Source organism: Pelecanus crispus, chromosome 1, assembly GCF_030463565.1.
Source record: "Pelecanus crispus isolate bPelCri1 chromosome 1, bPelCri1.pri, whole genome shotgun sequence".
In the NCBI taxonomy this organism is placed as follows: Eukaryota; Metazoa; Chordata; class Aves; order Pelecaniformes; family Pelecanidae; genus Pelecanus; species Pelecanus crispus.
The window spans coordinates 154,454,790-154,586,616 of NC_134643.1; the positions used below are offsets into that span (position 1 = coordinate 154,454,790).

General features: G+C 42.7%; 4 protein-coding genes and 1 non-coding gene across 7 annotated transcripts; 1 reads left to right on the top strand and 4 right to left on the bottom strand.

The window, feature by feature from the left end:
• Positions 1-24,995: 24,995 nt before the first annotated feature.
• CNOT11 (CCR4-NOT transcription complex subunit 11) lies at positions 24,996-38,525 on the top strand. Of its 2 annotated transcripts, none has more exons than XM_075712013.1 (7): positions 24,996-25,422; positions 26,127-26,291; positions 30,593-30,745; positions 31,308-31,510; positions 32,287-32,489; positions 35,415-35,511; positions 38,175-38,525. In XM_075712013.1, the coding sequence occupies exons 1-7, from the start codon at positions 24,996-24,998 to the stop codon at positions 38,370-38,372; spliced, it is 1,446 nt and encodes a 481-aa protein (XP_075568128.1). In that variant the 3' UTR covers positions 38,373-38,525. The 2 variants fall into 2 exon arrangements, with proteins under 2 accessions (XP_075568128.1, XP_075568138.1); XM_075712023.1 differs by lacking the exon at positions 38,175-38,525 and adding an exon at positions 36,057-38,168.
• A 6,520-nt stretch (positions 38,526-45,045) lies between these two features.
• LOC142597224 (small nucleolar RNA SNORD89) lies at positions 45,046-45,161 on the bottom strand. Its single transcript, XR_012832041.1, has one exon. It is a non-coding gene; the product is annotated as a small nucleolar RNA SNORD89 (small nucleolar RNA).
• A 1,027-nt stretch (positions 45,162-46,188) lies between these two features.
• On the bottom strand, positions 46,189-65,680 carry RNF149 (ring finger protein 149). 2 transcript variants are annotated; one of them, XM_075706571.1, is made up of 8 exons: positions 65,206-65,665; positions 57,380-57,630; positions 54,376-54,444; positions 51,436-51,518; positions 50,850-50,946; positions 50,293-50,322; positions 47,940-48,135; positions 46,189-47,557 (listed from the first exon to the last, which is right to left on the bottom strand). In XM_075706571.1, exons 1-8 carry the CDS (start codon positions 65,663-65,665, stop codon positions 47,499-47,501), a joined length of 1,245 nt encoding a protein of 414 aa, XP_075562686.1. In that variant the 3' UTR covers positions 46,189-47,498. The 2 variants fall into 2 exon arrangements, with proteins under 2 accessions (XP_075562686.1, XP_075562696.1); XM_075706581.1 differs by lacking the exon at positions 50,293-50,322 and having other exon boundaries at positions 65,206-65,680.
• A 6,249-nt stretch (positions 65,681-71,929) lies between these two features.
• CREG2 (cellular repressor of E1A stimulated genes 2) lies at positions 71,930-89,374 on the bottom strand. Its single transcript, XM_075727839.1, has 4 exons — positions 88,973-89,374; positions 85,930-86,099; positions 73,906-74,019; positions 71,930-72,077 (listed from the first exon to the last, which is right to left on the bottom strand). Exons 1-4 carry the CDS (start codon positions 89,372-89,374, stop codon positions 71,930-71,932), a joined length of 834 nt encoding a protein of 277 aa, XP_075583954.1.
• A 7,371-nt stretch (positions 89,375-96,745) lies between these two features.
• Positions 96,746-126,317, bottom strand: RFX8 (regulatory factor X8). The gene is made up of 15 exons (XM_075727738.1): positions 126,268-126,317; positions 122,076-122,199; positions 119,256-119,317; positions 117,664-117,750; positions 113,650-113,712; positions 112,022-112,085; positions 110,885-111,019; positions 110,722-110,799; positions 110,093-110,206; positions 109,296-109,446; positions 107,786-107,844; positions 103,377-103,533; positions 101,729-101,823; positions 100,459-100,573; positions 96,746-97,005 (listed from the first exon to the last, which is right to left on the bottom strand). The coding sequence occupies exons 1-15, from the start codon at positions 126,315-126,317 to the stop codon at positions 96,746-96,748; spliced, it is 1,614 nt and encodes a 537-aa protein (XP_075583853.1).
• Positions 126,318-131,827: the final 5,510 nt, after the last annotated feature.

Consider the following 131,827-nt stretch of genomic DNA (forward strand, 5'->3'; position numbering starts at 1 on the left):
GAGCCGGGGGCTTTGTGCGGCGGCGGCGGCCCCCGCTGTCCGCGCCGCGCAGTTGCTGGGGGGGACGGCGACGACGACGACGACACCGGCCGAAGGGAGGGGGAGGGGAAGGGGGGGGGCTCTCCCTCTCGGGGGTCTCATGGCGGCCCGAGCCCCTCACACAGCACCCTGGGGTCCCCCCGGGGTCCCGGCGCGCCACCGGCGCTGCAGCCTGGCGCCCAGCGGCCCGCTCCCGGCCGCCCCCCGCCGCCCTTCCCCTTGGCAGCCGGTAGCGCCTGGCTCCGGCGCCCGGCTCTCCCCGGGCGCTGCGGGCCCGGCCGGCCTGTGCCCCCCCGCGCCCGTGGGGCTGTGCTCCCGGCCCCGCGGCGGGGAGCCCTGAGGGACGGCGGGCACGAAAGGGTGCCTTGGCTTCGGCCGGGGGGAGCTCTGCTTTCCTGTTTTCTTCCAGATCACCGCTGAAAGCCTGAGTCCGCAGCTGCTTGCTTTGAGGCTTGAATGCCGCTGCTTGAAACTTCGTATCTCCACTGAAAAGTCAGGATCCTAATTTTACAGACTTTTTTTTTTTCCCCCCCATTTAAGAGATAATCAGGCACTGCTTGTGGTTGAGCTGTCGCTAGGATGGTTTGTGAAGCTGCACAAATGGTTACTGCTGCAGCACCTTATATTGGGCATCCTCTGAGGCTGTATTTTACATCTTCAGTAACTCAGATTGCCATTAAAACGTGACCAGCGTACTTTCTCTCAGCCACGTTTCGCTTCCAATTAACAGCAAATATTAAATAATTTCTTTATAGCCACTGCAGTGGCAGGCAGCTAAACCCCACACACTCTTCATTTGGATTAAAGACCCCAGTCACTGTGGGTTAAATCACATCCTCATCATTTGGGCAAAGATCCCTCTGAGTAGACAATTTTGGTTGTGGAAATGGACCTGAGCTTCCCTTTACCAAGCTGAAGCTATTGTAACATGAGTTGTGAACTTCCCAACTCTTTGAAAGGGACTGATGCTGCAGTGTAATACAGCCAGCAGTAATTATTACCTGGGATTTGGAAGGTGACCATGTGGACCGGTTTCCAGCTGCCAGTGGGAACATTTAGCAGGCAAAATTCTGCACTCAGCTGCAATCTGGTCAACACCGTGTGATCCGTGTTCTTTACAATTTCGGTGCAAAGCAATGATTTCATTTCCATACACAGAATGGAAGCATACTACTTGTCTGATATAAAAATAAAAGCTGTTGAAAGGAGGAGATGATGGACAACCACGTAACAATGTACTTAAAAATTAATGAGAGTGTAAGGAGGAGTTGTTTAGAATGCCCTTTCCGGATAAGAATAGCTCAGAGGTTTCCCCTGCCCCCAAAACAATCCTGAAGACATGTAAGTCTTGAAAGTTTAAATGCTTGGTGGAGTGAGATGGTGAATATTTCTTCCCTTTTTGGATATTTGAATATTAATTTCTGTTATTGTCTTTGCCTCTGTTAACTGCATCTTGAGACACACTTCTGGTTGAACCCCACCAAGAGTACTCCTTCAGACCCAGGGGCTTTGTAACTACATCCAAGCTGACCCGACAATCATGCAATCAAAATGGTATCATTGATGCTTTTTAAATAAGCAGCTTTTCCAACACATGGAACTGGTGGAAGATAATGAGCAAAGAGCCTCTGAGAAATGGCTTCAGAGGGGGAAAAGGGGGATGGATGAGAAGAGGGATGATCCAGGATGACAGAGTAAAACAAAGTACTTTGTAATATATATTGTAATAAACACTTCACGTCTATTGAAAGTAGGAGTGTACTTCTTTCTCAACGTGGCGTTGCACGCAGCATTCCCTGACATCCCGAGGAGGTTGCAGAGAGGCGCTTGCTGCCAAAATGCCTGTGAGTTTTAGGATACCACCACCCTCACTCCTGCCCCTGGGCATCTGCTTCTCCGCAGAAGTCAGAAGGACACACAAACCCACCGGAGCCACTTCAGCGTGAAGCATTCGGCGTGCACTACGGCCCATATGCTGCCAGGCCAGGTATTTCAAATGGTTCCTGGCCTTGGCTGCGGCACGGCTGAAGACGGATCACACACACTCTTCCCCTGGCTCTTCTGTGCTGCTCCTCACCTTGGACAGATGGTCAGACGCAGGCATGAGGAAGCAGTAACACAGCCGCTTTGGCACAAAAACAGGCGCCAATAAGCTTGAGGTCAAAAAGTCTTGCAGAAAGAAGTTGAATATGCTAATTATATTATTTAACCAAAAAACAGCAAGGAAAAAAGACCCCACACGTATATGTCTTATCACCAAATGGCGCAGCCTCTACCTGCGAGCTGTGTAGTCTTTGGCAACAGCTAACGAAAGGTTTATGTTCATGGAGAAAGTCCTGCAGTGATGTACTGGCTGTTTCCACAGCCAGTATTTGAACAGGATTTGAACGATCTGAGGATCTTCTGAAATCTCCTGTGAGGCAATAGTTTTATAATGCTGGTGACTAGAGAGGTAAATAAAACCAGGGAGGACAGGAATCTAGTAGATTATTAGACAAAAAACAAAGTGCTGTGACAAGTTATACACCTTTTTACATGTTCTCTGATATAGTCTAGAAAAGATAGGACTATCTTACTCAATTGCCTGAAGGTACTTAAGGTTAGTAGGCAGGAGAAAAATAGCTTTAGAAAAAATGAAGATGTATTTGAAAGGAAAGAACTGAAAGAAAGTGAGGTTTCTGGCTTTATGCCACCCTTAACGTGCACTCTGAAATGACTGTCTTTGGGTGATTTATGTTTCATTCCCAAATAGCAGAAGGCAGGGAGTTTGCTGTTCAGACTATGTTAGAGTATAGCATCCATCATACCTGGAATAAATACCAGTTTCATGGAGAGTGTCATAAACTGCAGAGACCCTGAGCATCCGTGAGATGGAGGGCACAGGGCGGAGGCACAGGGTAACTTTTGCTTTCCCTTCTTGCTTTTGTCACTGACTGCCCTCCCAACCCTGGACATGCCCTTTAACTTCACACGGCTTCACCTTTTTCATCCATCAAGCACATATACAATTTTTATTCTGCAGGTCACCGAGATGCTTTGGGAAGGCGGATCCCTTCCAACCCAAAGCATTCTATGATTCTATGATTCCTCACATGCATAAAATGAATGATGCCTCCATGGGCAGGAAACGGGCAGCCGCGGTGGTCTGGGCCTCCTGCCTGCCCGGCCCTCTGCAGAGGGTACCGAACCCTCTGAGCCTGCATCGGCGGGGGCTGGCAATGCTTGAACACACTTAGGAGAGCGTGCGATGCTCTAGGACAGGCTCCGAGGCTTGCAGCTGCATAGTCGAAGCTGATACATGTATGGGCTGCCACCAGAACAGGTTGTCCATGCTCCCCCCCCAGCCAGACCTCCTGTAGTGAATTGCATTAACTAAACTAGTTGAAAACTAACTTTTATTTATTTAAGTGTTTTGGATAGGTTAGTTCTTTAGTCAAGTTGTGACTGTAGGAAAACTAGGGTGAAAATGCATGTCCTGGGCTGGGAGCAAAAACCAGGTGACCGTAGGGAGGTTCATTTGCATTTATCCTGAAATGAGAGCCTGAAGATGGAGCTTAATTTATTTATACTTACAGCAACAAATTAGATGGAATTTGGCTAGCGTTCTGCAGGTGCACAGTCCAATCATCTCCATGTTTCCAGTTTTGAGTCTTTCTCTTGTGTCTTTATTAGTGTCTGAAAAAGCCCTAATCAGTAAGCTAATTCAATTCCCAAGCCACAGTTGATTAAATTCCCAGATGATCCCTAGTTTGGACATCCTAGAGGCAGAAGTTAGTGCAGAGGAAGAACGTGTAGGGTGCTAGGGAAATAACACACATTAGCGAATATAACATTGGAAATTCAAACTGCTGGCTAATACATCTAGGGAAAAATAACTAAAATATACTTATTTCAGGGGACAAAAAAAAAGTGCCTCACAGACATTAATCAACAGCTGCTGTTTTCAACCCTTTATTTTCTGCAGCCCCCAAAGTTTTCCACTACGGCCTCAGCCTCCTGTAGACCAGTTGTCACCAGGCATCAATACATTTGCTTTTCTTAGTGACATGTCCACTTGAAGCCACCCACTGATGTGGAGGTCTGCAGCCCTCCGGCTAAAAACCATGGATCACTCTGACAAGCAGGGAAGGGATTTTTCTGAAGAACCGAAGACACAAGTTTTCAGATTCTCCATATTGATACATGGCTGCATTTTGAAAAGACCTTGTCTCCCACCTACAACGAACTAAGGGGCGGATGTGGTGACACACTTGGTCAGCACCCAGCAGCAGCCTTAAGCCCTCAGCACACTGCTCCAGGCACAGGGTCACCCTTGAAAGGCCCCTCAAAATCCAAAATCTCCCACTGCTAAGACTGCCAGGCTTTCCATGTAACATAGGATTATATTTCTTGCATTGTGGAGACAAATCCCCATCACAGACCAGGCAGATAACAGTACTCCTCTACAAAAGTCCAAAGGGACCATTCTTGATATATCATATTAATTTCAGAGCACTTCAGTGCTTGAATGATGTAGATCTAGCGGAGACAGTTTAAGAAAAGAACAACAGAAATGATTAAGGGTTTAAAGCTGACTTGTGAGCTCAGATTGGATGGGTCTGATATATGTGTACCTCGGCTGAAAGTGACAACTGAAGTGGAGCACAAAATAGCTGCCTACAAGTATCAGTGTGTTAAACACAAAGAAGATGATGTATTTATTGCATTTAAAAAGCAATTCACTAAAAGCGGTAAGAGAGATTTTTTTTTTTTTCAAAAAGGAAAGGTTAGATTAAATGCTAAGCAAATCCTGCTCACCCGAAAGTTTTTTACTGTGCTGAATGGTGTACCAAGGGACTAGAGGCATTTTAGTAATAGTGTAAGATGGATCATTTTATATAAGATGGAGTTATTTTCTAATGTAACTCTGGGATCTGAAAGATTAGGCAACCAAGTAAGATGCCCTCTGCCTCCTATGCCCAGCTAATGACTTTCTTCTGTACAAGAAATCCCCTACAAGAGGGGGTTTTTTAAGATGCTTTGAAAGACTCCTCTGCAAGATTTTTCACATCAGACGCCTTCCCAGATGTTGTCCTGTTGGAAAGGAGCCATGTTTGCTTCTCACTTGCAGAAAGTCCACTTCAAATTTGGCAGCAACGAGAGGGCGCAAAGGGAAATCACAGTAATTCACACGCAGCTCCCAACTCCTGGCAGCATGCCTCCATTGAAACCATGCTGCAAAGACCCCTCCTGCCAGACACATCAGATCCCAGGAATCTGCAAAAGCAATTCTTAAGCTTAGATCTTTTAAATAGATTCAAGGACAAGATGCATTTGGGTTTGAAAGGATCCAGAAGGTAGTCAGAGAATCATAGAATCATAGAATCGTTCGGGTTGGAAAGGACCTCTAAGATCATCAGTCCAACCATCAACCCAACACCACCGTGCCCACTAAACCATGTCCCAAAGTGCCACGTCTACCCATTTTTTGAACACCTCCAGGGATGGTAACTCTGCCACCTCTCTGGGCAGCCTGTTCCAATGCTTGACTACCCTTTCCGTGAAGAAATTTTTCCTAGTATCCAACCTAAACCTCCCCTGATTCAGCTGGAGGCCATTTCCCCTCGTCCTATCACTTGTTACTTGGGAGAAGAGACCGACACCCGCCTCACTACAGCCTCCTTTCAGGCAGTTGTAGAGAGCGATAAGGTCTCCCCTCAGCCTCCTCTTCTCCAGACTAAACAACCCGAGCTCCCTCAGCCCCTCCTCAGAAGGCCTGTGCTCCAGACCCTTCACCAGCTGCTTTGCCCTTCTCTGGACATGCTCCAGCACCTCAGTGTCCTTCTTGAAGTGAGGGGCCCAAAACTGAACACCGTATTTGAGATGCAGCCTCACCAGTGCCAGGTACAGGGGGATAATCACTTCCCTGCTCCTGCTGGCCACACTATTTCTGATATAAGCCAGGATGTTGCTTGCCTTCTTGGCCACCTGGGCACACAGTCGAGGTCTTCCACACCGAGAACTGCTGTGGAAATGCCTGACCATTCTTAGCTACATTTCCAAGTAGTTTCATCTTCATCATCTTCATCCTGTAATGACTGGATTGCAAAAGCCAGTTAATGTTTATGGGTCCACGTGTTTTTGTCTTCCTGCTGATCTAGTAAAGTAACAAACTGTTATGACCTGTAATTAATTCCAGAGGTTTCATTTATTATCTCTGATTAAATTAATGCCTGTGTAATAAAGAAGATATAAGAAGACATAATACACTATCAGGAGCAAGTGCAATTAAGCTACAGGCAACACTGTAAAAAAACATTAGAGGTCTTGACTCAGTTTTATGCAATAATATTTCACGGCTTTTTCCCTGGCAACAACATCATGATGCGCATTTTTGTATTTCAGCTGGCTGAACTCATTCAAGTACTAGGTCTTTTGATGAACTATTTAGGACAGAAATGTCCTAAATGTTTTTGCTGCTGATTCCACTTCTTGTTTTACTTCCAGAATCGCTCCCTGACTTCCAGTTGCAAAACCCACTTCTGCAATTTAGGACTGCCAAACCTCTTCTGGGAACCACACAGTTACTGTGAGACTGGAAGGGCTATCACATTTCAAGGTGTGACAAACATTTCCTAAGAAGACAGCCCCTCTCAGGACATGTAATTAAAATAATACATGCATCTGGCTTACGGCAGTAATTCTCCAACTTTTTTCTTGTCTCCCTCAACTTCCAGTTCTGCAAAACACTGGAGGATAAAACAGTCCCTTAGCCCTATATTCACATACAGCAAATCCCTGCAGAGCATGCAGGTGATAGAGGGGAAATTGAGGCAGGGGCTTCATGGCCGCTGCTTGGCAAAGGACAGCAGAGGAATGTGACCATGACTTGTGCTGCCAATTGCTTGACACCCCCCTCCAGTGCTCAATAATGCTTCTGCACTCTACCAGAGTTGTCACACCTGCTTCCCTCTCCACCTTCAGTAGGTACAGAAGACCTCTCCATCACAGCTTGCCCAAACCCATTGGTAATGACCCCAGGAAGCCGAGAGGAGCTGCTGTTGATGACCGCTGGTATGACGGAAAGAAGAAGGTACTTCTTCTATTACCGCCCAGGACACCCTCCCTGTCCATCCTCCAAGTGCCTGACCCCTTGTCTCACAGGCATTTTCATTCTCAAAGACATAGCTGTGGTTAGACCCCATCCTCTCGGGACTTTTGTATATTACCCAGTTTGATGTTGAAAGAAGACACTAAAATTATTCTGGTACAAAAGGAGAGGAATGCGCAGCCCTATATCAGAAACTGCATTCCAAGAATGCTATTTATTTTTGGCATGGCATAGTCGCTATAGTGTAGTGGGAATGGAAGAGCTGGCCTCCTAAAATGCGTTGGCACACTTTAAGGAGAATGAAGCAAGCAGCCAGTGGTTTTGATACCTTTTGGAATGTAATGAATTAAACTCAGTGATACAGGTTCTTGAACAACAGAGCAAATTAGCAGTGCCAAGAACAAAGGTGGCAGACTCAGATGTAAAGGTGCAAAGGCTCTGCAACCTGTGACACAGCAAAAAGCCCAGAGCAGAGAGGACAAAAGTTCCTAAATGGAGGTTCTGACCTGCCCATTTTCTAATTGCAATTTTCTGCAGAGCAGCGGTGTTTCAGCAGCGAAAGCAAATGACCTTGATAGGAAAAAGGTACTGCTGCGCTAACACACTACTGAAAGCGTAGCTGCTGGCATTCACTCGTGCTAGGCAGTCTCAAAGGAAGCCTGAAGTGGAGCAGCCAGTGTTAGCAGCGACTTCCTCTAGGGCTGTTTCCTGATCCAAAATCCCCATTCTAATTCATCTTCCAAGATCAAAAAGTCTTCAGGAGTTCAGCAATACTTAGGTGATTTGGGGAAAAACAACAAAAAACAAAGCACTTCCAAAAGTATGCCAGCATTGTTTATAGTGCCCCATCCTGTTTCTGTGTGAAGATGGGCAATGGTATTTCTACCATAACCGTCTTTTGCTGGAGCTGGGTACAATCTACCTTCACTAAAAGTATAGCCTAGAAAGCTGGCAGAATTTCCACTTTGCTTTGCTGCACTTGGAGCCAGAGGTTCTTGTTGTTTTAAAGATTTCCTTTAGGTGCTTACCTTGTTTTTCCTTTGAACATCCATCCCCTGGAATATCATCTGTGTAGACACTAAAACCTTTTTGAAATCAGGAAATAACTGTGCCTTTTTCTCAGTCAGAGATGACTCAAGGCACACAAGAGTTGCAGAACAGAAAGACATGAAAGTATATTGTCACATTAAAGTTGTTATGGTCTCTGTCCTGCCTATACGCAGCAGGGTCTGATGCCGTACTCCTGTTCCATGGGATTTCTCATAACCCTGCACACACAGGGACCCTATAACCAGCTTGAAGCTGCATAAAACTCTACTGCTTTCCATTCTTGCGAATCCTGCCCACCTGTTTGGCAGCTGTGGAGGAGTCAGCATCTGCTACCATAGAACTTGACACCACATTACCACCCGAGCAGCGCCAGGGTGAGTGTGCCGGGGCTGCTGGTGCTGCCAGTGCTGCCGGGGCTGGGCACAGCGGCATGGCAGAGGGCACAGGAAGGAACCACCATTTCTGCTCCACTCCTGAGGATTTGAAACCACTCATGGGGAGCTGCAGCTGCAAGTACAGCAAAACTGTGTCACAGCACAAACCTGATTGTCACAGAAGTGTCAGCGCTTTGATACAATTTTTAAAATGTGTATGGGAGTGCCTTTGAGGTACCCTTTTAAGATCTTTTTTTCTGGCAATTTTTTATTCCTTTTTATGCACTGGGGATCCCCAAAGGAGCATTTCTGTTGTGATTCTTACATCTTCCCACCGATCTGCTATGACACTGTCGTGGTTTAGCCCCAGCCAGCAGCTAAGCACCACGCAGCCACTCGCTCACTCCCCTTACCCCGATGGGATGGGGGAGAGAATTGGAGGAGTAAGAGTGAGAAACACTCCTGGGTTGAGATAAGAACAGTTTAAGAATTGAAATTAAGTAAAATGGTAATGATAATAATAACAATATAATAATGATGATTGATAATAATAATAATAATAATAATATACAAAGCAAGTGATGCACAATGCAATTGCTCACCACCTGCCAACTGATACCCAGACAGTTCCCGAGCAGCGATCGCTGCTCCCCGGCCAACTCCCCCCAGTTTATATACTGAGCATGACGTCATACAGTATGGAATAACCCTTTGGTCAGTCTGGATCAACTATTCTGGCTGTGCCCCCTCCCAGTTTCTTGTGCACCTGGCAGAGCATGGGAAGCTGAAAAGTCCTTGCCTAGCATAAGCAGTAGTTAACAACAGCTAAAACATCAGCGTGTTATCAACATTCCTCTCATACTAAATCCAAAAGACAGCACTATGCCTGCTACTAGGAAGAAAATTAACTCTATCCCAGCCAAAACCAGGACAGACACTCAGGGTTATGCTGAGATTGTACTCGGCACATTGCTGATATTGCCAGCTAGGAACCGTGCTGCCCATGCCTAGGACTGGGTTTGAACCTGCTCTCTTTGATCAGTACTGCATTTCTGCTTCTACCTGACTGCTATATTCTGTGTGAAAGCTCTGTGATTTCCTCCCATTTTGGCTGCTGGCTAATTTAAACGTGACACCCTCCATTTCTACAGGATTTGGAGGCTTTTTCACCACCCATGTTTTTGCAGGTAGGCAAACAAGGTGTTAGTCTTTGAAACAAACATGTCCACAGAACAATTAAAATTGGGAATGCGTCATTCCAAAGAAAATAACTATAACTCTCTCTTCCTTTTTTAATTATACTGCTATAAACAAAGTATATTTTTTTCCTTCTCTGGCCTACCAGTTCACATGGTTTCTAACGAAGTCCCATGTTGTTTCTCCCTCACTTCAGTGAAACTGGTGACTACATACACGCCCATGTTTTCTATTCCTTTCAGGAATAAAATATTCATCACACACTTACAGAAATGCACGCAAACCATCTGCCTAGTCTTTACGGGAGATGTAGAAAGATTTGAAAACATGCTCTGCTTCCTTTCCCATTTGCACAGATGAATGGGTTTACTTGGAAGACTTTTCTTTTAATCTTTGTTTTACTTTGCCCTTTTTATAAGTGTCTTAAGCCCTCAAAGTCTTTGTTTCCGTTCTTGTTGTGGTGCAATAGTAACAAATTAAAATGTTTTTACATATCTATTTCTCTCATAAACCAGTCTCTCCTTATATACTTTGGCAAAGCCCAACAAGGCAACAGAGCCTGAATTTTCAGAAGCTATTGCTGCTTTTGAATGCGCAGGTTTAGACCTAGCTTTGCAGAAGTAATTAGCATATAGTTGACAATGATGGCAATTGTGAAATCAATCCCTTTGGAGTTCTGGTGCTGAGCATCAAGGGGAGCTCTTGAAAGTAGGTGCTGCTTTTGAAAACATTGGACTTAAGCCAGAGCTTTCATCTCCTTATCTATGAAAATGGAATACGGCTTAAATACCTCTCCAACAGCTCATGAAAGTTCATTAATGTTTATAAAACACTTGGAACTGAAAAGCACCAAGTATTACTGATTATTTATTAATTCCCGTTGTCTTGCACCTTCACATTCCTTTCACATGTCAAAGAAGAGGATTTTGTGGGCAGCAGAACCAGCAGAACCTGTAACAGCCTCTGCTCTCCTCTCTGCCCTCCCTCACTGCAATAGTCTCCCTGTAGCCCCCTCCCCAGATCCCCACGTTGCCTTTACATCTTCAATCCCCAATTCCCGCAATGCCTCCTGTCTCCCCTCCTTCCTGCATGTCCTGGACTCCCTCCCAAGGCCTCCATGCTGAGGCCAGCTGGTCCGACACATCTGCAGAGCGGCCAAGAAGTGACAGCATGAAAATTGGTTAGACTTGAGAGGCCGAAGAGCAAAAATGAAGGCAGACTTCACGGTAGAGCCCTTCCCCCCTGCCAAGCTTCACACTGACAGAGCTGGTACAGCCCCATCTCTTCCAGGCCTCTGCCCCTCTCTCTCCTTTGGTTGAAATTAGCCACAGGTTTAAGAGTTACTGGGAGCGGGGAGGTTGGTACAAGATTGTGTAAATACAGAGTTGGTTTCTTCCCTTGTTGATCAAGCAGACTTTTGAAATGCTCTGAATGTTCAGACAGTAAATAAACTGCACTGAGCAAACTCACTTTTTCCTGTTGAAACGATTTATCTATGTACAGTATTGACATTTCTCTGCTGTTTTTTACAAGGTTGTACTCACAGTGGTGGTTGTATGTGAGTTGATCAATTCGTGGTACAGATTACGTCTTCTGAAGGACGCAGTGGCTTGTCTCAGAAGTGCTTATGTTCTCTGGGAACAAGACTCAGCACCTTAACAAAAGGGCATTTTCAAAAGCATTTTCATTCTATCAAACTATCCTGTAGTAGCTCTCAGACCAACTACCTTGTGCCAATGTGACATAAAGTTTGCTCTGCCCTGGCATGGCCTGTGGAAGCTGCAGTAACTCCTTCTGGCCAGAGGAAGGGTGTTGTAAACGGAGGAGCTTGCTGGGGCATGCCATCTTCTAAAGACAAAGAACATAACTGCAAAAATACAGGAACACGTACATCCGTACAGGCACTTTGTATACCTACATGGAGAAAACAGTGAACTAACAGGGGAACTGAAATTAAGCTAGCCGTGTCAGCGCTTTGCCCATTTTTTGGCTGAGAAGCAGCCGTAGGACTTGGAGGACCCGACACTTTCAGTTCTGCCACGCATTTGCAGCTCTGGCAAGTTAGACCTCTGCCCGCTTCTTGCTGTAGGATTCACCCTGGCTTACATACATGGGTGTGGACACCCAGACAAACCAAACTTGCCCAAAAGCACACATTTGATTCACAGCTCTATGTGCAAGTCCACACGAAGAGTTTTAGGAGGGTGGCTAGGACTTCAAAGCATCACCGGTATGAACTACCTAAGGAACTGTTTCACCGCATGCTGCAGAAAGACATGTTTGTCTTTCCTCCATTCCTGCTCACAGACGTTCCTAGTCCATTATCAAACTACCAAAAATAAAATACTTCTGATTCAGCATTTTCTCCCTTGTGTCCTCTCCAGCTGCTGCCCAGGCATGGATGTGCACCAGTGAATGAGCTGTTCCTGTTTGGGACTGTGATGTTATTTCAGAAGGATGCACACAGAAGGCTCTGGCCATGAAGGGCATTTCAGCAGTGTTTTTTTTAACCCTTACTTGACGGTGATAGTTCCTGGCAAAGAAATGGTGCTGCTGAGGTAGCAGAAGGGAGACAGCTGTTGTTTGCCTCAGCCCTCGCCAGCTGAGGTCTCTGGTGCCGCTGTGTTGGGAAATTGCGTCAAGATCTAGAGTAGGTGATGAGCAGCAGCTACAGAGTTATTGCGTAGGGAAAGCCCTGTGAAGAGCTTGCTTCTGACCCACAGGTGCTATAATAAACCCGGGAGGGGGGCCAGTGAACGAATGGGTCATGGCTACTAACTGGGAGATGGCTGTGCTAGGCTTAGGTAACCATTTTCATGTTGATTAGACAACTTCTAATGCTGTGATAGTCAGATGGTTTTGCTGTGGTTGCTGATGCCAAACCACAGGCTCCGGTGGCTAATACGTATGAAATAGTAGCTGGCTGAGGGAGAGTGCACTTTTCCAACTACACTGACTGTATGCGTGTGTCCTTGGTGTGATCTCTGCAAGAAACACAGGAATGACTGGCAGTCAGGGACACAGATCTGCAGATGGTGGCTGATCACAGGGAAACATTTATGGACACAAGCACGGGATGCATAGTGCATGAAACAAGGATGCCGAGGAAAGCTAGGGTTTCCCCTTTGGAAAAGGGACTCAGTTTATTTCCAATAATATACTTACAAATAGAATGTTTCTGCCCATTATTATGGTATTTGACCCACCTCACCATCTTCTGTCCTGGCATGCAAAGTTATATGCTGAGGTCAGATCACCTGATGGGAAAAGAAGGTTTAATTATATATTAAATACGTGCAGAATGGTTTCAGTTGCTGAAGGCAAAATGGCCCAGCCTTCAAATTTGTTTGGATGCCAGTGTGCTCCACACCATTTGTGTTAACACAGCACTCTGCATCTTCACAGCTTCTGAGAGGGTGCCAGTTAAGGACATGAGTCTTCTGTGATAGGCAGGGACAGCAAGAGAAATTGGGGATGCCACAGGGTCTCATATCTCTGTAGTGCAAGTGCCATGCTTGTGCACTTGTGTGCATTACCATTTGTGTATGTGAGAGGAAGAGTTTCATGCTGTAGGCACTTCTTGACTCTTCTCCCTTTCCCATGCACTCCAAGGCCAACCACATTCAAAATAATTTGGATCTATGTCCAAGATCACTAAGCATTTGCAGGAGAAGGGGCACCTTTACTCCCTGCCCCGCCCCCCCCAACAGATTCCTGCCCTGTCATCTTATCTAAGAAGAAAACTGTATTCTACTCCCTCTACTAAGAAAGCTTCTTTTTTTGTTGGGGGGGAAGGGGGAGAATTTTCTTATTTACATTGTTCATCACAACAGGGTCACTGCTTTTTTGGTATCTCTTTTCTCTCATCTCCACCCATTAGCCTGTTCTGAATCCCCTGCAAGACAGTAGTTTCCAAACACTCAGATACTTCAGATTCAGATTTGAAAGAATTTGGGAAACAAGTAGTGCAGGTTTAATGAAGAAGGGTAGGGCAATTGAAGAAAAGGCATGTCACCAATACTGGTTTAAATACATTTTCAGGGTACTGATTTGTTGGAATTCCCTAACAGAAGCAGCTGCTTCCCACAGCTGTGACAAGAGACCTTACCTCTTTGGTAAGTATCTGCTGACCAACGTATTCATGAATGGGGAAGACCTAAAGAAATCTTAGTCTCTTAAATGATCTTACCAATTTCTCCATTAAAAAAAAATTCTCAAACATCACAATAAGGATGTTAGGAAGGCATTAGCAGATGTGAGACTAAATTGGAGAAGCTGCCTGAAAAAACAAAACTGCTTTTGCTTTCAGCTGTGTGCCCTTTTCCCATAATGTGGCATCATGCTACATATCTCCAAGGTGTTTACACACTTCCATTGCCACTGAGACTTAAAATACAGGTCACTGGGGACGATGTTGTGATGTTGAAATATAAGAGAAAATATATGTCACAGTTGGCAATACGAACTCATGTTCACTAGGCTTATAATATTTGCTTTATCTTAAGACTATTTTCCAGGCATCCGGACTACTTTCTGGACAACACTGCAAATACAGGTAGAGTAAATAAATAATTATGCTACATACTTCCCTCCAACACAGAAACACACACGCTGCTCAGGACCATACCTTACAGTGGAACAGGCAGGTGGTCAGGCAGCCAGGGGACAGGCTGGGCTGCTGCCTTAGTCTGCATATACTTGGTACGTCTGGTAGGTAAAAGTCTCCCAGCAGCAACACTGGCAAAATTCAGAGACTGCTGACAACTTAATACTTTCCTTTCCCCTGTGCAATCTCTCTCTCCCCACCCCTGAAATACTGCCAAGTACCCAGGAGAGCCCCTCCAGAAGTACCTGTGAACTGCCACCCCAGTCCCTCTTATTCTTCCACCTTCGGGAAACAACACGCATCATGGCAGTGTTGCAGCCACACACAAGGTGACTTGCCAGTGTGTCGTTGCCTACCTGCTGAATTCAACCAGTGCTTACTTCTCCAGTGAGGAAACTGTAAGGTCTCTCCCCTGGCCCAGCCACTCGTTTTCATAAAACTTCTGTGCGCTTAGCACTTGAAAGAATTTTGCCTCTCTGTCAGATCTGGCTGGAAAGATTAATGGTCAGAAGTTGATGGGGGGAGGGAAGGGGGGAAGGGGGCTGATTTGATAGACAGACAAATAGACAATGTGATTGCATCAGTCTCATTTCCTTAGGAAACTGGGCTAAAAATAAAAGGCTTTATTTGCCCCTGGGAATAAAGCAGAATGTCTCTCACATCTTTACAAAACATTTGTTTCTATGTATACTTATAAATAGTCAGGATGGGAGAGGAAGTTTGCACTGGATCTTGAGCAGAGAATTGAAAGGAAGAGCAGGAGGTGTGTGAATTTCAAAACCTGGGATCCTTTTAGACATAAAACAGCACAGCTACGAATGCCAGGTCTTGTACACCAACACCACGTTACCCATGTGCATACACTGGTGGCCTGCAAACCAGCTGCCCGTTGGGCAATTTTTCACACCACCACAGAATGAATGTAATTTTGCACCGATGATGGATGATGTGCTTTAGACCAAATCCTTTGAAGTCAGCAGACTCTCACAGGTATAAGTGGGCAAGATGGAAATTTCTACACTTGATTGGATTTATGGTCTAGAGATTCCTGACTGATGGTGACCAAGACTAGCTACTTCAGAGGAAATACTCCCCCCAAAAGTCCCATCCATCATCGATAGATTATGTAAGCTGAAGAAGCGCTTATACTAGATATTTTTGTTATCTTTGAAAATGTCGTATGCCTCCTTACAACCTTGGCCTCGGCGATAGTCTGTGGCAGTAAGTTATTTTTATGCACGCTGTCTATAAAACGCTCTTTGTTTACAAGATTTGAATTTACTACCTTTCATTTTCATTGAACTGGCAGCATTGTGGACCTGGGCTTTTAGAGTCACACTTAACATGAGAAAGGTTCATAGAGCAGGAGCCGAGGGGCACATCCCTCATAGCAGGTTGGCAGAACAGAAGCAGTTGTATTGTCTCCATCTCCTTTGCTTTTGCACAACCTTTTAGTTTTTGCTTCAACGGCCTATGCACAGAAGACCCTTCTTCCTGAGACATGCTAGAATTTCCATTACAGGGGTACTTTGCAGTGCCAGCAAACGCTGTTCTGAGGACTATGTAAACATGTCACTAGAGGCAGTCCTTGTCCTGAGGAATTTAAGCTTAAAATACGGAAGACCAGCACAGTCTGGGAAAAAGGGATGCAATACAGTGTTGGAAGATAAGAAAAGGAACAAATATCTTGCCTGCAGGTATAACTGGGGCTCTTACCAGGAGTTAGCCTCAACTCAGCTTCAGACTTGGTCTCGCTTCCCCAGGGGATTCAGCACAACTTTAGGGATGGGACTGATCTGTCCCAACTTAGAGGTCAAAAATGAGACATCTGAGCTGATCATTCTACAATCTCTCCGCAGTCGGCCAAGAGAATTAGGTACTTCCAGGAGACCGTTCATGTGTCCTATCTTAAATAAAATAAAACCAGCCATTTCTTCTGTCTACAATTATATGCATCTGAGATTTCTTCTCAGATTGGTTTAAAAAAAACCATGCTCCACTCTACTGTTTTCAGCAGTTACTCATTACTACCACCATCTACTACAGATAGACTACTTTTCCCATTTCCAAATTTGTCAACCAAATGAAGATGGTCTTCTTGATCATCTCAGTCAATAGTTAGAAGTCAGTGTCTCTGGTATGCAAAGAAATAGAACTTTACTTACATTTTAATCACAAAACATGTGCCTATGCCTGCCTTAGGTACCTTATTTGTAAAATAGTTTTGAATTTCTTAGGTAACCTCTGAGAATCTCGTATCTTAATTGTAGCCTAACTTGCACACTGGGAACTACTGCTAATTCAAAAAGCATCTTAGACTTCAAAATCACTTATATATTCTCAGAAATATTCTCATGAACTTGAAAGCAAAGCACAGAGATTGGAAAAAATATGAACAACATGGTAATCAAAGCAGCTGATTTTTTTTTTAAGCTCAAAAGCAAAAGCCCTGTCTAATTATACTCAACTGCAATACAGACTGAGTCATGACTTGTCAGATGATCCTCTTGGTTGATGTGGTTACAAACCAACAGCTGCACATTGGGAAAGCAAGCGAACTAAAGACCTTACAAAAGCATGTCTTCCTTGTTTCCCTGGTCCTTTGCTTTTCTCTCTCTCTCTCTGTATTACCTTATGCTCAATCAACCCATAGGGCAGAAACTGTATTCCCTAATATCTTGACAGTGTCATGCGTATTTATGTTGCTGTACAGATAATTGACAGGTAAAGAATATGAGTGATGCTGTGAAAAGTCAGAAGGGTAAGGTTAATACTTGACGTAAACTTGACTTGTATTCATTTGTTACAAGCACTCCTGGAAAAAACATGTCACAGCCCTGGAAAAAGAAGGTCTTTACTTACAACACAAAGAAAATACATGGCTGGTGCAGCCTGGCAACGCTGCTGTTAGTTTTATGTCCAAGTAGCCACACATGCAGGCTAGTCAGGGCGCTGTATGGCTGCTTCTCATCTTGCTCATCGACATCTCAGAAACCTCTCCTGAAAACAGTACTCTCCATAGGATGCAGCTACTGAGTTACCCGTCAAAAGGGAACTGTTACCTTATTTTACGTTGATGTGTATGTTTGCTGGTTTCATTTTTCTTTTTTGTGTTTCTTAGTCCACCCATTTAGGCTGAGTTAGGGTGTCCCATAACTCAGCTACCTCTTATCTGGAGGGCATCCTTGGGCAGTTTACTTCGCCGTGGAGCTAACATGTTGCATTCTCTGGCAGCAGTGACTGGTTCTGGATCATTATATCTTCATCGTGACCAGAAGAGATAAGCAAAGCTGTGCCTGGATACAGTGATTTTGTGTTTTTCCCTCTTATTTCTTTGTACCGAGGATTATGGCTTGCTTGTTTTAAGACACTGAAAATTATGCACTTGTAATGTGGCTGATCGCAACAGATTGCAGGCGAGGTGGGGAGACTTTCAGTAGCTAGATTGTGGAGGTTTTTTAGTAGACAGATATTGTGTTGCATTTGCCTTGTCTTTGAATCATTAAATATACACACTGTTAAAAGGTTATTGAAATGTTCAAATGTCAGTGTTTCAAATGAAAATCAATAGCATGCTATTAGGCTCATTATATTGCTGTTATGCATCATTAAAATGTATTTAAAAGCTTTCAGCATAAAACAGGAGATGGGATGAATAACAAGACACTTTGAGGATGTGCAGCATACTTAGAAGGCAATAAAGAGTCAGGCACAAGAGAAACTTTGTAGGCAGTTGGAAAGCAAAGAGCTCGCTGGGTGTTTGAAACATATGGGAACATGAGAAAACGAATGACGCAGAAATCTGAGGATACAAATCAGTGGAGCTTCACCACTGCTAGAGGAAAACAAAATCATCAGATATGTTTAAAGATACTTTTATAAATGGGTCTTTAGTAGTTCGAGGTTGTCTCTTTGTCTGATCTATATATATCACTATACCACAATGCTCCATAATTCCCCTAAAAGTACTACTGATATTTTGCCTTCTTGCACAAAGAGATTGTATCAGGTCCTAAAAGCACATTTAGAAATTAGCTTTTCCAAGCATCTTTCTGGTCAAATCTCATGTGGAAAAGTGTCACGTCAGCAGATACTCTAACCTACTTCTTTCCTATCTGAAATAGATTTCTAGTGAGAAACTTTTGGTTTAATATTTAAATATGACTGTATGTGTTTATACACAAATAAGTATGTACACCTATGATTATATACATGTGAGAGAAAGAGAGCTTCTTTACTAAATTTCTGAAATTTTCTTTCTAAAGGGAAAGAATGGGAAGAAGTGACTCTCCCAATGGTTTAAATGGGCAAGAGGGACAACAGATTTCCAGTCCCTACACACATGTATTTTTAGCCTTTTGTACCTGATTGTCATGGAGCACACGCTTGCCTTGTTTCTGGAGCAGGACTAGAAAACAGACCACCGTCCTGCATCTCACTAAGCATGAAAACCATCAGACCCTGCTTTTGCTCCTTTTCCCTTGCAGTGAATCTTTAATCCCTGTAAACAAAGCAAAGTAACTTCAGCCAGAGGAGATGAACACTCTCCTCTGCTCCTAATAGCCATAGCCTGGGCTGGAGTTTAAAACTCTATGGGCAGAGGAAGAAAGAGAACCTGAATCTCCCATTTCCTGGACAAGAGCTCTCTAATCAGCTCTGAATTATTGAATACTCTTTCAGAAGGTGGATTTCAAATTTGTAGCTTAAGCATAAAGTCCTTCCTCCTGCAATTTTATCTGCATAGGTAAAGATTCAACTGCAATTGATTTTGGATGAAAACAGAAACATAAAGCATAAATCAAGTCATCGAGCCAGGGAACGGAAATAGTGCCATTTGAGTCAGATGTGCAATTGCAGAGCTCAAATTATAAATGCTGAGTGCTCAAATTAAAGTTCACAGTGAAGAGTTCCCGAGAAATGCATATACTGAATGTTTTCACACAAAACACATGCTCAGCTATTTTAGAATTACAGATGGATTTTTAAAAAATCACTGTCTGATTAAACAGTAAGAAAAAAGGACAAATGAAAATATCATTTTCTTCTAATCATTTTTTGAGGAAAAAAATATTTCTGAGTTATCAGGGAAGGGTTTCCTAGTCAGAAGAAGGGCCTACGTAAATATATATATATGCAAATAGCCATACTATGTGCTGCTTTTGCATGCCAATATGACCCTGCTGGAGTTTCACCACTGGTTTTAATTGGGGCCAAAGTGCCATCTCTTCTGGAAGTGTCTAACACTCAAGAAACCAAGTGAGTGGACTAACATTAATTTACATGTGTGAGCATCCGCCATTTGAAAACTGGTTTAAAATGCAGAGGTATCACTAAAATTCACAGTAGTTAAAGGACTCAGCAACAGACATGTTTATTTCTAAGCCACCCCATGCTCAGCACCTATGAATCCATTCATGCTATGATATTTTTGGTGTTTCTTAAGTGCTCTTTAAGCTGTATCCAAGAATCCCTTGGCATCTTTGAGGTCTGACTAACAAGCAAAGATGTGTTCTCATACAGTTACTCAGGAAGGCTTTTAGGCATTGTTAGTGTGCCAATATTGTTGATTACTCCAGGAGTAACAAAATCTGTTTCTGCATTGGTGGCCCCATCTTGTGTTTTGAACTGAAGAGATGAACTAGGAAGAAAAACATGCAATGGTTGTTAGAAAGGTACACATGAAGAGATGCATACAAAATGCACCTACTCCTTCCTCTTTCTGACATGTTGTTATTTAAAATACACTGTCGATGGGATGGGTCACTGAAATTATTATGGAAAGGAATTCGTGTACAAGACAGAATTCTCATGGGAATAAACAGAACAATCTGGAAGTGCTTTAATTTCCCCTTTGACTTTAAGGTGTGATTTAATTCCTCCCCGCTGTGTCCTTCCCAAATGAAATGTGGGTTAAAAGATACACTGGTGGGAGTTGTTTCCTAAGTATTCAGCCTCTTTGCTAGAAAAAACTCGAACACTTGCTGCAGAGCAAGTAAATTTAATAGATCTTCTTTGCCACTTCTTCTTTCTCCTTCCAAGTGCTGTCTTTTTCTATTGCTCCTTCATTAGTAGTTTTTTTTCCTAGTGCCCACAACGCAGTTTGTATTCCTTGGCTCTCATCTAAAATAACATAGCAAACAATAACATAATCAATTTTAATAAGGAAAGAAGGAAAAACAGCTTCTACAGTTAAATTACACGGCCTTTCCCTTAGCTCAGGAAATCAAATCAAATCAAACTGAATGTGCTCCTTTGGACACAGATCTAATTTTCCAGTAACAATTACAATTTATCAAAGGCTGGCATTCATTTAAATACTAAAACAATTGCATGCTAACGGTCAAATAATTTTTAAAGGTTTATTTATATTTGCAGAGGGTTACCTGCTGAGCTAGATTGTCTGTGTCACTTTTAGTTTGGAATCTGTGCATTTGTATTAGCATGTATGAGCCAACAGGAGAGAGTTAGACAAGGAGACTGAGAGTCGGTAATTTAAGTATAGCCCCAATCCCTTTATCCCTCTTTAGGAACTCAAAGCATGATTTTTACTGAGGTTCTTACTCAAACCCAGACATAAAGAATGACGGGTATATTTTATGCTTTTATTGACCATTTAATAGCTATTCTATAAGCCATCTAAAAGAAATGCAGTATGCTCAGCCTGGTCCCAGAGGAGCTGTTCTGCAAAGGCAGAAAACTGAACCCTTCCCTTCACACCAGGAAAGTGTGCTGCAGTGATGCACCTCCTGCGGAATCCACCCCCCCTGACCCACTGAGGTAGCTGGGGCCCCAACCCTCCTCCTCAAGTGTAATGTGATCCATTTCAGAAATCAAATCTGGCTGAGAACTCATGTATTTGAGTCTGCACTAGTATCGCATACTCTCGCTTCTTCATTACACAAGTTTTGAGCCCGAGAATATCCAACACACTCACATGGCCACAAAATACAGCACCCTGTGCAGTTACAGAAACCCTCTTTTGTAGCACATTTACTACATTTTGTAGCACATTTACACTTCCTGCCCCAGGATTATTTTACCCCCATCTTTTTCGCAAATTACATTTTTTTGCTACCCTGAAACGGCAATCTGTTTTAAAATCATCATGATTTCAGAATCCCCTTTGTCATGCTTGTGGCCATCCCACTCCCCACTCCATCTTCTAAACTGTTAGCTTTCCTGCTCTGACCAGAAACCTTTTAATTTGGATAGAATCATTTCAGAGGGCTGCATTAGCCACATCACAGTCACACAATTTTTTTTGCTATCTCAGTCATTGGGGAAAGTTTTTATTGCTCTGAAGTCCATTTCTGCAATTCTACATCCCATTATACCAGTAAGTACATTATCCAAGAGTGGCTTACATTTCTGAAATTTATAGGAAAGAAGAGGCAGCCTTCTCTTTCTAACCATGTTTTTGCTCTGCTGTCTTCAGCAAGGTTTGTTATTAGGAGTAGGCTGTACAAAGACCACCTGGACAGAAGCACCACAGGTCTATTTGACTGTGGATTAGCACCCAGCAAACCACCCCTCAGTTTAAGGCACAATTTTAGGCGTGATCCTTTCTAACCATAAACTTCATCCCAAAAATGAACAACTACAACTTTTGCCAGCACACCAGAAACAGAAAATCTGCTGGTCAGTCTGAGGTCAACAGATGAGCGCAACACACAAAAGCCTCAAGGAAGGAGGCTATATGAGAAAAGCTAAACTAATTCTTTGCATCTCTACATGGGATCTTGGAGATGTTCCCAGACAAGAACCTTTACTGATGGGGTACAAGCGAAGAGAACTGTCTCACAGTGAAGTGTTAGTAAGAGAAGTGAAATGAAATGCATAAAATGAGTCACTATTCATCATCAAGATCAGATGGTATTCACCCAACAGATTTTTACCAGCTGAAGGATGAAGATGCTAAACTATGAACTGCGATGTGCAACCTGCTCATCAAAACGGTCTCAGTATCAAAAAAATAAGGATGGCAAGTCTGATACCAATCTTTAAAATGGCCATGGAGATAATCCAACAAACTATAAACCACCAAGTCCAACCTCTGTACTGAGAAAATTGCATGAAACTACAGCAATGACCAGTACTTGTGTGCACAAAGGTGAGACTGAGGAGTAACCCTGCTGTGTGTGCATAAAGGGACAGATGATGCAGTCTTCCCGGGTAGATGCTAAGTTTCCTGGTGAGAAAAAATCATTCAGTACTGTAAAAACAAAAACTGGCAGGAAGGTGCTGCAGGAGATTTTCATAATATTAAACAACTGAATTAAATGGCAGGGAAAGCAAATATTTGATAAATGCAATGTAAAATACTGCAATGAGGGTGGGGTGAAAAGGGACAGAATCCTTCCCTTTTGCAGTGGTGGGTGCTACCTGTCTATTCCTGCTGAGGAAGTCATCGAGGACAGTTCTGTTACAGTGTCAGGTTCACGGCTCAAAAAAGCAAACAACATGAAAAAGGAAAAGAGAAATAAACGGGACTCATACTGTAAAGGTGTATCAATCTACAGGACACTCACAGCTTGAACACTAGATGCAAGTTTGGTCCCTCCTTCTCAAAAAGGATACAGCAGAAGTAGAAAAGAGAGAGAAGGGCAACAAGGATGGCAGAACAAGGATGCCACAGAAGGGGATGTGACCTTAGAGAGGAACAACCGATGTGAGACATGATAAGAGATGCACAGAATGATGAGCAACAAACAGAGTGGAGAAGGACGTACTGGTTTGCACAGCATGGTTCTTAAACTGCAGAACTCATTGCACGCCAAAAATATAAATGTGTTCATAGAGCACTGAAGCTGAGCTCAAGGAAGAACATTTCATTGGGGCTGGGAATCACAACAATGAGCATTCAACCTTTTACTCAGGAAGTACCTAAATGGCAGATGGCCAGAAGCCAAGCGTACGCTAGAGGCTTCTGCTGGCAGTCGTGGACAAGACGCTGAGCTAGATGAACATCACCCTATGTTTTCATGTACAGTTATGGATGTTTATAGCCACAGCTACTCACATGAGTGGCTTTTGTTTAGACCACTCACTCCTATCAGGAAAACTTGGTTTCACTTCAATAAGCTATCACTCTCTCAAGTCTTTTACACCCTTGTATCGAACCATATCTCCTAGTCTCTCTAGCAGGTTTAAATGAGACCCAGAAACAGCCACTTGGCCTTTTCCACTGCAGACCACTGACATGGTTTCACTTTCCCAGTCTATTGCAATAGTTCTTCAACCCCACAGAACCAAACCTCTTTCTCTGACAGGAACAGAGAACTACAATTTCTCTACAGGTCAGCAGGACAGAGGGGAAGACAAAGTTGGCCTGTTCTGTATATCCTCAGCTCCTCTGTAAACTTCAATGTCTTCTCATAGACTGAGGGTTCAAGTCAGCTGACAAAGTTAATCTTTCTCCTGATTTATACAGCAATCCATATGAGTTATGAGGAACCTGCTTCTCCCACAGAGTCTTCCTCTCTAAACTCCTGTGCTGTCCCATTATTTGACTGAAGATATTCAACTTCTTCTTTCTATGCATCACAAGCAAGGGTGGAAAGCTCTTGTTCTTGTCCATGCTCCCCCAAGGTCTCCAGCTAGCCCTGCTGGACACCTACACAGATTGCTTCCACAGCAATTTGCAATCCTTTGACCTTCTTCCTAAATCTTGAAGTCCTTGGTGTAGTTGTTAGTAAATTCGAAATTGGCCCAAACTTCCAAGGACTCCTTTGTTTCCTTGAATCTGCTGGCCACAGCAGGAAGTTCACTGGCATCCCCTTCCGTCTGCTTCACTATTTCAGGTGCGTACCTTGCAAGCAGACCTCTCACTGTGACCTAGTCAGCTGGTGAGTAGCTGTTCTATCAACAAGCCTTTCAGATCACACCTCATATGGCTGCAGGCGGTGCTTTTTTCCCCAAACTCATCATTTTTTAACACCTGTGTATGCATGTGAAGCCTTTACACCTCTCAGATCGTGGTTTCTTTGCCATCAATAATGTGAACTAAAAAACACATCTGTTAACTTGGTCTATATTCAGAACACCAGCTTTCAATTTATGTTATTGCAGAAACTGCATCCCATCTCTTACACCTGCACGGCTAACTAGAAAGCCAAGGTCTTCCGGGCTGGGTGAGTTGGGAGGAGCACCGATACGAGAAGGCTCAGACAGCAGCACCAGTGCCTGCTCTCAGGACTTTCCTGAGAAAGTCCTTCTTCTCTCAGCACGTACGAGGGAACGCTCTCCCCCCGGCCCATGCCCTCAGCGCTTCCCCAGGCGACGCCTGAGGCGGCTGCGGAGCCGGCTCCCCCTGCCGGCCCCAACGGCCGCCGCGCGCGCAGCCGGCGCGGCGCCAGCCAATCGCCTGCGCCCGCCCCGCCCCCGCCGGGCGGCTCGGGCCAATCCCGTTCCGCGAGGCGGGGCGGGGGCCGGGCCGCAGCTCCTCCCGCCCCCCGCGCGGCCAATCGCGTACGTGCCTCCTCGCCGCCCCGGCGCCGAGCCGGAACGCCCCGTCGCCTTACGGCCGCGCCGTAAAGCGGGGCCGGCGCGACAGCGCGCACGGCGTTACGGCAGCGGGAGAGCGGCGGGGCCGGGCCGGGCCGGGGCCGGAGCGGGAGGCGGCGGCGGCGGGTGGGGGCGGATGCCCGGGGGCGGGGGGAGCCCGGCGCCCGGCACTCAGGTGGGAGCGGAGGCGGGCGAGTCGGGCGGAGCGGCCGGCGGCGGGCCGGCGGGCGGCAGGATGAGCCTGTCGCCGAAGGAGCTGTCGAGCCTGCTGAGCATCGTGTCGGAGGAGGCGGGCGGCAGCACCTTCGAGGGCCTCTCCAGCGCCTTCCACCACTACTTCGGCAAGGCCGAGCACTTCCGCCTGGGCTCCGTCCTCGTCCTCCTGCTGCAGCAGCCCGACCTGCTGCCCAGCCCGGCGCAGCGCCTCACCGCCCTCTACCTCCTCTGGGAGATGTACCGCACCGAGCCCCTCGCCGCCAACCCCTTCGCCGCCGTCTTCGCCCACCTCCTCAACCCCGCGCCCGAGCGCGGCGGCGACGAGGCGGAGCGGACGCCGCTCTCAGGTGCGTCCCGCCGCCGGGGGCCGGGGCCGGGGCAGAGGAGCCCTCCCCGCCGCTCCTTACCTTCTTACCCCCAGCCGCCGGTGGCTTTGCACTTAACGGGCTTGGAAAAAGCGGTGGGAATTTTTCACGGCCGGCGTCTCTAGGCTTGGTGGCGGATAGGCCGCTTGGTTGGACCGTAACGCGGAGTTTTTGGGAGGAAGCCCTTAGGAGAACCTGGAGGTAATAGGAGGCTTTTGACAGCTTTAAAGCTGTGAAACAAACCCCTTGAAGAAGTACGTGAGAGTGAAACACTTTCTCCCCCTTCAGTAAATGCAAGCACGATGGCCATGGGTAAATCAGTTTCTAAAAAAAATTACTTTTGTAACTGAAAGTATGAGTTGCCATGTCTGGTCCTAGTTAATAGCTCACTAGTTGTCTAAATTAGAAAGCATGTAAAGAAACCCCTATGACTGACTGAGCATCAGATGCTGCGTGTCGAGATGCACGATACTGATCAGTATAATGCTGTATTTTACATCACTTTAGGCGCTGAGTAGGTACCAGTTTTGTATGTACTCACGACGACTCTTCAGTTGCACTGATCTTGCCATAACTTAACACATTTGTTTTGCGCTTTATTTTTGCTTGTTCTGCTTGAAGCATATGGAAACCATTAATGCTACTGCCTTAAAAATCGGGGATTGTTTTCCATTATGTCTCCACAGGCTTCTTACCTCCCATAACACCTCCAGAAAAATTCTTTCTTTCTCAACTGATGCTGGCCCCCCCTAGAGAACTGTTCAAGAAGACTCCTCGGCAGATTGCTTCAATGGACGTGGGGAACATGGCCCAGTCAGTGGATATAAGCGGGCTTCAGCTGGCGTTAGCAGGTAAGGGAGATTTGTGGCTGTGGTTCAATTATGAATGGAAATGCTGATTGTAACATGGCTATGAATTACCTGAGAAACACTCTTGTCCATCCTAAATATGAAAAAGGTTGAACTGTGCTTTAGGGTTTTCAAGCCCATAGAGAAACTTCAAGCAGAGATTACCCCTGAACTGTTTTATCCTACTTAACGAGCAGCTTTGTAAGCTTATACATCACTGCCTTAAACATGAGAACATTTTGTAAGTATAGGAAGACTTTCATCTAAAGCTTTGTGGGCAGTTTTTGGGGGTGATTTTTTGGGGGGGTGTATTTTTATCCCTTTTCACTCTTTACAGTATTTCTAGAATGAGACAGCATAGCGTAAGTGTCACGCTGTCACATACCGGTACTTCAGCTGTACCTGGCAAATTGGCTATTACAATTATATCTTCAGTTTTATAAAACAAAGTCAGATTACACGGTGTTAGCTCAAGAGTGGGCAGGTGGTCTACTTTTACTGGATTCAAAAGAAAAGCAATGTGATGCTTATCCTTTGGCAGGAGAAAAGGAGCAGGAACTTGATTGTTCTGATCACGTTGACTGATGAGTCACACCTGGAGCTAATCTGAAATAGAAAATATTGTTGGGAACAAGGAGCCAGTTTGGACAGCAAAAAATAGTGGCTTTTTTTCCTAAGAATGTGCAAATGGACCTACTCGCTTGAAGACTGACCATCCCACTTCTATATCTGTACAATGTGGTTTACTGCTCTGAGGTCAGGCACTAACTAGGCTTTCTCTGTCCCGCAGTTGTATCTTGGTATCATCATTTTTTTCTGTAGTGTCTGTCACTGGCTTGTTCACAGTGTGCAAACGTCCTCTGGTGTCCTCCTCAGCTACTATTTCCAGACTGTGCGATCTTTTGAAAATGCAAATTGAGTACCCTAACATACCTTCAAGGGGAAGCAAACCCTTCTGGTTCTTGTTGTGTTCATCCTGTCTGTGTTTTCTAGAATACTTCCATGAATTCGGATTTTGTGAAACTTCAGGTAACTTGTGATTTTTAGCAGAAGGCATATGTGATGTCTTAAAGAAGCCTGGAGTTTTTTCATTTGTTTTTATTTATTTTCCCCTTGGTACTGTGTTTGCCTTCTGAACAGTTTGTTCTCATTAAAAATAAAACATGTAGAGAACCTCAAAATTGTAGTTGTATGGATGGGTACTCTAGGCCATGCATTTTAATTTGTCCTTTATTTAAAATAGAAGACACTGATGGCTTAAAGTACAGTATAAAGTCATTAATGGGGCTTTGCAAAATTAAGCCCTGTAAGACATGCTTGTATCATTATTTACATAATATGGTAAACATGCATAATTAATTGCTTACGAGCAGTTGTGGGAGTTATGTAACAAAACAAGCTGCATCTGAAAAAGCTTCATGCAGGCTTTCTCAGGCTTCTTGCTGTAGCTCCCTAGAATAAATGTCTGCTTTCTATTCACTTTCTTAAAAGATAAAGATAAATCTTTTGCTCATTTTAATATTGTGATGCTTCTTGACTCTCCATTTGTCATTATTTCAGAAGGTCTGTGAATTCTTCAGAAGTTTTCAGTGTATTTCTTCTAATGATTCAATATGCAGGACAAAGCTGTGCTGCTGACAGTGCATAGACTTGTGTTAAGGTGCTTAGGTACAATGTTTAAGGGGTTGCATTTACACCCTATCCCCCCACATTTCCTAGAACATAACAGCTGTAAGACTTGGTGGCCCTTCAGAATTGTGGTCCCCGAGATGAATTCAGGGCTATTTAGAGCAGGATATTTTGTCTTGCTTTAAAATATGCCTGCAAAATCAACTTAAATATAATAGAAAGCATTAATTTTTTTTTTAGTATATCTATACCAATCCTTTTTTTGTAAACGGAGGAAAAAATACTTGGCTTTTCTGCTGAACTTGAGCTCATTGTGACAATTCACTTGCAACTGTATAGTGTTTTTTCTGGGTGTGGTTTTCGTTTTTGTTTTGGTTTTTTTTGTTGTTGTTTTGGTTTGGGGTTTTCCCCCCCAGAAGGAGAGTGTTGGAATAGAGTATCTGGGGAATGAGTATTAAAACTTGCTTTGTTCTCTTCTCCCTTTGGTCTACAGAATGTTCGTTCAAGCCTCGGTCTCTCCCTGTAACTTGGTTTTGTTCATCTGGTGTGTTACCATATTAAAAAAAGACACTTTCTCCTAGTTGCAGGGATGGGTCTTCTGGGAAAGTGCTTGTAACTGTTTGTCTGCTAACCCTTATTTGATTTAAGAGTAATTGACCTGTATTAAAGTTAAGTTTGTAATACATTGTAGAGTTTTCCTTTAAGAATCAAAGAAAGCTTCTTTTTACCTGTAAAAAGAAAAAAAAAAAGCTCCATAAGGGAACCTAAATGATTGTTTTCAGATTAATTTTTTTAATTTAAATATCTTAGTTCAAGATGCTATGTTCTTTCCTGTTAAATTGTCGCCTTCTGATTCTTGCTTCTGATTACCTGAAACTGTTGATCCAGCCCTAATTCTTGAAGCAGTGAGGGTGAGCTTTTGAGCGTCAATGCATATTATTAAGGGCTCATGCAGGCTTCTAAACTCACTGATTTGAAGGACTGTATCTTAAACTTTAGATTTCTAATTAAGCATCATTAATCATTTGAGATTATGGGGATACAAATACATCAGTGATTTATTTCTACCAGCTGATAGACTTAAGTTCTAGACTATAAAGACTGAAAAAAGATGCCAATGTGTTTCCCCCTGCCCCCCAAACTTCATTTGTTAAATCAACCTTTCTGTTCAGTAGCTAAATGAAAGTACTCACAAGCTGGTGTTTGAAACAGTTTATAGAGTCAAAGACATGTTTTATAAGCCAGCTCATTTGGACTTTGACTTTTAATTTTTTTTTTTTTAAAACAACTGAAAACTACGCTAGTTGTTGCCTTTAACAGAAAAACGTACCCTGCTGTGCTGCTTCAGTGAGCACATGTGCAAATGGTTGCGTGGTCTGAAAGACTTGGATAAAGTAGGACAGAAAGCCCAAAAAATAAATTAGCTATGGGTGGTGCTTTTGTTTTGATGATCCTTTCATCACTCACAGTTTCAGTGTCTCTCGTGGGTTTGGTTGGAGTCACATGAAATAGTTCATATGTATGGGAAGCTGGGAAGGGTCAATGCAGTTGCACAAAAAGGAGCAAGCACGCTTTGCTTAGAAGTGATAGGGACAGTACACTAAATCTGACAGGACTATACTTAATTAGTCAGAAAAAGAAGTGTTTAGTTTCACGTGGAACTTTTTCAAGGGATTCCTTGTGTGGTACCAACAGTTTTGGACTTTGGATTACTTATGGCTTAATCTGCTGCTTAATGCCCTCTGTGGAGAGGGGAGGACTGTATGGTGGTGTTCTGTAGTGGGTTTTTTTCTGTTTTTTTGTCTGCTGGGGTTTGTTTTGGGTTTTTTTGCCAAAGCAATGGAAAACATGATCTCTCAAAATAATACAGAGAATATAGATGATCAGTCATTAAGTCTTCAGATACAGAAGAGTGAAAGATTGTGACAGAACACCTAAAAATCTGACAATGCAAATATTGAGCCCTATAGTCTTCAAATCTTCAGCTGTGTATACTAAATTTAATATTATTTTTATCTAACTTGTTTATGTTCTGTAATTTGGCCTTTAAAAGGGACACTTCGAGCTCTTCTCAGGTTTGCTTTAGTGATGATGTATGTAGTATCACATAACAATTAAACTCCATCTTTTTCCACACAAGCACTTGCTGTAGTGTAGAATTGACAGCGAATGCGTAAGTAGCTTACGCAATGCCACTGAAATGTGTTGGATAAATTTGAATAGCTGACTTCAGGTCAAGTATGATCATTATCATTGTGGAGCCTGTAAATGTATCTGTGCAGATTTTTTCATCTCCCTGCTCCGAGAAGAAGTGATTGCAAAACTAGATACAGCACGTGAACTGTTTCAGGAGTACCATGTGAACCTACTGATGTGCTTTTAGATGCAGATTACGTCAGTTACTTACCTCTTCTAAAGCCAAGACTACGTTTCAGGTTCATTTCTATTTCTTCTTTATCCTTGTGGCATACCTCTGTCCCTTGCCCTGTCAGCTGGCACTTGGAGTGCTAGTTGCCTGACACGGTACTAAATTTCATGTTCATGTTATCCATTTGTTTTGGGGTTTTTTTTAAGCTGGTTCTTCTCCAAAGCTGCTTGTTTCTCGCTACTTTTAGTATTCCAGGCATCTCTGTTTCAATTTTATGCTTTAATATTATGGACTGGCCTTCTTTCAGAACGTCAGTCCGAGTTGCCAACACAGAGCAAGGCCAGCTTCCCCAGCATCCTCAGCGATCCTGACCCAGATTCTTCCAACTCCGGTTTTGACAGCTCTGTTGCCTCCCAGATCACGGAAGCCTTAGTGAGTGGACCAAAACCTCCTATAGAAAGTATGTGCACTTTCGCATCTTCGTGTCTGTAACTCATGACCTGCTATGTTATTACACTTCTCAAGATGAAATGTAATGTAATTCAGAAGTATTTTCAAGGTATGAAATGGGAATGAAGGTGAATGAAACGGTGCAAAACTGCGTCAGACTGTCTCCAGATCAGACTCCATAGTGTTCGCATTTCCAGACTTTCAAAAATCTGGAGCCTGTCTTCAAGTTGTTACCCGTGTCATCTGTTGGCTAAAACACTGGGTCTGATGCCTCTCAGGTCTAAATCTGCATTGACTGTTAACACCTTCCAAGGAAGCAGTTACTGTGGAAGGAAAAAAGCCCACAGAATCAGTAACTTAGTGATCTGAATCAAGGGGAAAAACAGGCTGATGTAACAGCATCACTAAAAATCAGAAATAAATGTTTTTCTGGGGCGCAAATAAGGTTGTAATGCTGTTCTCAGTGTTAAAAATAGCTTAAAGAAATGGGGGCTTTGGGGGTGGTCTTTTTGTACTGATGTAAAACCGAATACCTGAAGCTTAAAAAATGTTTCACATTGTTTCCATTTTAGGTCACTTTCGACCAGAGTTTATTCGACCACCACCTCCGCTCCATATATGTGAGGATGAATTGGCTTGGTTAAATCCAATAGAGCCAGATCACACAATTCAGTGGGATAAGTCCATGTGCGTTAAGAACAGCACTGGAGTTGAGATAAAAAGAATCATGGCAAAAGCTTTTAAAAGTCCCTTGACTTCCCCACAGCAAACACAGGTAAGTATCATGCACTTTTCAGTCTAAAAGGCTTTTTCTAACAAGCTGTCTATAAACTCATGTATTTTAGAAAAGTTGGATCACTTTAATTGATCTGTGTTTAGATTCAGGAAACTCCAAGGACTTTAAATTGTAAAAACCCAAAAGTTTTGACTTGGGTTTATATGAATAAGGAGGAAATCTTTACATTTCATAGCACTGACTGGATATAGTTGATCAATAAGTGGCACCAATATTTTTCTGCATGGAAAAATCTTCTTATAACAAAGTTGTTCATGCTTCTGTGGAAGCTTTTGATAAGTAATTATTTCAGAAATGCCAACACCATTTTTTTTTTCCTCAATTTGATAGTTACTACCCCTGATTTCAGTGTGCTTTTTTGATAATCATTATGCCAGCACTATAAAATATCCTTTATTTGCAGAACTTTTTCTGACAACAATGAACTCAAAATTGAGGTTCCTTTCTGCTGGACAGGAAATTAAAGAAGGCTGAAGCTTTTCATGGTGTTTTTCCTCCCTTCCTTGCCACCCACTGATAAAAGACTACTAAATGCCTTATTAAAGGTTTTATGGGCACAGTTGCCTTTACATAGAAATTTTAAAGTATGCCTCCAGTGTCCTTCAGTAGAGATGCCTAAATCTAAAGGGTTATCATTCTCCTGTAGCTTAGATGTATTATAGCAGTTTCTTCAAGCAGTGATGTGAATAGTTAAGGGGAAAAAAACCCAACCCCAAACCCAAGGTTTTTTATTTGTTTGTTTGTTTTCTTTACAGCTCCTTGGAGAACTGGAAAAGGACCCCAAGCTTGTTTACCATATTGGTCTCACTCCTGCCAAATTGCCAGACCTGGTTGAAAACAATCCTTTAGTAGCTATAGAAATGTTGCTGAAACTGATGCAGTCTAGTCAGATAACAGAGTATTTTTCTGTCTTGGTCAACATGGATATGTCCTTACATTCAATGGAAGTTGTAAATCGGTGAGTACTATCTCAAATCTAAGAAGGTTTCCTTAAATATGTAAAATAAAAAACTGAACAGTTATTAAGTGATTGTGAGGCTGGCCACAGCGCTGTATTTGAATGCATTCCAAAGACCTACCAAAAAGTAACAGGAATTGAAGAAATGACTAGTCAGATTACAGTGAAGGAAAAGAGTATCAAACTATCATTCCCTTTTCAATTTCTCCATGCTGTTTGTGGTGTTGTGGTTTTTTAATACTCTTTTAATAATAAGACATAGTGTGCTCTGACTAATCCTGCAGAGGAAGAGACTGCTGTGGATTTGTTGCTTTCTACGATTACTGGACTGTCTAAGTCTACTTGCTTTTCATGTAGTTCCTTATTGATGGCGCCTGTAGTTAAAGAAGAAAACCTCTTATTTTAATCCAGACTGAGTTTTTAGTTAGCTGTGGGTTGGTAATAAAGAATTGAACCTCTTAAACATCTTCAGTGCTAAGTTCAGAGAATGCTGACAATTTTTAAGTTCCTTTGTACAGCAGTGCTATTTTAAAATATTACTTTAGTGTTAACAGCTTCCTGTTAGCAGCAGCAAAACTGCAACTTAACAGGAAAAAAACCCACAGTTTCCCAGCAGAAAGATGCTGGTGGGGGCATATATGTTACATTTTATATTAATTATTTATAAAACTATACAATAATTAAATATTTTGTTTTAATTAAAATAATTTTATATTAATTATTTATAACATACCATATTTTACCATATTAGGTATGGTGAAAAGCACATTTCTTGCACAGGTGCTGTGCTAGTTAATATTTCAGTTCCTGCTCCGAGAATGGAGAGGCTTATCCAAAGAAAACACTGTGTTACTCTTTAATATTAGCAAAGTGTTTCTACTTTGAAAAGAATGGGGAAATACATGTTGTGATGTGGATAACTTCAACTGGAGCTGCTAATTACTAGAAAATCATTTTAGCAAACATTGATATGTTCAGCTCAAAACAGGATTTAAAATGGTTGTCACTTAAGGGAGGGAGTCTGTCACTGCAATCTATGGTGTGCCTAAAGTTTTATTCAGACATCAGGTTCCTGATTACTCTATAAATTTCACTGGCAAGTACATGTCCTATGTCCCAGGAAGCTGCAAGTTTAGTTACTGACTTGCAAAATGACCAATTACTGGATGTGTATGGTTTTGTCACTGTAGTGACTGTCACTCCCTCTAATGGGTCACAATCCAGTTGTTCTGATGAAGAATTCACGTTCTTTTCTCATATCTTAAAAATTAGCCTCGTCTCTAGCTTCTGTCTTCTCTTTCAACTGAGATAGCAGTTGTGTTTTATTGGGACATCTGGAAATGTTAATTTTGATCCTTCTTGAAGTATGCTTGTGTGGAAGATAGAAGACTACAGTGGGAAGAAGGGCAGTTATTGTGAGAATCCTCCACAAAAACTTAACAGCTAATCTGCTTTAAATGCAACTTGCATTCTTGATGTGGCTTAAGTGAACAAAAGGTGGCATTGTTAAATAGCCATCCTGCTTTACGTTCATGCCCTGTCTTCATTGGGAATAACTTCTGCATACAGGTACAACCCATTTTGCTTAACAGAATGCTAGTCCCTTCAATGGGAAGACTTCTCAGACAGCTAATCCCCACAAACTACAAAAGTCCATCTCTCCCACTTACTTTCTCCCATTTCTTGGCAATGTGAACTACCAAATCAGCCTCGTTCAGCAGTCTCTTTGCAGCAGAGTTGAATTGCACCTTAAATGTCATTTGAGGAAAGAAACATTTCTGAAATAAATCCCTCCCTGCTGGTGCAGACTGATGGCAGTTACTGCTCTGATGTTGGGCTAATGATCACAACATGGGGAAACAGTGGTAAGAAAAGAGCTTTTACTCCTGTCCAGGATAGCTACACCACCAGTCAGGCATGCTGGTTCTCCCACAGTGTAACTACCGTAGGAGCAACTTTTCTCAAACTGCAAAATGGCTGTCAGTGCAAACAGGGAGACACTGATTTTTAAGTGAAATAAGACAAAAACTTGAAACTGAAATGTCTAAAACATGCACTGTTCTCCTTATTGCCCCCCCCCCCCCCCCTCCCCCCCGCCTTTCACTACTTGAGATAGGACTGTGATTAGAGTTACTCTGGTCAAATTCTGTTGTAACTTTATGGCAGTTCTACCGTTAGCGTATGTTATTATCTTGAGAGCGGTATTGCTTTTTCAATTAAGAAACAGTGGCAGCTTCAATACTTTAGTAGTCAGTATTGTGAAACCACAAATAGGTGTGCTTTGCTGTTAACCCTGAAAAATAACACTAATACCATTCTTTAATGCAGTAGTTCTCCAATTCTTCTGAGGTAAGAAACTTCTGAAATGATGATGCATCATTAATCTCTAACATTTTCATCTAGTCAGGGTGTCTCTTATTTGAGCTGTAAATATTCATATTGTTTCAGTTCCTAGGACTAAAACTTGGATCTGAAGGAAACCAATCTTTTGCTGTAACAAAGGAGTTATTCTGGTTGTATATTTAACGAAGGAGTTCAGCACCTGAAATTCAAATATGAATAAGCAAAATTGTATCGCAGTGCTTACTGCAGAAGAATCTTGGCACTCAGCCTGTGGGCTTTGTTGTAAATTGGAAACCAGTATCATTGATTTCTGTAAGATGTAGCAAATGTTTGTAGGTGTGTCAAACATACTAGAAATGAGTCTAACTCAGCTTCTGTACTGTGTCAGAGTTAAAAAAAAGTTTTGGACTCTTAATGAAGGCATTTAAATGATTAGAAATGTGTCTGTGGAAGCTGTCAGAAATCAGCTCTGTATGACATGACTAGGAATAAACTAATACCACAGGTCTACCTCATCTGTTTTGCAATGGAACCACTAGATTTATGGCTTCATAAACCACTGGATATTTTTAATTTGAACAGGCTTACTACTGCAGTTGATCTCCCACCTGAATTTATTCATCTTTATATCTCCAATTGTATCTCCACCTGTGAACAGATTAAAGACAAATATATGCAGGTGAGTACTTCAGTAAATTGGTTAGGAAAGTGCATCCCATATATTGCTCTGTGTAATATGTGCTGAGATTTTATAAGGCTGATAGTATTAAGTTATTCTGTCTTAACTGCTTCTTTATTTCAAAGGCACATTTTTTTTTTTCCTAACACACTGTGCAGTTCTTTATAGTGTTTAAAAGATGTTTCTTCACCTTTTTACAAGACTTCACAGGTAATTACTATTCCCTGTTTTTCTGTAAACATCATACACTTCTTCCTGGCAAAACTGCAGGTTTATGTGACTCAGGTCCTTACATGCAACAGGTTTATCTGTCACTCAGTGTGCCTTTTCTTCACCCCCAGTATTAGTTGTTTGCTTTCTGCTTAGTTTTAAGCTTCAAGTTTCTTTTCTGTACAAAACTTTTGAGGTGATGTTAAAAAACTCATGTGGAAGTCTTGCCCCTCAATCATGACTATTACTGACCTACAACAGCTTGCAGATCTCCTCAAAGACCTAAAAACCTTCTGTTTTCTGTCTTCCTAACACCATAATCTCTGTTTTCCAAGCCTGTCATACTTCCTCAGTACCAGCATGCAAGTTGCAGCCACTTCAGGGATCTTTACACCCTGGGGAGCTTTCCACACCTCTGGCACACCAGGCTGTCTACATGCTGTGCGAGGTACTTCCTTCTATCCTAAACGGATCTGTTGGCTTTACCAGGTGCCCAGTAGAACTTGTTTTCTTGGATACATCATTGGTGAAAACCAGTTCCACGTTCGGTTTACCCAAGGCTTTGTGAATCTTGACCAAGTCCTGCCTCAGCTTTTTCCTCTCAATACCAAAGGACTGCAACCTCTTTAGTCTTTTGCAACAAGGCAGCTGTTCCTGTCCTTTAAGCTTTTTTTGGTGTCCTTCTCTAGTGCCTTCTCTAGCTCTACTATATCCTTAAGCTGCAGAGACAGAAAATTGTGTGCAGTACAAAGGATATGGGTGCAATGTGATAGCAGCAAAAACCCCTCTGTCTTGTTCTCAGTACCCTTCCAGATGATGACTAACAGTTTGTTATCTTTTGGTGGCTGCTGATGCTTCTCTGCTTTAGGATTCTGCCAGGCATACATGGGTGGCTTGGTCTGTGACCTGCTGAATAGCTGTGCCTGTTACATTTGGTAAAACAGGAAAACAGCAGCAGACCTGTGCTGCAGCTGAGAATATGCCCACAGAGTGGGACACTGTGCCCAAAGAGGCTGCTGAGAGCATATAGCAGCTGTGCTTCAGGCACATGGGACAAAAAAGAACAGAGGGTCAAGGAACACATACTGATCACCAAGTAGTACGCGAAGCTTGTGAGATCTAACACTTGTTAATACTGCATATGAGGCCTCACAGCAACTGAGACACAAGATGTTTTGTTTGAAAAGCACAGTCAAAACCCCTCTTATTGGAAGTGAAAGAGGCACAATCCTCAGAGATTGGGAGTCAGCCAGCATCTTGCACTTGTACTTTTCTTCCGAGTTTCAGGTTCCTCGATTACTACTCTTGTAACTTAATTTGTGTTGCAGAGAAAACATGGGATGCCTTTTGATTGCAGTGAAGGAAGTAACTTGCTCAGTTTCTGAATTCTCTTGGTATAGGTAGCAAATTTTGCAGTAGTAAGCTCTGTTCCTGTAAAAATAGTTGGTAGCTTATTTCAGTGTCAAATAATCTTACGTACTTTGGACACTTAATCTATCAAATCCCCTCAGTTCTGTCTGATAAACATTATTCATGTGTATAGTGCTTTTAGAGAAAGGTTTGGTTTCAACTCTTTCTCACAATGTGAACTATGAGACCACTTTAATGATAAAGTAAGATCTGCTTTTGTCCTTGAGGAAGAATGTACTCTGTATAAAGCAGATGGCTAGTGACTGGATCTGTGTATGACAAATTGTAGGTGGCTAAGTCTCCACTTCCCAACTCCCAGCGTGCTCTACAAGGTGTTACTTAAGCAGCCCTTAGGAAGGAGAAACACTTGACATCCCATCTTTTCACTGGAGCAGGTGGAAAATTGTAACTCGCAGCCATGATCTCTGAAGTGTCATCTTGGATTAGGTGTCCCTGGTACTTCTTTCCTTCTAAAATAAGAGCAAGAGGGTCATACGCTAATTCAGCTGTAGAGCACTTCCCACAAAGCAAGTTTGGCATCAGTTTTGCTGCTGTCTCTTCTCAGCTGGAGTGCCTTAATCATGTGGTGACTGGGGAATTTTGAGATGTGAAGCTTGCTCATTTTTCTTTATGGTCTTATTGTAGAAAATAAGACTAAGCAAGAGGGGTACCCTAGTGGTGACATCATCTTGGGCTATGATCCCTTCTCTCTGACTCTATTCAGAGATTACATAAAAAAGAAATTAAGTACAGTGCATATGTAGATCTGGTGCTTTGTTTGTGCATGGGATTAATCTTGAGAAAGCTCCTGTATCCAGAAGTAAAGTACTATAGAGCAGAAGAGTCCATTTTTTTTAAATATAGTAGCAGTATGAGAGGTAGAAGAGTAGGGGCAGCATGCACAAAGCTTGGGAACAAGATTTCTGCTAAAGGTAAGTTGCTCGTGAAATGCCTCGGCTGTACTGCTGAGGGTCAACGGTCCTTTACCTGACTTGGTTGCAAATATTTATTTGGATTATGAAACTGTATCTCTTCTGTTTCAGAACCGCCTGGTACGTCTTGTTTGTGTCTTTCTTCAGTCTTTAATCCGAAACAAAATTATTAATGTACAGGACTTGTTTATAGAAGTGCAAGCATTCTGTATTGAGTTCAGTCGGATACGAGAAGCAGCTGGCCTTTTCAGATTGCTGAAGACACTAGACACTGGGGAAAATCCATCAGAGACAAAAACATCAAAATAAACTGTGTCACTGGCAAAAAAACCCCCAAAAACCTGCCAGAGTTCTCTACCAATTACTTGTATATTTAAAACTGAAATCACTGGATTAATGATGCAATACACTATAAATTGCGTTTTATGCATTTAAACAATAAATAATGTTTTTTCTGATACACATGCTTGAGTTTGTGAAATGTGTTAGGCCTTACACTTAGGCTATTTTTGACTACGGGTTAAGCTCTGTATGCCACATACGTATCCTGAACTACAGGCTCTAATTCCGGAGGGGATGTAAATGATACTTGGCCACTTCACAGCAAGTTTAAGTATTAATCTGGCACTCACTGTCTTTGTGTCCAAAAGTCAACTTGTATCCAAATAAGTAACTTCAGTTCCTGTTTGCCCTTTCTTTATGGTCTAAGACCTTCTAGAAGCTGGACACAACTTCGTCATGCGTGCTGTTTTGGGTAAGGGAAAGTCTGTTTTGAGGTCTAGAAAAAGCTAAAGGCTTATCTTTACATGGCAGAAATGAAATCTTGGGTGCTGTAGGCCCAAAGTGGTACTCTCATTTTTCAAGATCACTGCGTTTTTCCAGACTACTGGCCTCATACAGTCAGCAGTTGGAAGTACCACACCTATTTCATGCTTGTAAGAACGTTTCACTGAAGAAAGATGGTCCCATTTGTTTGATAAAAATCCAAGTCTTGAGCTGCTTCTCACTTCAGAACTTGCACAGGCAGTTGCTCTGTGGCTACCAAAATTAAAATAGCCTCCTCCTTCTAAAACATACAGTCAGAGTACTATTCAGCTGTTAGATGCCAGGTGTTGGGGAAGGAGTCTGCTGAAGTATTATTTTAAGCTGACAGTAGACTAGGTGCTGTTTCAGCCCTGAGACTGAAAAGGAAAGTAACTTGAAAAGCGAGCTAGTTCTAATTTCATATGCTGCTTGATAAATGAAAGCTGTTGTAAATCTACATCTGCTTCTCAAATTTTTATGACGTGCAAGATCAATAATGCAAGGTCAAGACTGTCTTAGCTTTCTCTTTCCAAGTAATTTGAATTGCTGAATTGCTTGGATTGAAAAATCCCATCGATCTTTCACCTCATGCAGCATAATCTGTTGGTAAGAAGTCCTGTGAGAAGCATTCTCCAGTCATTAGGGGTTAGACTTGTATAGCTTCCCAGAGTTAAGAGGTATTAGGCCAAGTAAAGTAGCATTTATTTAAGGTCTGGTCCAATTCTAGACATTCCTTCTAAAACCCAGGCCATTTGCTGTAAGTCATTGTTAGCAGCAACAGTTAACCTAGCTTGTGCACTAAATTTGTACCTTAATGCTTTACATCTAGTAAAGGTGAAGTACAATTTTGACTGTCTTCTATGTACTAATACCCCTCTTCAAAAACATGGTTTAAAAAATGCCCCACTTTACATAGATTTTAGGCTTTTGTTTGGAACTTAGTACTACAGCTTATAACAAAGTAATAGGCTCCATCAGAAAACTGATTACTACTGCTTCAAGGCATGACAGTATACCTTATGATTTACAGAATTAACTTTAAAAGAACTTAAGCCTTGCCAAAAAAAAAAAAAAAAAAAAAAAAAAGCGGCTGCTGCTATAGGAAAAGCCTAGCTGTACTGCCTCTTCACAAGTATTTGCTTGAGTTGTACTGCCATACATAAACCTCCAATCCCTGGATGTGTTCTGTAACTAAAAAAAAAAAATCAATTATCAAGAAACAGTCTTATGATTTTTATCACAGGCACTTCTGCAATATATTTCTATACTTGGGCAATAGGCACAGCACATTAATTTCAGAGCCCTGTGTATGGATGAAAACATTGCAACTTGTTACTGAATTTGCTGTATGCTTCTGCATCGTTCGCTTGTCAGGAGGGAAGTTCCTACATTGCCTGGCATATTGGGTTTACGTGGCAGGGTTGCGGCAGTGGGGGGGGGGGGGCTGCAGGGTGGGCCCTGTGCCAGACCCAACCAGTTACCAGCTGGCGCAGGTGAGCCCCTCAGCCAGGCTGGTGGCACCTCTGTGGTAGCTCCACGTACCCCATGGAGAGGACCCACGCTGGAGCAGTTCTTTAAGAACTGCAGCCCATGGGAGGGACCCTCCCCTGGAGCAGGGGAAGAGTGTGAGGAAGGAACAGCAGAGACCAAATGTTACTTGCTGACCACAACCCTCCTTCCCCTGCCACCACTCACAGGGAAGGGGGAGGTAGAAGAGTCAGGAGGAAGGGAGTACAGGTGAGCCAAGGAAGACCAGGGAGAAAGAAACATGGTTTTGGTTTTGTCCTTGTTTCTCACTATCCTACCCTATTTTTAAATGGCAATTAATTAAAATTAATCTTCATCGAGTCAAGTATGGTTTTGGCTGTGATGATAACTGTTTATCTTGACCCATGAGTTTTTCCATATTATTTTCTTCCCCTGTCCTATTGAGGAGTGCAAGGGAGAGGAGCTGGGTGGGCATCTAGCAGCCAGCCAAGGTTAACCCACCACAACCAGGTATTGGTTACATGGTGGGGGGGAAATCTACAACATGCAGAAAGGATTGCCCCTGTACCTACTGTCATGGTTCAACCCAAGCCAGCAACTAGCTGGGGGGAAGAAAATCAGAAGAGTAAAAGTGAGAAAACTCATGGGTTGAGACAGTTTAATAAGTGAGGCAAAAGCTGCACACACAAGCAAAGCAAGGAATTCATTCACTACTTCCCATCAGCAGGCAGGTGTTCAGCCATCTCCAGGAAACAGGGCTCCATCACATGTAATGGTTACTGGGGAAGACAAAACACCACCACTCTGAACATCCCCCCCGCTTCCTTCTTCTTCCCCCAGCTTTATGTGCTGAGCATGACATCATATGGTGTGGGATATCCCCCTGGTCAGTTGGGGTCAGCTGTCCCAGCTGTGTCCTCTCCCAGCTTCTTGTGCACCCCCAGCCTGCTCGCTGGTGGGGTGGGGTGAGAAACGGAAAAGGCCTTGACTCAGTGTAAGCACTGCTCAGCAGTAATGAAAACAGCCCTGTGTTACCAACACTGTTGTCAGCACAAATCCAAAACATAGCCCCATACTAGCTACTATAAGAAAATTAACTACCCCAGCCAAAACCAGCACAGCTACCTAGCATGAAGTTAAGCTTGTTTTGTGCTGTGCTACTTGAGTGTCTCAGACCCATTTACGTAAGTGTAGCAAAGAAAACAAACCCCACAAGCTTCTCAGACATTGCTTTTTAAAAGGTCTGTATAATTTATTATGGAATTTGAGCTTTTAGCCATGAAGTTACAACAACAATGCATAACTTGACATTCTTACAGTTGTACATACACAATGGAAAAGACACAGTCCAATGCTTAATCCAAACAATGCAACCAAGTTAGTACAAGGTTACCATAAAAGACAGTCGATTGTGAATAGTTGTTGACAGACTAGCAAGTTCAAATGGTTCTCTACAGTTATGTTTACAGTAGAAGTAACTGGCTTCAAAGTTTTGGACTTAAGCTTCAGACTAACAAAACAATGAAAACTCAAATTACTTTGCTCTTCGGAATTAAGTAGGATATGCTCATTTAAAAATGCAGTATCATTACCATGTTTCAGATGGTGACAAGTAGCTTCAGGTCCAATGGAAGTATAGTGGACATTTTCCAGGCAATGCATTCTTCACACAAACACATGCAATTATAGAAACATTCTACTTTTAAAACTTTCTCAAATCAAGTTTTGCAATACAGCAGGATATCTGAGGAGAGAGATCAGGACCCATACTGAACAAAACCAAAAGCCTTCAGCTTGATTTGTGCATGTTTTATCTACAATTCCAATTCCCAAATCTTCACATATCACCTACGAGAGAAAAGAACACATCTAGTAAAGATCAGTCTCAAGGACAGAGGACATGTCACAATTTTTACAGCCATTCTGGTTAAAAAAAAAAAGAAAATGCTGCTGCCATTTTCCATTTCAGGAACTGTAATTCACTGAGGCCCTATTATAAGACTGCATCTCCAACTTATCCAAGGGAAGAGTCTTGTTCTTCCCTCCTCCACCCCAACTCCTCATCCCCTTAGCCCAGCTCTAAAACTCAGACAATTGCACAGTAAGGATATTCAGTTTCCTAGCTTGTCAAAATACAGCTCCGATAGATTTAATTTTCTGCCACCTAAGCTGAATTAGTTTATCACATACCCTTAATCTGACTGCAAGACAGAGCAAAGTAAATAGAGGAGAAAAGGAAACCAGAAAGGACGACTCCATCTCTCCTTGCAACAGCCAGCTATTAAATTGGTGCAAGCCAGTGTGCAAAGTCTCACCCAGCCCGCTGGCTGCAGGGAGACATACAGAAGGGAACAGTCTCCTCTCAAGCTACCAATGCAATTTAATTCACCCAGCAGCCCACACCAAGAACTCCATTCCTTCCAGGTGAACCCAACAAGATATTGCCATCTGACTCCTCTACTAGATTTCAGCACATTCTTATTGATCTCAGTATCTTCATCCAGTGCAGAAACACTACCATTCAACGCCAACTGCTGAAAATCAAACCAATGAAAACTACATATGCAACCTCTCCACTCAACAAGAAGAAAACCCCCAAAACACCACCAACAAAAACAAAGCAAACAAACAAAAAAACACCCCACCAAAAAGAAAACAAAAAACCCAAACAAAAAAGCAAACAAAACCCCCAAACACCCACCTAACCATCACCAAAATACCATCATTACTGGCTTGATTCAGGGTGCTACAGACTCTGTTGAGCAAAAGTTCCCAGTTTTACCAGACACTTGGGACATCGATGCGTAACAAAAACATATCTTTATTACACAGTGTGGTAACAACTGAAAAAATATTCCACAAATTCAGAATGCCATTCTTAGACTACTGGTGTATACTTCGAAGTACAGTTGATATTGCTGACAGCAGTTGCATGTCTAGACTTGTCTAGACAGAAGCCTGCTTTTATGGGGCAGCTAAATAATCAGCCCAACCTGCTGTGTCCTATCTGCTGCCATCATAGTGTAAAATGAACACCTTTTGCTTCTGATCAAGCTCATCAAAACCAGCAAGTGTAGATACTGCCTCTGCCTCAGACATCCTCTGAACCACGGGGCACAGAAGTGGGGTAACCATCGCTACACACTTGCTGGGCTCCTCTCTGCACAGCTACTACTGCCTAGACTTAGAGAAGGCTTAGCAGGCCAGGCAGAAAACCAGGATGACCACTCCTGAATCAAGAAGTGATTAAAAGAAGTCTATGCATGTTTGACAAAGTTGTTGCAATGGTGTTTCTCCGTGCCAGTTACACCCTGGCACAGGACTGGAATTCCCAAAGTGTAACAGCCTAGCTTTGGCAGGAATATACCAGTGCCCGATTTATTAAGTCAGCATGGATTAAAAGCATTCTCACTGTAGTTAAATTATTCTACAACTCCTCTGGCATACCTCCAGAACCTAGCACTGATGACTGGCAACAGGTTACTGGGCTACATTCACATACTCGAGGGGAGGGCGAGAGGCAGGGGGAAGGAGTTACTGCTATCTAATCAAAGTTCCCTAGTACATGCAAAGAATCTCCTCCAAGCATTGCTTAGCGCCAAAGACGAATCCAGTCTAGGGGTAGTTAGTAAAAGAAAATCCAAATTTTCTAGTTAAGTTGGTACTGCAGGTAATTAAACTCACTATTAACATGCATTTAGATCTGAAATGTCTACAGTTCATTTTTGCTTGCTATCAAGTCTGAAAGCTGAAGTTAGTTTAAGCAGTTATTTACTATCAAATTTATTCTCCAGTTTGGCTTTTTGTAGACTATTATTAGTAAACTAAGATTTCTGAACAAAGAGGCCCTCTAGTCTCACTTTAAACACCAGTCCATTTTGACATGTTCATAGCTCCTTTTTAAAATCACGTAAACTTTACAAATCTTCTCCTTAACAGTAACACCAGAACTAACAAAGCTGTACCAATGAACGTGGTACTAACAAAACTCATTCTACAACACCAACATGCCCCAGTCCTGGCTAGGGATTTTCCCCAACTGATTTATTCGCCATCACCACGGGCAGGCTGTCCACTTCATGTGGACACCGTGCTTTAGCTTTGTATTATCACGCCACATGAATGCCTCTTGTAAGAACCCCTCTGCCCGACTTCACCAAAATCTGACAAAGAGACAGAGGTCTCAGATAAGTTCCCGCGTGTTTTATGAAAAATGCACAGCTAGGAACAGAAAGAGATTGGGCTGGGGGGGGCACAGAAGGAACCCACAACACATACAGCATCAGCTCCCACATTAGGTGGGACATAGCCTAAGCAGAAGAAGCAGATTAAAGATTCTCCAAACAGTAGGGGAGGGAGTCACAAGGCACGTATCCTGCAAAAACATTCATAGCAGGGAGTCATTAATTCTGACCTTCGTATAAACTTTTGGTAGTTCAAATGCTAGAAACTAGAAATACCAGTTTGACCCAATATAGCAGGTCTGGATCAGCAAGTCTGGGAACCTGTATTTACCTATAGCTGCTTACACCTATTTACTCTAACAGTAATTCATTTGAGTTACAACAGTAGGTGATAAGCTTCACGTTTCTAATCTCCTCTTGCTAATGTTTTAAACTCCACACGTTGTCTCTTTCCTGTCCTGTACTTTTTAACCTACCGCTTTTTGCTCATGCATGTCAGCTTTTTGACTGAGGTCAGACTAATGATTCGCTTCGGAAGATTTTTGTCATCGTGCTTCCAAGGAGAGCAAACTGCTTGCTGGAGGCACTGCAATTCGGCCTTTTATTGTCATCATTCCTCAGCAGCACAGCTGGCCTTACGAGACCTAACTATATCAAAGATGAACTATGTGCAAACCAGCTTGACTGAAACAACTGTAACTATGCTTGTGAAAGGTCAAAATGAAACCGGTGTAGTGCCAGCTTTAGAAACATACTCCAGGAATCTTCACACTCAGATATTTTTCCAAGTCAGTAGTATTACTTATGCTTCAGATTTTATAAGCACACTTTTCAATTTGCAGGTTCTTCAGCTTTTCTTCCAGCTTTCTGCCAGATCTCAGCTTTGACTCTTAAGAAAAGCTTTTGGTTTTACAGGTATTACACAAAAGCTGAAGTACTTACCACATTTCTCCCCTCCAGCATGAATATTGCGCTGCAGGTATCAGCAAGACACAATCCACAGACTGACAAGACTTCTCTTGATAACGCCTTTTTGTTCCTCCTTGAGCTAGAGTTTGAACCCTCTCAACGTTTACTACATCAATGTTCAGTTTTGTGTTAAGGAAGAGGGAGAAGACTTAGATTTTAATATTGAAGAGATAGTTAAAAAGGCAGTTCTGGAAATGTTGATAAGCTTCTTTTGGAGACATAAATGTCCCTATACATTGTTTGGTTTAGTTGTGGGTTGTTTTTTCATTTGTTCAGTTTTGGAGATGGTTGGTCAGTCATACTCCATTCCCATGTGCTTCTCGTAAGATAAAGGCATCACAAAAACTTGCACCTGCTGGTGACATCAGAACTACAACCTGACAACTTTCGAGTAAACGTAAAAGTAACACTCCTACAGGGAAGAGGCAGATTGATTTTTTTTTTTTTTTAACAGGGATATTTTGAAGGAAATTTAGGGTGAAACATCTGCTCTGCAAAGTAGAAGTTCAGATTACATTTCCCCAGCTGAAACCTCTGTCATTTCTGGAACATTCATTCTAAAATTAAAAAAAGTTATTGCTTCTATTGAAGCTCAATATAAGTTAGAAAAAGAATTGCATATTTTCTTAAAAACATTCCAAATATACATTTTAAAAACAAAATGCACTCTAAAACAAATGTCTAGTGAAAGACACTGTTTTAAGCAACCTGTAGTAACAGCTTTACAAAAGAAAATTGAGGAATGTAGCATATTATTTATAACATGACAATGCTAAAATCCTAAACAATTCACTTAACACTCTTAATAAGTAGTGTTTTAAATATACATATTTCTTTACAAAACAGTTTAGCAATTCCTTATACCACTTACAGTACATAAATATTTGAATAAGAGGTCATAATGGGAGATGCCAGGGTTTATATTTACTCTCAGATGCTTCAGGTTTCTTAAGTGTTTTACTATAAGGCACAATACTGCTAATCTAAAAGAAAGGAATAAAAGCTAATGGCAAACCCAGTCAAAACTCCTAATGTGGAATATCCAAGAGAAGAATTCCAGCATCTCTATGCAAAGGAAAAAAAAAAAAAACCAAAACCAAACTTTGTAGATACTAAGAAACAGTTTCAATTTGTACATAACTAAGTGGGACAGGATGGGAGCAGGAATAGGAAGGAATTAAGTAAATTCTTATAAATAGACTAATAAATATATTTTAGCCATAATTAGCCCTTTACCTCTGTTCTACTGAGTTTAAGATTGAAAGAGGTAACCAGTGTGCATATACCTAAATAAGTCTACATGCTCAGCACGTGAAGACCACCTAGCACAACCTATTACTGCCAAATTCAGTATAAAAGCTAGCAGGATGGAGAAAGTCTCCTTTTCTCTCAGCATCCACTCTGAGTAGAACACATTACAAGATCAAATTAGTATTTGTTACATGTAAGGAACGTTGCAACTAGCAATTTTTCCATCACAAAAAAGGATATGCAACATATCCATGAAGTTATTTGATTCCTTCAAGGTTAGATTACCTCTTTTCTAAGAATATCTATCTCCAATTACAACAGATCAGAAATTTCTGAACATTTTAATAGTTGTAGTCTTGTAAGTGTTCTTCATGTGTACATAGTGAATGTAAATAGTGCATCCAAAATATTTATCTGTTAGACATTATACATTGTTTTCACTGCCTAGTCTTCATCTTTGTTACAGCCCTCTGGAACACAATGACATTGTAACAATGCTTACAGAAAAAGGGTTATTGCATCTTTTTTTAGGATGAGACATCCAGAGGAGATTTTATAAAATCCTCCTGCGTACAAAATTCTTAGTTATTAGCCCTTTTGGAACACCAGCTAGAAAAGTTTGAAAGGTAAAATAATTTACATTGTTATTTTTTCCGTTAACTAGACAAAAGTCCATACTAATTAAATAAAAAATAATAGTTCTTCAACAGTCTATTCAAGGTATCTTCCATGAAGCAGTTCAGTGGGAATTTCCATTAGATAGATGTTCTCCATGCCGGTTATTACTGACATCCACATCTAGAACCCAGGAATTCGAAGAAAAATTGTTTGTTGATTCACCATTTTAATACATCTTATCTGTTACAGTAATCCGAACTCTGGCAACAAGTTCCATACTGATAGATACCTAAGGTTATCAAGATTCTTTGTGTAAGTAATCCTCCTAAGACACTGTTTAGATCTTCCCCCCCTCTGCCCCAACCTTGAGACCAATTTTATCGAGCTCAATAAAATTCTCTCAAAATCTACCTGCTTGTACTTTCTGAACATCAGTAGTGACACCACTCAGTTTGACCCACAGTGCAATAATAACACTACTAACATCACTTAGAGAATGGCTTCTTCTAATGCAATGAATGGCATTAAGGATTGTCAAGTGATAAACTAAATTATTACTTACCAAGTAATGCTGTGGTTTCACCTGCGTCCTCTTTTAAACTGGTACACTGCAATACAGATTCATTAGTGGAGGAAGCTGACAATTCGCTTACTTCATTTCTGTCATCATCTTGTAAAGCAATACTCAGACTTCCGACTGAAACACTGCCACTTATTGATTCAGGTATTGGAACTTCAAGTACATCTTCAGGGTCCCCCTTCAAAATTAAATATATTTAACTGACACTTTTGTCTACCATTAGGCATCAACATTCCTCCATGTTACCACTTCGTAACCTCACCTTATTAAAAAAAAGACCATTTTTCAGCCTATTATCTATGTGCTCATGGGTATAGTGTTGAGCAGTGTCTACTTCCGCTGTTATTGTCTGACTGCAAAGAAACAAAGCCAAGCAAAAGAGAAGCCACTTTTCCAAAGCCACTCTGAAGTCAAGAGCAGCAATAGGAGGAGTAACCCAGCCAGCCTTTTGGATGGAATGTTTCAACACTGTAGCAACAGTATTGCTGCAGTCGGGTTAGGAGCAGGCTCAGCACATACAAAGTCTTCGCTGAGCAAACCTATTGATCCTTTGTAAGTTTGTGGAAGCCACTGTTTTTCATAAAAGAGTTGGGCAGGCTTAGACTTTTTTTTAACTGGGGTGAGCAAACATTTGACATCGGAACAAACTTCCCTCCTCCTCTACCTCCAGCCTAACTTTAAGTCTGTTCCAAAAATGCAAATACACTGGCTTGTTACTTTGCAGGAACAAAACATCTGCAGCACAGGCAAAGGAATTTATTTCACCTATTGTATAGCATGAGCTATTTCTGATCCATTCTGAAAGTTAATTAGAAGTCCTACATGCACAATTCTGTTCCCAGAATTCAGACTACCTTCATCACACTATAACCATTGATATACTGACATTATATATACAGAAACAAGTATACTGCAGTACAAGTAGCTATTCTGTGGGCTTCATAACGAGTATTTTTCCCCCTCCTCAAACACTTTGCAAAGGCCCATCTTAAGATTTAAGAAATTCTAGGCTGACCCTTTCTTTAGCACCAGCACATTTTAAAATGTACTGAGTTTTAATAAGCTATAGAAATGCTACCATTGAACACAAGTTAAGACACATGTGATACTAATCTCTAGGTATATGGGTGGGGGGCATTAATGATTTTGGTTTCCAAAACTTAGGCAGTTAAATAAGCACTAAAACTACAAGATTCGACAATGCTCTAAATCAGTCAGACACGTTGAACTGCAGTTCTTTTTTTCTAAGAAATAGCATAATGCAGAACTAGACCACTGAAGTCCGCTCTTTACAAAACAAAAGCCAGGTAATAGGACTTAGGGCCTTCTTTCTACTTTGAGCCTTTAAAAATTTTGAAGCATCTAAGTAAGGTATTTGTTTTCCATAAAACTGAATTGAGCCTTCAGCCTCTTTGCAGAAATAGATTTTGATAATAAGGCTGCACATTCTTGTCTGCAGTTATGTCACTCAGCAAGCACACTGCTGAAAAAAGCTGCCTTGCTTGTCGCACTTTTTTCCTCATGTCAGTAAAAAATTCACACAAGCACTCTACAAACTAGATTGGCAACCTGAATCAGGCTGAAAACTAAGCTAGAAAAAAAAATGCTGAATGATTTCCTAAATTACTAGCTTCAGTGGGATTTGAACGACTGATGCATAAGCAAGACACATTTCCCCCATTCCATTAGAACAAAGAACAGGGCTTCTGTATTTAATATGATCCCATTCAACCTGCTTTCCAACATTCATTTTGCCTAACAAGCAGAGGAGGTATTCCTCTTCCTGGTTAGGCTTGGTATCAGTATCCCCTGCAATGGCATTAATTCAGGGAATGAAAGTGTTCTGAAGGTTCTAGTATTTCAGTTTTCAGACTGTATACAAGAGGATAGAATATATCCTTCTGCACATAACGCAAGTTACATCAACTCCAAGAACTGAAAGGGAGCAAAAAAATAAGCTGCTAACATCACAATATTACAGTAATAACAGCTATTTCACATGACAAAAAGATTGCAACTCTTGGGTAAAGTCTGACTTAATACACAGAAGCGCCACAATATGGTTATGTGTATTACATAGCAAAGATTTGTCACCTTTGACAAAACAAAAAAGTAATTCATAGAAGTCTTTCATAGATCTGCTAAGTCTCTGCAAGAAAACAAGAAGAAAGCTAGTCAAAGCGCAGACCTAGTCTATGAAAGGAAGGTCCCTGAAACCAAGGAACACCCCTATTTTCTGAAGATCTCTGTAGATGTGTAGAAGAGAAGTACATTCATGCCTATGGCATTTCAGTGGAACTCAAGACTATTTATCAACAGTGACCAAGTAACCTACCGCATGTGTCTTCATCTCTCTTTTCTGGTGCTGTCAGAAAGAAATGAGAGCACATCATTTTCTCTACTTAACCAATTTCTGGTGAACGTCTTTAGGAAGGTTCTAAGTACTGGCTCATTTACAGGGATAAAACACTGGGCATATGTGGAAGTACACAAACACTCAAGATAGAAAAACTATAATTTCTTCCTTTGAATTGCAGTTCTCAACAAGATCAAATATATGCTCTAGATCTACTGAATTAAGTTATATTTTTGCAGCTTGGGCAAATTGCCTCACCACTGCTTCAACTTCCTTACTATCATCAGCTGGAGGTAGAAAAAATTGGTTATCACAGAAGAGCACACAGAGAATTCATAAGCTGCTTGATACACTGTTTAAGCTCTTACCCATAAAATTCCCTTATTTTTCTGGTTCTCACTCAACTACTCTTGCATCTTTGCCCAGCTTCTTCAGCCTCGTCAAGTAACAACTCTTCTCATTCTGAACGGTTACATGAAGTCTTGCCTCCTGCCCTGTACTTCTACCTTGAAGATTAAAGTAAGTGTGCAACATACCCAGTATCCCAAAGCTTTGATAACATCTAGTTTACACATTGGACAAGTTCGGTGGTCCAAAAGCCAAGGGTCAATGCACGTTCTATGAAAGATGTGCCTAAAGAAAAGAAATGCCCTTTAGAACTTATCATGAAAGCCACACACTATTCCTTCAAATGATATGGAAGTTACTACATTAAAAAAAACCACACAACCAAAACGTTGCTTTATAACCTTGACAATTAGGTATGCTTAATTTACCAGGACAGACATAGTTCTGGAAGCCTCTTCTTTCCTGCTAGCTTTCTGAAATAAGAGATGTTACTAACCACAAGGACACTGCAGAGCTACCAGTTCAACAGCATGTAGTTCTAACTTAATACTAAGAAAGCTCTACTTCACTCCTACATTTCTCCCAGTTGCTCCTTTATCCTGCATAGATATGAAGTGCTACATGGTCTCCCAGTGCCCTTCAAGATGTAACAGGCCATACAAATGGCACAGCTTCAGCTCTGTCACCAGAGTTTCAGAAGAGTTTCCAGAAAGCTCACCACATATTTCTTCGGGAAAACATGCTAAAGAGGGAAGAGTAATTATGGCAACTTACTTGCATGGCAGAATTCGGACAGTGTCTTTCAGTTTATAGTTCTCAATGCACACAGCACAGTTCTCCACATCAACATCTAAACCCTAAAGATGACAACACATTTAAACGCATTACATCCATATTTCATTACAGAACAAGCTTTGTGTAATAGCTAGCTTCACAGAATATAAAAGGTATAAAGTGATTTAGCAAATAAAAACATCTCATTTAATTAAAGATTCCATCAAGAGGTGATTTAATCAAGTGATACCAAATACTAAAAGCAGCCAAACTCGGATTTTCTGATTTAAATAGCTACACATAGTACCTTAAGTAATTTGTTAAGTCTCAAACATTGGCTTTGCTCATGGGAGCACAGTAAAATTTCAGTTTAAACTAACTATAAAACGAAGAAATTTTAAAAGATGGCAGCTTAGATGAAAGCACACAATCTAATTCTTAACTGATGGTCCCAAAGACTTGCAAGTGCTTAAGTAGGACGAGATACTTGGGGTTGAATACTGCAAAGCCCTTCTTCCCCACTTTTTTCTTTTTTCTACCACATTCAGCAGATATCCCTTGGTAGCTACAAGAGAACTAAAGTACGCAATTTGGGATGGTTTTAAAAACTTCTCTCCAAGCTCACACCAGAGAGACAGCCAAAATGCAGTACCTCCCCACTTCAACTTATTTCTTTGTAATAGTTAAATATCTTTCCTAACAGGTCTTACTGCCTTCTTGAAGCCATACTTATAATTGCAGAGCAAATATGATGGATACCTCCAGATGCAAGAGAAATAATTCAATGTTAACTGGGTTGTATAAAACATAAGTAATAGAAGAACAGACAGTGGGCCAACTTCTTCCCTTTCATCCCCCACAAAGTAAGTATTTTGTGTTTACTGCTTACTGAAGCACTTCAATTTCGTTACCACAAACACTCCAATGAATTAGTACTGCAAGCAAACTTGCAAGTTCAAGGCAAGTTTTTCCCTCCTTTGCATGCTATCAGTTTATATAAGTAATGCCTTGAATTCCCAAGAAATTAAGACTGTTTTTTTACATAAGCAAAGTTAAGACAAGTATTTATTCTATAACAAATATTTTTTATTCTGTATAAGAGGCAAAGTTCAAGCATACAGTATGTAGCACATACTCAAATGAGTGTCCATTTTACAATAATCCCATAAGCTTCTCAGGAAAGATCTACATGATAGCAAATACACTTTTAAAACATTGACCTATTTTTAGTTAAATACCTCAACCCCAAGTGAAGTGATAATGACAGACTGTACTGTGTCATGATAAGAGAAATATACTCTTTTATTCATAATGGCTGAAAGGAAATATTTAAAGAAAAAAAATGCACATTTACAGAGTAGATGGGACTGTACTTCCAGATAAATTTACATTAGTTCATGAAAGTACCTCTGCATCAAGTTCCATAAATTTGCTGATAGTAGGCTGATTCAAATCAAATTAGAAGACAGGATTTACCAAGCAGAAAACCTCTATTTTAATAGAGAGATTCTTATCTCATTCTACTTTGCTTAACTAATACAGCATTCATAGTTACAACCAGCATGCTACATAACAACTTAATTAAATTCCCTCATTTTATTTTAGTCAAGGGTATATTGATGGGAAGGAACTACCTGCTACACTGCAAAAGTCTCACAATACAAATCCTTGTTAGAGGTTTCCTGAACATCAGCTTAAAAGCAGTTAACAGCTTCCTCGTGGTTCTCACCACACGTTTCATCATGAACCTTTTACATCCATTTCTTCCTATGCTGATGTTATGCTTTGATACTGCTTTACACAAGTTTTGGTTCCATTCCATCGTTCTTGATCTCTGATCTCACCATTGTATGAACAGAAGTATGAAAATCCCTCTGTTCACAGCCTGAAATAGATTACTTTTTGATGGAATTTAGAATATAATTAAAAGTAACAAATACTCGTAAAGTGCTACTTAAACATGCTGAATGCATAAGAGAAAAGGAGGGAAGTTCAAAGACAGTTGTTTTTTTTAATTTCAGAACTGATTTAGTAAATGAAGGTCATATTCTCTGTAGCATGTGACCTGAGCTGAACAGCTTCTGTTGAACCACAGCTTTTAGAATTCTTACACATAAGTGTCTTCTCACCTTAATTTTATTCATGGATTAAAAAACTAATTGTTGTTTTTCATCTTTGAGAAAATCAGTCCTTAAATAAAAACTAATCAAGTAAGACAAATAAGGGTGGGAAAAAATGTCTATGTAGTAGCAGAAGTCTAGTCATAAACTAATTTAGCACCTAGAATCAGAGCTGCCTGAAACTCTGACTAAACCAGTATTTTCTTTCAAAACCTTGGCTTTTTCTACGAGTTTAGGCCATATGCTGTCAAAGCTAACTTTTTGAAAGCTGTTTTAATTTTAAGAATAGCTTTATTTTAATACATAGAAATGTACTTCTAAAAAATTTATGCTTCAAGTAAGTCTATACAGCTCCTTTATATGTAGTATGTCGAAAGATGAAACAAGCGTTTCATTTTTCAAAGCTTTTTAGATTTCTAAGGCCTTCTGATCAATAAAAAGATGGATGTTCTTTTAAGAAAAAAAACATTACATCAGCTGTGAGAACCATGCAATCAATAGGTCCCAGGAAGTATTTTGCAATCCACTTGTTGATGTTTTCAAGTGCTGATAAGATATTAGTGTTTTCTCATCTTTACAGTGTCAGCCCTGTAGTTTCTTGCGACATTTTGTATAATCAGATATTATTTGCAGCAAAACAGCCTTACATTTCATAAGTAGTTCAAATTTTAAGCTTGGCCTTCTAGGCAAAGGTGCTAAAATGAGCCTAAACTTGTAAGAGTCACACTACAATTACACTGTGAGAATTTTAGTTTAAATTCTATGAAGACATTACAACAGTTTTTAAATCATACAGCAATGACCAGAGCCACTGAATTACCTTTTCTCCACGTTTCACAGTATGGAGCTGAAGCTGGCTGATTGCTTTCTTGGTTTCTTTCCTATGCCCCTTGAATAAAGATTTTAAATATTAGTACACAAGTTGGTTTTAAGAGTTACATTTCAAAGCTTTTAAATACTTTCCACGTGGATTACTAAGTCTTCTGAATGCACTTAAAGATTAATCTCTGGCTAGCTAATTTGTTTACAAAATACTTCCAGCCAGCAGATGTTGAAGAACTGCAAGTTTTGCATTCTCAGGGCACAGCATCAAACATTATCTATAAAGCATAGTGCTCTTACAATGAACTCCACAAGTGCAGAACTATGCAGACCAAGTTGACACACATAGCCTCCTATCATGACTGCCTGCACCAGGGGCCTTCCCGCACAGGAAAATTGACACTAATTTAGGCTTTAGAGGCATCAGAGCTGAAACAACAGCCATATAACCAGTTAGGCAAGCCCATGTGCAAGCACACCGCACGTTTCGCACAAGCTTGAGAGAAGGCGGAATCCTGCTGGGCAGCCTACAGCTGGCCACCAGGTCAAAAGGCTGCTTGTAGCTATTAACGCTTCCCCTCAGTTCAACGCTGTCTCACACATTATACAAAGCTTTGCACTGAAAGGACACGTTATGCAAAGGAGATGACAAGAAAGGCTTAACAGACATGAGACACCATACCGGACTTCTATGCAGAAACAGTCCTAATTATGCTTAGAGGGGAAGCAAGAAAAGAAAGCAGTACTGTATTCCAAGACAAAGTGCTAGCTACTGCTAGAAATTGAGAAACTAAACACTCCCAATTAACAGATGTTGATCTGTCTAGCAGCAACGGTCACTGATGAAATACCATTAAGGATTCAAAAAAACCCACCTAATGGCAGCTTTTCCCTGTAATAATAATTACAATGACTTGTATAATTTTACAAACTTACAGTATTGAAAATTGGGGGGGTTTTATTTCTTATGGTCTTAAAAAGAATTAGTCTGAAAGTTCTCTCAGAAATGGACAGACAACCAGCAGCAGCAGTCTATTCCACCTTCTGTATCAGCTCAGGGTTTTCCACGCAGTCCTGTTTCATCTTCAGTAGCAAGGAGGTCTTCCAAAGATTTACTGCTAAACTGATGTTAGAATAAATCTTAAGATACCTGTCTTCACCTTAACTTAGCAGCTACACAGTAACTTGCTTTAAAGCCTGGCATACTTAACTCCCAAGTTTTAATTACACTGGAGTCAATAAGCCAAGCAAAATAACATTTGGGTTAGAAAAGTGGCTTTTTGTTTCCATAATTCTTTTAAGACTTCTAATGATATATCTTGACCAAGATATTCACAACATTTTCAAACTTTATCCAAAGTTTTATAGATTTTTGTTTTCAATGGCCGTTTTAAAAGAAGGAGAATTGAGGAAAGTGGCATAACCTTCTAATGCTGCACAATTTGATTTAAGAAGCATTTAGATGACAAGCCCAATTGCAAAATGTATTAAGAGTTTGTGGTACATATTTCTGGGAAACATCACATTCAACCTAAAAACAACTTTTAAAACTACTTATAAAGCATTTGAACTTCCCTTAGCATGAACTATCCTAAAGCCAACATAACAGGAAGAAGCAACTTTCTTCATCCAACAACTGTTACAACACAAAAAACACACCCCTTTTTCTATAAATACTTCTCAAAAGTTTTGTTTTCTTTAAAGTATTCTCAAATGTAAGTTCTAAGACTTAAAGCTTAGTAAAAGAGACTCTAGGGAACCAATATTTCAAGTAGACTGCAAGTTTAACCAATACAGAAGTCCCATGTGTTATCCTCAGTTACTGAAAAGATAAATTAAGTATTTTCCTAGAAGAGTCCTGCAAGTCCTCATCAGATCTCAGACTCCTGAAAGCAAGCAAAAATTCACTTCCCTCCTCCCCCAAAGCTAGAATCTACATGTTCAAACAGAAGGCAGGGGAAGTCCACATGATAAGCAGTTATTCAAAACATTTTTTTTTGGTTCTGAACTGCGGGGAAAAAAAAAACCAAACCAGGGAACTGCTTGCAAAGATAACCAAGCACAACTTTCTTTTTCACTGTTAGTAGAGAACTGTGGTAGAGCTGCTGATGACCATGGAAGGAACCTAACCTATTTGCGAGAGTTGAAAAGCACAGGGAAGTCCCATCCTAAGATATTTTAAAATAACTCAGCTGGACTAGGTCCCCAACAACTCCATGGAAGCTGCTCCCTTGAGTGTGGGGGTTTGAACCAGATAGCCTCCAGGGGTCCCTTCCAACCTAAATTATTCTATGATGAAGTACTTCCCTCAGGGGAAAAAAGTAAAGCTGACTTTTTTTTTTAACCTATCAAAAGAACAACAGGGATTTGGAATTAAGGAGCAAAGTTATTCCTTCCTGATCTTCCCAGTACTCCCACCACTCAGCACTTCAGACAGTCCAAAAGAGCTGAATGACACCATACATGGTCCTTCTAGTCTGCTGCCATTCAGTACTCTGCGGTGGAGTAGTAGGATTACAAGTGTCAAAAGCATTTTTCATAAAGCTTTAGAACCAAAATTTTAGCCCTAATTACTTGTGGGTCTTAAGGAAAAAAACTACCATGGTCCCGGTCCATTAGAAAAAAAAGCCTGATTAGAGAAATTAGTGCTTTCAGAACAAGAATTACTGAAAAACAAAAATAATTTTAATGTCAAAAGGAAGGAAGTTAAGTTAGGTGACAAATGACACAAGAAGCTTCCTTTACTCAGTTGTTGACAAGTGGCTACATATATTTCCCACGACTTCATATGGGTATCTAATAATTACAACCAGCCAAACTTGTGATGCCAATTAGCACACTACTTATTAGCCTCACTAGCCATTACTGAGTAGCATTCACAGCTAGTAAAGTAGCAGGAAGGTACAAATCTTCAAGAATGGTTCAATAAACAAGCAAAGTTAGGTAACTGATTTGACATGAGAAGATGGTAACTACTCTTAGGCATCATCATCACCAATTACCTGGTTTCCAAACTGTGATCCCGTATACAGGAAACGTTGTATGTAGTAAAATATGAGCCAAGCGAGTGATATAATCATCATGGTGATGAAGGCGATGGCTACAAACACAACCGACTGACCACTAATATATTCCTGCACGTGTCGCGTGCCAACAACAATAGTCATTTTTACGGGAATCCCTCTTCGTACTGGCTCCAATATCTCTATTCCTTTTGGATAGCCCACCATTATCACCACTGTATTTCCTGTTCCTGTTGGAGGGGGGAGGAAAAGAAAATAAGTCAGTCATCACAGTAAAAATTCAGGCGTTCTGGCTTGATGGTAATCTGGGCCTCTTCAGCTAAGATCAGTGAGCAAAGTTATAGGAAAACCTCTGAGGTTCTTTCAGGCATAGCAGACTTGATATAAAGTTCACTAGTAAAGAACCCTTTATTTACTTTATGAAACTCTCAAACACAAGATAAACTTCAACAGATGCAGCTTTACTGTTCAAGGCCCTACACTCCTCATTCCACACAGTGAGGTGGGATGCGGATGCCATAAAAAAAAAAACCCACACCACACAAACCAGGCAAGTTATACACATCTCATCCTGAAGTTGCTGAAGTTCTAACATGCAACTCAGGAACAGCTGGTCTTTTATTTGTCAGTGTGGGAATTTTAGCTGCAGCTGGAGACAGCACGTGACTACCATGGAGAGACAGATTTGATTAAGTTTGAATCTGAATCCATAGCACAATGACACTGGATATGTGAACAAAAAGAGAAAAAAGATTCAGGTATTTAATATTAAGTTACATTAAACATTGAAATACTTAAAGATTCTTCAATACTAAATATTCAAAATGTAACGAGACTTCACGACAAGGACTTGTCAAGCAATACTTTGGGACTCTTTCGGGAGCATGGAACCAAAGGATTTTTCTATTATATTAGAACTTGAAAGCACTCAATCCATATGAAAAAGCACCTAATAAAAAAACCAAAACCTTTAAGCACCATACTGCCACCAAAACCAGTAAGATACTGTGAAGACCAATGAACAGAAACCAAAGATCCTCTGTGACTAAAGTTTTACTCCATTTTGTCTGGAAGCATCTCCAGTATTGTTTCAGAAACATCTACCCTAAGTATTACAGAATAAATTACAAACAAATGTACTTGTTAAAAATGTCACCTTTTCACTGGCCTATGCTATTTTTATTTGAATAGCTCGTACTTTGTGCATACCAACACTGCTATACACCTTTGGTAAGTGATGGCCTTATAGCTTACTTTGCACTCCTACCTCTGAGAAAAAGTGAAACTAAGGTTGATTCAGAGAGAAAGTGGAGGGAGAGGGGTTTTTCCTATCCGGAAAGCTAAAGCTGTTGCCTCACAGCTACCGTTGTAGATTCACAAGATTGTCTACCTGCAACAAGACCTCCCACTGAAGACGTAAAGCTTTTTTCCCCTCCCGGCTGTGTTAGATTCACTACCGAGAAGCTATGTCAAAAGAAATGGTTGCGTAATTCACAGCATTACATCAAGTGATGATTTTCAAAACTCAAAGCAGCATCAACTCACCCATCTCTCTGTCTACTAAGACAAAGAGTTATTTGCCCGAAATATTTAAAACAAACTCCTTTAGTTGAGATGGTTCTGGCTGTGACACCTCATCAACCCAGCCACTCTGCCACCATGCCAAGGGGAACCTGCAGAAGTTTCACTTCTGTACATAGCAGCTCCTCCATCCATAAGGTGCAGTCTGCTGTCGATGAAACACTAAAGGTTCCAGTTATTAGTTGAATAACTTTCCTATCTCAATGGCAGTTACCCTTTTTCAGCCTCACCTTACACAACCATCCCACTTCTGGTCACCTGCTGTAAGAACCATTATAGCTGCCTGCCAGATCCAGACCCAGCAAGCAAGAGCCGATTTTCCAAACAGGGCTACGTTTCTGTAAGTTTTGAGGCTGGTGGAGAGACAAAGAAAAAGATGCTACTGGGGAAAGGCCCTTCTTGTGCCTCCCCTCAGGCACCCCACTTGCCAGCAGCACCCACCCAGCTCCCAGCACGTGTTGCCTTGCCTGGTGCGTGCATTAGGAGACACAAAGCAGCAAAGCTGAAGACCAACAGGACGAATCCGCAAGCAACGAGGTTCTGCTGATTCTACTCACCAACAATGTGCCGATCCACATGATACCACAAGTCCAAGTATACTAAGAATTGGTTAATTTAATGATTCTCCTCTCTGAACCAGCATGAAAGCATTACCAGAGAAACTCATGAATCTCATAGAGAAGAGAGTGTGAGAAATGCTCCTTGCTTTCTGACCCTGCACAACCCCACAGGGAAATAACAAGAAAGGAACGCATAAAGGTACAAATTTATCTCACATCACTGAGAACTGTTATCCACGTACCTAAACCAGGAGATTAGGTCCTACATCCTTAATCACCTGTAAAAGTTACAAATAACAGGAGGGGTGCCTAAGGATGGCTATTGAATGGTACCGGAGTGCTGGAAAGATCTATGTGCTTTCATTCAGGCTTGGGGAAGAAAAGAAAGCTTCAAGATTAGAGTAAGCCTGGATTTTTTCAATCAATAAAGGTTTCCTCCCCAATCCCGAAATCTTGAGTCAGTTTAATCCTGCTATCTAGTTCTCGGCATGATCTCTAACAAAGAAGTATTTAAAAACCCCACAACAGTCAGTAATGCCTTTCTCTGTTTTGTCACTAGCATGTCCAAATATGAGCTAGTTATCTCCTTGAAATGGAAGTCAGGATACTTTTGTGCAATGGCTGCTAGACACTGTGACACCTTCTAGTTTTAGAACTAACACAAGTATGCCATACATTTTTAAATAAATGCCAATTAAAAGCATTTTAACAGTTTTAAAGACTTGGTGATGAACCTGCCATTAAAAATACATGCAACTAAAAACGATGGCCTTGAAGGTCATGAGACAGAAGGAGGGGAAGAAAAAAAAATAACTGCAAACCACTATTACAAAAGGAACAAGAGCAGTCTCACAGAAGCAGTTGCCCTGAGCAGCCTGTAAGACTAAGGGCTTTAACTCATTCCTCACTAATTTTAGACTCCTGTTCTGAAACACATTATTCAAAGACTGAAATGCTGTTGAGTCATTCCATCAGCTTCTTCAACTGCAACACAATTCAGAGACCTCAAATCACATTTATAAAAGAACTCCAAGTGTCACATACAGATATCTACTGAGAGCATGTTTTGTTGGCTTTACCTTTCTACAACTTTCTCATTTTGCAATAAATAACCACATTTTCACTCTGCTGGAGTAAGCTTGTTTTCTTTTCTAGGTTTGATTGATGCTTCAGTGGAATCTGGTAGGTTTGAAGTCTGGTATGTGCTTTTTTTTTTTTTTTAAAACTTTATCAGCCAAATAAAGCAGTGAGAGCTGGCAGATCCTTAGGATCCCTGGAAAAGAGGGCAAATTTGGAACTCTGAAGAGGAAGGTATGTTTCCTGCTGGTGTGCCAAGGTCAGTTTTACTGCTAGTATTGCTAGTCTTCTCTTGCAAGAGGAAAACAGCACTCTCCTGATGAGGAAAAAGTAGTACAGATACATATCTTGATTGCAGGCACCCCAAACGATCACATTTATTCCCATTCATGTCTACAGATAACAAAGATAATTTTCTATCATCCGGAAATCAATTGCAGACATACTCTAGCTTTTGTCCTCAGAAGAAACACCAGAAAGCTCCCGGAGTTTGAGCACCTTGATAAAAATGTTTGAGGTCAGTCCTGAGATCTATTTATGCGCAGGCACCCTACTAATATTGCCACAATTAACACTGAACGTTCTCTTTAGCTCCTGGTCCAAATGAACGTCTCCGATCTTTACCAAACGCATAACAGTACACTAACGATCCAATGACAAGCTTTATCTCGACCATCTACCCCAACCTCATCTCACCAAATCCCTGGTGTGTGTTGTCTTTTCACTTGCCTCAAGAAGGAGGATGTGTAACCAGAAGAGTCAAGTAGTCAAGCAGTCAACACTGGTACACATTCCTCTTTCCATATGGTTTCCAACACATATGCACTCTTACATATAAAATACGTAAAGGCGTTTTAAAGTTACTCCTGCTTCTTCAGAACACCACAGCAGCTCAACATCATACAGTCACTGTCTGAGTGAAGCAAGCCACTGATTTTAATTCTGTCCTTTCAGTAGTACAGTGCCAGAAGCTTTCGGTACAAAGCATCAGTAATACAGAAGTTACACACCACTCGAGAATCCTGAGTAGCCCTGAAAGCAACATAGCAAAGAGTTGAAGTACATGCCAAAATAACCCTAACTCTGCCGCTCTGGAGCTAGCACGAGCTTTTAAAATCACGAGTCGTTTGCATCTGTTTTGTTCAATATACCTGCATAAAAATCCATGACAATGAAGGAAGGAACTAGTTGGGTGTATTTTGGCAAAGCTGCACCAAATCAAAGACGATTTTCTGTACGTAGCCGAAGTCATATACTCAATCTAAGTCCCAAGCTTCCCTTAAACCCACAACCCATGTACCAAAGCTCCACTCCAGATCTATCTTCAAGTGACTATGGCCAGTCCCCCTTCCTCCACAACAATAACTATGTTATTCCATAGTCTTCAAGGTATCAAACATGTTCTGATCAGGATCACCTAATCATAGCTTTAGAGGGGATTCAGAAACAGCTGGATGCGCAGCATCAGGTATAACAGAAAAATACAGACTCAGAAGACCCTGCTGCAGTATACCTCTGCCTCCCCCTAATTTCTCAACCAGCACTGAGCCTCTGACTCTTCTTAGTCTGCCCTCCACAACACTCCATACCTTGCTTCTCCAGACTCCTCTCCAACCCACTCCCAACTAATATTTACATACAATATTTATTTTGGTTTTGGAAAGGAATCTGTAGCCTCTATTATACTAATTTCACCACCACCACCAAAAATGAACAGAATTAAGACTGCCTGCAAAGTCTATATCCCTGTAAAACTGCAGTTTGAATTTATACTATTCAGATTCAATAACTAAAGTACAACTCCTTGAGTCATTCGGGTAAAATGAGTATCTTCCACTGGAAAAAACCTCCTCAGCCACACATGAAGTTGTTTCATTATTACTTCCCTCCTCGACAGAAGTCAACAAGCATTCTGAACAACGTAATTCAGGCAGAGAGCAAAGGCCTGAAAACCATGAAACATCAGTAGAGTCACATTTGAAGAACCTTCTTTTGGAAGGAGGGACAGGATTACAAGCCTACATATTCAAACATTGGTCTTTGCTGTTCCAAAACTTTGATTAAAGTTGCACTCCCAAAGCACAAAGGTATCCATGAAACAAAAAACTGAACTGCAGAATATTTAGAATATTTGTCCTTTATCAAATGCTTTGACACCAGCCAGAGCAAATCACTTCTTTGCCTAATCAAAAAACACCACCACCAACAACAAAAGCACACACACCAGAAAGTTCAAAGGCCATTTTTTTTAGGAGGATGAAAAGATGAAACTTGGAGATCAGAAAAGTTATCCATCTATCACCCTCAGGTAATTCAGCTGTGCCTCTATCAGCCATAACTGTTGTTCCATCTCACATCATTTGCAGTGCCAATAGCTGCAAACCCATTAAGTGGATGTTCCTTATGCATGTAACGCCACTCCTTAGTTACAGCACCACAGATTTCCCAGAGTATTTGTTCTCAGCACCCCTCCCAGAAGCAGGGTTTGTTTCCTCACATGTCAGTTCACAAAACCCTTCACAGGAATGGCAAACTTGGATCCTGTAAAGTACAGCTTTATAGTCCATGTTTTCCCTTGCCTGTCTTCCACAGACCATTTTTTCCTCCCTTCAAAAAAAAAAATTCCAAGATTTAAAACACTAACAGCAATTCTTCCCTATATTCCCCAAAGTGAGCTGAAAAATGTAAACATTTATGTGTTTGAAAGTTTTGACCATGAGACAATGATTTGTTACTCCAGCAGAGCTAGTGATTATATTGTGATATATATTATATTCCTGCCCCATCCAAACTATCCTGAGGTCCAACCTGCATTTGCAAAGTCAGTATAGATAAGTACAAATGTATCCTTGTACATATACTATAGTAAACCACACTCTTTACATAGGTAGAGCTTTTATCAGCAACATTCTGCCAGTTTAAGAAGAAAAAAAAACACAACCAGCAGTCAGGGAGCACTTCTTTCTAACACCACCGATAGATGTAACTATACCAGCAAGTCCAAACATGAGGATAAGCCCAAGAAGGTCTTCCACAGCAGAGACAATAGCAGAAAAAAAGAAAAAATCATAAGAATTTTATAAAATAAGCAAGATGAGAAAAGGAGGAAGAGATTCCACAAAAGAGCAAACAATATTTACGAAAGGCTACGACAGGGCATGGAGAGGAACGTGGGAAAACTCCCACAGGGAAGAAAACAAATTTTGTACTGCTTGGCCAATACAGAGTGACAGCAAGCAAAGGAAAGTGAGAATGGTAAAGAGGAAAGAATTATTACCTGAAGTACCTTAATTGCCACGTGGGATCAAAATCAAATGCACACCTTACCTAGCATCCCACCTCCACTTCCACAGTGCATTAAGACCACAAGAGATGGGCCAGCCTGATCTACCCAAGCAAGCAGCAGACTAAGAGGAACAGTAATTGCACGTCCAACGCCCAAGTTGGTGCCACTTGGTTTTCCAAGGAGAGAGACTTGTTTTCTGACTGATATATGTGCTATGAAGCAACAGCTCCCTAACTGACATTTTCAGCTCGCTATATTAAAGGAAATAAGTTTGTTTTCTTTAGAAACACATTACAGTTCTACTTCAACCAATTACCTGGTCTTCCGCCTCCTCACCAAGAACGATGGGTATTAACAAACTCACTGTACCAGGACCATGTGAAACACACATTTGTAGCTTTTTTTTTTTAAACTTAGTTTGCTTTGTCTTTATATTCTCCTCTGAAGACCTTCCAATTCCTCGTAAGCCTACAAATGCAAACAAATTTTATAGCAGAGTTTTGAGGGTTTTTTTTCCCTCTTTGATTTAAGCATTTGATGTTGTCATGTTCATAACAATCCAGCAAGACTTTAGTGTCGTAGCTGGAGCAGAGGCTGCAGCGACAGAACATCTGGGTTCTTATCTCAGCAAGAATCACAGATCCCTTCCGTAGGCTGCAGATCATCAGCACGCTCAGACAAGCCAAGCCAACATCCTCCTCGAGGCTTCAGTTTTCCTACCGCATTCGCAAGCGTTTCAGAATTACCTGATGCTTATACCTCTCTCCTGTCCCCTACAGACCTGCGCAGGAGAGGACGATGAAGCTATTACGATAAAGCCTGTATCAAAATCTGTCTTCAAATAGCTACGGCTATGCCTTCAAAGGCACCAGGAGGCATCTTCAGGATAGCTGGCATGTTTCCGCATGGCCTGCGGAAAGCAGCCTACCTGTCACCGCTGCAGCCGTTCTGCCGGGGGGTACAAAGCCAAAAGGCAGCTCTAAATGCAACCCTGCCCCAAAAATGCCCCCGACCGCGGGGCTGTGACAGGGCTGGTGGCTTCCCCGCGTCTTCCCCCGACATCCGGGCTGTAACTCGGGGAAACAGAAGCCGGTCCCGGCGTTTCCCCGGCGCGATTTCAAGGGAAGGGGAAACAAAAACCCGGCTCTTCGGGGCATTTTTAGGGGGATTTTCTGCCCGCCCCCGGCCGCGCTCCCGCGCCAGCGGGGCGGACCGGCGCCAGACAAAGCCGCCGGCCCTCCGCCCCCCCGCCCCCCGGCCCCTCCGCAAGCGCGGGGAGCGCCGGCCCCGGCCCCGCTCACCCAGGTGGGACATGGAGACGGTGCTGTTGCCGAAGCGGGCCTCGTTGTAGATGACCACGGCGGCCGCCCGCTTCCGCGCCGCGTTGGTGACCTTGTCCTTGAAGGTGCAGCCGCCGCGGGCCACCAAGGCGATCCAGGGCGGCGGGTCGCCCTCGGGGGGCCCGCGGCCACCGGGCGGCAGCGGCACGTCGTAGTCGGTGTCGGCGGCGCAGCCCTCCATGTGCCGGGGCGAGGCGCCGCGGGGGATGCCCACCAGGCCCTGGGCGCTCTCCTTGGGCGAGCTGTCCCCGTAGCGGCCGCTCTCCGTGTTGCCCCGCACCGTGCGGTTGCTGAGCGGCTCCACGTAGGCCGTGCTCACCCACGCCGTGTACCACTCCAGCGCCCGGGCGCCCTCGCCCACCGGCGCCCCCAGCGCCACCAGCGCCGCCGCCACCAGCGCCAGCCGGGCGCGACGCACCATGGCCCGGCCGTCGCCGCCGCGGCGCGACGCGAGAGGCGGCCCGCCGCGAACAGCGGGAGCGGGAGGAAGAGGAGGCCGCTCCACCGCCGCCTCCCGCGCCTCGCTCTGCCCCGCGGCCGCCGCCGCGCAGGTAACCCCCCGCACCGCCCGCTGCCCGCCCCGGGCGGAGCTCGCCCGCCGCCGCCGCTAATGGCGAAGCGGAGGCCGGGCCGCCCCGCCCCGGCCCAGCGACCGCGCCTGCGCGGCCACGCCCCCCGCCGGGGCGGGACACGCCCCCCCGGGGGATGCCGGGAGAGAGGGGCGGGAGGGAGGCGGGGCGGGGCGAGCGGCAGCGCTGAGGGGGCGCCACGCCCCCTTCGCCGATGGCCACGCCCCCTTCGCCGCATACCACGCCTCCCTCGCCACATGCCACGCCCCCTTCGCCACACTGGCCACGCCCCCTTCGCCGCCGGCTCTGCCGCCTCCGGGCCTCGGCACCGGGCCAGGCCGGGCCCGGTCGGCGGGGCAGGAGCTCAGGGGAGCGGGGGAAGCCGGCGCCCCGCGCGGAGCCGGTGCCCGCCGGGGATTAAGCCAAAGCGCCTCCTGCGTGGGGAGCGTCCGCTGCAGCTTTCCCCGCAGCCGCCTCCCCGTGTGAGCGCGCCCTTGGAGGTTGCGTGGCCCTTCACCCCAGCGATGGGTGGCAGGTGTAAGGCCGGGCCATCGATTTGGCCAGTGACACAGGCGGGAATTTAAATTTGGCACACCTCGCCCTCTCCGGAGGGTAACGTGCGGCCTCCCGAGCGGAAGGCGGCTGGGAAGGCAGCCGGGGAGCAGAGTGATGTGTGGCAGTTCAGGAACAAAACTGCTCACAAGTTCAGGTCCGAAAGGCGCCTGTGCTGCTGTTGTTCTGAGGGCAGCACCGTTCAGAAGGATGAAAAATGGTAAGAGGGTCAGTACCACGTAAAAAAAAATTAAAAAACGGAGAGAAGTGTATTGAAATAAGAGCTAAAGGTACTGAGTAAACAGGATTGGTTTATGGATTCATTTTCCATTAAATAGAAATACTCGATACATACCTCTTCTTAAATAAACACATTTGAAGTCTTACCTATTTTTTCATACAAGACATCTGTACCTTTTTCCAGCTTCTGAACTGGATCGCTTGTTTTCACCAGCTACGTCTTTTTAGAATGGCCTCATACACCCGTTTTTCCTTCAGAAGTCAACAGTTGTGTGATCATGTGTTAACCTATGTGCGTTAACCGATGTCGTCAAACAACCTTGTCAAACTTAAGTAACGTCCTTTTCTTCCTAATCATGATTATGTGTTGTGGCTGCTGATGCAGGCAGGATCTAGCAGAGCCTGGAATAGTTTGTGCAGAAGCGGAACTGCCCTACTCTGTGTCGGCACCAAGGCCAGTGTGTTCCCATTTCTGTTCCAGAGTTGGTGTTTAAAAAAATACATACATACATGCATAAATAAACTTACTTCAAACCAAAAGTATTCTTTAAAGTAACTCTTTAGCATTCCATTCTCCCAAAATACTTGGCAGAGTGTTAGGACTCTTGAGCATTGTGAGAACAAGATTAAAGTAGCAAAATCAAGAAGACAAGCCAAGACTGAGCAGATAAAGTAATGCGGAAGGGGCTGTGGAGAAGGAATTGGAAGTTGAGAGAAGAACACAGAAAAACTAGAGTTAAGGAAGAAAATATTAGGAAAAAGAGAATAAGGCAACAGAGGAGTGGGAGAATGTTAGATGGGAGAGGGCATGTGGAGGTGGTGGCAGAGTAGAGGCAGCTAAAGGGTGAGCCGTGTTGAAGGACAGCAAGCAGCAGACAATTTGGAAGGAGCACAAATTCAGTGTTTCGCAAAAAGCAGATAAAAAAAGTGACAGTGCTTTAGTGAGTCCAAAAATAATGTCCAAATGAGAATTTTTTGGTAAAAAAGTGAAAGACACTTAGTGTAATCAGAATGGACATCACTCCGGAAACGGGATAAAAGTAAAAAGAGTCAGTACAAAGGAAGAGAACATCTGCAGGAAATGTTCTTTTAAGAATATGGAGACCCTGGAAATAGGAAACCGATGTTGACTGTGATTTGTGCAGGTTAGGAAACTGTTGTCACGGTCCTCACAGCTAATGCAGTCCAACCCGTGGCAAGACAAAGACTGGAAGGCGTAAATAGGAAACACAGGCTGTTTCCTATAACCTTTATCAGATATGAAGTGGGAATTTTAGTGGGCGAGCTTGAATTTTGTTGAATGGAGATGGTGCAGGAAAGAAATATGAAAAGGTAAATTGTCAGCCTTGGCTTAAGAAAACATGCCAGAGGAAAGTAGACAGCGGAGAACAAGCTGTAACAAGAACGTGTAAGAGCAAGGCCAGCAAAGGAAGAAATAGCACTGAGGAAACTTCCAAAACACCATTAATGCACACCTCAGAGGTGAGTGCTCAGTCCCTACATGCAGAAAAGAAGAGCAAATGTTGTTAGGAGTGACATTTAACTGCCATGGTGAAAGCAAAGCTGACAGTAATGAGAAGATGAAGGAAAGATGAAAGGTGCTTGGCTAGACTTTTCTCCCCAGAGAAAAGTGAGGCTGTACCAATGCAGATCTGACTTTCAACTCCCAGAAGTATTTTGAGAGAAATTAGCTTGGTTCAGGAAAACTGAAAAAAAAAAAACCAAAACCCCCAGGTGTTCAGATCAGATAGAAATTCTAATGGCTGTCAGCAAAAGGTCAGTTACTCTGGCTAATGCTGTACCGCAGAGTCAAGAATATCCTAACTGCAGTTTCCACTTCAAAACTTGTTTTATTTGCATTTCTTCTCGATGGGCATTTTGTTAACAACATTCAGTATCTTTAGAAATCAAAATACATTGCAAATTGCAATACACATCCAGAAACGAGACAGGTTGCATTTCGTCCACTGAAGTGATGAAAATTTCATCAGAAATGGAGCATTCTTTGGTTAAATAAGAACAGCAGTTCAAACTAGCTGTGCTTAAATCCTGTGCATGCATTATGTTTGCACAGAGTAGCAAAAAGTGAGAACCCAAGTTTAGAACTTTGTCTTCCTTTTTTCAGCAAGGATACCGACATGACTAAATGCATCTCTTGAATATTGCAAAACCACAGTTAAAGTTTTAAATAATACACGTTGCACAACAAGCTTCTTGGGGGAAGCTACAGAAATAACTAAAATATGGAACACGTGAAAATAAGTTACACATCAGCTACTTGAAATGTTTAATAAATACATGACCTTTTATAAAAATGCTTATTTGATCTAATAATTAAAGCACAACAAATAAATAGGATCTTTGTTATTGACTTGACCTGAAGCAAGATCAGACCCTTTACAGTCTCAAGGAACTATGATTTTACTATGCTATCTCAATAACACTCTTTGGGTTAAAAGCTTTAACAAACATCACTTACCGTGTGATGAGCAATATCACTTGCGACATCAGTTTAAACAAATTGAAATTAGTATATAATTAACAACGTAAAGCCCAATTAAGCAAACTATGATCTCCTCCCCTTTTTTTTCTCCAGAAAATTCCATTCAAAACCTGCAGGTCATATTTTTGATGAATTTCTACAGACTTTCAAGGACTTTTATGGTAGCTATTCCTTGGGAGAAGGAAGCATGAAATGAGAACAGGTGATTTAAGATGGCATTTCTTCATGAAGCCCCTTTTGTCACTTTACATGCCATCGCTGTTTTCATGTTTTGAGGTTCTGTCAAGAGCCTCACAGCAGGTCCATGTAGAAAAGCTGCTTGATGAATGTGTCAATTTACAATACTGAAGCTACTCCAATTAATCTAAGTGTGCAGGAAGACAGCCTATAGCAAGTAGGGTATTGTAAATTCAAAACCTTTCTTAGTGCACACTAACTTCTTAAACAGTTAAAGTTCTACTGAACATTGTGCAATCCCTTACTGCTTTAAGGCAAGAGTGTTAGTAAGGTAATGGATAGGACATAGGACCATGTCAGTGTTACCAGGCTGTCTAAGGATATAAGTGAAATTGAGAGTATACTAACAGTAGCATTTCTAAAATTCTGCCTCTCTTCTTCAGCTTGTTTAAACATTAAGCTTGTACACTGGATTTGCTTAATCTCTGTGTGTATGTGTCTGTTTAGGGGTGGGGGAGAGAATAAGCAGTTCAGGTTTCTCTGGGAATAGTAGCGAACTGAGATAATGAAACATGTAATTAAAGTTGCACAGAAATGTTAGATCTGTGGAGATTCCCTTACAGGGTCTAGCGCTCTGCTTGTTGAACTCAGTTTTAAAAGTCCCATTAATCCTGATGGGCAAAGTATCAAATCCATAGCGGACAAAGCTCTCCATGGCAAAATGATGCAAATAGAGGAAGATTTCACCTGATGGTATGCTGTAAATCTGTACAGGATGGGCTGTTTTGCTTTAGTACTACACAGTGCAAAATTCAGGGGCAAACTCAAACAGGAAAATGCTGCTCATCTGCCAAGGAAGGAAAAAAGGGAATGGATTCAGGCAGGATGCTTCCTTCTTTTGCGTAATTACCTTTGCAAAAGATCTGCACTGCTAACAGAGTCTCTGGCGATGAGACAAGAAAAAAAATGCTTAGAAGTGTTTAAACAAAGTTTTTCCACCGTATTTGTCTTTGATTCTTACCGAATATCAGGAATGGTAGTGATGCCCAGAGCCTTGAACTTGCCCAAGGGCTAAGTGGCCCCTGGTAGTTAAACCAGCATGGTGCCCAGCTCCGCCCCGGGGATGACTTCCCTCCCTCCACGCCTGAACCAAAATAAGCTCAGCTACACTTAATTGGCTTCCAGCTGGTCATAGCTCACGCAGCTGCCTCTGACTCTGCCCGGGGATTAACCTGTGCAAGCTCAGGTCACTCGCCCAGGGACCCAGGCTGCTCCTCAGCCCAGCCGTGGCGCGGGCTAGTGCCCAGAGCTCGGCTGCCCTCCCAGGGGTGATGGAAGACCTTCCCCACAGGCACAGAAACCCCATCTCAATGTGTCTCTTCCTTAATGTAACGGGGAGAACAGCCATATAATTTGCAAACCGTGTAATGACTTGGCTGGTTAGCTGTGTGACCTTTCTTTCTGTGATACCCTTAGGATCTGCAGAATAAGTTTACCAGGACATCTAGAGAAAGGGCTGAAGGTGAATAAAATACCTTTGAACTCTTCTGGCATCATCATCACATGGGATGCCTATTCATAATATGTTTGCAACAAAGTTTGCACTTTCCACGCAAGGAAAATGAGGTTTTCGTGGCCTGAAATATCTACCTATCTTTAGGCTTCTGTGAAAAATAAATTCATGAACAAGCCCTTTAAAACTTGGTGAGGAAACAGAGCTAAGGGACTGGCTCCACCCCTAGGTGAGTTAGTGATGGTTTACAAAAATCACTTGCACAAACGAGTTCGTTAAAAATAAAGCAGTGGCTGGAGAAGGGATGCAAAAAAATTGGGACTACAGGCTATTAAAAATACTTTTCCCGTCTCATAACAGGAACAGGCTAGCTGAGGACATTTACTTAAATTCTTCTTAGGAGAATGTTTATACTTCCATTGGGATAATCCTTGTGGGGCTGATTTGGTATGGGCCCTTAACATGTTTAACCAGCTTTGTGTCGGTGAGCGACAAGTTATACTGGAGCCGTGTTGTTTGAGCGGCTTGCATTTTTTCTACTAAAAGAGAGAATTTCTACTCAATTTCCAAGTGAAATATCAAATTAGATAATTAGGGAAAAGCACATGTAGAAAATGTAAGTTAGAAAATGAGGACAGCTTTAGCAAAATATTTTTTTAAAACTTAAATATCTAAATTTGCAGCTATTAAGTTTATCTAGGAGTACTTACAAATCAAGGGAGACCAAGCAGCAGTAATACCTCCACAATGCACAGAGGGTTCTGAGTAGGCAATTTGCTTTTTTCTGTAAATCAGAACATTATATTTAGCACATACTGTAGTTTCCCTGTGGGTGCACAGCAATAAACGTCAAAACAAACAGATACAAAGCATTTTTAAGCAGCATTCAAGATGACGCATTGCCTGTTTGAAATGACACATTTGTACATTGCAGGGTAGGGCTAGTATCCACCTCTCCTTTATAATTTGAAAGTCTGTGTTGGTTTATTTTCACTCTGCTCCATGTAAGACAGGGCTATTTTGAAGCTTTTTGGGAAGAAAAAAAAAAAAATCACTGTAACCATCCAGCACGAAATTTTAAAAGTGTTTGGAAAGGAAACTCAGAAGATCTCTATCTTGAAGCCCATTCAATCATCCTTTACTTGGAACTGCTTTTAAATACTCTTCTACTGCAATGGCAGAAACTTCTCCATACCAGCTTTGAAGCCAGATGTGCTCAATGTTCATTTTCATGAAGAACCACTCATAGCTGCGAGGCCACTTTCTTACCACCGGGTGCCTGGAAGGACAAAGAAGAAAAAATAAACAATTTAGAAGACGTGCCAAAGCATATCCATGGTCTGCTTTTACATTCAGCCTAGTGTACTCAGCCAGAGTGAAACCTGAGATCGGAGAACCACCACCATTCATCTTTTTTTGCCCTCCCTTGCAGTCAGGTCTATGATCTTCCACACCCCGGTCTGGTGAGAACTGCAACAAAGGCAGCCAGCGAACACCACCCTTCCCCACTGCAGAACCCTGTCTCTAAAGGCAGATGTTGTTTGGTCGCTAAGTAAGTGAAAAACGGTTAGAGGAGATTCTCTGAACCTGTGTCAGGGTTGTGCTTGTATCTGCTCAAAGGAAACAGTGTTCTGAAAATCCTGCACCTTTGGTAGCACTTGTGGTACGGCAGGACTGCTAGTAAAGCTGGCTAGCAGGCAGAGCACAGCCCCTTTGAGCTGCTGCCTGCTGGAGCCTTCTCGTCCTCTAGTTCTGTCTCATTTCTTGGGCCTGCCCCTACAGCCAGCTCAAAGAGACCTTCCCCGCCAGCAGTACTGGGCGCAAACGTCTGGGTGCCCAAGCCCCCGCAAGAGCATCTGCAGAGGATGCTGTGGGATGCTTGGCAGCGGCGCACGGAGCGGATACAACAGCTCGAGCCGCAGTGTTCATGGGAGCATGGGGAGAAGCGGTGCAAGGCGGGGCAGGCTTGGCCCAGTGCCCCTCTGCCCCTGCAGAGGACCCTGCAGAGAAGATGGTTGGCTTGGCAACCTCTGGGTTGAGCTGGGGTTTCCACCATTTTCTGAGTTGTCCCTTTGAGCACCCACGACTGTGGCACTGGGAAGTGGCTTCAGCTGCTGCCAACACTGGATGGGGTGAGCCCCGGCAGCCCTCACCATGTCGGTCTGGCTTGTGCTCCCTGACAGCGGAGCATCCGCTGCCAGGGTGCTGGTGGACCCTGGCTTGCGTAGCAATCTGATTTCTGCAAAGTTTCTAAAAAAGGCTTGTGTGCCAATATAGCCCCCGTCTATCCCTGGTCCCATTTTTGCTATTGATGGGACACCCGCTAAAAGGGTCCCACCCTAATCCCTTCCAGCAGGCCAGAGTACTGCCTCTGGGCTGTTTTGGATCCCAGCTCATCCCAGTTTCCCAGCAGTATTTGATTGACCAGGCAGGGTATGTCTGGAGGACCGTCCCTGGCAGCCTGTGTGGGAGGTGCGTGCCCCAGCTAAGTTTCGGGCTTGTCATGCCTGTTATTCTGAAGACCCACTGGAGGGCAGGGGGGCACACCCTGTGTGTGTGTGTGTCAGGGTTGTGCTTACAACTGTTCAAAGGAGACTGTTTTGTAACTATTATGGCTTTGGTAGCAGTTGTCGTGGTACGTCAGGAGAGGTAATAAAACCTGTAAGCTCCACCCTGCAAACAGGCTCGAGCCCAAAGGCTGCAGAGCTCTGCTCCATCTCTGAGTAGGGAGCTGTGGCTGAAGAGCACTACCTGTCCTAAGGTGGGGAAGAATCATTAAAGGTAACAAATACATCCTGGATTTATGGAATCTCTCCTCGGAGACAGGTGAAATATTTTCATAATCCCCAGATTATAAACCACGTGCCTTACCGGAGTCCAACACTGACTAACTGCATTTCCATAGTTTGTTACCTCAAGAGTTAAAAGGAGGCCACATAGCTCTGCCCGTCGTTCCAAGCCACACAGGAGCCAACATGCTTTGTGGCCCCACGGTAAAGATCAGGCTTGTTACTGCTCAGATTTTCTGTACCAAATGGCCACATCCATATATTTGTCTCAAACCTGTCCGTGGGTTGCACTCTACCACGTGCCTGTTACATACAGACCTGGAAAACATTGCTTGCTTGGCAAATTCCACTTCCTCCGGAGGCACCGTGACCATCTGTCCCGTGAGAGTCAGCCTGGCGCACCTTGGATCCTCTGGATCAATTACATTTTTTCTGTGCACAGAGAAAAATGCTTATGTGTAATAGCTTGGTTTCTTTGTTAAGGGTTTTGGAGAAATATGAATTCCTGCTCGCATATAAAAAGCTGCGATATTTTGTCAAGCCTTGCAGGTCTTTTCTTACACCCAGCTGTAACATTTGGGGGGGGCTCTTGAAGGACTCACCCGAAAGAGGTCTCTGCTGTACAGATTTGCTTAATCTTAATTTATGCTCTTAAAAAGTGGATTAATATATATTAGATTGTAACAAATGTGAAAATGGCAGTTTTCCCAGACATAAGTACAGACCCCAGTTCAGGATGCTGAAGAGAACTAGTGAGATGGTTAGTCTGTGCCTGTGCCTACAAAATAAGCATGCATACGTGTATTTGTGTGTAAAACGTAAGGTCTTTTCCTTGTGCCAATCCTAGAAACTTGATCCTTGTTCGTTTTTACCCATTTTTCAACACGTTGCACCAAAGAGACAAGTAAGATCCGTTAAAAAAAAATTCTCCAGCTGCCTTCATCCTTCAGACCAAGACAGGGAAGGCATTTGTCGCTTTTTGGCTCTTTCTATACAGTAATAATAAATAACTCCCATTAGTAGCTGCGGGGCAATTGCTGACTCTGACATATACAATACAAGGATATAAATCATAAGTAAATTGACCAGTCACAAAAAAAAAGTTGTATGACTGCAAAGGCCTGATCCTGGCAAGAGCTGAGCAGCCCCAAGTCCCATTGCCAGCATTTTGAGACTGCTCAGCATCTCACGGGATTGTCTCCCCATGTAAGAACATAAGCCCAAAAAACTACATTAGGAAATGAAGACTGCATTTCTTCTTCTCTGTGTTTTAATCAGAAGCAGCAAATCACAGTCAGCTACATCTCATCTATGTCCAATTTTACTTAAAGACGTTGGCTTGAGCCCTTTAGCCTTAACTGTGTGCAATCTGCAGTGTTGGGGTTCCTTTGGTTATAATTCTCAGTATGTGTCTATTGCATTCAGGAAACATATGGGCATCCTCCTGCAGCTAATTTAACACCTGCAGATTCCCCGCAGATGGTTATGAAAGACTATGTAGCTCACTGGATATAGTATCTGCTTTTACAGATAGGGCCATGAACAGAGATACACAAGGAAGTATAGCGGGCTGATTGATACTCAGCTATGCCCAGTAAGCACTTGGCACCATCTGTAGCCTGAGCTCCAAAGAGCCATTTGCAGTCACATCATCTCTGGGATGTTTTTTCAGCATCCTGTTCAGTCTGGAGCGGCAGTTGTCTGAAGGGGGTGTTCAGCTTAATGTCCTCTGGACAAACTCCACTCGTACTCTTTTTCCTCTGCCTCGCTTTCTGCATGGGAGGAAGGGCAGCTGCCAAGGATCAAGCTCAAACTTCCTGTTCACATCAATAAATAGTGGTCTCATTTTTTTTTATTACGAAGTAATAAATGAACGGTGTTCTGAGTACCTGAAAATCTGCATTCCCTACCCTGGCACAGGGTTTATTTCTATCAGTGCGTATTCAGAGTACAAACTTGTCTACATGGTCACCTTGGCACGCTGTAGATCCTCAACGCTAACCCTTACGGCATGCTGAAGATGCAGTTTCGCAGCTGGCTTACGGTGGCCTGAGAACATCCTGTCCCTAAGCAGCACAGCTCCATGCCCCGGGGACACCCGTAGCTCCTGGCATTTCTTTTGTATAGGCTTTAGGTGTTGTGTGGCCGTTCAACATCCATGGTCCAACGAGAAGCTTACCCGCCAAAAGATGAATAAGTATCAGCGAATACAGTGTATGCAGCTGTAGAGAGAGGAGCTGAATCCCACAAGCAAAGGGTGTCAGCTGAGGGCCTGCAGGTCCAGCAGCCAGGGCAGTGCAGATCCACACTTTTCCAGCTGTTGGCCTTGGATAGCAGAGTCTCAAAGGCCATTTGAAGTGATCTCCTGATCTATTGTTATCTTTTGTGCTTAATCTTAATACTGTATCAACACCTTCCACATACCTTTATATATTTAACTAGATAATTTTTAAAAATATGGAAGGGAAGGGACTTCTCACTAGCAAAATTTCAGTTCAGGAGATTGCTTTAAACAAATAACTGTGTATCTGTGTGTATGAAACCATATCTTCCGCAGCCTAACAGTATCGTAAAACAACTGAAGAGCTGGGAAAAGCAGGCATATTTGCGAGTGCCTTTCTTGGGTATAGCTCCTAGGTAAGATGCTGTTAATTACTTTCAGAGAGGAATTAGAAAGGGATTGTTATTAAAGGATGGTTGCATTTCACAGAGTGGATCAAGGCAATAGATTTGTGTGTGATCAGGAGCAGTGAGAGATTTTGGTCTGACACCTTCTCGGATTGTAATTATTTGCTCTTTTTGTGCAAGTACATGTTTATTCTAGAAGTGCACTCGCTGATTTTGATTAGGCAATAGACCTGACATTGCTGTGGTTAAGCAGGGAATCCTGTCTGCCTTTGCTCAGATGGTTTTGCCTGATAGGACTAGTGTCAGATGTGACTCTTCCCTGATTTACAGGAAAAACTGCTCTCCACATATTTGGCTGACCACAAAACCCACATACTCTACATCCATATCTGGAATGGTTTTATTCCTGTTTTTTTTCCCTGGCTCCTTCTTCTGTTTGCAGTTTTCTCTATGTTCTTGTGAGTCAGAGTGTTACACTGATGGACACACGCAATACTATCTTCCCAGTAAAAGTTATTCAAACTGAATTTTGCACATTGGATTAATATTCCGGAGAGTCAGTTTGTTTTCCTGGGAAATGAGGCAGACAAATTATTTGTTGAGATTATGTTAGATGAGGTTTTGGAAGAGCTGAACGGAACAGTGATACATTTGAGTTCAGTACACTGTGTTATTACTTTGTTGGCTTTGCTTTTAGCGCTGCCTCTTATCATAGGTTTTCTGTTTCAGAATAGGAACCTTGTATTCTAATCTTACATTAGCATTAGTATTTTCTTTATCAAAGGAGCCCTTCGTATTCTGAAGTAAATCTGTTTCTGCATCATTTTTGGCATAGTGTTTCCCTAATAATGTATGATTACTTTTATACTTTTTAAACCACCAAAAATCACTAAACTTACAGCTACCACTTCTAACTCCACTGTGAACAGGTCTTGAATTTTCAGTGGTGTTACCAGTGCAATTAATGGAAATGCAGGCTTTGCTTCCTAGGAGTAAAGGGATATAGCCAGGGATATATCTCATATTGTTACTAAAGATAATAAAGGGATACCAGGGATAAATAGGTATATTTACTAAAATAGTTCTCCCTCACATCTGTAGAGGTCTCGTCATGTATTCACTAGTCACTTCTTGCCTTCTGTATAATTAAACACATATTCAGCCCTCAGTCCTTGGGTTCCTTTTATCTTTGTTGGCACAAGAACAAGTAGGTGTGGAGGAGCAGCTTCATAGAACATTTGTGCACTGCTGACTCGGGGTGAGGGGGAGGCAGAGCCAGGGGGACAGACGGCATGCCGGTGACACTGGCTCTCTATTGAGGAAACCCGAGGTGGCTTCGCAGGCCCTGTTTCTACCAGAATCAGGTCCTCTGTCTCCCTGGAGAGGGTTTCATGAAGGCTATGATAAAATATAAACTGAGGGGAAGAGAAAGCAGGGAACTGTGAAAAGAGACCAAGCAATAGGGAACACTTTTTTTTTTAATGCTTATGTAAAATACATACACCCTGTTGCAGAAATTGAGGGAAGCCAGATTAAAATGGAAGAAGATTCCATTTATGCATTTTATAACACAGTGCATTAAGAGAGATTATCTTAATTATTCATCTGATTTGTGAAGAGAGAAGAATTGATTGTCTCTGTTCCTCTGCTTATGATGAGTAAACCAGGTATGCGGAGTTTGACCCGGGCCAGGCAGTTGTCTCTTCCAAGCATGTGAGATGAGCCATGAGCTGCATTCGCTTACAAAGGTGCCGGCTTTACTGAGCTTAAGGAGAAGTCTGTGTCCAAGTAAAACACGTTTCCCAACAGCGATGCAATGCCACGAAGTGCACTGCTGATGAACACGTTCCACTTATTTTACTGCGTACCACTTCCGCACTTTCTGGGTCGTGGTTCAAGGGTGGTTCAGAGTAAAGAGTGCCACCTACTCATTAAATTGTTTACTACACTAGCCATCTCTGGTTCCTATACAACAGCTAGCCAAGTCCAGATCTGATGAACCCACAGTTCCGGCTGATGGGGTTATATTGGCACCCAAGCTGATGATGTTGGGGCTTTGTTAGGATTCCCTTTCGCAGTTGAGGTCTCTGCTTTGACTGACGATGCTCTGTCTCCTGACCAAAAGTATCCCTGAGTATTATCCTCATTCTCAGCCTCTGCAGTCTGTTAGTGAGGTGAAACAGATCTGGCACAGATCAACAGTAAAGGCAAAACAGGAGTTTGGGAGGCACTTGGGAAGGAGAGCCAGGTGTCCCCGAGAAGGAATCGGTAGGAGGAAGGTGGGAGGGTTCAGTAATGCTCCAGGGACTGGTGGAGAAAGCAGGGGTCTATGGAAGGGAATCTCTCTTTTTCTTCTTCCCCAGCCTCCTTTTCCCACAGAGGAGCTGCCATCCTTCTCCTTCACCCCCCTGAGGAGACAGGACCTTCCAGCCTCCCTGTCAGGATCCATAAATCCTCCCCATCTGCCCTGAATGCAGTTCTCCCTGCCCTGTGAGAAAGCACTGCGTTTACCCCTCTATTTCTTGAGCAGAATGGAAGAGAAAAGAAGCTGGGAAAGACCTTTCTCCTATTGCAGAAAAGGAGAGTCAGAGAGCCAAGAAGAAAGCCCCAGAGAACAGTTTTCCTACATTTTTTTCTACTTCAGAGCATGCAGTTCATGTGTGGCATAAGGACAATGACTGTCTCCACAGATCCGAACCTCCCTATAGCAGCGGTAGCAGCCATACAAAGCTATGAAATTAGGAGGTGGGGACTGGCTGCTGGAACAGTTCATCCCTGCCATCTCCCATGGACGCAAGGTAGGCACCCTGTCACCCTGCGCAGGGCTCCTCTTCACCTAGCCCCAAACTGGGCATGAGGTAAAGAGTCAGGGTTGTTTTCCAGTATATGCAATAACTCATAGGAATTTTTCTCCTCTAAAACCGACAGAAAGGAAGGGAGGAAATGCTGTGTCCTCAGAGAATTCTTGTAAAGTGCTTATAATTTTGATTCATAAATGTGATTAATTTTGAAAAGCAAGTTATCCTCCTCATACATTTAATTTGCTCACCACTAACTACCAGAGTCTCTGAAGCAGAAAGAATGTATTGGTGCTGTTAATCTGCGTGGCATGAACGTCAAACAAAATCTCTGCTGAAAGCAATTTCATAATCTGAAAAGCTGTTGCTGGCCTTCAGCTGGATACAGCTGGGCAGTTTTGCCCTCCCTGCTCTGATTTTGACAAGAATTTCTTTATCAGCCGTGTTTTGAGAGCCAGCAAAGACAGTTAAAAGACATGTTTCCTTTTCCTTTTGGAAGAGCAATCTTCTGTTCTGAACCTGTAGTCAGGCTTCGGAGCTGAAGAGTATTGGTACAACGGCTATTCTGCATCTAAGTGAGCCTGTATTCATAGTATACCTGTTTTCGTGTTTTAAATAATTTCACTCTTCCTAGAAGATAATCCTTCCTAGAATATTTTAATTAGAATTTGTTAAGTGAAGTCAGTCTGTTTGCCTGTCTTCATTGACAATAACAACTCATTTCTTTAGCTGAACAATATGTTTCAGACAGGAAACTTTAATATAGTTTAACCATAGACAATTCACAGGGAAAAAAAAGAATCACAGCATCAACTATTTCTGTAAACAGAGTCAGAGAAACACATGCTACTTAGCTGGAAAGGGATTTTGGGAAGTTGGTTATTTAAGAATACAGGAAAAAATAGTAATTTAGAGCTATATTGTGTGCATTGGGTCATGATGATAGTAGGTTTCATATTTGACTTTCTAATTTGGTATCTTCCTGATTTTTTTTAAATACAGATTTTTCAGGAACAGCTACTGACATCATTATTTGCATATGACTAAAAAGGGCCAATATAAATACCAGAACTAGAAATGTGTCTATGCCACAGAACCAGGAGGCGGATCTCAAAAATTGAGGGATGCCTTTGTCTTCTGCATGCGTCATTTCTCTTTGTGTGAAGGTGCAGTGCCAAATTTCTTCGTTGTATTCATCCTTGTATTAACAGACAGTGACTCTACAAACCCAGAGGCAGCTGTGTGTTGGATGGCCAGCTGACATCTCAAAAGTTGTGTCTGCCACCCATGGCAGGCTTATCGTCTCTCAGGATTGCCCACGAATGAAGTCGGCAGTTTATGCACGCTACCGATCCACCACGCAGCAGGGACCCTAACCCACCAAATTACTCTCCTCCCCCCGTGGCCTGGTGGCATCCAGAAGCACTGGAGATGCTCAGTGCTTCCCGTCAGCCTTTTCAATGCGGAGTTTAGGAAACCTGTGGACCCAGTTAATATCCACTGCAGATGTCTGCCTGGTCATGCCACTCCGCTACCTCGAGCAGTAGATGAGCATGGTGGGTAAAATGGCTCTGATGGAGCCGCCCCGGATGCAGGTCATAAACCGGGAGAGGAATCTGAGTCCTTCAAAATCACTCACAGTCTGCAGTGTGGAGTTGAAACACCATCCTCCAAACTAATAGCAAAGGAAAACCAACCCAGTGGACTGACCCCTAAAGCTCGTTGCTTTTCTTTCTTTTTCCCTTGTGTGAAAACTAGTTCATGGCAGCTGTGTAACTGCTCCTTCTCTAAGAAAGCTGCAGTTGGTCCCTACGAATGGGCTGAACCTGATGTCAAGGAGGCGACACACGTTTAAAATGAATTGCCTGTTTTCCAGACAGCAGCTGTAATGAGGCAGGCCCAGGAGCTTATTTGGAAAGGGAGATCCTCTGAGCAGCCTGTGTGTTGGGAAATGTGTTTAGAACAATAGCTGCTCTATTCTTTAATGTTGGGCTCGGTCTTGCTCCCTCTGAAAGCTATAAGAATGGGACTCAATCTTTTCAGCTTGTCTGTGGCATAGACATGCCAGCTTAGTCTATTTATAGCCCTAAACCATTTAATTTTTCTTGCCTCTATTGTCCATTTATCAGCCTTCAGATAGGATGCAGTGTAGTTACTAACGAATGCTTTCTGTAGCCTGGCCATCAGAGAGCCTTCTCAGAGAAGTGCAGCCCGTCTCCCTCTGGGAAATGGCAATCTCTAGGTCAGAGATGAAGAATCCAGACTGTAGCTGCAATATTATAATGTCTTGCAATTAATGCCTATTCAGATGCATCGCAGCTCTCTCTCTTTCATTATTAAATGTTATTTCTCTTATTAGTTTAGGCTTTTCAAATTTTTTTCACCAGCTGATTAAATATTAAGGCTGGAGAACCAAAAAGGCCACTCTGTATTACTCACATCCCCAAAAGTGAAAATATTTATTGTCAAGGTTTGGAACTTGAGTCTGTTCTGAAACAAAACAAATGAAATTCTCTACTAAATAAATTTAATATCAAACTGATGTACATGCACACAAGTCACTTGATACTCATTAGATACAAGAAGACTATTGAAATGTCAGCTATGTTTTCTTTCTAAAGGCCAGAGATTTCTTTTGCGTGCAGTAGGTCAGAAGCATTTTTCAGGAGAGTGCCAAATACTCCCAGGAGCATTGACTACAGGCATCAACCAGCTTTCACGTTTATTTTAATTCTTGCAACTCAGAGTAGGTTAATAATTAAATTCTAATGAAATTCTAATAAAATTCCACACGAAAACAAGCTACAAACACATTGCTGGCATACAAGGACATGAACTTTCTCATGTACAGCATTATTCATTTAGCTATTTTGTATAATTATTTTGAAGCCAAACCAATTAACGATGCCTTTGACCAAGAGAACTTCTGGTATTAAAACCACCTATAAATGACACTTTGCAAAGAAAACCTCACAGATACCATTTTAAAACTAGCAGGACCTGAGGTCTCTCGGAGTAAAAGGCCTTGCCTCTCATACAGTGTGAGTAAAGAAGTGGAAGAAACCTGCTATACAAAACCTGAGCCACCACAGAAAGCCCTGCGCTAAGGATGCTATGTGCTGTTCGCCGGGCACAGCCCGGCTATCTCAGCAGGTAGAGCGCACCCCAAAAGAGATGCTTGGGCTACCCGCGGCAGAGCTAGCAAGCTGGCTGTGCTACCAGCAGCGCACCCGGTGCTGCAGGCAGTGCTGGGGACAGGCAACCCCAAGCATTGGCAGCAGGGCCCGGTCACCCTTGTTTTCTTCACAGAAGTCCTTTCTGTGGGGTAACGGCAGGATGCTGTACAGGGCTGCGGTTTAAGATGTTGCTAGTTTAAAATGTAAAAATCACTCATGGGTTGCTAGTTTAAAATGTAAATTAATGTCTGACCCTGGTTACAGAGGGAAGGGAAAGAAGAACGTTAAAGTCCCAGTGCTCACATGCATCCTGGCTGTGAGACAGCCCCAAAGCTTGCTCACATTTTCCTAGCTAGCATCAAAACCACAAACTGCAGCTCAACAAATGCCCCAGCTTTTCATTCTCCGTATCACTTGTTCTTTGCACTAATGCCAGCCAGCATCTGTTCCAGATGAGAACTCCAGAAATAATGAAAAACAAACTGAATGTAAGAAAAAAAAATAATGCAAGGAACACTGATTAGACTCTGAATCTGTGTACTCAGTTCAGTAGTAAGCTCAATATTTAGAGTATGGTTACATACTAAAATAAGGATGTCCTATTTTCCTCCACCTTCTCCTTTTCCCTCTCCTTTGCACTCCTCTGGCTCTTGGGGAGCTGATTCAAGTTAATAACCCAGTAGAAATCTAATCCAGCAAAAAAAAGGGAAGTTTCTGCTCGGTTACGGAGCAAAAATAGGCCCACCATATGGTCAGCTGAAGGGAGGGGGTGGGACTGCATGGCCAGGAGCAGCAGCGGCCATGGGAAGAAAAGGACTGGCAGAAAACCTTATTCTCATTGTCAGACTAATTTTCTTCAGATTTATGTTTCGACTCAGGGTCAGGTAAAGCCCAGAGCTGATGTGAGAGAGAGGGACAGGGGGACCCCACGCGACTGGTGGTACGGAGGGAGAGTAGGGATGTGGCCAAAGGTAATTAGTTTGGCCTAAGCTGTCTTGGAAATCCAGGTTTAGCTCCTTGGCGGTGCCCAGAGAGCTCTTCTCGCCAGAGAGCACGGTCTGGGGCTGCGGAGGGAACTAGAGAGTCGGGTGGCAGAATCCAGGTTGCCCTGGATGCAAAACAAACAGCAGCACATTCTGGCACACGGAACAAAAGGGTAGTGGTTTGGTTTGGAAATTAATAGTTACTTAATAGAAAGACAGCAAATAAATATTCTCAAAGGGTTGTGATGTATATGATTTTCATATTTCTATAAATCATGCAGCATTTCTTTGTTGGTGAACTGGCACTTTCCAAACAGGTAAATTGGGTGGTGACGTTGCTAAAACATAAAAGGCAAAGACTTTCAAGAGTGGATGTTTAAAGTCAGGGATGAAAGGCCACACTTAAGTGCCTAAATGGGTGTGTAGTTTTCAGAAGTGCTCAACACCAGCAGTTATCATCAATGGAAGCTGCTCTGAGTCTTGAGCCTCTGAAAATAGGGTACAGGGTAGGTGCTAGGACATTGAGCTAAACACACATTTTTAAGCACTTGGTCAAGATACTCAGCTCACTATTTGATTGAATGAAAATGCTTAGAAAGCAACAGTAAGTTCCATTAGCCTGTTATGAAATAACTGATACATTTACTTAAATTTGAAATTATTAATTCAAAATATTTAATGAAATAATTTTAAGGAACAGCAGAAACATTCTGGTCTTAACTTCACCACTCTGCTGACCTGAACATGAGCCAGCAGTGTGCCCAGGTGGCCAAGAAGGCCAACAGCATCCTGGCTTGTCTCAGGAATAGTGTGGCCAGCAGGAGCAGGGAGGTGATTGTTCCCCTGTACTCGGCACTGGTGAGGCCGCACCTGGGATACTGTGTTCAGTTTTGGGCCCCTCAATACAAGAAAGACATTGAGGTGCTGGAGCATGTCCAGAGAAGGGCAACAAGGCTGGTGAAGGGTCTGGAGCACAGGCCTTATGAGGAGCGGCTGAGGGAACTGGGGTTGTTTAGTCTGGAGAAGAGGAGGCTGAGGGGAGACCTTATCGCTCTCTACAACTACCTGAAAGGAGGGTGTAGTGAGGTGGGTGTTGGTCTCTTCTCCCATGTAGTTAGCAATAGGACGAGAGGAAATGGGCTCAAGCTGCGCCAGGGGAGGTTTAGGTTGGAAATTAGGAAAAATTTCTTCATGGAAAGGGTGGTCAAGCATTGGAACAGGCTGCCCAGAGAGGTGGTGGAGTCACCATCCCTGGAAGTGTTCAAACGCGTGGATGTGGCACTTCAGGACACAGTTTAGTCTAGTCTACCCTTGATTGGTTTAGAGTGGACTTGGTAGTGTAGGTTAATGGTTGGACTGGATGATCTTAAAGGTGTTTTCCAACCTAAACGATTCTATGATTCTATGATTCTATGATTCTATGACCTTCTCGAGCATTCAAAGATGAATTACCTTAACAAATGTTGCGATAGCAGGTTCCTACCAGGTGTTTGATGTTGCAAGAGGAAGCCATGATTTCCATTCCTTGGGAATGGGATGCCAGCCTGAAATCACTTGTACTGCTTAGGATTAAGAAACATTTCATTTTGCCACCATATAACTTAAGAAAACAGACAGCATGTTCTGGAGGCAAATACAGACAAGTGCAACAGTAACATGCTTTCGTATTTGCTATTCACTGCTTTTTCCAGTGGTGTTCTCAGCTGGTGGGCTTGAGAGGTGGGATGATACCCAAGGCAATCCCCAGCTGGGGAAATCTGGGATCCAGTTCTTAAGATAAACCTTTCCTCCCGCAAAAAGGACCTTAAGCTGGAGTAAAAACTTTCAATCCTGTTTCTTTCTGAAGCAGCCTGTAATTTCCAGTTCTTCCCTCTCTCTCTCCTTGGAATATCAGCTAAGATCTGCTTGGTAACGGAGTCGTGTCTGACACAATTTCGGTGTCATGTACCTCGTCACGTAAAGAGGCCTTTGGAAATAACACTTCACACAAGGATGACCCAGCCAAGTTTGCCACATGTTTGACTGTAAACAAACATATGGCAGATATACATCTTTTTCAAGGAGACAAGCATGGAGGGGAAAATTGAATCATCTTCGAGTTTACATACATACATTTTACACACGTAAAGCTTCAGTGATCTGGAGTTACTCATTGTACATATGATTAGGAAGAAAGAAGTCAACTCATTGCTATCTACAGTGATCTACAGATCAGTAAATCTCAGACCCAGCTTCCTTTATGTGGGGGATTGTTTACTGACTGTTTATGATATACAAAGCGCCAAAAATTTGCGATGATATCATATTCAATTGTACCCTCTGAAGAGGTGGAAATTAGACTGAGTGGCATGGTTCTGAGAGTATAACTTGTGAACTGAGAGCCTGAGGTCCCCTTACAGACCCTGGAGAGCTAACGCCCTATCAAGGCAATCAGCAGGGCCTCCAGAGCTGTTTAGCAGAGCAAGGGTGTCTGCTTTACCGCGACTTGGATAGCCCTTGAAACAACATGGACTTTATTGACTAGATCGCCATGACCTATAATGGGATCTTGAACACCTACATTTTATCTGGCACCTCCAAGAAAAGACTGAAATTTAGGTATGTCAACGTGTGAGCTGAAAGCTGCTGCAGCTGTTGATGCTACAGTATACTTCAATGATGCTTCTGCTTTTCTTTACCGTGCTTTATTGGGGCAACTTACTGCAAAACAAAGCTAAGGAGGAGCTTGTAGCTGATGGTGAGAGCCAAAAATATTACCTGCAAACATTTCCGTCTGCCTCTGGTAGGGTCAGAGAAGCCACGGGATTCTTCAGGAGATCTGCCACAGTGTTGTCCTTCGGCGTCACATAAAAGAAAGGGATTCCAGTGCTGTTATTGACGGGACCGTCGCTGAGAAGTAAACAGTTCCCATAGGGCATACCTTGGATCTGCAAAATCCAAATAAGCAACTGGTTACATCTGGCATGTAGACGGTTTACAATGTCGGGGATTCCCTCAAGGACTCTCACAAAGAGGACAGCAACCCCCAGTTGCTCAGTCTCCCACTTTCTGTTGTCATCATGAGACAGACCTTCTTCTAAATTAGATCTATCATGCTTCTGTGAAAACAGATCTCTCCTCTATTTCTCCTTTCCAGTCCTGTCCATGACACTATAGAGAACATTTTCTCTTCCACCTAATTAAAGATGTTTAAGTGCATTAAAATCAATGCCATCAGCATCAAGAAATGTTTACTCCAAAAAGGTGCTGATACCTTTTCTCAACCCCAAAAGGATACAGAGCCTAATTTAGCCTTGATTCAGCCTGCTTTTTATGCTAACTTTACCTCCCCTTTTGGCCTTGATTTGCAATGTGATTGCATCGGTTTGCCAAGAGAGAGAGGAAGGCATTTTAGCTAGAGTTGTGTTTGAAGTCAAGCTGGACATCAGCTCAGCTGCCTGGGCAGGAACCTCAGCTGTGGGGGGTCCCAACCACCAAGCCAGCCAGAGCAAACCTTCCTCCTGTGTCGGAGGAGGAACACCAGGGAGCCAAGTTTTCAAAAAGTTTTCTCCCATACACTGACCTGCGTACACACAGCGAATATAACACATGCAAAAATGTCCTTGCCCAGCAGTGACACACATGAATATTCTCCATAACGATTTATACTCCTACTATGCTTTTCATCCCATTATAAATTGCTTATAGATACTTAATGAGTTACTGTTTTTTCATGTCTTCAGATATTTCTTTCCTCATGGTCAATTAGATGTTAAATAGTAAAATTATCAGTCAATACATTAATTCAATGTAAATGGTAAATCCTTTACAACAAAATCAAATTAAGTATGAGTAGTTAATAAGAAAACCCTGGATGATGTTATTACCTGGATTGCATGCTTTCTGATTTTTAATGTTTATATGCCTTTAAAATTTTAATGCTTATAGTGCTTATAAATGATCCTTGTTAGCATTCCTTAGAAGCAATGCTTTAATGAAGCTACATAACTTAGAAACTAAAAATACTTGTTTATTATTAAGAGTTACAATGTAAAAACACCCAGTAGCTCTCAGTAATATTGCAGGACATGTTTCCATTGCGTAAAATGCTCAGTCTGTCACGCATGGTTAGTATTACAGTGGATTCTCAAACAGAACTGGGATCACGGGCAGCATAACTTGGCATTCAGAGCAGCAACACCCCCCTCATCAATTACAAATTTTATTATGAATCAGATTTTTCTGTATTACTTCTGTGTTCTAACTAGACACAGCTAACTGCAGGCTAGTAGTACGTCTGTGATTCCACCGAGGGTTGCCAGCAAGACCATAAACCAGAAGAGTTAAGATCATATGATTTAATAGGATTTCTGACAAACTGATGTAGAATTACAGGCCTCTTGTGTGTACGTACATATTTATTTAATGGTATCTTTTTTTAACCTGTTGCTTTGTATTTCACAGTAAGATAAACTGCCACTAACTGCTTTCTGAAGATTAATGTGCTTCTAACTTTGTCTATTTTTTTAAATTGTACACTAATCAATCTATGAATACTGTTAACAGAAAGTTAAAGCTCTCTTTTTTTTTTTTTTTCCTTTTGTCTGAGTGGTATTGGGTACTGTGTCTAATTCCCACCTTTCATTTTAAAACGGGAAAGATTTTAAAGCTGGAAAAAATAATGACACCGATTCTCCACCGCAGCCCAGCTATGTTGCTTAACACTCCTGACAGAGAACTTGTCCTTTAAAAGCTGGTATAGCTGGACTGCTGCGGGATGGACAGATTTTGTGGTAGCCCAGCAGGCTTTCCACCTCCTCCTCCTGCTCCTCCTGCTCCTCCTCCTCCTCCTCCTTCCTCTCTCCAGGTGACAGCCAGAGCCCAGGGCAGGCAGCAGGGGCTGGGGCCCAGCTGACCCCAGGGGGGCAGGGGCAGGCAGCGCGGCCAGGAGCGGGGTCGAGCATGCTGCAAAGAAAGGAATCATAGAATCATAGAATCGTTTAGGTTGGAAAAGACCTTTAAGATCATCAAGTCCAACCATTAACCTAACGCTACCAAGTCCACCACTAAACCAATTAAGGGTAGAGTAGCAATTTTGTGTTTCCTGGCTTGGTGGCTGAATTATTTTTAATGAAAGTAAAAACGAGGAATCATTAAGGTTGGAAAGGATCTCTAAGATCATCAGTCCAACCATCAACCCAACACCACCATGCCCACTACACCATGTCGCAACGTGCCACATCTACTCGTTTTTTGAACACCTCCGGGGACGGTGACTCCACCACCTCTCTGGGCAGCCTGTTCCAATGCTTGACCACTCTTTCTGTGAAGAAATTTTTCCTAATATCCAATCTAAACCTCCCCTGACGCAGCCTGAGGCCATTTCCTCTCATCCTATCGTTGTCTACTTGGGAGAAGAGACCAACACCCACCTCACTACAACCTCCTCTCGGGTAGCTGTAGAGAGCGAAAAAACCCGCTCTCCAGAGGAGAGGAACAGCCTCTCTCCAAAACCAGCGTTGTAGCTCTGGTTCTGGCTTAAATATTTTGCTTTTTCTGCGCCTCTCTGGTGTGTTGGGTTTTTGGGGTTTGGGGTTTTTTTTTAGCGTGCCTCCCTTACGGTACTCCAAACGCGATTCCTCTTTCCTAGAAAGAGTTTTCGCTCTTCTCTCCGCGCCTTTGGTGGCTGCGGACGCCGGCGCTGCTGGCGGCGGCAGGGAGCAAAACGCCGCTCCCCGGCGGGGCCCGGGGCCCGGTGCCCGGCAGCCGGTAACGCGTGGCCGCGGCAGCCGGCGGGCGTGGGCACCGGGGGGCACCGTACCTTTCCGTGCGCGGCCCGCGTAGCCACGAAGCCCCAGGTGTTGTAGCGGGCGAGGAAGCGGGCGGTCCCGGCGCGGCCCGGCGCCCCGCCGCCCTCCCGTCGGTAGGAGAACATCCTGGAGGGGACGGCCCCCTGCCCCGACCGCCGCGCCGCCGGCCCGGAGCCCAGGGCCGCGTCCTCCCGGTAAGCCGAGGGCGGGTAGCTCTGCTTCCAGAGGCCGCCCGCCTCCTCCAGCAGCGCGGGGAGGGCCTCCTCGGTGGAGGAGCTGTGCAGCTCGTCCGCCGCCGCCCCCGCCTCGGGCAGCGGCCAGGACACCGAGCTGACCACCACGTAGCCCGCCGCGCCGCCCCACAGCAGCGCCGGCAGCCACCACCACGCCGGCAGCCGCCGCCCCGCCGACATCTTCTGCGGCAGCGCCGGCGCCGGCGCCGCTCCCGCAGCACCCTCCTGCGGCCGCCGCCCGCCGCGCCCGCCCCCCGCGGCCCCCACGCCGGCCGGGGACACCCGTGGGGCAGCCGCCCCCGGCCTGGGCTCGCCGAGGGCGGAACTCGGCCCCTCTCGGCTCGCCGGCCACGCGGGGCAGGGCCCGGGGCGCGGGGCTCGCTGCGGGTTCGCCCTGCGTTTGCGTGGCGTTTGCTGGCGACCTGCGAGGCTGCTGGTCGGGAGGGCAGCCGGGCAGGTATTTACAGAATGCTTTGGGTTGGAAGGGACCTTTAGAGGCCATCTAGCCCAGCCCCCCTGCAGCGAGCAGGGACAGCTTTAGCCAGATCAGGGTGCTCAGAGCCCCGTCCAACCTGGCCTTGAATGTTGCCAGGGATGGGGCCTCTGCTACCTCTCTGGGCAACCTGTGCCAGTGCTTCACCACCCTCACTGTAAAACATTTCTTCCTTATATCCAGTCTAAATCTACCCTCATTTAGTTTAAAGCCATTATCCCTTGTCCTATCACAAGAGGCCCTGCTGCTAAAAAGTCTGTCCCCATCTTTATTCGAGCCCGCAGTAAGGTCTCCCCGCAGCCTTCTCTCCTCCAGGCTGAACAACCCCAACTCTCTCAGCCTGGCCTCATAGGAGAGGTGCTCCAGCCCTCAGATCATTTTCATGGCTCTCCTCTGGACCCGCTCCAGCAGCTCCATGTCCTTCTTGTGCTGAGGGCCCCAGAGCTGGACACAGCACTCCAGGTGGGGCCTCACCAGAGCAGAGCAGAGGGGCAGAATCACCTCCCTCGACCTGCTGGCCACGCTGCTTTTGATGCAGCCCAGGATACGGTTGGCCTTCTGGGCTGCGAGCGCACATTGTTGGCTCATGTCCAGCTTTTCACTCACCAGTACCCCCAAGTCCTTCTCCGCAGGGCTGCTCTCAGTCAGCACATCCCCCATCTGTATTGATATTATATTGGGGCTTGGCACAACCCAGGTGCAGGACCTTGCACTTGGCCTTGTTGAACTTCATGAGGTTCACGCAGGCCCACCTCTCCAGCTTGTCCAGGTCCCTTTGGATGACATCTCATCCTTCTGGCATGCCAACCGCACCACTCAGCTTGGTGTCGTCTGCAAACTTGCTGAGGGTGCACTCAATCCCGCTGTCTGTGTCACTGATGAAGGTACTAAACAGCACTGGTCCCAGTACGGACCCCTGACGGACAACACTTGTCACCGATCTCCATCTGGACATTGAGCCGTTGACCACTACCCTCTGGATGTGACCATCCAGCCAGTTCCTCATCCACCAAACAGTCCATCCACCAAATCCTTGTCTCTCCAATTTAAAGAGATGGATGTTGTGGGGGACCATGTCAAAGGCCTTACAGAAATCCAGATAGATGACATCTGTAGCTCTTGCCTTGTCCACTGATGTAGTCACTCCATCATAGAAGGCCATTAGGTTGGTCAGGCAAGACTTGCCCTTGGTGAAGCCATGCTGGCTGTCTCGAATCACCTCCCTGGCCTCCATGTGCCTTAGCATAGCTTCTAGGCGGATCTGTTCCATGATCTTCCCAGGCACAAAGGTGAGGCTGACAGGTCGGTAGTTCCCAGGGTCCTCCTTTCTTCCCTTTTTAAAAATGAGTGCAATGTTTCCCTTTTTCCAGTCACCAGGGACTTCACCTGACTGCCGTGACATTTCAAATACCATGGAGAGTGGCTTGGCAACTACATCAGCCAATTCCCTCATGAGTCTGGGATGCATCTCAGCAGGTCCCATAGACTTGTGTACATTCAGGTTCCTCAGGTGGTCATGAACCTGATCTTCTCTTACAGTGGGAGGGGCTTTGCTCCCCCCAGTGCCCATCTTGCTGTTCATCCACTCAAGAGGTGTGGGAAGAGACGTTGACGGTTGAAGACTGAGGCAAAAAAGTTGTTGAATACCTCAGCCTTCTCCTCGTCCGTTGTTACCAGTTTGCCAGTCTTGCTCATCAGGACGGTATGCTTTCTTTGACCTTCCTTTTCTGGCTGACATACCTGTAGAAGCCCATCTTATTATTCTTTGTGTCCCTTGCCAAGTTCAGCTCCAGCTGCGCCTTGGCCTTCCTGACCCCATCCCTACACAACTGGGCAGCATCCCTATACTTTTGCCAGGACACCTGTCCCTGCTTCCACTGCCTGTGCAGTTCCCTCTTACTCTTTAGTTTGACCAGCATGTCTCAACTCAGCTGTGCCGGTGTCTTCCCTTCCTTGCCTGATTTCTTACACCTGGGGATGAAGGAATGGTGAAAATGGATATAATGGGCCTTAAGGCCCAAATGAATTTTTCAGACTGTGAAGATACTTCCCCGGCGTATATAATTTTGCCATCAAACTCTTAATTTTATCAGCAAAGTCAAATACAAGACTACCTTTTCCTTTAGCACATGGCCCTGTCTACATCTGCTGTAATACCACGCTTTTGAATATTAATTCCCACTTCAGTGCTTGAGCTGAGACAGAAGAATGTAGATGCAAGTGGAAAAGAAATGTAGATTTCCAAAACCAAAATGAGCAAAAGCTTGCTAAACTCCTGACAAGCTCTTTTCTTTAGTTCAGAAAATGTCCCTTCTTAAAATAATGAAGCAGTTGTCCCTTCTTGAAATAATGACCAGGCCCAGTCAACTCCCTGCAGACAAGCTCTTCACAAATATTTAAAAACCCAGTTCCCTGGTGTTTCAGGGAATTTCTTCATGCAATCTGATGCATGCGAGAGACAATTTTCATACTCTGTGTTTACTGTTTAATACAAATTTATTCCAGGGTTTCTCTTTATAAAGTCTTTGCTTGTTCTTTGCTTATAGAACAAGTTCAAACAACCTCGTTTCTGACATAAACAGATCAATAATGTTATATACAACCTATTGCATTTCTGTTAATAGAATTATATGTGAGATATAGACTCTTGTATCTTGCACAAATGGGAAACAAAGCAGGAATTTTTCAAGACGTAGGAATTAGTGCTATGTTCTAGATGCAATAAATACCAATTTTAAATTACTCATTGTAGACACAGAGCAGCATTGACACAGAGTCATTCATCTATTCTGTAGCTTCCAGATAAATTTACCACAGTGATTTCAGGTAGGCCTTCAGCTTTACTGATGACAAAAATACAAGAAATAGATAAAAACAAACCACAAATATTTTACCTTTTTCTTCTGAAGATTTATTCAAATAAAGTCAAACAACCAAATCATGTGACAACTTAAAATAACTGCATTGCTAGCACAGTTTTGTGTTTAGTATTTCCAGAAAAAGATCTTAAATTTAAGATAATGAAAACAGTATTTCTTAAAGCTGTATCAAAAAGTAAGAATAGTCTAGCATAAAGAATTTTCAAGTCAGGCTGGTTTTCTCTGAAGATTGGTGTTCATCAGAGGCAAAAATAAAGCATGTCTGTCCATCTTTTTGATTAAGAAGTGCTTCCTTTCCAAAGACCCAACTTAGTAAAAGTTTCAGTAATTCTTTCTTCCAAAATGACCTGGATAAGATGAAAATTGGAAAAGAAACATGCCAACGTTTTGAACATAGGGACTGCAAATCATTGTTTCGCCCTTCATTGAATAAAAAAAGTATTCTCTGTTCTGCTGAACCCGAGGTATTTTGCAGATACCCAACCTTATTTTACATCAATTAACCCAACAAGAGGAGCTACACATTGGGTTTCCTCATAGGGTGACAAAGGTCTGATAGGAGGCCACATCCACTTTTTAATACATCATTCATGCTTTATATGTCTGCTACAAGCCCTTCTATTCTTTTTCAAAACAAATAGTCTCAGTCCTGTCTCTCCCCCTGATGAGCACTGCTTTTTCATGCTGAAATCCTGGCTTTCTTAAAATCAGCGGAAGTTTTGCCACTGAATTTAAGCTGGATCAAGAGTTTACTCTCATTTTTTGATCATTTTAGTTAACTATTTCACTTGATCTCTGTATCCTGGATTATACAGACCACTCAGATGAACAGTCATCATTCCTTTAAGTGAAGTAGTTAACTATGTCCTTATTTTTTCTCCCTTTTTAACAAATCAAAGTGTTTGATTTGCTCTCTGCCGACAGAGCTATGAACAGCGTAACCTCCATCTCTCCGCGCCCTGATTTGCAGTATATTTTGTGTTATGGAGGTGTGGAATTGGATTAAAAGCTACAGCACAGTGCTCTGCAGATAAACCCACTGCAGGTGTGCAGTTTAATAGGATTTTAATTTGGTAACAAGTGAACAAAGAGAGGAAGCCTAGAATGGGATTTTCTATATGAGAAAATGCTATTCGTGCTGAGAGAAAGCAACTGCAAGCTCTGTGATAAGGAATAAAGATCGGGCCAATGCTCTCTGAGCTGCACTTTTGCAGATTACGGCTCATTCAGAGCACCTTCGTTACTGCCACTGGTTTCAACAATTCTTAGTTCATACGATGTGCGTTTGGCTATACAGCATTTCATCTGCCACACTCCCCGTTAAGCCAGTGTGTTCAAATCTTGTATTGTCTCACTCCCCGCCCTCTACATTTTTTCATATAAAAATAATGTTTTCCTTGGGAGATGTCACCAATTTGGAATGTATTCTATTTTCGAGATTATTAACAATTATTTTCATGCTTCAAATTATATAAAAAAAAAAGATTCAGAAACGTGCTGCGCTGTTCAAAATAAATGGAAAAACATGGTCTCTGCCAAAGAGTGTAATTTATATTCAGCATGAACTAGGAATGGAGGACCAAAAACAGATGGGGAAAGGAGAGGAAGAATGAAGGTGACAACTAAAAGATCATGAAGGGATCTGCTAAGCCACAGACACATATTGGTGCTGCTGATACCAGGGCAAGGTTGGGAGATTCTTTTCTGATTTCTGTTAACCAGTCCTCCCTCTCGTTTTTCCAGGGTTTCATAGCAAAACTGAGTTTTTAGCACTAATTTCAATGAGATGAGGGTGGAGGTGTGATGAACAGATTTTTTTCCCAAGCATAACAGGCTGTAGAGAAGGCACAGAAATGCCTTGTGGGACAAGATGAAAAAGATACGGAGGTTGGTGTTGTTGGCAGAGGACGGAGTGGAGGATGGGAACTGACGAAAGACACTGGGTCGCAGAGAGCTGCAGAGGCTGCATGAGGTAAAGGAGTTAAAAGGAAAAATTATGAAATACACCCATGATGCACAGAGCGATATGTCAGGCAGCAGGAATGTGGTCCAGGAAACAGCAGTGTGGCTGGTGGATGCCACTAAGGCTGCTGAGGGTTTAGATATCCCGCAGAATTTGTTGTGGCCGAAGCGGGATTAGTGAGGAGCAGGGACAGATGGTTGCTTGGGAGCATGATGAGCTTTTTGGTGATCAAAAGTCACAGAACACAAATCCTCATGCAAGGGAATCTATTCAGAGGATCTACAGAGACGGTGATGCAAAGTGGTGGGTGATGGAGATGCTTTTGGCAGCTGTGTTTTTCAGCAACCTGTGGAATTAGTATTGACACCCAAAAAGAAGGAGCTTGCGATGGTTAAGGTGGGAGCTGCCACCCATTTGAAGAACACAAGTAGGCAGAAGTGCTCACTCACTCTGTCACAGCTCCTGAAACCCTTTTGAGCTGCAGGTTCAAGTTTTTCAGCTCCCTCACAAACTGCAAACACTTGAACAACAGCATCAGCAGGCTCTTACTAGAATCTCTTTTTCATCCCACCATTATCAGCATCTTGCTTGTGGACTGGTAGAATATATCAGCTGTTGGGATCTTTAAGCTCTTTCTGCACTCTCCCAATCCTTCACTGTCTCCTTCCGTCCTCCATACCTTCTCTCAAGTCGTAATACTCCCCATTTCATGTTTTATACCCTTCCTCTCTGACACCCCTCGTCCCTCACTCTAATCAGTCCTGCTCTGTTCTTGAGATCATGTACAAAATATGCAAAACTGAGAGACATATTTGTAGGCACATCACTTACAAGACAAAACCTGGGTCAAACCCTTGTCTGTTGACACCCACATAAGAGCATTGCAATGGGCATAGTGGGCCATACAAAAGCCCATATGGGCAGCACAGTGAAAGAGCATAGGAAGCAGGGCAGATATTGAGTAAGATTTCTACTGGTTTATCTCCTAATTTACGACCATCAGCGGTTTAGAAATTCCTTGCTCGTAGCCTGCACCCAGCTCAGTTTAGTTTTTGACATTAAGGTGGTAAGGCAGGATGAGTCATTATATTACATTTGAAAAATATCAAAAGCTGTCAAACATGCCCATCACATGTGTAAATCATTCTTGGTTTGTTCCCTTTGTGCATTCTTTCTCTCCTTCAATTTTCATTGCTGAGCTAGTTTTAGCATATGTTATATTTAAAAAACAAGGGTCCACCAAGGGTCTTTGTAACTAATAAAGATGTTTGTAAACCAGCACATTTCCAGTCCTGGTCCTAGTTTATGGAAGCTGAATACATCTTGGGAGTAAAATAACTATAGCAGGATTACCCCCAAAATGTAATTTATTTTGTGAGTCTTGGTGCCATTAACATTTGTCCAGCACTGTTTTCTGGAAAACGCAATGTTCTTTGAGATTTAAGACAAGTGCTGTTACTGCATGGAAGAGAAACCTGAAAACAGCTGAATGTCTAATTCATCACTTGTACTAAGCACAGAGGTTTGATCCATGTTCCCGTATGTCCTTATATTTAGTCTTGTATCCTACAAAGACTTTAGTCTATCTTGTTCTCTACCTGTATGTCATCCCTTATGCTGGTAAGTTTGAAGCAGTGGACTGACTGCAAGAAAGTCTGATGGAGTGGAAATGTCTCAAGGATTTCATACTTCTTCATCTTTTAGTAAAACTAACAGGTAGGTGGAGGAATGAGAGCCTCTCAGCGCTTCCAACAATGAGAAAAGACCACACCATGCGCTCTGTCTTCTGATCAATAAACACATGCAGCCTGTTTGTCAGCTAGCCCACAGGCTGCTCCCAACCCACCAGAACAGTGCTGCTCTTGCTTAGACAACGCTCGGGGAATCTGAAGGAGTGCCAAAGGTCTGCTGAAAACCTAAGGAAAGAATCAGGGAACTGCAATGATGGGGAGGTGGGTGGTGTGGAGATTACGATCCCTTGATAGGATGGTGGGATGTGGAGGATGCTTTGTGGCTTGAGGTTTAGCTGACATTGGACACAGCTCCATGCAAACCTATATTTCATTAGTTCTACTTTACACATATAAAAACCCCCAAACAACCACACCCCTCCCGATCCCTCCTGATTTACCCAATTTATAACTTCTTTTTTTAAATTTTCTTTAAAGTTAATGCTTATTTCACCTTGCTGCCTGTGGCTGTGACCACCGAACAACTCAGAACTCTGCAAAAACGTTGCTTAATCCGAAGTTACTCTGGCTCTGCATCAAAGTTATGAGAGCTGTCTGTGGAGCATTGGCTTGAGGTTGCTCCTCTGCAAAATAGCCCCAGAGATGGCTGGGCTCATAAACCCACAGAACAGGGGACTCATTTTGCTTTGCAACCCAGAAACTTTCATCTCCCTCCTCCTCTATATAGGACAGGAAAATGTGAGCCACAAAATCCGTGAGTAGCAAGTTCAACAAATGCCAGGATCCTAGGTTTAAAGAAAAACAAATATAATTTCAACAACCTCTTCATTTGCTTATCTTCATGATGTGTTCTTTTTTGAAGGGCTTCATTACAGTAACAGGCTAGACAAAGTAGCAGACTAGCACTCATCAAATAGTACTTACAGAATTATGTACTTTTAAATATCACAGCAAAATAGGCACCAACTGCAGATTTTAAACATAAGCAAAAGCTTTTTCCCCTTATTTTAGCTAGAGGGGAAAGTGTACTTGTGTTTATTCGCTTTCCTGTTCAAGTTCTTCCCCCACATTCACTGCTACTACAAGGCTTATCAACCACCACATATCATCCCCATTCACCACTCGGACAGATAAATCATTCCACCTCTTCCCAAGCAAACCCTCCTACAGGCATCTGTATGTCTTGTGTCTATGACATTAAATGGCCTACCTTGCAGCTTGGGGCATAACTGCTAAAAGCTAAGAGAGACTCATTGAGGCCATTGACTTTTGAATCATACCTTGGTTGAAAGCCCTTACAGTAAATAGTAGGTCTTCTTCCATGCCACAAATCTGCATAGGAATTCATCAAGCGATTCGTAACCTCTGCATCCCACAAACATGTTTACATGGGCATCAACAAGGAGATACCACAATTTATATGAACAATCAAGGTTTACAGAGCTTTAAAAGTGAAAAATACTGCCTCTTTTGATGTTATATGTGTCTGAGAAGCTGCTGCTTCTGCTGTTTGTCCTTTTGCACATCTTTATAGCCAAGTAAGTGGAAGTATACTTGGAGTTCAAACTATACAGACCTGACACTAATAGTCCATGAGTGTTTCTAACAGTCTTACAGGTGTTTTTGAGACATTCAATAAGAGTAAGCATGAAACAAAAGCTACCACTCCAGTTGTCCCTTGGGATAATACAGAGGGACACAGTTTTGAAGGGGGAGTAGGTCAAAGCAGCTTGCTTGCAAAAGAGGAATGCACAGGTCACTGTATGGCTCAGCAATACATCCCTGAATGCCTCGGAAGGGGGACTGGTAAGGAAATGGAGGTGTACCAGTTGACGTGAAGCTCTGTGATGCAGATATGTAGTGGCACATTTGCTGGAGAGGAGGTGGAGCTGAAAGAGCTGTAGAGGTCCCATTAGCCCTGACTGCTGTAGCACACTTGCCCCTTGCTGCCTTACAGCGGGGGTAACTGCACAGTTCCCCCGATCACACTTGGGCATCACCCATGTGGAGTCTGGGCTGGAAAAGGGTAGAAGTCAATCCTAAGTTCAGAGGTGTGAGTATGCCAGTATATTATGTGTGCCAGATGTGCCAAGCTCCAAGGCAAGAGCCCCAGACAGAAGTAACTTTGGGTTTGGTTACTGGTATGTGGTTTATTCTGGGGAGGGAGGCACACTGCATTAACATGACACTCACACATTTCCCTAAGTAGTTGTGTTTCCTCAGTGTGGATGCTACATATTTCAACTTGCAGGATGCCCTGTGTTCCTGCAAGAAATGCTGAGATTGAAGAAATTTCTGAAAAGCAATGACCCTGAGTGCAGAACTTTTACGCCAGATGGCTTGTTAACATAATGGCTTCAGCCTTGTCCACTGAAACTCAAAATCCTACTGGAATGGAAACATGGCAAAGAAGGGACATTGATAGGTCATATAGCCCGACATCTTAAAGAACCAAGGGTATTAAGAAAGAAGATAATAATGATCAAGTTAATTGGAGCATCACAATGAAAGATTAAAAGATTTTTTAACTCTCTCATACGTGAGGATAAGTTCAATCTTAGTGTTACTGAAGTATAGCAGGAAGACTGTCATAAGTGGGATGAAAACATCATTTGTAACTAGTTTGAGAAAGGCTTGGCAGAGAAAGGGATGCTCTCCATCAGTTGTGTCCCCAACTGGCGACAACTGCAGAACAGAGAGGCAATCCATTAAACTCTTGTTGTGGTGAAAAGAGGGAAGAGGATTTCATCATCGTGGGGAATTTCAATAAACATTATGCTTCCAGTGCTGTTCTTGGAATTCTTTCCTAATTCCTCATTGCCTAAAATACTGCATGTAACATTGAAGAGTTCTGTGCAGAATTCCTCTGGAGAGAGAGAAAGGAATGATTATCTTATTATTACTGTAACGTAGCGGCTGATGGACAAGGGACCCTACTGCGCTATGTTCCCCGCAGACACAGAACAAAACTGTGATCCTGCTTCAGCAAGTTTGCAATCTAAATATAAGGCAAAAGGTAGCAGCTAGATGCAGAAAAGGGGTGCGCACATACATGCCCAAACACAGACATTAGCAGGAGAGGAATACTGAAGAACACAAAAGGCAACAACCTTAACATACCCCTTTGTCATGTCTTTGTAGGAAACACATGAAAGTATGGTTTTGAAGGGGAATTTCAAAGAAGACAATGAGGTTTTCTTTGGCTATTTGTGTGAAGCCCCATCCAACAGAAGAGGAAAAAATATGAAGGTGCTCCTTTGAAAAATCTAAAAAGCAGTTCGTACAGTTTGGGATCAGATGCTACTCACAGGAGATGGTGCATTTCTGCAGAATGAATAATAGTGAGCCTCTGAAAGGTTTTACAAATTAAAAGAAAGGCAGGTAGGCTTGATGCAATATAGAAATGGAAGAGACTGAACTGATTCAAGACGTGGTTGTACCACTGCAAGCCACTTTGAGTGAATGTGATGGCACAGTCCCTTTGCTTCTCTTGCCTTGCACTGGTGTGGGATGGATTTGATGCTTGGCAGCTCAGAGCCCTAAAACAGAGAGAAAACTAACCCAGCTAAAGGAGTGCCTAGTTTTCAGTCAGTTTAACACCTTAAATAGGCTTGCTGCTGGCTAGGCAAGCACTTATGCCAGTGTAAGGCATAAGGAAAAGGAGCATATAGCTGTTGTCAGAGGAACTGCCTGCCTCTTTGGCAAGTAGTTATCGCAGTGGTTCTGATCTGGCCGTATTATACAAGAAAGAACCTGAAGGACTGGGAGCTATCACTTGAGAGATCTGGAGTTTTAATGGTTTGGGGTATTAGTGGCCTCAGCTCCCCATCACACCCTTCTGCTGGGGTGTGCAGCTCTTGTAGGGAGGGAGAGCAGAGGCTCACAGCTCAGGCTGCCGTTCCCCATATTTCCACAGACAAATGACGGCTTCTGCAGGCAGAGGGAGTCCTGCCCTTCCCACCATCTCCAGCTGCATGCTCCTGCTTTCCTCCCTTCTGTTCATCCTACAGTTTGGATCAGAAAACAAATCTGGTTGAAAATTAACTGTTTCATTTCCCTGACCTGGCTAGCTACATCACCAGGCAAATGGTGCTGCTTGATGCAAGGAAGGGAGTAGGAAGAAGTGATGCCCCTATTGACTGTAGCATGAATTTATGTCCGTTAAAATGATCTGGTGCCGCTGCCATCTCAGGGCAGAAAGGGGCCTATCAGGTGAGAGTCACAAAGATCCTACTTACCAAAACTGTCTGCATAGTTGAGGGTCATAGCCTTGCTTACTGCACTCAGTAGGAAATTCCATCTCAACTGGAAATCTGATGCCAGTTTTCTAAACTCCTCTTTATTCCTGCTTGGCTGCAGATAGAGAAAAAAATTGCTTCATGATAAAGTTGGTTAAAAGAATTCCTTATTGTGTTGCAGAGTGTTTCCCTGTACAAACTGCATACAAAGGTGGAACAAGCAGGGTTTTTTTTTGTTAGAATCCTAAAAAAACTTAGGTTGAAAGGGATCTTTGGACATCATCTAATCCAACCTCTTGCTCAAAGCATGGCCAGCTTAGTTCAGGCCTTGACCAGCCAAGTTCTGAATACCTCCAGGATGGAGATTCCACAGCCTTTCCAGGTAAGGAAAGGCTCTTCCCATGCTTAACTACTCTCATGGTAGTTTTTTTTTCTTTTTATCTATTGGAAATTTTCTTTGCTACAACTTGTGTCATTGCCTTATGCCCTGCCAACCCCCAGGACAAGTCCTGCTCCATCTTCTCTATACCATCCCATGAGGTAGCTGAGTGTTCTATGAGGAGAAGGCACCACAGAACTGAAAAGTACTGTTCTTAATTTTTTTTTTAAGAAAAGGAAATAATCAAGCTAAAGAAGTACAGTTTACACTGCTTCTTCAAAAAGGGAAAAAAAAAAAAGACTTTAACCACTGCCCAGAGCCAAATTAATTGGTCTGGCAACCAACCAAATGCAGTGGTGCCATCAAGCGACTGCTAATTCTGAATCAGTGATGGAACAGGGGTGGTACAGTTAGTAAACTATGGGAAGGTACATATGCAAGGATGATCGTACTTGAATCTTTCACAAGAGCTAGAGACATTGTACTAGAAATTATCACTCTCCTACCACCTGCTAAAAGTCAACAGTTTCATGAATCAATGATTTCAGGAGTCATGAAGTGTTCTCTTCATTTTTACTAACATTTTTCTTCTGAATTTTGGTTTATTAGGGACTGTTACAATGTGTCTATGAAATGAGAGCAGATACTGAAACTGTCCAAGTGGATATATATGCAGAAATATGCTTGTAGTTGTTTGCACAGATGGAAATTTTGTATGACAATTAATTCCTCCTTTTTCTGCAGCATGCATAAATTGTATTTATGCAAATCTGCAGTCTGGTCAGGTTGCTAGTATACAATGTGGCTCCTGCAGACTAGTGACAGTCAGTATGTAGCAGGATAAATGATGTGATCACTTTCTTTTCTGAAATTATTAAATTAATTTTATACCTGAATCACAAAAGCCTGAAGATTTGAAGACACACAGTTCAGGAGAACCCGAATATCTGTGGAAGGCGCCAGCAAAGACATTAAGTCATTCAAACCTATAAAATGTAGAAGAGAGATCATGACTTGAAGTGATTGGCTTGCTTTTTGGTTTGTTTCTTCAGTTTTTAGCTTTTTTTTTTCTTTTCTCTTTAGCTTAAAATATATTAAGACATCTGTTTATAGCATTATGATTATATTAATAATCATACTATTCCTTTAGTGAGGAATAGTACCCTACTTTGAAATCAGCCAGAATTCATATTTGTGTCCATTTCCATCCTGTCTACAATGCCCTAGTCATCATGGTAAGAATAAACACTTCAAATGCGAAAGCTGGAATTTGGTTATATGCAATACCAACTAACTAATCTGAGATTTCATGTGGTTGAGAAAAAACATCTTGTTTTATCTGTTGAGGGGGAGAAAACAGTTTTAAAACAATAACAGAAAATAAAGAATATTCTGTAGAGCATCAGAAATGTAAATTATGTTGCCAAATACCAATGCAGCTGTTCCCCCCAAAAGCTTGGAACCTACCACCCAGTGCCAGATGGTACAACACTATTGCACCTCTCTGAATTTATACCCTTCTAACTGAGATGTCTTCCTTCAAGCAGGCATATGGATAGGGTCTGTGAAACCTTGCTTGTTACAAATAACAATTTGGAAAAGCAACGAAAACAGAGAATGCAATAAATCCCCCCTGGAAAGAATATGACCATCATTAATATAATGAGCAAATGTAATAAAAGCATTCTGTGTAGTGTTTTTGCTTTTAAGCCATATATAAATTTTATTTAAATGGTTCTCCTGATGGTTCTGTGAAGAAGGCAAATTATTATTCCTACTGAAAGCAGTCACGGAAAGGCTGTGGCGTGTCCCTTGTCAGCAAGCGAGTCGGTGGCAGGCCAGGAACAAAGAGCTGAGGTTTCCCCCCATCAGTTCTGTGCACAGCCTCGTCCAACTTGCCCGTCTCTTGCTAATAATTTAAATGGCAGCCCATTAATCTAAAAAATAACTTGCCATTATGTTCCCATCCTTTTTCATTAAGCTGGCAAATGCATTATGTCATGGCTGCATACAAACTGTGTATTTTATTGTTTACAGCAGCACATCAATCCCACAGGCCGCAATACAGCGAAAGGACACGAAAGCTGAAAGGCCGATAGTCCTCGTCCAGTTCAGCGTACAATATTTTAAAATCTGGCCACAAGAAATAATTTTGTGAACTTCATTTAATAACTGAGGAAAATGCAGAATGCAACTCTTGGAAACTTCTTTTTGTCAAAGAAAATGATAAAAAATATCCCTGTTTGTCAGCCTTCTTCTCGAAGATACGTCATTTAGTAACACAAACCCCACTCCTGCTGCCACAGAAAGCTTTAAGGGAGAGTCAGATCGGAAAGCCTTTCATTCTTAACCTTTAAAGTTAAAAGGATACATGCTGGATTCTCATTTTTATTGGCTCTTTTCCAGTACTTTGGGTTATGGCAAGACTGTAATTCCCATTAGGGCAGATGCCATGAATAAACAAGAGGAAATGCTGCAGCTTTAACAATGGCAAGCAAGGGCTTCAGTGGATAGACGAAATGCAGCAAAAAAATATTACATTTGAGTTCTATGTTGTTCTGAGGCTCCTCCGGATTCCTAAACTTCTTTTGAAAGAAGTTTCCAGGCACATCCAGAAATCCCTGATCAATGACAGCATGCAAGTCCGATCGCAGAACAGTGACATTGCTGTTGCTGTTCAAGACTGTTCTCATTGTCTATAGAGAATAAGAAAACAGTTAATGCCTTTCATTTTCTCAAGCCCTTAACTCAGTCAAAAAGCTTCCCTTATTCAATACCAGACTTTATATAACCAGTCTCCAAATTGGGGAAAAAAAAAATATATCAAAGGAGATGAATCTTAAATTGTCTTCAAGAGTTTCTTGTTCTGGGAGATAATCTTTTCAAAGACTCTCTGTGGTGTTGTCTGTGATGGAGCAGACAAGGCTAACATGCTTGAAGTGTCTGGGAAATTGCCTGGGCAATTGGTTTTGCTTAGAGTTATTATAGTTACACCAAATAGCAGTATTTTGTCTAAAACATGGAATGGTGTATCAGGGCCAACTTTCCCTTGATGTTACCTGTCCTTAGTACATGTCTCAATTAAATTCAAAGGCAAGTTTTTTCAAGTTGCCCAAACCTTTGAGAAGATAAAAATAACATTAGAAATATGGTATTAGTTAAAATAATATTAGTTGGGATTTTATCCCATTTATCTGCTTATGAGTCATTTGTGAATGGATCTGGCTTCATATTTGTCCCAAAAAGTATTACTCACATAGATATTGCAAACAATTTTCAGCCTAACATTTGATCCTCATCTCTTAACTTTTTTTTTTCTTAATTAATTGGTAATATCACACAGTATTGCTTCAGATTCTTGATTAAATGATGAAAACAGTGAAGGCAATTAAACCTGAATCCATAAAATCTGTTATTCCTACATATAGTCTCTCACTTCCATACTGAAATCAGTAAGATCCTAAAGCCTTTGTTGAATTTTGGGCTTTTATATGAATAATCCATGTCCAGTTGGGCCTTCCAGAGTAAAAAAAATTTTTTTTTTAAATTCAGAAAAACTTCAGGATTCATAAATGTTTTAACAAATCCCATTCACCCGATGCTTACCATGACCCCACAAGCAGCAGTGAATGCAGCTCACCATTTGTTTGCAATCTAGCAATTTTTCTTTTTCATCATTCTGCTAGCTTGACTGAAATACCAAAAGCACTCTGATTCTCACTCGGTAATCCCCTTCAGCTAAGTTAAAGACAAAGTCTTTTTTCTTATTTTACTTGGAGTTTCCAGTATCAGAAGAAGAGCTGCTGCTTGCAACGAGAACACAAGACCCAGAGGCTAGGAACTACCAGGGGCAGCATCTTCAGTATGCTGCTAGCACCCAATCCGTGCCCCAGTGTTTTAGACTAGTCCTTTTAGCCATTGAACTTCACTGCACTATCTCTAAATGACTGAGCGCCAGCTCTGACAACACTTAAATACAGCTTTAAGGCAAGAACCAGCCCCAGGAAATGACAAGCATCATATTTACATTCCTTTCTCACAGGGAATTTGCACCTTTTTATGCTCTAATTACCTCTGCACGTCCAGGTAGTAGCAGCTGTCATCCTGCTTTATCTACACATGATGTTAAAAAAGTTACTTTTTTTTTTTCTTTTGAATGCTGACCCTGCCAAAATTGTTCCTATTTTCTCACCAGGTGGCTAAATTATTGCAAAGTACTCTACAAGGGACAGTGTGGTTACACCATTCAGAGGCTGCAGCTGCACAGCTCCTCTGTAGTACTTCTCATTAGGAGCACTCTCACCTGCTTTGACCATCAGTCTCTAGTTGAAATTCCAGGTGCATTTTAGAGAGAGAAAACTGAGAAGGATGATTAGAAATATCAAATGACTCCTATGTGGGAAGATGAGATAAACTTCAGCTTCAGATAGAAATAACTGAGGAAGGATGTGATGGAGGTTTGCAGGGAGAATTGCATGAAGAAGGGTAGAAATTTTAAAATAATAAAAGAAAGTACTTTTTTCACACAAATAATCAAACCCCGGAACTCACTTCCCCAAGATGCTGTGGATGCCAAAATCAAGCTATTAAATACGAAGATGTATTCATCTTAGATTGCTGGAAGCCAGGGGAGTACAATGGAGGAGGAGTGAGGCATCACTTGCTCTACTCATACCCACTTCACATGAGCATCTGATGAGGGCCACCACGGGAAGTGGGACACAAGTCCACACAAGCCTAGGACTGGGTCTGACTGACTAAAACACTCAGTGATCCTTTCAGAGGGATGTCCACCTCCCCATGAAGCATCTGTATGTTTCTCACAAGCTGAAAATTTTAAACACCAGTGGTGCTCAGCTAACCATTTTTTTGTTTGCGCTAGACAGGGGGTTGCATTTCCAGGAGAATGTTTAGCGGGTATTTGTTTCCTAGCCTGTTTTGCTGGAGCCCAGTATCCATGGTTTTGACAAGATCTCTAACAGAAGTTGTAATAGGGGCTATGTGACCGCTGAAAAACTATGGGGATGCTCATTTACGAGACTTACATAATTTCACTTATTGAAACCATTGGTTTTAAATTGTGATGGGACTAATTATCAGGTACACTACAACTCCTTTGCCCTTCCCTTGTATTTTAAAGAGGCTCTAGAGAAGGTGCAAACATCATTTACTTGTGAGAACAGTGCCAAGAGCTCGTTAGCATGAACGAGAACCAGGCTCAGAATGTGCTCAGCTGTAAGCAGAGACCTGACCCATATTCTCAGGTCTGCCAGGTTCACTTTGTGCCAGATAAACAGCATAAAGGGGATGTAGAGCAGCTAGAGGCTGCTGCTAGAGAATTCCCCCTGACTAGGCTGAAATTCTTTTGCCCTGAATCTTGAGGGTGTAAATCCAATGTTGACTCTGCAGCTTTTCCGCATGTTAGGAATAGGCAGAGAAGAATCAAAAAGCTACAACCAGCCCCTTGACGTCACGGCCTGAGCACAAGAAGAATGATATAAAGACTGAGTGTGCAAATCAAATGCAAATGGCTGGGAATAGCTGGCACTTGCAGTCTTGCTGGATCGTGTTCTTTGATGCATAAGCAGCACTGTTTAGAAGCACATGAAGCTGAGCTTTTCAAGTATTTAACATGTCCAAGGGCTGCTGCAGTAAATGGGAACTGTGAGAGCTCAGCACCTCACAGAAGTCAGCCTTTTGCCTGTGTTAGTGCACCTATGCAAGTCTGTGCATTACTGTTATTTTTAAAATTTTTTTAAAGTAAGTGACGTGTGTCTTTTGTATGTTGCTGGTGATGAAGTTTTCCCATAAAGAAAAGCTACATTTACTAAGGGAAGAATGTGACACTGCTGTACAGTCCAAGAAGCCAGAGTTCCCTTCCTTCCTCCCCTTTATTTTGGGGACACAGTGTCGTGATTTAAGCCAGGTGGCATGTTGGGAAAATCTTGTACTTGCTGTTTGAAGAGGAGGAGACAATACACCACCTGTTCTCTTCTCCTTTCTTCTCCATTTGTGACCTATCTGTTCTGTTGCGGCCCGGACCGCCTCAAAAGCCAAGGTTTTGGAAGTATCCAAGGACACCAATGGAAGGAAGGCTGCAGGGAGGGTACAGACCTTCATAATAATGCAGCACTGAATGAGTACACGCTAATGAAACAATTTACTTCGCAGTGTTCAAAGGGTTAAAAATGCAGCTCCTGGATGCATCTCCTTTGTCAGTGTAGCTGAGAAGAATGATACTGTAGAGCAAAAAGCAGGCAGAGATATTAATTGTTAGAGAGATTTTTGTCTCTTTCTTCCCAAGATAAAAAGCCAGTCCGAGTGATGACCCTGAGGAGGAAAGTTCAGAGGATGCTTCCCTACAGCACCCCTTCCAACACTGTATGGTCAGAAGAGGGAGAAGATTTTGCCAGCTGATCCCTGGGATCCATGAAAAAGGTGAGTGTCTTGTGCCCTTACGGACCTCACACCCTGCTCCCTGACCACGGAGCTTCTCTGCAGCCGGCATATTGGTGATTTCCCTTGTGCAGGCTCCTGCAGCAGTCATCAGAGAGAGTGGTCAGGACACTACGTAAAACCAGTTTTAGAATAACTCCAGCATGTCCTATCTGACTGGCTTTGGCATGGCTGAGCGAAGATACTGGAAACTGTCATCTGACCCTTCCAGCTAATGTAATGTTCTCCTCCCCATGGGGGACCACTGACCATATCTCAGAGGCTTTGACAAATCCATGGGGAGGAACAGGCCCCCTCAGCATACTTACAGTGTGGGAAGATATGGGTAGGAGGGTGAGCGTGATCTGGACCGTGCTCAGTATGCAGCTAAGAATACCTATGCTGCTGCTGTTGTCCTACAATGGAGCATCTCATAAATAGTCCAAACTACAGATGGGCTTCTTGAGTGAATGAGATGCCCAGCTTTTTTGTTTCACAGGTTCTGGAACATACCTTGGCCATGTTAGAAAGGTCTGTCTTTCTCCTGAGTCTTTTTACAAACATTGTAATTTCTGTTAAAGAAAAAGAGGCAGGTGTTTCATATCATTAGTATTTTACAGTCTAAAAGACATTAATGAAGACAGACCTTTTAGGTTAGAAAGTAGATCCCTAGGGGAGCAACAGGCTAACAGAGGGCACAGCGGGGGCACTGAGCCAGCATTACGGGCTGGGTGGGGGACCCTTGCAGTTTAAAGCTTGCAAGCAGAAGCTGCCCAGGCCACCACTCTTAGTTCACGGCAAGTCTGTTAACCCATAACACACAGAAAAAATACTCCTAATATTTTTTACATTAAATACTTCTTAATCAAGACTAATACTCTTTTACATGTATGGTTTAAGGTGAAGGAAAGCAACATTCCTTCTAAACCTCCTATATTTTGATAAGAGATTACGTTTCCACCTTTATGCATCTATAATTCTGCAGCACTGTTAATAGGAGTTGGTTTCTTTGGTTCTCTTTTCTCATGCTTATAACGTGTTGTATTTATGACAAGCATGGTCCAAGAATATCTTTTTTAAGAATAAAATATAAAGTAACTGATTCACAGTTACAGGAAATTTGAGTATAAAGCAACTCACAAACTTCTGTAGACAGACAATGGTTTTCAAGTGAAAATTTCTGTTTCTCTGAAGTTTGTACAAACCAGAAAGACCAGGATGCATATACAAAGGGTCACAACTGAATAATTACATATACTTCCGTGCACACACATGTTAAAAACACATTACTAAGTTTGCTCTGACAAGCATTCAAATGTAAGAAATGCCAGAATTAAGACTGTCTGCAAGTCCTCCTTGAGCATATGAATGCCAATACAATCTTTTGTCTGCACAGGAGCCCTGCTTTACTAGTGAGAAGTTGGTCTTCACTCAATGAGCAACTGAGCAACATTATGTTTTAGTCAGAATCTTCAGCATCATATATCAATATATGTACATATGTACGTACCCATTTACAAACACACACATATACACACACCTTTGTATAGTACAGATTTTTTCAAATCCTCCTCTAATGACAGTCATAGTTTCCCTATGGGACTACGGCTTTTTTTCTGTTCATATTGAACTGTGCTATAGCCATTAATTAATTTATCTGCATAAAACCACTTGCAAGGTGAAGAGACAGAACAATACCTAAATTTCAGAGGGCAGACTGCATATTATTCAGTCATCTACACAGCCAAAGCAATCATGGCAAGAGACAGATCTTTAAAAAGATTCAAGTACACTTTAATTTACAATGAATCGGGAATAATTTTGGCTTAAATTTGTTCTCACACATTATCTGAGACTATTTATTTTTAACTGTATCCCACCTAACTCTAGTCATTACTACTATTGAAGTTACATCAGCTAAGAAAGTTTTTTAAATAATTTCTGTAAAAGTCTTGTAACACAATCTTCTCTGCAGTTTAAGCAAAGGCTGTTTTATGAAAATCTCTCTATTACTCAAACATACCTTTAGATTTGGATGTTTGGAGTGGTAATGGAAACTCTGCCAAAGCAGTAAGCAGCCAAAGTTCAACATTTTTACTGAACAGTCTGATTGACTTCATGTGTTGCACAGGCACCTCCTCCAGGAAATCATGAAGTAGGATGTTCTCCATTTCCTAGAATACAAATTCATGGAGCTGCACATGGTTGATGTACTACAGATATTTACAGCAGCATGAAACAAAATTGTGTTGATAGTTTAAATGTAAACAAGCTCATTTTTTCCTTCCAATTAAGCAATAGCTAAGCTACATTTATTAGCAGAAGGAAAAAGGTCCTAACAATAAATGTCGTTTCCTGAATTAATTACTAGACACTACTTAATGACCTGCTGTAAATAAGAAGCAAGTTATTTTGATCAGAAAACTGTATATTTCTATGTGGAATGTCACCAAGAAATGCAGTAGTGTTCTGAATGGAAAAATAACTCTGGTAATTTGGAAAACAGTTATCAGTCAAAATTTCAGTCACATAACCTCATGCCAGAACCAACCCACATTTGTAACAGCATACTCCATTGATGTTAGGGACTTTCAAAGGAATATATAGCTGCAAAATGGAAGTTATCTCAAATTCCACTGGCTCCTTTCAAAGTCTGTACTGTGCTGTCTCAGAAGAAGCCAAAGAATGGACTTGAGGTACGACCGAAAATCCCATTGTATGGCACACAAGAAACAGCTGGACCTTCTCCTCAGGTAGAATTACCAAAAAGACAAAGACACATAATAACATAATTACAACAAACAAGTGTGTCTACAGTACCTTGAATAGCTGCCTATCATAGCTTTTGAGCAGCTGGCATACATCTGGCAAGGACATAAGTGCTATTCTTTCAGGCTGTAGAGACCTCCAGAATGACATGATACAATCTTCCACCTGTCACACAAAGTTCTTTATGAATTTTCACTGATTTTACACTTGTGAAATGCAAAGTGTAATTCCATAAAACAACACACATAAGCACAGAAGCAAAAGAATGACCGTGGAGCTGGGCTCTTTGCCTGGCCTCATCCTGGCCAGCCTCCAGTGTAAGTGGAAGCATCTGGGGCAACAAGCTGAGCTTCACAAGGCAGTGTAAGAAAGAGGATAGAAAGAATTGTGCCACGGATATGCAGATATAAGTAAAGATGTGCGTCCACGGCCTTGTGTTTTGTGCTGAGCTCAGACCTGTTGATGTGCCAGGAGTTCTCAGTATTCACCTACAAACTCAGATTCTCGGAGCATGTTGTATTAATTAAGAATTCCCAAATGATTTGACTGAATGCTCCTTTTGTCTATAAGTGATCATCTACCTTAGATCAAACCATCACATAAATAAGTTACACGAAACAATTTTGCTCTTGAAGTTGTTTGCTGTCATCAGAATGAGTGTTATTAAAGCAAAGGCATACCTTGTCAAGCTCGCTCTTTCTCACTATATGTAAAATATCTTGACAGTGGCTGTAGTACTCATTGGCAAGCAGTACAACCTGGAGAAGGTGACCAAAAAGAGGGTACAAAAAGATCACACAGGCAAAGAGTTAACTCACTTGATGACCGAATATTTGAACGTACCATTTCGTAGGGGTATTTCTTCCCTAGCTCTTGCTCCCAAAGACAGAATCTGCTGAATTCAGGCCAAGGGTACTGAAGTCTCTCTTGTTCAGTCTTCAGATAAATGACAGATGGAGAACAGTGCAAATTCTTGCTCTCAATGCAGCAGAATTTATTTTGAACAATAAAAAAAAAAAAATCACAATTATCTTGTCAGTTCTGTTAAAGGTATTAAATACTTCCTTGAAATAGTATAACATGATTTTTATAAGATGTATTTCTTCAGAGGAATGCTTGTCCTTTTTTTTTAGAAAGTAGGGGTGGATGAAAGAAACGAGCATGGCTGACTAAATATTTAAATCCTAAACAGTACATGAATTTCTTTTCAAAACCAGTGAATATCTAATGCTATACATATCTCCCACATATATTTTCTATAGCACTCATGACATAGTTGTAACCTTCTAAATAAGGCTGCAGATATTTGGCTCTGCTGTCAGGGTGACAGCACATTTCTCATCAGCTGTCATTACATCCACTTCAGAGCACTCATTACCACACCCAAGTACTCTGTAAAAATCAGACAGACATCCAGTCTCTCCTTTTTTCCTCACTTTGGTCCACGTAAGTTTGTTGCTCACGCTCTGCTGGCTGACTTCCAACAACCCCGGTGTCAAGCCATCCCATGACACCACGCTTATGGGAGAACTGCCACAGGTTAGCCTCGCATCTGCTCTTTTCGGTGAGCAGGGGTTGCGCTCTTTTGTCTTAATAATTTCCTAGTATTTAAATACTTATTGTGACAATAAACTCTGAGAGCATGGAAAAGACGCCGGCTCAGCAGCGTGAGGGTCTGTCACCATGGGCCTCAGGCAAGGAAGGTTTTGCCCCACTAACTCCCCTAATATTCAAAACCTGGGCTGTCAGCCACAATTTCTGCTCTCAGCACAGATAAAATTATTTGAGCCGACGTTAAGACAACAAAAATATTTAGCTACCAGGTGAAATAGGAGTGGGGGAAGTAAGCATTTAGTAAGATTACACAGACAAAGATTATTTTGAAGATGATGGGTTAACTGTATTTCATCACAACATAGCAGTTCTAATTAAACACACAGATAGACATTTTGTTATAAGTCTAATGTATCTGAAACTCACCGTTCTTTTTTTTTGGCTATTGCTCTTGTGACCAGCTGCATCTCTGTGACTGCAGGCATTTCCACTGTGGTAAAATATACAACAGAGAAAAAAGCCCTTTAAAAAGCTCACCAATTTATTCTGTATTTAGTAGGAAAATGAGCTCAAACTGGATAGAGTGCACTAGGTTGGAGCATTGTGTTCGGGAAAAAAAAAACCACACTCTTTCCTGTCATTCAGCAGCCCCATGATTTTCTAACAAGTCTGAAGACCAATTTCTTAATTTTAAGATAAAACTGAACCATTCATTATAAAGATGGCAAGGTATTAGCCATTTAACAGTGCAATGTCTTCCAACTTCTTGCATCAAAGTCGCGGGTTTGTATTTGTAGTTGCAGTTCATTTGGAATGATAATAATAATAATTATAAACATGCAAATAATGAAAGCATAATCTTCCTTGTGCTTTGATTTCACAGTAATTACATTTTCTGCACTCTGTATCAGTTTAGATGGCATTTTGTTTCTGACTTTCCCCCATTTACTTTGTAAGCCCACCGTGACGTTCCACACGGTCAGAATTCACCTGGACCTGCAAAGGCTTGACCACTGGCTTTTGGCTGCAAAGCCAGGGATATAGGCACAATAGGCTGCTTTCTTGCTTTACCATCTCCTGTCTCTCTCCCTGCCTGTTTTGCTGAGGCTAATCCTACAGGAGGGAGAGGCAACATTGCTAGTAAAAGGGACGTGCTGTGAGAGTTGGATTCCTCCAGTCAAGCCCCCATCTGCTGCTGACACCTGCTCACTGTCTGTGAAGGCATTTCGAACTCCAGGGTCCTTTTGGACTCAGCTATTTTGAAAGGTGGCAGGCTGGGGCTTTGTAGAAAATGTGCTTCCACTGGTGACTTCTAACACTCAGGCTATCTAATCGGATCCTGGCTGCTGGGTTTCACTGCTGTGATATATTATTCTAAACCAGGATACCACCATACATCCTGAAGGGACAGAGGACAAAATCTAACAGCTTATCTGCTTGGAAACTCAAGCCACTGAAAATACCTCCTCTCGCTTCTCTGCTGTCCACAGGACTGACCCTTGCCACCTGACAAGTTACCTTTCCCTCCGCCACTACTCTCTGCCACGAAGGCGGTGCTCCAGCAAAACAACCAAACTGGCTGCCCAAAACAGGGCACAACATTCATGTTGAGTACGTTTGGTAACGCTATTGACTCTTTCTCCCAGACGCTTTAGAGTTGGTGGCTGGACAAAGGGAAGAATGTGTAAGTAGAGGTGTTTCATAACGCTTCTTTCAAATGGGTCCTTCCTGCAGATTTCTAAAGACTGTGAAACAAAATTAATGAATATTTTCCAGCTCCTGCTCTCCCCAAGAAGGCAGCCAGCTGTATCTTCTGCTGCTGCTGCTATGGCAACCTGTATCAGTATCGCTCTCCTCCGGTGGGCTGGCTCCCACGGCAGGCTGGCTCCCGGCTCCCCCCCCACGTGGGGACGGCGAGGTGCGAGAAGGGGGGCTGTGTGGGTCCTCCTGCACCCCAGCAGCCAGCCGGGAGCTCGGTGATGATTAAGTGCAGCTACCTGTGGAAAGCTAGCATCTATGTGTTCCTGCTGTTAGCAAATGGGGTTCGGACTCACCTGGTGCCCGCAGAGGTGCTTGGCTGCCAGGCAGAGCTGCTCGCTTCCCCTGGAGAGCGGTGCCTGGGTAGAGACAGGAGACACAGAAGAGGAGGTGGGTGGGAGAAGGGGAAAACAGGTGACAGCAAAATCACAAGGAGTTTCACCATGTCTCTTGCAGAGTTTGGATGATGCTATGGGGTGGGAACTAGAGCTAAAATGGGAAATACAATGGTGGAGATGACAAAAAGACTAACAGAGGAGGCGAATGGGAAGGACAAAGGCAAAATGAAAGGAGGGAAGGTGGTGAAAGTGCGTGCTGTTGCCTGTCAGATTACGCTGAGATTAAAAAGCTAATTTGCTAGAATCATATCAGATTTTTTTAAAATTAAAAAATCATGGGTTTGCTTCACTATAAAGTCAGAACCCGAAACCTTCCCTATTACTAGAACCATAAAGTAACTCTTACGAGGCCAGAACTCACTGGCATTTTTTTATGCTGCCATACTCCAAGCCTCCTTGATCTGCCAGAGCAAGTACCATTTTAAGGAGAGCTTGTTCTCAAAGCTCCCATTCCTAGAGGTTACCCTATTGCAACATAAATCAGTAAAATACCAGATTTCCTTAAATCTCCATAACATATTTGGAGACCTCATTGGGTACAGTTGTGTTTGTTTATGCTACTGTCACAACATCATCATCAGAGTTGCAGTGCACATATCTTCAAAAAATCCAAGAGTTCTAAACGAACCAACTCACAGGTGCTGTATAAGAGCATCCTCATCACTCAGCCAACAGACCCATCTGAGGCCCCACTGACTATCAAAATGCAAATGCCTTCTTTGTAGTCAAAGGCAAGCCATTAAAATCTTACTGCCATTTCTATTACACCACCAAGCAAAGCTCCCAACCTGCCAGAACCTTCACGGGCCCATTTGCTCACTCCCAGCACCATGTCAATTGCCAACTATCTTAATAAGGTCAAGAAACATCATTTTCAGTAATTAGAGAGAGTGGGTCATAGTTTTGAAACCATCCCTTTCTTCACCAACCCACAGGCTGGGTGGATGTGTTGGTCTCTCAACTGGGCTGCAGTCTTCCCCTCAGGTAGATGCACCAGAAAAAGGATCTGCATGTTGGACTCTGTTCAGGCATGGGAGGGAGCAGTAGTCATTTCGGATACATTCCCTACTCAAACAGACATCCCCTGTCTCTGCTGGAGGGAAGTGGCAACAAGCCAGAGAAGTATATTCCATTAGCTGGGTCTGGTCCACAGACCAGCATTTGGACTGCACTGAAACGGTATATTGAAAATCTTCTTCACTATAATTTGGAAATTTCCACACCAACACACTCTCAAAAATTGAGATGTTATGCATCAAATACCCCTGCTGCAATTATATGATTACCTCTGCAAGAACAAAATTTGTTCTTGTAGGTAGAAAAGTAGTCACATTTTCATCACTCTTTTTTTAAATGTCAATTTTCTAATTTAAAAAAAAAAATCTAGAATTTGCTGGTTTTATCAACTTCAAAATAAAAAATTAATTCCGATTTCAAAAAGTACTGAACCCTACTGAAAGGACAGTAAAGATGAGGTATTTCCTTGATGTGTTCCTATTTATTTGCAAAGAATGTACAAAACTCTGAAAACAGATGGAAACAAACTCGCTTATTTGGTCAAAGCTGCTGCTTATTTTGTATGTGGCCTAATTATTTTTTTTCGGAGTTGTGCTACTCATGTTTCTCTGGCTGTGTTTTGTGCTTTTTTTATTGCTTTCTCTCCATTTTTTCCTGCTGTCCTTTATCAGACACTAAGAAGTAACTGTGATACCCAGCTGCCCAGGTGTTGCGGGTGTGCACGTTGTCTCAGGACAGGGTTGTGTGGCTGCATTTAGAGTGGAAGCTGTTCTAATTTCATCTGTCAGGCTTCACACAACAGTTTAGTGACTTCTTATAATTGTCTTAAATGAAGTAAGCATCAGACAAGATAATTTTGTACTTAGATTTTTCTATTGCAACTAGAAAGATGATCATTGTCTGAATACGATCTTTATATTTTGATTTTTTTTTTAAATCTGAAAAGTTATCTCAAGAAACTATATCAAGATCACTAAAAGGCTGGTTGATGTCATCCCTTTTCCTGGAATACACCTCCTTTTCCTTGGTTTGACCAAATTAAATACAGTTTTTTAGGAGTAGGTGTGCGGGCAGGCACCTCTGGCAGCTGGTGGAGAAGGAGAGGGAGGCTTGCAGCCAGTGCAGCGGCTCCCCTGCAGTTAAGCATGGGCTATAGCATGTTCCCCAGCCGGTCAGGGAACATGGCTCGTTTCCATGAGGGGGGCCAAGGATGCAAGCTATGCTGGCATACGTGGTGCTTCTGGCTCCCAGCAGTGGCTAAAGGCTTTGTTTCTGCACCTGGCCTGGACTTAGCCAACATCGCTTCTTTGGTTCCTCCTACTTCTTCTAATTTTTCAGCATGTTTCTATGCTGGGAGTTAAAAAAGCAACAATTCAAATTCTTCTGTTCTCTCTCTCATCTGTTCTATGAGCAGAACTAGCAGCTCACCTACTATGCCCAGCGAGATTGATGTTTTCAAGCGACGCCGCAGGGAAACACATTTCTTTCCCTGAAGAAGAAACACCAGCAGAGAGGCAGCCACAGACCTGCAACATTCCTTGAACGGTGGCCAAGACCTTTCCTCATTACAGACATCAAATCTTACGCCTTTTCTGGTTGTACTGGGTGCACGAGTAGCAAGGGATATCACTTCAGTAAGGGGCTCATGGGAAACGAGCCTCGAGTTGCCTATGAATAATTTGTTCGGTCTCAAAACAACCAATTGCCACTTGATCATCTGCAGAATCTGATCCTCTGCCCTGTCCCATTCTTTACTGTTGTCACTCTATGGGCTTCTGCAACATTACTCTGCTGTAAAACCCGTGGAGAAGGGCAATAAACCTATGAGTATAATTTTTCCACTCTCTAGCAGAGCATGCATTCAATTAAGTAACTATCATGTAAAATATCACAGAAACAGCTTTCATCATCACCGGAACATCTGGATGCTTAATAGGCTGACTTGTATCCCTCTAACATGCATGCTATAGAAAAATGCTGTATCTCCTTTGTAAAGAATGGAAACCAAAGTACGGAATTTATCCATATACACCTTAAAGTCATGTACAAGTCTGTAAGAGAGTGAGGAGATGAGCTTGGTCTACAAAGTCCAAGGCATAGGCTGCACCTATTTTTCTTCTGTGTGTTTAAAAGGAGTGTAAAACTGCTAAGGGGTGACAGCATATCCCTTTCTTCTTTCCAGGGAGAATTGCAAACCTGTGGTTTGTTTATCTCAGCCATGAGCTTAACCATGAGAACTCTTCCTCGCCTGCCTACAACTGGAACGTGCTCATGTCTACAGTTTAGTCTGCCAAAGTATCTTACCTTCATCAATTATTTTCAGACTTTAGTTTTTGCAATCAACTTATACTCATCTTACACATTTTCTCATTGTTTACTTACAAGAGGTGATTTTAAAATCTGAAATTTTAAAACAAAGTGAAGGAAGTATTTTCAAAGTAATATGCCTCATTGTTTCAAGTAGTGAAAATCCCCAGATAACATGATTGCATATAGGACTCTTCAAAACAGTGCATTTATACTTTAATACATGTCTCTTCAGCGTACTGTTTAATACAGAAGGTCCTACAGTGTCATGAAGCAATTGTCAATATATTTATTTGAGCTCCCATTTACAGTCTCAATATATTAAGCTCCTCTTTTAGGTTTGGCACAAGTTCCTGCTCTTAAGACCTACATGGCTAAAATGTCCAATTCAAGGAAGTCTGATCAGGCAGGGCATGTTTTCAAAATGGAGCTTCTCTATTAGGGCACAGCACTTAATGGCACAGCACTTTCATAGTGTGTATAATATTAAGAAAAATATGATACAGTTGTCAATGTTCAGACTTTTATATGCAGACGAGATAGACTGTCATGTGACATTTTATGATTAAAACATTGAAAAAAACAAACCTGTGATCATTTTTTTCAGACAGAAGAGAGTAATAACGTGCATAAAAGGAAGAGTCCTTCTTGATAGCTATTCCATCATAATGATACCTAGAAAATAAAAAAAAAATATGAACTGATAGACATATGATTTTCAGCAAGCCAGCAAATAATTCCTATTCCTCCTTTGAAAGCAGATGATCATCCTATTTAAACAAGAAAAGACCAAGTAAAAAAGCTACATCTGTTTTTCTAAATTCTGTTGAAAACACATTTTCCTCAACAGAAGATAATTGCACAAGCTCTTTACAAACTCTTTTTAACAGTTTTTGCCCTGGAATGATACCTTCTTCTAAACAAACAAACATAAGCTGGTGCATGGGGTGCAACTGATCTGTACAGGACATTTAGTGAAGTCAGGGACCAGAGTCCCAGCTGACAGAGGACCCCGTATCCCCATGAAAGTTGAAGGATTTAGCGCAGTTGTTGCGTGGCCATTCACAGTAGCTTAGGGGCTGGGTGGCCCATCGGTGGTCATGGCAAGCTAAAAGCCAAGAAGCCTTCCAGACCTTCTCTAAGGTTTATCCCAACCTCGGCGAGCAGCGGAGTCACCATCCCTGCTACCCAGGTGCTACCAGCTGGCTCTTCCCAGGCTGGGTCACTGGGAAGCTGGGGGAGCAGGGCAGCGGTTTCGGGCCGCCAGCAGAGGGTAACCTTCTGCTGATGGGAAGAGAGAGCATGGAGGCTGGGGGCTATCACGCACCACCCCAAATCCTGCCAGCTGTGAAGAGAAGCCTGGGAGTGTCTGCGGTGAGGCACTCCCAAAATAAAGGATCTCGCTGGATCAAGCCGATAGCAAGTCCAAACTAGTGGAGAAAAGTCACAGATCAAGTAAGGGCATGTCAGTCTCAAAGCCAGTACTTGCCAGCTACTCAAAATGCTGGTAAAATTGCTGTGTCTCAATGCCCTTAAAACATCCCTTTTTCCAGTCTGGATGTTCAGAGTGTGATTATAAGTTTGGACATTGAATCGATGAAAGAGTATCAAACTCTCTGCGCTCTAGAGGAGAGAGAAGGGAAAAGAAAGGACATGCAGGAGGAGGATCTGAGGTGGTCTGGTTTAAATGGTTTTAAACTGTTTACAACATTTCCATTGACCACCAGTACATGCTGGGTCACTCCACAGATATGTGCAAGGATGAAAAGCACAACACAGACATTAATCATGGCTGCCACCCCCGCGCATCCTGGAGCCAGGCTTTCCTGACCTGGTGTCTCAAGAGCTCTGAGTAAGGTTGTGATGTCTGGCAGATGCCTCATGCAAGCCATGCTGTAAAAGCTATTACAACTCAAAGCACTAATTTTTTAAAAACCAGTCTGATCTGGAATTCATGCCCTACCAAAGCAGCTCTGATGTTGTGATTTTCATTAAAATAACTCTATTTTAATGTACTTGGTGACATCACAAATCACTCTAGATCTTGTGATGTGTTACAAACTTGCAACCAACAATTCATCTGCTGCATTACAGTGCTGGAGCTGAACATTCATCCATTTTGTAATTTTATTAAAACAGTTATAAATAACATTTTTAAACAAAGGTAGTAAGACCAATACCTGGTACTCCCTCTTGTGCCCAGCCTTCTTGTCCCCAGACGCGGGAAAACTAACCGAATAAGCTGAAAAAAACCAAACAGAAAATTAGAGATACTTGGTAAATTCATTCTATAATGCAAAAAATGTATCTGCTACATTTTTTTCTCCTTAATCACTTCTTTTGCTTTCCATCATTTGCAAGCTAATACCTGTTCTTACATACCTCTCAAAGGGTAACTGTTGAACTGAACTCAATCAGGCTTTTGGGGATAGAAATCTAAGTAATTTAAGGGATTACCTCCCTCAGGTAGGAAATTTTAGACTAGTCCATTTTACCTTGCACTGAAACACAGTCAGTGCATACACCAGGAGACCACCCACAGTCGGGTGGGGTATATCAGCTCGGGGAACTCGAAGGTGCCGTGATTCTCCAGTAGCCTGCCAGACCTGCAAGCCTTACTCATTCGAGTAGGACTTACTCACACAAGGGACTTTGCCTACCCACTCACGCTTGTGAGGAGTACTTGCAGGATAGGGCCTGACTTACTCTTTTAAAAGGACCTGAATCATCAAGCTGCAAAGCAACCTTTTGACCACCGCGGTGGTAAATGTGAACTGAGGTCACGCAGCATCTGTCAAGGTTAGGCCCCACAGAGTAATAAGATACTGCCAGGGTAATAATCCACTTCACTATGATTATTCTGCATGAGATGTCTTGTGAAGACAGAGGCTAACCCAGGACAGCTGGAGCTAACATTCCCTACATAGCAGGAACAGAGGATCGGGCACTCAACAGTAGTGAGGAGTGAGGGGAGCCTCCACTCAGCAGTGCAAAGTTTGGACTCTGTGCAAAGTGCACTTTGCTGGTCCAAAGGCCTGCTAAAGGACAAATTTCCCCAACTCACACTAACATGCACCTCCAGTTTTAACGGAGTTGGAGTGGTCCTGTTCTTCGCACATTCCTGCATGCACCCACCCCAGCTGCTCCCTTTCTCAAGCTGGGTTTAGCATAATCCCATTTTCCTACAAGGACAGCCTATGAAACTGGGGCTTCTGTGGCCTGAGACACATTACTTCTTCCCGCTGCCTCTTCTACAGAGACAGCGGTGTATTTGGGCAGATGGATAGGGCAGATGAGATTAGTAGTGTCTTAAATCATCACAGTTTGATTCAAACGGGGCTTGACTGCAAAAGTCCTTACAGTCCACACGCATGTAATGCAGTCAGGTTACTACAGCTGGATGAATTATTAATAGCTCAGCCCATTAGCTAGGCTGTGGTAACCGATTACATCTGCACCTTTAGTTAAACCAGGGTGCTGCAGCTCCTGCCCTCCTCAGCCTCTTGCCGCACGGTCCCACCCCCTGCTGCAGAAGGACAGACCATTTCAAGCCGTTGAGGAGCTGCACCCCAGCGTGCTCCCTTGGGATGTGTTAACTTGCACCGTAATGCACTGGGTCGGTCAGGGCTGTGAGCAAACAGTTGCAAGCACCAACCTATAGCAGCTATGGCTCATCAGCTAAGCTCTTCTGCGTGACCAGACTCATGCTTCATCCATGCCTGTCCCAACTTAAAAGTAAAATGCATTAACTTAAACCGCAAGAAGGCTTAGTTTAGAGGTGGTAACTCAGTCATGCTGGGGCACCTGGAAGTGTACAGACAGGATGGGATTAATCTTATTTACGTGGTTACACGGTAGAGATGTCTAAGCTAGTTGCTGCAGACTCTGTAGTCAATGGAGAAAAACAGGCAGTTCCAAGGCGCATTTCATCTGAGCTGCCTGAGCTGACTCATTTAGGGTGAGAGGAATCATATGTAACTACTTATTTCTCTCCATTGACTACCAAGAGATTTTAAGGTGGCTAGCTTCATGGCAGACATCTACCCTGAGCCAGCCAAATTCTACCCACGGGCTTGGCTGATGGGTGGTGATCCATTAAGCTATGGTAATAAATCATGCTGGATCACTCACTCAAATCTTAATTTTAAGTAAGAGTGATATAACTTACCCAGTAAAAAAAATTAGATTCAACTGAATTGAGAGAAATGATTCGTAAAATGAGGTTATCTGCACAAATGAAATTGATTTCAGGCACAACTTTTACTTAAATTATTTTGGGTTTGTGTTAAAAAAATGCTTAGTAGCTCCTACCATGGGCACTAATAGAAAAATATTAGCAGTAAAAATAGGAAATTCTGAACAAAAAGCCTTGAGCAACAGATAATCACAATGCATTCTATCTTCCTTAATTTGTTAAATAAAGTTGAATAGCTATGAGTGTTTGTTGCAATTGGGATTTCTAAGCTTTAATTGCTCTGTGGGTTGTATCAACTCCATATATTAGAAGAGTGGAACTGTTTAAAGGAGATTGGGTTTTACATCTGCATTTGTTTTGCTTGGATGATTGTGTAACAACTTTTTTAGGGTGTGTTTGGAGCAAAATCTCCCCAAGTATACTTAAAAAGGAAAGTATGAAATTATGTAACAACCAAAGGGGCCTTTTAAGGACAGAAGAATCAGGATGAGTTTATTAACCTTGCGCTGTTTACCCTGGTAAAGCTTTCTAAAATATATTGGCAAAAGAAATCTTTGCTAGTGTAACAGACACCAGTTCCCTGAAGAAAATAAACCCCATCACAGACAACACTCTTTTCTCTAGGATAGCTGTGTCTACGTGAGGGCTTACCAGAAATATATTAGAAAAGACACAAGAATAATACATTACATATTCATTCTTCTGTTATTTAATCTGTTTTGATATGCAGTGTGTACATTTGATCATCAGATTTTCTGTTTAGGTATCTCTTCTGCTTATCTTATATATCCTATCTACACTGTACCTTTCCAAAGGTGGCTGAATTTACTTGACACTTGGAATTCAGACTGCAGCTTTCCATATACAATTCATATAGTAGCCAACGGGGTACAGTGCATCCTTCACACAAATAGAAATTATCAGCTATCCTTTAAAACAAGAACATAAATTGGTTTCTGTCAGAATTAAAAGAAAGAATTGTTAGCTTGTGATTTTAAAAGCTCATCAGGTTTACAGTGAGCAGTCAACTCTGTAATAGTTACTCCAATTTTATAGAAGCATAGAATCAAAAAGAGAGCCACTACTTTTATGTTAATCTGTACTTCGGGGAAAAAAAATCATGCATCTTCATATATACACTTATATATATATATATATATATTCTGTGTTTGTTCTTTACTTTTTAAGTTCTACTTTCCTTGTTTCCAAAGTGTATGAGAAGTCATGTGAGACTCTGCTAATAAATTAACTAGATCTCATTGTTTTTAACAAAAAAAATGTGACTTAGTAATATCATTATAACATTAACACCAATACAGAAAGTATTAGTATCTCTCATATGGTAACTGTTATTACATCAAAGGATGTAACTTTGCTCTGCTAATTATTAAGGTCTCCACTATACCAAAGATGATAATAATATGAGCGTTTTTCCACCTAAAATGTGCAATATGGTGTTTTGGGGCAGAGAGTGCACAAACTATGAAGGACTAAATTCTGTTCTCATACAACCTCACTGAATTTAGCACAAGTTTAATAAGAGAACAGAATTTTAATTTACAGTTACTATGTGACAGAGCTGCCAGGACTGAAACTGGTTAAGGTGTTTAAATACTCATCCTCTGGCCAAATCCCTTATTCATCCTCCTACTTATCAGAATGGCCATAGTTAAGTAAATGGAACTACTTGTGTGAGTAAGGTGAGGAAGACGTAAACTTAGTTACTTATTAGCCTAAAGTATTACCTTCACCAGAAAAAAAAACACCTTTAATTATGAGATAATGCAAATGGTTTCGATGTCAGAAGATAATAGCCTCCTGCAGTACAAATACAGGAGCAAAGCTGGAGCAAAGAAGCAGAGGTTAATTTTCAAAGCATGACACACTGATCGTATGACAGTGTTTTCTCACTGTGACTTTGCTTCCGTTATACCAAATGATTTATGCATACTTAATTAATTTAACAGCTGAATGCTAGTGCAGCACAGTGCCAGTTACTCACTGTGTCTTTACTGATAACCGAGTTGGTGGGGAAAGCAGACTTTTCATAATCACCAGGTGAGATAAGCAGGTTAGATTTTAAATCAGCATCCTCTCTCTTATTAGTAGCCTGATTTCAGGCGACACAGTGTTTCTCTTTCTGTATTAGATGTATTGGCAGCAGATAGCGGATAAGGTCTTCAGCAGACTGGCTTGCTAGAACAGACTGAGCAAGAAGATGATCGCTGTGCAGTCTGACGATGTCTACCTTGCCTTTTATTCATGCCCCCTCCCCTTTCTCCAGGGAAGAAGGCTGACTGCCTCCCCCAGGTTTCCCTCTCCCTAGCAAAAGCCCTCAGAATGCCTGGCTTTTCCCTCCTGGGAGCCCATCTTCTCACCCACCAGCCCAAGAGGCTGGGGCTGCCAAGCGCCGGGGCTGAGCTGTGCTGGGCTCCCTGCCAGCTCCTCACCACCTCCAGCCCCAGCACCCGACAGCAAACGCTTCACAGCGAGAAATGAGCAGGAACTTGCACCAAAGATAGGGGATCTGCTGCGTTAATGGGGTATTTCCCGTCACGGGGCTGAAAGATAAACGGAATTTATTCTAGGTAAGAGTCCTGACTGAGCTCTGCCTCCCAGCAGACAGAAATGCTTGTTTCTTCTAGAGCAACCATCTCAAAACCCGTCATAATTGAGCAGTCCCAGAGGAGATTAAACCTAAGTCCAAATTCATCCTTAATATAACACCACAGGAGTCATTGGAAGTGCTGCAGAAATTAATTCGTGCTTCAGTAGCTGGTTTCTGCCAATACTTTTGCCTCAGCATTTAACTGTTTAGTGACAAAATATTTGGGAATTTCATTCTGTGAATTTATCATCTGTTAAACTGCCAGCCTTTTTCAAATAACAAGTCAAACACATTCTTAGTGCTGACACATAATACAAAAATACTGTCAGGGGAAAAAAAAAAAATATCCACAAAGAGCAAAGCGCTCATCTTCTTGCCTATTAGCACTGAGCGTCTCAAAACCTGAGTGTTTACAGCATGCATCAAAACAAAACTGTTGATAACAAAATCAAAAGGAAAGAGTGGTAAGGGAGGAAGATGGAGGATAAAGAAAAAGAAGATGGAGGATAAAGAAAAAGCACATGGGGAACAACCTCCTCCATTTCTCTACTACTTTTTTTTTTTTTTTTTTTTTTAAGAATGCTTTGGGTTGGAAGGGACCTTTAGAGATCATCCAGCCCAACCCCCCTGCCATGAGCAGGGACAGCTTTAACCAGATCAGGTTGCTCAGAGCCCCGTCCAACCTGACCTTGAATGTTGCCAGGGATGGGGCCTCTACCACCTCTCTGGGCAACCTGTGCCAGTGCTTCACCACCCTCACTGTAAAAAACTTCTTTCTAATGTCTAGTCTTCTAGCCACACTTTCCATTGGGGTTGTTATCTGATTGGTTCTAGGACCTCAAATGGACACTGGGCTTTTGGGGTTTGCCACCTATTGTATATGGACCCTTGGAAGCTAGGCCATTATATAGGTGTGTAAGTCTGCTGTTAAACCGTTTCTGGACCAAAATCTAGTTTGCTATTGTCAATGCAGCAACCATAAAATAAAGCTAAATATTTAAAAAGGTGATTCAGAAGGTTGTTGTGATGAAAAAAATCATCGGTTCATCCTTTCAAGGATTGTTTATGATTCAGTTTTATGCAGCGTCTCAAACTCTTTGGATGACCCTGGATGAATGTCTTCCTTCAGTCCTTTTAAAATGCGAGTAGTGGTATCTATATCACAGCAAAAGCACAGCCTGACTCCCGCTGCTCAGGCATTACTGAGAGGGGGAATAAAAAGATTGAAGCTTAGTTGCTGTCAAGTTAAAAGTTCGCTTGTATCTGTTGTTACTCTTCCACACAAATTTTCAACACCGTTTACTAGCTGGACTCAGCTGTGCTTGGGGAAAGAACTACTTCTTACAAGCAGTTAGCGATAGGACAAGAGGGAATGGGCTCAAGCTGTGCCAGGGAAGGTTTAGGTTAGAAATTAGGAAAAATTTCTTCACGGAAAGGGTGGTCAAGCATTGGAACAGGCTGCCCAGAGAGGTGGTGGAGTCACCATCCCTGGAAGTGTTCAAAAAACGGGTAGATGTGGCACTTCGGGATATGGTTTAGTCTAGTCTACCCTTGATTGGTTTAGTGTGGACTTGGTAGTGTTAGGTTAATGGTTGGACTGGATGATCTTAAAGGTCTTTTCCAACCTAAACGATTCTATGATTCTATGAAAGTAACCCTGGTTTCTCTTTCGCTGTCACACGGCAGCTGACACTCTTCTCAGAGCATGAGAAGATGATGGTGACAGCCTTACTCCACCACGGAAAGCGTCTCATTGAGGAGTATCAACCATGACCTTCACCTCAAGGAAACATAACCTCGGAGAACGTCACTCACTCAGCATCACTCCGGACGCCGGCGTGCCACCAGCCGTGCAGCCTCGTGGCCGCCCACGGCGGGCTGTAAAAGCACGCCAGCCACGAGCGGTCCAGCCAGGGATGCTCCTCGCCACCTGCCCTGCGGCATCACGGCAGGTGGACGGCAGCCCGGCGGCCAGATCCTAGCGGGTGGGTAGGCTGAGACAAAATCCCATTTCCCCCGTGTCAAACCACCTCCATGTCAGCACGACTTGCGGGGGGAGACGGACTTCCAGGGACATTTCCCTGCTTTCACGGCACCGTTTCTGCACCGCCATGGCCTTTAGAGCAAACCAGACTTCAGTCCTAGGAAACCGGGGTACGTGTTAAAAGCCGGATTCCTGCCCTCCCTGTAGCAAGCCCAGCGGGCAGATCCTGCCAGACCCCTGGCGAGGGTTGGGTGGGGGGTGGGGGGAGCCCACCCTCGCCACCCCCCACCCCCCCGGCGCCACCCCCACCCCCCCCCCGGCGCTCCCCCCCTCCATCCTCAGCCGGGGCCTCCCCAGCCGCCCCGCCGGCTTGCTCCCGGGCCGCGGGGAAGGGGCATCACGCACCAGCGGATGATGGCGAGGTGCCGGAGGGAGGTGGGGCTGCCCTCCGCCATCCCGGCCGGGCCGGGCCGTTGGCTACCGGCCGGCGGCCCCGCGCCTCCCCCGCCCTCGGGGCCGGTTCCCGGTGCGGGGCCTGCGCGCCCGCCCGCCCACGCGTGGGCGCAGCCCCCCGGGCTGGGGGCGGCTCAGGGCGAGCTGCGGCTCGGGGGGGGCAAGCGGCCCGCCCCCCTGCAGCCGCCCCCGGCCCTCTGTGGCCCGATGGCAACTTCGTGGGAGCTGCCGGGGAGCGTGTGAAGTGGACGCGAGTCGGGAGGAGGCGTGAATGAGCGATTGCGCGGCAGCGCGCTTGAAAAGCGTAAAAAAAAAAAAAAAAAAAAAAAAAAATGTTGAAAAATTTCTTCACGGAAAGGGTGGTCAAGCATTGGAACAGGCTGCCCAGAGAGGTGGTGGAGTCACCATCCCTGGAAGCATTCAAAAAATGGGCAGACGTGGCACTTTGGGACATGGTTTAGTCTAGTCTACCCTTGAGTGGTTTAGAGTGGACTTGGTAGTGTGGGTTAATGGTTGGACTGGATGATCTTAAAGGTCTTTTCCAACCTAAACGATTCTATGATTCTATGATTTCGCTTTGATACAGACAGATGAAAGGGCCGGCTGCTCCGCTGAAACCCTGCAAGCGCTTTTCCATTGCCAGCATCCATTATGCAAAATGAGCTTTACCGCCATGTGACTGGCAAAAAATAAATTATGTATGGCTGGAGCATCTAAAAGCTTCCTAGTGGATGGCATTGGGTTACTTCAGAGCGCCGCTTCTCAGAAACTCCCGCGGCTGCCTCATGCTAATTAGCTGCTGAAAGCCCACGTGTGAACACACTCTGGCTTCCTTGCTTTGCTATGACAAGACGACCAAAGCCAACGTGTCGCCACACAGCAATATTAAAGGAGGGGAGACGGGGGAGCAGGCAAGAGGAATCTATGGTGGAAGGTTGCTGGTTTTCTAGTCCCTCAACGTAGCTTGCTGTTGAGGAGCAGTGCACGTGGATGTCATGTATCATACATGTTGCTTTTAATCTGTAAAGCCTCGTGCTGTGCTGAGAACCCCATGGGAAGATGCTGTTCACTTGCAGGGCCCCGAACCAAAGCCTTGAAAACGACGCCTGCCCAAAACACAGGTTAGTATACACATTGTAACCAGTACAATCTGTCATCGGTAATTGTATTTGATAACCTATTGTGGAAGCTTCCCTCAGTTACAGTTCTTGGTTGTTGTCTGACTTTGTGTCTCCATAGTTTACTGACCTTTGCTTACACAGCAAATACTCCTGCAAATACTGCAGAGTGCCAGCTTCTCCGAGTTGCTTTAACATAGCCGTCATAAGAACCAGCAGCAACCTTACTGCAGCAACTGTAAGGCCTGTGTGGTTTTGCGTGTTACAGACCTTCTGCGGTGGGTTTTCCAGCAGGTGCTGAAGACTGTGCTGCCCCTACGAGACTGCAGCTGTGCCCGTGTCTGGCACACTCGCTGCCTGGCCACGCTGCAGCCATAGCAGTGCCTTCCATGTAATGCACCTGGGGGAGAGGAAACCTCATCTCCAGTTTCCAACAACTGACTTGCTTACGTGTTTGCATGTACCTCTCAGTCTTGGTCGTAGCTCTCAAGGTTCACGGCCAACAACTGGCTTTCTGGGCCTATCTGAAACTCCACAAAGTTCGTGAAGCTCCCTAGGCCCAAAGATGCCTTAGCAGAGAAAAAAACATTTACAACTTATCTGAAACTGAAAAATGGTAAATGGAGTATTTCTGTGGTGACAGACCGAAAGCAAGGGGAGTCACACAGATCAGTTAGTCCCTGGACAACACCTACTACTCAGAAAAGTTTTGATGAGAGGAAGCAAACGCTGCACAAAGAAACTGTCCATGGCTTGAGAGATGTAAAGTAGGTCACAGAATTTCTCTTGCCCAATTTCCAGATCACAATAATGAGATACACAGATCTGTGTGCTGTTCAGATCTTGACACTACTATTATTTGATTAGGGTTTTTCCAGTTTTTCAGAAAATGTCTCTTTAACCTTTCTAATAAATCTAATGCTTTTGAGCGGTGGGAGAGAAGGAGGATTCTCATTTTAAATACCAGGCTGCTAGTACAATTTGATTGAAAACCCGAAACCTGCTTCTTCAATTTAATCCAGCCAGATAGGACTGGGTGGATGTACACTAGGTCAAGCTGTAGTAAGTCTTTATTCTTGCATAAGCTGAAAGTTGCAAAGCTGTTTATTGCTGTCATGGACATCCTCCTTGCCTAAAACGAAAGAGTATTTAATGAACATGCACTTTGATGGAACCAAATTTTGACCTAAAATCATGAGTATGGTTGAACTGATTAAAAGTCATGCTAAAGAAGCTCCTTTCCTCTGACTTTCACCAATAACTAGGACAAACTTAAACCAAACTTTGAGGTAACAGACATCTCCAAAATGTTGCAATGAGTGTCTTTAGCACAAAATTGCCTCTTCAGTTTACTCTCTCCTCTCAACCCCTCCTTGTATTCAAGAGGAGATTTGGATACCTTGTGAGTTACTCTTTGCTGTAGAGGTAAATGGACCATGTAGGAGCTATTGCTGGAGGCAGCTGTCTTGTAAAGCAACCGTAAAGTGCTAACATCTCTCAAATATTTAAAATAAGCACTTTATAAGATTTTTAAGCACTTAAGCTAAAGTATGTATAAAATAGTCATGAAAGCAAATTAATCCACTACTGCTTCCACCACTACCAGCAGCAATGAAAATATGTGACTGTAATGAATTGTATCCCCCTAGAGTTGAAAAGGCCTCTATGGTATTTATTTAATTAATTCTCCTGTAGAAAGAAATGGGTAAAAGAAGTTGAAAAGTAAAAACAAAAAAACAAATCCTTTCCTGCCACCCACCAAACCAAGGCCCTGGAGCAACATACTATCAAATTTTCAGTATGAAAAGTTAAAAGAATTTGGTCAGTGTTGGAGTAAGAGTCCTGGTGGACAAAGGTAAATATCCTGCTTTGAGAAATCAATCAGTACATTTTATTGGTTTGGTTTTGTTTTTTGTTTTTGTTTTTATCTCTGCTAGTTGACCTAACAGGGACAAAATGACATCTGTGCAAAGGTTTACTGATTTTTCCTTCCTTTGAGATCGGAATAATGCCAATGATCAGGCATTACCTCAATCTGATCAGTTTACTGTGAAGAGAGGTCTTCAGAGTCGTAGCTACCTTTCAAACTTTGGTTTAAAATAAATCAACTTGACAGAATTCAGAAAATACAACAGATTATATCTGGCTGTGTCATGACATTTGGAACAGCAGCAAAACCAAGACAGGACTGCAGCCACCTTCTCCTTGAATACGCTGCTTCGACGTTACAGAAAACTCTCTGTCCTTCACAAGCCACACACTTCAACATGAATGCGAATGAGGAAGAGGAAGGCTGCTCTCTTAAGTGCCTACAGCAAGTGAACTCTTGTGCATGAAAACCCAGTTCAGCATGTGTGTGAGACCTCTTCATTTCAGCAAAGCATTTAAGAATGTGCTTAACTTTAAATATGTACTTAGCTGAATCGTTTTGCTGAGTGGGGATTGATGGCTGAATTAAGGCATTAAATATTAATGACAGAGCTGGGAACACAAAACAGTATGTAAATTGGGATGCGCAGGGACTAGAATAAACTGATTCAAACAATGCAATCATTGCATGATTAAGATCTCTTGAAAGATGTGAAGACATTAGAAAGGTTTAGGGTCTGGTGACTTGAGATGGGGCACAATCACTGACAATTGTTCCAGTCCTTACACCATCTCAAATCACCCGGTTTTGGAGTGTCTGGTGGGGAGATTGGGTGAAAATGTCTCCCACACAGTAACCGAAGCACTTAAAGTCTCTGTCGGTGCAATGTTAATCCTAGATGTTGCGCAGGGCAGTGTTGGCTACTGATCTCCTTTTGACTAGGGTGAAGAATGACAGCATTTCCAGGTGTCTCCATGTTCTTTGACTGCTTTTGGTCCTGCCACGAATGGTAGCAGGGTCTGCCTGAGGAGCTCTGTCCCTCTCGTCCTGAGGGACTCTGGTGTGAACGCTTCCCACGGGGCTGTGCCGGTCGCCCTTTGCGCTCCCTGTATAGGCAGTTCCTCTAGAAGAGTGACTACGGAGCCGAGGACTGCAGTTTCCACCATGTGCTGATGACACCTGCTCTTTATATTTCTCCCTCTTTAGACCCTCTCAGGGCAGCCAAACAATTTATACAGTGACTCATGAAGATTCAGATACGGATAAAAGCCTATCTGTCCAAAGTGGCTGAGGTAATGCTTGCAGGAGAAAGCAACTGCTTCATTCCTGCTTGGCAGAAGATGCTGTGTTTGCTCCTCCAAGTCTAAGCAGTATTTTATTGTGCCTCCCTCATTCATTCTTTTTGTGCTTTTTGCTTTGTTTTCTGCACCCTGGATGTATATTGGAGTTACCTTTCTGTTTAATAGGACAATCTATTATTGATGGCTGTGCTATAAACTCTGAAATAATGACGCTGGTTTTGCCTGTTACAGTAATTTGAACAAAAACAACATTTTTTTTTCTTTACAATAAAAGCAGCAGTGAGTCATACAGAAAAGCTTAATCTATCTCAGAGGCTGGTGGATCAAACAGCAGCTCTGACATTAGCTCCTATGCCTTATTTGAAGGCCACATGTAAACGACCCTTGACTGTATTTGTGCGTCAGGAATGTTTACACAGTGAATCACCTAGTTTCGAAGGAAGGAATGGCACTAAGGGCAGCTTTGAAATATGCTCAAGGTAAAGTCCAGTTACAAAAGTTGTGAAAAGAGAGAAAATATCTCCCTCCTCCACCAGAAGAAGTACAGACTTTACTGTGAAAAGAGATGCTTTCTTTTTTTTTTTTTTTTTTTTCTAATTAAAAATGACAGGTAAAAGTGTTTCACTTAAATAGCTAGATTAAGCAATAATTTTCTCGAAAGTGTTTGTTGAAAGCTTCAGCATAATAAGTTTGACATAGTTAAATGACGATGCAGTTAACAGTTAATCTCCTCTGAGAATGACTTTTATTATAACAAATAAAAATCCTGCCTCAATAGTTCTTTGAAGGTAAAGCATGTATTACATGAGTGATGTAGTTTTATCTTCCCACCTTTTGAATGTCTTAGACCAAAGTGGCACATCAAAGAAATATTGTGTGCATGTAGTGTCAGCAGTGATACGATTGAAACGCATACAGTTGTATAACTGTTCTCCAAATTTCATATTTGCAAGCCCTATATTCCTATTATTCTTTTACAAATCTTGTTTTATCCTTCAGACTAGAAAATGTAGCAGGCGATTGCATGATTTATGCCTTGCTTATAGTTACATAAATGATATTTTCATTTAATACTTGTATCTAAGACTACCAATAAATTTGAGAGAGAGAGAAAACACCCTAACAGACTTAATAAGCATCACCACATAACCACGGTAGGAATAACAACACCTGAAAGTCCCAGGACCCATCTGAGTTGTTCAGATCCACCAGGACCCTGCTTT

Bases quoted from the DNA above. Each gene is read 5' to 3' on its own strand.
- CNOT11 (XM_075712013.1), top strand. From the start codon at position 24,996: ATGCCCGGGGGCGGGGGGAGCCCGGCGCCCGGCACTCAGGTGGGAGCG. The intron at 25,423-26,126 runs GTGCGTCCCGCC...ATGTCTCCACAG, and splicing joins GGAGCGGACGCCGCTCTCAG to GCTTCTTACCTCCCATAACA. The intron at 32,490-35,414 runs GTGAGTACTATC...TAATTTGAACAG, and splicing joins TCAATGGAAGTTGTAAATCG to GCTTACTACTGCAGTTGATC.
- RNF149 (XM_075706571.1), bottom strand. From the start codon at position 65,665: ATGGTGCGTCGCGCCCGGCTGGCGCTGGTGGCGGCGGCGCTGGTGGCG. The intron at 54,445-57,379 runs GTAATTGGTGAT...TCTTTATTCAAG, and splicing joins GATCACAGTTTGGAAACCAG to GGGCATAGGAAAGAAACCAA. The intron at 47,558-47,939 runs GTAAGTAATAAT...CCTGGGTTCTAG, and splicing joins TGAAACCACAGCATTACTTG to ATGTGGATGTCAGTAATAAC.
- CREG2 (XM_075727839.1), bottom strand. From the start codon at position 89,374: ATGTCGGCGGGGCGGCGGCTGCCGGCGTGGTGGTGGCTGCCGGCGCTG. The intron at 86,100-88,972 runs GTACGGTGCCCC...TGGATTTTGCAG, and splicing joins CGCGGGCCGCGCACGGAAAG to ATCCAAGGTATGCCCTATGG. The intron at 74,020-85,929 runs GTAATATTTTTG...CTCTGTGCACAG, and splicing joins GCAGACGGAAATGTTTGCAG to AAAAAATGTAATTGATCCAG.
- RFX8 (XM_075727738.1), bottom strand. From the start codon at position 126,317: ATGGCGGAGGGCAGCCCCACCTCCCTCCGGCACCTCGCCATCATCCGC. The intron at 112,086-113,649 runs GTGAGTCCGAAC...ATTTTACCACAG, and splicing joins AGCACCTCTGCGGGCACCAG to TGGAAATGCCTGCAGTCACA. The intron at 101,824-103,376 runs GTAATATTTTTT...TACATTTTATAG, and splicing joins GAACAACATAGAACTCAAAT to GTTTGAATGACTTAATGTCT.